Below are 121,896 nucleotides of genomic sequence, written 5' to 3'. Positions count from 1 at the left end.
GTTAGTGCGGAGAAAAAAAAGCCAGCACCAGTGCTTACTCATCTGTTAAAAACGGAGTGATCTGCAAAGTTTGTATGAGAGGGTTTTTGACGGTGCCCTGCTGCTTTGTCAGTGCAGCACATGCTGCAGGCACTGGCATCCCCTATTGCCTTCCAGGTCATTGGCCAGGCTCAGCGGGAGGTGGGCTTCTAGCCCCATGACACGTCCCTGATTCACAGCTGGATCCGTAACAAGGTATCATAGCAAATGAGTCGGTAAAACATCACTGGTTTGAAGAGCATGGCAAATTGTCATGATATCATTTGTAATTCCTGATCTGGACTACAGTTGGTAGAAGAGAGAGACAGAGAGTGTAAGAGAGATCTGATAATAAAGGGATTTTATTCCCCCGTATCATCACCACCACCAGTATCACCCCCTTCTTCCACACACCACTCCAGAACCTGACCTCCAAACTGATGCCTCAGGGGGGAGATTCAAGCTAATGTAAGGAGGCAACAATTAAACATCTCATGATTCTCAGCCAAGTGGCTTATAGGTGTTTCCCTTGTAACATGAGAGCTTCATGACACATTGTCCACATCCTGAATATGGCTTTTGCTCCTCATTACAAACGACTCATGAGTGGTCGTGATGTGTCAGACCAGGCCAGCCCTGGTGTGTTGTAAAGCTAGAAGTGATTTTAGGAGATTTTATCTAGGTTAAATTAGTAGCAAATATGGCTAAATATTAGAAGAATTTCAACAAATTGACTGATATTAAGATTTTTTACTCAATAAATATTATAGTTTCAAAATTTTGTGCAGCGTCTTCTTTCAGAAAAAAAATATATAATTGAAGTATATGTTTTACAGATCACTGGCAATGCTGCAAACAAAATGAATCATTTCAAAAGAAGAATATTATATATCTTATTTATATTTTATTTTATATAATTACAATAAATCGTCTCTTAGCCAAATTGTGACATTAATAATCATGAAAATCTTGGCACAGACTACCATGATCATTTCTTCCCTACATCATCAAAACAAAACAAAAACTTGCTGTATTAAAAACAGTTTGCAGTAACACTGGATATGTAAACCTTTATGATCTTTAACCTTTCTATGCTTAGAGTACAGTTGGCTGTGAGGCTGTGTGCGGGTTTGATGGATGCAAAGAATGGACAAACATCAGCTCCCTCTAAAACCACAATGGAGACCTTGGATCTAAATGTCATGGTTTCATAACGGATACACTGACATTTGTGTGATGGGATTTAGCCATGGGTTAATATAGCCATTGCTGGCACACCGCATTGATGTCCATCTCACTTGGGCTGTGAAGTCTATCTCACCATTTTCTCTTTCTGGTGCACTCGCAGAGGTTTCTTTCAAAGGGATGAATTGGATTCTATGCTGGTTTAAACCAATTATTTTATCAGAAAAAAACTGTTTGATATGTAGGTTTGTTTTATATGATGTTAATGTGCCTCAGGAGCTGTTCAGATCATTTTTTTTTTTTTGGATGAGTGTTGGGCTTGGGGAGGGGAGGGTGCTACTGGGGGAAGGCAGGCGATCAGCATTAAAATCAGAGCCATGTAAATCTAATCAATTATACAGTTTTTCAGATAAAATGTTGGTAAATCAAAACACATTTTCCAAAAGTCACAGTATAATGAGAAATTTAAATTGGAAACAGAAACCATTTGTTTATTATAAATGCCAGGGTGAGGTGGTGACTTGCCATCCATAAATTTTGTTATCCTTTCATATTCCTTTTATCTATGACTACAGCTTTGGCACTCGTTCAAGATTTTAATGAACCCAGACTTCTGAGGCATCAAGGCCTAGTGATGCATTGTCCATTTGGGTGGGGGGGAGGGGGGTACAGAGCGGGACAAAGGCAAAAAGCTTTCTCCTTTGACATAATATTTTATATTCTGTTGCCTTACAGGGGGGTCATTAGGTGATTGCAACATTCAACAACATAACAGATTGACAAGAATAAACACATATTCTGCATATATCTGGAATTAATACCAGACTGATGAGCTTGTGCATGTCTGTGTGTGTGTGTGTGTGTGTGTGTGTGTGTGTGTGCGTGCGTGCATGTGGAAAAGGGTGACTTGAATCAAAAAATAATTTTCTGTGCTTCATGAGGACACGGAGAACCCTCCTGCTCTGGTGCGACCTGTTGTCGGCTGCTTTCTTGGGCTCAGAGGTTCCTAGGGGAGACCAGAATGGAAGTTGAGCATCTTGCTGTGATCCAAAGAAAGTGTGCCAAATGCTATCAAAACTGGATTAGTAGACAACAATTGTGTTCGATGAACAGAAGGGGGAGGGAAAGAAGTAGTTTCCAAGTAACCCATGGATGGAATTTTCCAACTCCATCGCAGTTTTATCACATGTAGAAATGACCTTTCTTTGTTTAGTTGCATGTTTTTAAAAATGTACGTTAGCCTATCTAAAAAAGATTTCAGATTTTTCAAGTGACAAAGAGGAACCAAACTTATTTTTTTGTCATGTTTTTCATGTATTATTAGTCTATGAGAAAGATAAAGTAAATAATGGCAATCCATTCTTTCAGTTGTCCCTGGCGTTTTTGGCTTTTTAGTCTTGAAGGTGATGCAGTGTTTATACTTTTACCCCGTGTCAAGGGTGTAGTGTACTGTATATTTAATAATAAAAAAAAGAAATTCAAAATGTAAAAAGAAAATGAAGAAATAATGCAGAATAAAAAATACATTAAGTAAAAAGTACTTTAACTTAGACTTTCTACTTTATGTAAAACTGGGGCAATTATCTTCTCTTATTATGAGGAGAAAATAAAATATTTTGTTTGGTATGATCTGTAGTGGATAGATTTTTTTCTTTCATTTCTTACATCTCAAAAAGCAAGATAAAAAAAATAAACAAATCATGAACTTGAGACGTTTTCTCGACTTTTTCTCAAGTTAAGCTAACAGATACATTTGGCTCTATAGCCCTCATGAAGTAAGCCCTACAATAAATCCAGCAGCACATTCACATTTAAATTCAAACACAGCCCAAAGGCTGTCCTCTGAATGCTGACATTTGGAGAAAATCTCCTGCTGACTTAATCATGGCAAATACTATGTGTCATTTGTGCACCACACTTGGACCTGGCTGATGGTAGCTGTAGTAATTCACCACTGCTGCGAGAGACAACTCCTGGGGTGACGTGCCTTGTGCTCAAATCTCACTTTCACTTTGTTTCCCCCATTTCCTTCCATTTGAAGCTCCGGGCAGTCTCTGCCTTCAAAGACCAGACAGTTCATGTGAGGACCAGTTCAGAGAGACAGTACTCTGCGATGATGTGTAATCCACAGAAACTTTAACTTTAGTTTTTAAGCAGCTGCTCTTATTTTGTTGAACTACTCTTTATTTCTGCTACTTTATCACAACTGGAAACACATTTCACCCGCTGCACTTTATCCTCGACAGCAGTCACAACCACTTACTCTCTGTTTACCTCCCCATGTGCTAACAGCACTCCAGATACGCCCCTTTCCAGGCTGTGGCCAATCACACGATTCAAGCTGCACACACGCGCCGCTAGTGAAGCCAATCGCCGCTTGCTCGTTTAGCGTCATCGGAAAACATGGCGGCGCACATTACTAGAGCTGTGAAACAACTTGTCCCACAGTAAGTCAATTTATTTTCAATTTATCTCGATTGAAAATGATGATTTGACCTGTCAGCTGAGGAGGAAAAAAACAAAACACACTGTAAATATTTAGGCGCTAATTTTTATGAATAGGTTTTCCTGCACATGGCGTGCAGCTAGCAGCTGCTGGTCAAATGTCACTTGTTTTGTAGGCGGTGGAGAAGCAGCTGTGTTTGTAGCAACATGTTTTTACAGCCTTGCGTTTTCCAAAATAACGGAATACACAGTTTTTGTTTATTTTTATTGTAGCAACGTGGCTGTTATTTGTTGAACGACTTTAGTAATGTAGTGTAAGAATGTGTGACTCATTCTGCCCAGGATCACAGTTTTACAGCACATCTAATGTGAGGTGGGAAACGAAGTAAAAATGTTACTGAGGTAGTGTGTAATTTGATAACTAAGTAAAACATTAAACACAGACCGTGTGCTATGCAGGTTTGGCTTTTGTGAGGGACATTTGCTTTTTTTAATGCAACTTTCCCGACAACTTTGCAAAGAAAATATAATAACATAAAAGTTTGACAGTTATTTTCTTGCATTGCGGTAGTCGTCCTCCACTCCACTATCGCCCCCTTTCTGTTCCGTAACTTTTAAAGAAAAAGTTATTTTACTGCTGTTCTCTCTAGTGATCATCTTTGGATTTTGATGGGAATTCATCCAAATATATCACCACACCTCTTTTTTATGTTTTTGTTTTTCAAAGCCAGACGTTTCTTATGTTTGTGTCTAGTGTTTGTCACTCACATTTACAAGATTAGATCACAGGGTTGCATTCTGCTCCTTGAAAATAACCTGGGGAAAAGTTGCCTTCCTTTGGCAACTTTATAAGTATCTACCTGGGCTTTGCTGTAGCTGCATTTCATTTTCTTTGCTGTACTTTCGGTCATAAATTGTGACTTCATGGTGACTCGCAATTTTCTCCATAGGCAGCAGAAGATGGTGACAGGTCAACCTTTGCTCTAAATGTGCACTGTTTGATAGACATGTAACACAGTCCCATAATGACAGAGTTCCCTTCTTTCTCCTTAGACGATGGATAAAAGCCCGGCTTTAGAAAAGCATTCGTCCTGCAGTGCTCACTTTAGAAATGCTGGAGCCAGTTCAAATGTTGGATATCAAATGCTGTGCACTTACGCATAACATGGGATACTCTATCACTTTACACTGCTGCAGACTTCTTTGATATGCTGTGGTTGAGTGATGAATAAAAGATGCATATTCATATGAAAATCAAACCAAAACCACATCATAACTGGAGGAAAAGTAGATGATCCTCACTGTTATAGGAGCTCTGTGCAACCTCAGAGAGCCATTCTTATTAATGATACTCAAATGAGGCTAGTGTACTAATCTTCACCTGCTCACTGACACAAGCAAAAGGTGAACTCACATCAGTGACATACTCTAAGTGCTCAGCAGCCTTACTTTGATTATAGGAATATAACCAGAATACAAGCAGTTGGCAACCAGTTGAATTGAGTCTCCTCTTCCAAAGGGGTGTCCTGCAGATGAGTTGTGCTCAGCTTGTGTGCTCATGCTGTTTCATGTTAAACTAATGGGCAGTTTGTGAGTAAATGTTACAAAAAATTCAGTGCAGTCATCGTGCAACCACTGATTTTTTTCTCCCTTCCTAGTTGCAAGGAAGTTTCCAGTTTCCAGTTATGCTTTTGTGATAAATCCAAATGCTAATGACTTTTGAGACCTATAATCAAATCAATGGAACAATATACCAGCCCTGCAATAAACTGGACTTTCTTCAAGGGTTAACTCAGGTTTTTAGGTGTGGTACTTTGTGGTGATGCTGAGTGGAGGTGTTTCTTTTAATTTAACCTCTAAATGTGGAAAATTTGTGCTGAATTGATATTAGTATCTGGAATACTGGTAGACAAATACAGTGCAAATAAACTGGTCATTACAGTCATAAAACTACATTTATGGAATAACGCCTGATTGAATAAAGTGCCTATTACATTTTACAGTTAGTCTTTTGTTATTATCTTTGGACACTTTTTTGCCATCAGAACTACCTTCATTCTTTGTGACGCATATTCAACTAGGTACTGGAAACAGTCTTCAGAGAGTTTGATCCATATTGACATCACAGCATCACGCAGTTGCTGCAGATTTGTCACCTGCACATCTGTGATGCATGTCTCCCATTCCACTACATCCCAAAGGTGCTAAATTTTGATCTAGCGACTGTGAAGACCATCTGAGTACAGTGAACTCATTGTCATGTTCAAGAAACAAGTTTGAGAGGCTTTGTCACAATGTGTGATATCTTGTTGGAAGCACCCTTCAGAAGATGGGTACACTGTGGCCATAAAAGGATGGACATAGCCAGCAACAGGCTGTGGTGTTTTAATGATGCTCATTTGGTACCAAAGGGTACCAAGACAATATCCCCAGACTATTAGACCATCAGTATTCTGAACCGTTGATACAATTCAAGATGGATCCATGCTTTCATGTTGTTTACACCACAATCTCCCCCTACCATCTGAATGTCACAGCAGAAATGGAGACTCACCAGATCAACTAATATTTTTTACAATCTTTGCTACGTTTTTAGTGTGAAAGTTCACTAAAGTAAACTGCAGGGGGAAACTGAAAATGTTCCTTACAACAAACCTAATGAGACTCTTACATATGGTCATTCTAAAGGAGCTAACACAGGAAAAGTGGCTAAAGATAAAGCTAACCAGAGAGCAGAGCATGTTAGAAGGCAGCAGGCTCAATAAGAGCAAAGGATCAAAGGAGTTATGGGAAAATTATGGAGATGAGTGAAAAAGAGAAATGGTTGACGTCCGTTTATCTGCTGAAGCTATAAACATACTAGAAAATGATGTAAGTACCTGAAATTTGTTTTGTTATATAATTCTGGGGAACTTGCTGTTGATTGCTAAGTAAAACCTGTCATGTAAATGTGGGTGTACAGCAGCTCATTTTATCAGTATGTCTTTTCAGTAGAAGAGCACTTTATTATCAGTTGTTTACTTGATATACATTTGGGGAGATCGTAAAGTTTAATAATCTCTTTAAGTTGACTGTATATGCAACGGTATTGCCAGGTCACACTTGCCGAAAAATCAGAAATTGGAATTAGTCAAATAAATTGAAATCAGTGCATCTCTACACTGGTATCAACAAGGAATTTTCACCCAGAGAACGGCCACTCACTGGATAGTTTCTCTTTTTGGATCGTTCTCTGGAAACCCATGGATTGGTGTGAAAATTGCAGTACATCAGCTTTTTTTTTTTTTTTTTTTTAATATCTAGGCAAGCCAATGTGGCACCAACAACCATAAATCACCTTTCGTCTTCACTCTGGTACTTGATTTGCTCTTCAGCACATCATCTTGACCATGTTTAAGTGCCTAAAATGTTTTTGGTTGCTACCATGTGATTGACTGACTAATGTACCTAATGAAGTGGCAGGTGTGTGTAGCTGAACAACAGGCACAGCACAGAGTAGGAAATGACAACAACAAACTTTACCCAAATGTTTGAGAAGAGGAAATGTCCAGACTACAGATAGTAGAATAAAAGAAGGTAATTTCTTTTTGGTGACGAGCGATCTGTAGAAAATGACTTTAATAATGACTTTGTGTTTAAGAATGACAGTTTTCAGTCGGTAATTTAGCAACTTAAATACTTTTAAAGTGTTTCATCATATAAAAGCATATAAAATCCTAAATCAAGATTGGAATTTGTCTAGAAGTTTGACAACACATTAGTGTACCTACATTCTTACAGAGACAGTACTCTTGTTAAGCAGGTATGTTTTTCTTCTTCGCTTCTTAATATTGTCTACTAGCATGATATTATTGCCAAATTAACAGGAGGCGAAAACCAGTTAAGCTAATGGGTATGCCTTTATGGGTTTGTAATTGGTATTCATTAAATTAAGAAATAATACAAGATTCATTCATATAGCTTTTTCAGCTCAGTTGTTCGTTACCGAATAATAATAATAATAATGGAGTCTCTTCTTCCTGTGTGGCACTTGTCAGGCTTGTGGTACTACAGAGAAGATGATGTCCCAAGTCACTGGGCCTCATTCTCTGCAACAATAAATGTCTTTGTGCACTTGGATGCGCCAAGTGATATTTTGGCTGATGGCCCATATAGATCTTTTTTTTTTTTTTTTTTTTTTAATCTTTTCATTTTCTTTTTGCTTTTTGTTTTTGTTATTTCTCATTTTGTTCTCTTTTTAACATTAAACCAGTGGAAAACTGGAACAACTAATAAACACTGGCCACTGACATAGGTAAATCTCATTAGCTGTACGCCAGTATCGGCCAGTATCAGCTGATACTGATATTTGGCCAATGCAAACGGACTAGGAATAGTCGTAATTTTCAAAGAATTATTAAGTTATTATGTGACTATTTTGTGTTATGTTATGTTTTAAGATAGTCATGGGATAGTTAAGAGGGGTATAATGATTCCAAAATCAAGACACAAATGTAAGCAATATTTCCATCTCCACGTACCCATGTGTAGCTGTTAATGCTCAGTCAGATTTTTCAGCTAACAAGTGAACTGCAGATCTGTCATAGTAATGGATTTAAATGTTTGTTTATGATGTGTTAAAAATGTAGCTAATTCAAATTTGCTGTCATTTATCCCCACTAACAAAAAAGGGGAGCAATAGTTTTTGTTAATTTCTATAGGAAAACATAAGAATGAACAAATTTAAATGTAAACTGTCAAAAAACAAACAAAAAAAGACCGGTGCTGCCTTCCAATCTACTCTTTTGATTTTAACCCTTTTTCTTGCTTATGACTTATAAGTTCATATAATTCAAATATTATATTGCTGGGATACTGCTGCTACACTTGAGTGTGTTTTTGTTAGATGGTTCATGAGATCCATTAACAGATGGTTAACAGTCAGAGCTGCTTATTGCTTTCCTACATTTGTAAATTGTCATGCATGTCTCTTAAGAGGTATAATGAGACACTTCAAACAGTTTGCATGTTTGTCACAAAGAACTTTTAGTGAGTTTAATATTCTATTAATGTGTCTATTCAGGTCAACAACATCGTGACATGTGGCTCTAATTCAAGGCATATGAATTTCCAGAGGCACAAAGCTGATGATCCTGCCACATTAGAGTGTGAAGTGACTGTCACGCCAGTCTGGTGTGTGTGTCTGTCTTCTTTTGCTTGTGGGGATAGCGTGAAAAAGTTTGAAAGAAAATAGTTTCTTTCCTAATCTTACCTAATATTTGCTTAGCATGTCATGTTTTTAATACCACTTTGTGTTTGTCTTTGAGTGTTTTAGTGGATCATTTAGAAATTGTTTTTCTCATCTGTGCTGATATGAACTGCAGAGGCATATTAAAAAGTCCACATTCTTAATAGGTTTCATAGTGAATTTGCACTGGTGTCTCTGGGAAGCAGTACCTGAATGGTTAAATGGAGCCCTCTCAGATGGCTGGAGCTAGGAGAGGAATGTGTGTGCTTGTTTTATGGACAGCCTAGAGCCCTCGCCCTGGCATTGGCGGCAGACTGCTCTTTGTCACAAACACCCTCGTGTCAAAGATGCAACAGCATCCTGGAGGAAACATTGATTGCTGCTATGAAGTCGACAAGTGATGAAAGTAGCCTAGAGGTTGTCAATTAAGAGAGCCAAGGCCTGGACCTTATAAGTTAATGGGCAGTTTCCCCTCTCAGGGCCTGCTAGGGCTTTATAGCACAGCTTATAAAATCCTTAAGTGTAATGCACCCCTATAACGTTTTCAATTAAGAGAAAGGGCATAAAGCAGCGCAGACACTTGGCAGTCGTGCTAGAATGTTTATAAAGTGGCATTTGGCATAAATTGTGAGGGGAATTTTCAATTGCCCCAGTTGTTTTAAGCAGCAGCTACTGTGCAGAATTTTATTTTGATGGCACTTCATGCTGACTGGAAGCATTACAGACTTCCTGTTGTCTTCCCATTACTAGTTCTTTTAGCTTGGTCATATGGATGCACAGTCAGGAGTTTAAAAGCTTCGTATTACAAGTTATAAAAGAGATTAGAAACATGCAGAATTTTAATATACATGTCTAATATTATAATGTCTTAATTGTAGCGCAAAGTGCTATTCAGTCTGAATACATTAGTAATTTCACACTAAATTGGCTAATTTAATTTCAAAACTATATAATGCCACAGGAATTTTCATGCAAGGCAATTAAGGAAAATAAAATAAAAACCAACATTTTATTAACCGGAAAAGCAATTAGCAGTTGCACGCCACAGAAAGCCGTGTTTGTAATGCTCTTAGAAGTATACAGTTATATGCAATAATTCTAAATGGCTAACGAAAATCCCTCTGCTCATCTGGTGTCCTCTGTGGCTGAGCTTTCTTTGGCTTCCGGTAGGAAAATAAATGAGTGTTAAATAAACACCAGAGTGTTGACACTTCATTTCCTCATTGATTGGTGGTGGAAGCTGAGCTTAAGGTGTGTGGCCGTAATCCAATCAAGCAAGAAAACAACCGTGGGGACCTTGAGTGAGCAGGTTGGTCAAGTAACATCAAACCCTTCCTTTCTTTATCCGTTTTTTATTTATTTATTTATTTATTTTTAAATCGAACCTTTTTTTTTTTTTTTTTTTTTTTTTTTACTTTTCATGTTATATGTCAGCTGAGCTGGTGTTTCATCAAGCTGAATTATGCAACACCCCCAAAATACAGGATATGACTTAAATATACCAACTATACTGATACAGCATTAGTGTCCATATTTAAAAGAGACTATCAAGTAGGGCCTTTTCACTTTAGCCTCAGAATCAATAAATTGCTCTATTACCTGTTGTTGACCCAGCTAAGCTCGCCTTTGAAATCTGTTACAGAGCATTAACACATGTTGCTGTGTGAAAACAAAGCTCTGACGACTGGCGTGGGGACCAGCTGAGTAAACAGGGATGAGGGAGAAGAGCTGGCAGAGTAGAGAGGCCTACACTTGTCTCTTAACTGACCAAGGTGGATCCATACGGCCAACAGATGGATATGTTAACCTGTATCTACAGAGGGGGAGGGAAAAAAAAGTCCAATCAAAACAAGTATCTCTGCTCTAGCGCTTAAGCCTTTGATCAATAGCACATCTTCGGCTCCAGAGTAGGACTTCTTACGACCTCGGTGCGCACATGGAATTGCATCTGTATAAACACGGCCAGGGAGGAATGTGTGAACAATGCAACAAAAGAATTTTGTTCTAGAGACATGCGGTGGACTTGGCTAGCGGGTGGTTTATGTGGTTAAGAATTTGAGCGTGGTGGTCGAATTGAATGAGAAGCTGGGGAAATATTCTGTTATTAATGAAAACAAAAAGTGGGGAAACTTGTGTTTTTGCTTTTTAGAGATGTGAGCCAATCCAAGTGCTGTGATGAAAGTATAACGTACAGGTATTTTAGTTCTAACCGCTGAAAATGGATATAATGCATACATTATATAGGTTTCAGTGGCATAGTGGAAGCTGTTAAAAACTGAATGTATCAGTAAATCATGATCAGCATGTTTTTGATTGATTAAAAGCCAAATTATAGGTAATTTCAATCTCTTTTGATTGCCATGACTCGTTTTAGCCTACTTACAACTGATTTAACTCTACCGGAGCATATATTGTACAGATGACTGACAGTTTCTCACACAGACTCTGTTTGGTTCTTGCTGTTTAGCCCATGTACCATTAATTGGGTAGCAGTCAAAGTTGTGTGTGGGCAGGATATTACTTCCAGGTTTGGAGTTAGCTCCTCTGTCAAAAGGCCAGAGTTTTTTGGAGGCCTGTTAAATTCATAGAGATTTGGATTCAGTTAACAACTCAGAAACCTGTAGGAGTAGATTTGTTTCACTGGGACTGGGAATGATATATCTTGTCTCATCACGTCTTCCTCTGCCACGATCATGTTTAGGTCTTCTCACGGCACCAAGGTTGGCTCATTGCCATGGTGATGGTTGGCTAGTTCCAGCGCGATGAGGTGTAATTTACCCAGCATTTCCTGTCTGATACACAGCAAACTAATGAGTAAGAGGCCTGCTTTTATAGCAAAGTGTTGCTAACTGGGCACAGCAGGGGGGGATTGAGTGTGTGTGGTGTATGTGTTAGCGCTGTTCCCTGTATCATTTTGCCCTAGGAAGCTTATGTGTACGTATGCCTATATGTGAAAGTATCTGTAAGGGTCAGTGTTGTGGCCACATGGCTGCAGTTCTTTGATTAACCCCTCGGTGTCAGTGTTGACAGTGGGTCTTCTTATGAGAAAGTCTTTTAGAGAAGCTTCTGAGTTTTAGTTTATTAGAAGGTGAAGCTTTATCTCATGAATTTCCCTCATTAAATAGTCACACACTGTCACCAAGTGACTGCCCAGCAAACCTGATTTGGAACATTAACAACTATGTCTCGAGATAAAATTCTGGCAGGGGCCCTTTTCCTCATATGAAAAAGTACCTGATTACCAAGAAAACAAATATTTTAAATAATATGTACTAATAATAATATCAAAACCAGAAGCGATATTAGTGGTGAAACAGTGAAGCTAAAATTAAACTATCAAAAAGAGTTCAAACTAGAGCTGCTTTGTATGCCCGTAACAACCAGTCAAGTTGCAGTTTACATCCATGTCTGCAACAAAACAGTGTCCCAATCAAGTGTGAATGTAGCATTGTGGCATCAAATACCTTTAGATGTCTGATATTTTGCTCTACGTCACAAACTAATTATTGAGTTTTGGTATAAATATGTTTAGTAGCATCACGGTGAGCTTTGACCACACGTTTTTAATCTGATCATAAGTTTGTCGAGTTTGAACCTTTTTTTTCTATCATATGTAATGAAGTTTACTCTGGTATTCCTGAGTGTATTCTCAAGAAGGTGTGCTACTCTATATGATTTATAGAAATTTTAAAATTTAACAACACTTAAAGCTAAGCCTTCGGGTGAAAGGAGTAGATAACTTATTCTTCTTTCTGAATTTTAAAAAATAAGGAAAGAAAAAGTATGATTTATTTGGGTGGGAAGCAAAGAGTTTTTGGTATTTTGCAGAATTTCAAACTTGGAAATTTTGGTTTTATAACTTCTCATCAAATCCCTGGCACCAGCACTGGTTGCAGACAGGCAGCCTCCTGTTAGCACTACACTTCATTAGAACCAGGTTTCAGTGGTACCACACACGTTCAAACAGCAGGACCATCTCCCCAGCATCAAAGGATATTTTATACAAAGGCTTGTCTCTGTGTCTGTCTTCCTATCACTGTCTGCTAATGATGCATGCTGCACACATTTAAACATTGATACCTTCCCTTTTTACACTCTCAAACTCTTAAAGCCAGATTTCACTTCTCTTTCTCTCTCTTTTTGGCTCGCTTTTTCTCTCTTGGTGTCTTTCTCTCTCTCGCTCTCTCCCTCTCTGCCGTTCGTGGTGTTTGTTTGGCTGCTGGGTTTTGTTTGTTTATTGTTTCCAGATGGCAGACGCAGACTTCATTTGTGTGGCTTTCAAGTTCCCAGAGAGCTTTTTACTGCCTTGGCTCAAGCGCTTATCCTGTTTCCTCTAGCCAGGCTTTATGATGGGCCCTTTTATATGTAGCAACTGGAAACAACTGTCACTACCAGTCTACGTCGTTGGAGATGGGGAGAAAGCCTGGAGAAACTTTCTTGCTTATCATGGGAACATCTTCATTACCTGGAGAACGATGGAACGTCAGATGAGGACAATGTTTTGGTTTTTTTCTGAGAGGGCTAAATTTTCTAGTGTCATAAAATTAGAAAGAGTACACTTGATGTTGTTAAGATACAGTGCACAAAATGAGAGTAGGGCAGCATGCTTATAATAGTGATGAAGCTGGTAGCGTTTTTTTTTCTTTCTTTTTTCCTTTTTCCAGGACCTCGCTGAGTCTAGTCTGGGCATCATTAAGCGCTGTGACATCACTTATTTACAGGAACCCAGGAGGGCAACTTGCCCAGTAAATGTGGGGGAGGACCAGTGCATGTCTTTACTCATCGGATGCGGTTTTAAGACGGGGCAGTAATCAAAGCTCTCGGCTATATAAAACCCACCCCTTCTCCTTAAGGAGGCCTTTTCTTCTGGCTGCTGCTGAATGGGTGATTACCTTGGCATACCAACCTGCCTAATCCCATTTCTAGTAGTGATTTAACAGAGTATAAATGGACAAAGCATTGTGTTTACTCACCTACCCCACAAAAGCTTGTCTGTGCGAGGAAATATAAAAATCTTTGGCCTGTTATTGTTTTGGGCTGTTGTCAAGAAAGTCGGGCAAGCAGTCATATTTCCTGAAATAAACACCATTATTTGGCAGATTCTGGGAAGCCAGCTGTTTTGCTGTTCCATTCTTCACCCACTAAAAGTGGTAGCACGAGTCTCTGATGATGTAATCGCTAATCGCAGGATAAGTCCTCCGTTTGTTTACGATCAGCAAAGTCCACGGTGACTGCCAAGGTAGAAGTAGCGTTGACATATACTGTAGGTTGCAAATGGCAGCACAGTCATTTTACTGACCCACTTGTGACCCTGGACAAGGGGATCTGAGCTAAAGTGTGAAGGGATCCGACTTTAATGTTCACATAATCGGTGGTGTTTGTGTTTTACCACCACTGAGCGCCTGGCTGGCCAGCTAATCTCATCAGGGTTTGGGCTGTGGTGCTGGGGTTAGGGAGAGGACAGTCTAGCATGACCCATATCTCTGTGCCAGGAAGGCTACAACACTCCGGCTCTACCGTGCCGTACCATCAGAGTTTACTACGAGGCCCTTTGCCAGAGGGTTTACTACTGAACTGTCTGGCTCAACAAGATAATGCCTCTACTAATGCCCTCTAAAGACACAGACACTCTCACATAGGGTTTGCTTTACAGCACACCAGAACCCTTACTATTAGCACATGCCCATGTTGTGGAGCAAAAACAAACATTGCGGGCAAAACAATTATACAAATAAACAATGTTTAAAAAGTCAGAAGAGACCCCTTTACCTTTTGATTTGACAAGGTTGGAACAGTCTTATCACACTGGCAGTGGCAGTGTTTTCCATTCAAGATGTCCTGATTGAGTGAATAATATCCATCCATCCCTTTTCTTCCGCTTAGCCATTTAAAGGGTGCGGGGCAGCTATTCAAACATATGATCAAACTATCTCGGCTGCTGTAAATGGAAGCTATTAAGAAGAAAACAAACTGTTGGATCAAATAAATAAAGTGATGGCTTTTTGCATCAGAAAATAATGCACCAACATATAAAGAGTGCTGATTTCAAACCAAAATATCATATTTTAAGTTACTTTAATTATTTATTTATTAGTTTCTTTTTTGTTTTCTTTTGTTAGCAGGATTGTTTAAAAAGTTCATGTTATGGAGGGATTTTTCTGAAAATTTTACCAGAATCATGAACTGGCTTTTATTTTATTTTATTTTTATTTTCTGGTTAATTCTGAAAACCATGTGCTTTGTTATTTAAAGTTCAGCAGCTCCTTAGAAAGCTTTATTGCATGTTCTCATCTGTTTAGCCTTCGGCTGTCTATAAAAATGCTTTCTCTCGAAATCTCCGACCTACTTGCACGCAGCTTTTTACCATTTTTGTTTTCCATATGCTGACATTTGATTACATAACAGGTGAGACTAAGTCTACAGTGACATCATTTGAATACGCTTTATATAAAACAACTCAGGATAATGGGATCTCTGACTATTGCTATAAAAAGTCATCATGACTAAACATGTACCAGGTGACCTGCCCTCAGGCTGGGCATAAGGGTACGGTTTGGTTGAAGTCCACTCTTTTTTTAAAGAATTTTTGTCTATTTGGAAAACGCAAATAGAAAATCTATGTTGCTTCTTGCTAAAACAGAAATCGGCCACAACCTGAGACGAGGCACAACTAATCTGATGGATGACAGAAAAAAAAGTAGGTCATTTCACCTAAGTTTACCTAATAAACAAGTATCTTGTGGTACAACACACTTGTCACAGATTAAATGTGGAGTATCAACAATGCCCCTCTCATTTAAGAGAAAATAAGCATTTCTTCTTGATGTCCTTGATTATAAAAGATGAGTGGGAGGACCCTGCCTTGTGGAATTGTCCTTAAAAATGACTTGTAATAGTTTACTGTTTAGACATAAAAATTCCAGTTTTAGACCCTTCTTAATATTGTCGCATAAGACTAAAAGGTCTTACAGTATGTATGTATGTGCTTCTTTTTTACGAAATGGCCTATTGCACACATTGTTGTTTTAGTCAACTGACTCCGTTGCAATCACTTTTCTGCACCCGTGAGAGGTCAGAAACCTGCTCGGTCCTCTCCCTCAGTGCACCATCCAACCACAACATACACACATCCACACTCCAACATGTGCACGCACACACACAGGAAACAAATCAGCAGCTGGCTGTTTGATGGTCTAATTTAAACCAGTAGTTATTTTTGAGTCAGCTTCAATCCTCTGACATCTCTGCAATTGTGTGGATTGACACAAGGGCATAATAAAGTTAGTTCCTTTATGCGAGGCATGGATAGGTTTCCTGTTTTGATGTTAAGACATATCTCTAAATATTTAGTTTTCCATTTTATTGCAGGGCTAGTTATTGATGTAGCGGCCAGAAATAGCAGCACCACCCCTTTGCGAGCACCTCTCCATCCACACTTCACGTTTACGAATGTTTCATCTGCCTCGCTCAGCTCCAAGTAAAGTTCACAGCTAGTATCAATTCACACCAAAGCTAAACCTACCACAGTGATTAAAAACATAAGAGAAAATCTGCACACCCACCTATGCTTACTTACAAAACTATCTTACAGTAAGACATGTGGGTTCAAAAGAAATATTTGTTTTTCACCCCGTAGTGAGGAGAACTGCATACTGAGGCATCAGCATCATCCATCTTTGCACAGGCTGGATTATACTTCAGTTTACAATAATTAATGCAGGATACTCAGACATCCATCTGAGAACACGTGTTCAGATCAAACAAACCATTTAGGTGAGTTAAAATTCTCGCCCAGCCTAATTATCACCTAATAGTTGATGTGACAACAAACAAGTAATTATCTCTTCTTCTTCTGTTAGTCTAACCCAGAAAAGGAGGTACCTCTGTGTATGGCAATAAAGGGTTAATGTGTATGAAATTTAATCCTGGGTGCTGAATGCTTTAAATAGATTTTAGCATAACTCTGCCCTCAAACTCACAATTTTAGTTGACAGACAGCCTCGTTTCTGATCAGTCGATCAGTTATTCAATCAGTCGATCAGTCAGTTGATTTTTTTTTTAAACAAAAGACATAGCAAAACAAAACAAAAAAATGCTCCTTGATGTGAAATGTTAAAGACTTGAATGCAGACTTGCACACATAGACACACAAACACAAGCAGCATGGTATATTAGCTTAGCTTTGAAGTGCATGGATTGACAAAGAGACTCCCTCCAATCAAAGGATTACAAACTCCAGTGGAAAAAAAAAAACAAAACGCGATGCACAAAAGGTGGCCTATGTTCTGTCTGTTTGTGTTTGTCTGAAAGAAAGTCTGTTATGAATTTGTAGTTTGTGTATCTACTTTTGATCTAAATGTACCACATGATGCCTGTTCTTTAAATAACAGAGTTTGTTAAAGATGTCCTACCAGCTTAAGCTCTGGTGTACAAAAGAAGTGTTTGCTGTTGGGCTATATTTTGCATGAATGGTGGATGATGCACCGAATTAAATGGCAGTATAGGCCAGACCACGAGCAAATTGCCATGCCTTTTAGTCTCATCTTCGCTGATGCGGTACTTCCTCAGGCTTTTGTCTTCAGTTTGGGGCACAGCTGTCAGGCTAGGTGCTATCCACGCTCCCCTCCCAAAAACCTCAGTCCACGCGCCACTGCACCCCAAACGCTAAATAGGAGCATTAGACACACCATGTTAAGGGCTGCTGGTGTTTGAGCTGTGGCTTTGGGTGCTTGTCTTGTCCCACGGCCAGAGACATGTGCATTATCACACAGGCACACTCACAGCTGCACACCACACTGCAAAAGTTATCCTTTGCATCAGATCCCACCATAAAATAATAGATTTATTCAGTTGTGTTAAATGTCCATTGTCCTGTTGCTGACTTCTGTTGTGTCTGTGTGTTGGCCATTGACTGCACTCTGTCCTTTACTTTCTCCCACCCAGCTACAGATCTGCACAGTGAAAACACCCACAAGGCCTATCTACCAATGTGTAGTGTTGCAGATTTTGATTATGCACCACTGGCATCACACCTCAGCAGGATATATCCAAACATGAAAATTAATTCACAGCTAAATGCTACTATATGCAGTCCGAGAGGGAGAGGAAAAGGAGAAATCAAACACAGGTTTACACAAGTGAACAGCCCCAGCATTAAGGAGCCTAAAGGCAGGCAGAGAATGCAGTGTTCATTAATGTGCAAAGCAAACAAAACCTTACTCCCCCAACCGTCACCACACAACACATGCATGCAAACATGGATACATGCACATGCGATGGTCGTTTCAGAAGAGGGAAGAGCCGTTTAATTTGGGGGAATTTCAACTTGTGTGAAACACTGACCTAAATAAAACAAATGTAAAATACTTTTCCAGCTGCTTAAAAATCAGGTTAATGAAGAAGAAGAATAAAATCAGCATAATGAGCTGAAATTGTAAACAGAGTCTCACTCACAGGAGAGCTCCATTGATCAGTGTAAAATGAGAAAGTTTGGAGAAGCTGTGTGCTGTGTTTATATTGCAAACTTTTGGGGATTTCAAATACCAAGCAAATGTTTTAACTTATAACATTTGTTTAAAAGTCACACCGCTCTCTCACATTTATGCATTTTATTTGGCTGAAGGTATTCTATCGGGATGACTTTAAGCTGCACCTATAACTTCCATTCAGGCTGTCTGTTATGAACTTAAGCATGAAAGTACTTGTGCATGACTTTGTCTCAGAGCAATGCAAATGGAATTGCCCCCTGATGGTTTGGAATGCACCCAGCTGGCCTTTAAAAGGTGATAATTGGAAAATACAGGATGAAGCCACAGTCAAAGTAGGGACCTTGTGTTGGACTGGGTTAGCCACTGCAAAGATGGAGGAGAAAGGAACAAAAGAGATGTACAAGGAAATATAAATGGGAAGAAATACATTAATTTAGTTTTATTCTTTGGATTGTGAAGCCAGAATGCACTTTAAAGTGGAGGAATACTTGCTGTTCCTTCTTTAGGAGGCCTTGTTAAATACTATATTTGCGGTAGTATTTAACACACAGTATTTGAAGTGAATTCTCTGTTCCACAACTAGGAGGTGTGATCTAAAGATGTCACTGATATTTGTTACTATGCTAATGACTAAAATGCTACATTTTGAAAAGGAAGAATATAACCTCTGACTTTGCTTTATGTTTTTGGATGAGGACGATAGGCATTTGTCATTTGCACATTTTCTTACTGAAACTGCCATAGTAAAGATTTGGCATAGAATATGATTTTAATATAGAATTCCACCAACAGGATTTAGAAAGATTGATCACAAACCTGCTGAATGATATTGTTCTAGTTCCTGGGGAAGACAGAAACTATTGAAACCCAGGCCACCAAGTTTCTCAGGTGGAAGCGGCAGTACCACAAGTGGTGGTGACGTGTCATTTTGCAGTGTTACTTAAAAGGACAAATAAAAAATCAATTACCCTAAACATTTTAAATTCACGGAGGTTTATCTTGCTGTAATACATTAAATCTCTGAGATCATCAGGATGGCAGTAACAAAATTTGTCACACAGGTACATCATAAGCTGCAAACACACTGGAGAGGTTTAGTCATTGCACTTGGTTTTGAAGCTGATGGCTGATCAATTTAATATATTCCAGCTGCCTGGAATATCTAAAATTTAAGACAAGAATAATGAATGAGTCAAGCTGTGTGTCATCGTACTGATGTGAGTCATCATTTCTGCCAGAAGCTCTGGTTGGATGAAATATGGCTACCTGGTTATATGTCAGTCAACGGTATTTCTAACTCTCATTGGTAGTTACTTCAGTCTTTTGCCTCGAACTTGAGAAAATCGTTTCTTATCCACGTCCATCGCCAGCAGTTATTGTGCACATAGTTGCTTGAATTCATGGACCTTCTGTTGGGTCTTTTCACCAGTTGCTGCAAATCACCTCCAAGTATATGGTGTAGCTTTAGGCCCCCTGAAGGTTGTCTGTATCACTGTAAGATGGTATAATGTTACCTAGCAACCAATGACCAACATAGTGTTTTTGCAACTACAACAACTTCTAAAAATATTGTATTATTTTAACTTGGCAACAATGGCATCACATTTTTATCCACAAATCATGACTAATGAATGATGCTTTATGATCATCATGTTGCCTAGCAACTATCTAATGCACTAAAATGACAAACTAAACAATACTGTAGCATGGCTATGTAGTAGTAAAAGTAAAACTGTTAATGCACATAGGACCCACCTGTTTGTGATTTAAATAGGCCCCACCACGAAAACCATGAAAATGGAGGAGAAATGGGAGAAATTTGTCTTTCTGGCAGAAAACCTTTCACAAGTGCTAAAAGTTGTGAAACCCAAACCATGAGATTTTACTAAACCTAGTAAATTTAACCATACCAAAGAAACAAAACCATGTGTTTACCACCTCTGCCACCAACCAAAACCCCACTGCACTTGCAAAAAGACACCACATACCACTAACCACTTTGTTTTGCGCTTTCATTTTCTAAATACCATGATGTCTTTCTGTTGATGTATTTTGTTATTTATTTATGACAAAGTATTGCATAGGACAGACGTTTTTATCCACTTTGACAAAATGACCGTAGAGCATTTTTGAAAAGTCACTTTTATTGTTTGGCTTCTTTTTAATCTTCATTTATTGATCTGTTTTAATATTTTCAGTTATTTATTTGTTGGCAATTTAAATGCACAGTACCGGTTTATGAGCATTGTCTTTGCAATTTTTCATGTAGTAAAATCAACTCATGGAACACGCTCAGGTTTCACACTTTTCTGTAGATGCTCAAAGTGTATGTGAAGAAAAGCTGTATTTCTCAGCAGTGCACAAAGTCTTACATGGTGTGGGATCTTAGTCTGATTTAAAACTGCTGTAGTATAGAACCCATCGCCCAATGCAAGCAAATATTCAAAAATGTTGCCTATAATAGTTTAAAGAAAGCTTCAGTTAACTCATTAAATTTAATGTGCCATTTTTCCATTACATTTTTGTTATTTGTAATCAATTCACTGGAGCATGTGGGAATTAATATGGAATCTACTATGGGGAAGTTAAAATACACCTCTTTACTAATTCATAAAACCTGACACAGCATTCTTTTACTTCTCAGGAAGGAAGTGGAGTGGGAAGGTCAGGGGGGCGATACAGGAGCTCTTCCTTTTTCAAAGCATCACTCAAAGCATTTCTTCACTCCTCGTTGTGTTAGCCTTACCTAGTGTAAGCTTGTACATCCGGTCTCCATTACTGTGTTCTTTTCTAAGAGAATGACGGTGATAAGGTTCTTTTGAAATCCTGTTTTACTGGGACCCAAAGGAAGGAAAAGGCCAGAAACCAATACCGAAATGAATACTCGGCCAGGTTTTTTTTTTCTTTCAGATTTCTGAGCTCAAAGTAGAATTTTTCATAAGTCAGAATTTCCATTAAAATATTTTTGTATCTTTGAAATACATTTCTGAATCTTAACTTCACCAGGAATTGGATAAATAATAAGAGTTAACTTGGCCTTGTGAAATGACCATATATCTGTGGATTTATAAAGATTTCCATATCATAACATTTGTGGAACACTTTGATCGCTAGGCAGCAGTCCAGTCAAAACAGCACGTCAGTCCTCATGCCCTGTGTCAATCAACAGACATTTCCAGTAACAACATGCCAACACCCATTCTGCACTGATCAGGAAACTTGCTAACTCCAAATGGAATCTTCTTAATGGCTTCCTGTACCTGACGCCTGCTATTGCTCGATTTCAGCATTGGATCAGTTTTACTATGCTCACAACTTTCAAGCTTGGCGTTACATTTCTTTTGTGTTCAGAAATCACCAATAATAATACTGTCACTGAAGCACTGGGTCCCAGATTTGCTTTCATAGTCAGAACATCATTCTTAGACTGGATTTAACCAGGATAGTCATTGATATCCTAAGATAATATCATGATGCATTGCAGCTATCATGTACTAGTTGTGAGTCCTAATTATGTCATTTTTTTTTCTTTCGGCGTCTTATATTAATATGTTTGGCATTACTTCTTCTAATTGCAAAAGCAAGTTAAATCCCTAATATATATCCCTTTTAGGCACAATCATATGTTACAGCTGGGTAAAAGGAGAAGCGATTTTTGGGTGTTAAGCATTCATCAAAGTTACTGGGATACCACCACTACTTCTGTCCTAAGCATTGCATGTATTTCGGCAGTTTGTTTTCTCAATAATTCCGTGACTAAAATACATTTTGTAAAACAAACTCTAAAAACCCAACAGTACTTGTAAGTGTATAATTTATAAAATGAAGCAGCTAAAGAATATTAGTTTTTTCATTAGGTTGCCCTGGGTAAGGTCTATTGAATTTCCTAAAAACAACTGGAAGACGTGAGTTTTTTTTGAAACCTTTCAATTAAATATGTTGTTATGGTCATACCATTTAAATTGGAATGAGATGTTGATTGGTCCTGGGACCTGTTACTGTGCTAATAGACATTAGCATCATGTGGTTAAAGTGCAGCTTTTTGGCCACATGCAGTTTTGATTTTTGCAGTATTAGTCAAATACTATACTGCAAAAATCATTTCAGTTGTTTGTGAGTGATTAAAGTCAAGAATCCATCTGATGGCCTTTGTGAGCCACAGTCAGAGATGAACTTTGAACTCAAAATATGAGGGAAGAAATTATGGCCTTTAGCAGAAAATGAAAAAACATTTTTTTCAATGACATGAAGTTTGGCAGAAACCTTTATTTTGTTGGGATTATCATTTGCAAGAGACGTAACATGATTTTCAACTCATGTGATGTGATCACACGATATTTGTATTTGTTAAATTATGATAGGATATTTGCATGGAAGTTTTTCTCTTTTTTTCTTTCTGAAATCCACACATGGCAGATTAGCACGCAATCACCTGAGCATCAATTAAAAACGTGGATGTTTTTGTCACTGCTTTTGACACATTGGCTTATATGAAACTGGGCAGCAATGACTGGTGACTCGTCCAACTTGTCCAGCTTCAAAAGTGTTACTGGTCATGGTCCTTGCTGCAAATAAAGGCTGTTTTAAAACTAAAACTTACTGTACAGTGTGAATTAACACACAGCCATGTTTTTAGAAGCTAGCCTTTCTAGCATAATAAATCTGATCAACTAACTTAACACCAAGAACAATAAATACATGTACTATTAGTAACAATATACAAGGTGGACTATTTATATGGATACACCGTAATAACATGGGAATGGTTGGTGATATTAAAGTCCTGTTTGTGGCACATTAGTATGTGTGAGGCAGCAAACTCCTCAAGATGGGTGGTGACCATGGTGGCCAATTAGAAGTCGGCCATCTTGGATACAACTTTTGTTTTTTCAATAGGAAGAGGGCCATGTGACACATCAAACCTATTGGTAATGTCACAAGAAAAACAATGGTGTGCTTGGTTTCAACGTAAATTTATTATTTCATGAGTTATTTACAAGTTTCTCTTTCATCACAGCCATTGACATGTCGAAGAGGTTAACACGTGAGGAGCGGATCAAAATTGTGTTGATATCTGGTGAATGCAGTAACCGGGTCATTGCAGCAGATTTCAATGCAAGACACCCTACGAGACCACTCATCTCCCATGTTACAGTTGGCAAACTGCTTGCTAAGTTTCGTGAAACTGGTTCAGTGTTGGATTTGCCAAAATGTGGACACAAGAAAACTGTCACTAATGAAGAAACATCAGTGGCTGTCCTAGCTTCATTTAGCAAGAGCGTAGCACTCGCCACATTTCACTGGAGAGTGGCATTAGTCGAACATCCCTTCGGCGGATATTAGCTACTCACAAATGGCACCCTTACAAACTCCAGCTACTGCAGCATCTCAACGAGGATGACCCAGATCGGCGCACAGAATTTGCAGAATGGGCAAAACAAAAATTGGAACAGGACCCTCAGTTCATGCAGAAGATTTTGTTCAGTGATGAGGCAAACTTTTATGTGAATGGTGAAGTTAACAAACAAAACCACCGCTATTGGTCTGACACTAACCCACATTGGATGGATCCCTCCAAAACTGTTGGACCAACAAAAGTGATGGTTTGGTGTGGTATATGGGGTACAACGATAGTGGGTCCATTCTTCATCAATGGAAACCTCAAGGCCACTGGATATTTGAAATTGCTTCATGATGTGTTTCCCTCTTTATGCACTGAAGCTGGCACGTTCCCTGAGTTTTTCCAGCAAGATGGTGCACCACCACATTATGGGTGCCAGGTCCGAGCATTCCTAGATGAACAGTTTCCTGGAAAGTGGATTGGTCGTCGTGGGCCAGTTGAATGGCCCCCAAGGTCTCCCGATCTGACCCCCTTAGACTTTTATCTTTGGGGTCATCTGAAGGCAATTGTCTATGGTGTGAAGATATGAGATGTGCAGCACCTGAAACTATGGATACTGGATGTCTGTGCTGGCATTTCTCCTGCGGTGTTGCTATCACTGTGTGAAGAGTGGGAGAAGAGGGTTGCATTGACAATCCAACACAATGGGCAGCACATTGAACACATGCAATGTGGTCAGAAACTTGTAAATAACTCATGAAAGAATAAAGTTATGTTGAAACCAAACACACCATTGTTTTTCTTGTGACATTACCAATAATTTGATGTGTCACATGGCCCTCTTCCTATTGAAAAAACAAAAGTTGTATCCAAGATGGCCGAGGGGGCAAGCAACCAAGCAAATGGCCACCATGGTCACCACCCATCTTGAGGAGTTTGCTGCCTCACATATACTAATGTGCCACAAACAGGACTTTAATATCACCAACCATTCCTATGTTATTACGGTGTATCCATATAAATAGCCCACCTTGTAGTTTAAACCTGAAGTCCTCAACTCAGTTTAAAGGAGATACCCACGTGCGACCAGCTCTGTTATATACTGTTCTAATATAGTTTTTTTCCTGAGTAAAAAAATTATTACTTTTATATTAAAATGCCTAAAAGACCTGATGTAATATTCTAAGTGAGTTTATAACCTGTATAATATTTAATGTGGTCCTGACACAAGTTGATGATAAACAAAGTGAAAATGTAACTCAGAGTTTAGTTTCCATGATCCTCCCAGTAAGGGAAGGAAGGGGCACTGGTTATTTCCCACCCTCCCTCACACCACACCCTTAATGGAGAAATAGTCCAAGGCTGGGTCTTGATGTTTCCCTGTGACCTTTAACATTGAAACTGGGCTTATGTTTAATTTTTTTTTAAAGCATTGCATCTACTAACACATTATTACTGCTTCAGTTATTGCAAGTATAACAATAGTCTTAGTCCACATTTAGACATATGTCTTTATTCTCTTATAAAGAACATTCACAGTATGCTATACTTAAATTACTATGACAATTCTATTCATGCTGTGTGTCTACAGTGTGATTTCTTAAATATGATTACACTGTCTAATACAAATTTTAATTGTAACTTATACACATATCAAAATGTATGCATCTTGGCAGTAACCATTAGCAAAATAAATTGAAAATATTTACATCAATATGCAAAACAGTTACAGACATTAAAGGTTCAGCAGGTAGAATCAGGAGTAATATATACAAACAGGCCTCAAGCTAACAGGCTAACCAGCACTCAACATGGTGGGAATGTATAATAACAGATTTGGTGAGTTTCAGAACTCCTATGGTTTCTTTATCTTACAAACTGCTGTTTGACATGTAGAGAGTGAAGTGAGTATGTAAAAAGTAATGTCTTTGTTATTAGGTACTGATAGACAATATATATTGCCAATTATAATGTATCAGTTTCCTTAGGGTTTTTTTTTTTAATTTTAATATATTTTTTTTATTTTGTGGAACTAGTTAGTGTGATTGCTAACAAAGTTAGATCTTTCACTAGGTTATTCCCCCAAATGGGTCGAAGATTTTAGAGTTTCACTCCACCGTGAAACCTACATTAAAACACCAAACCAACACTATAATTTAGGGAACCAAGCATGGTACAAAGCAGGAGCACACACAGTGAATGCCGCAGTATAAACGGTGCATTACAAACACAATGCAAAAATTAGGCTAACCAAAGACTTTGTTGGGAAAATCCAAAAAATATGATAAAATAATAATGAAGTATAAGCTGCATCGGTTCTGGGTATGTGGAAAAGAAGTGTGTATATGACTCCTAGTGTTTGCCATAGTTCCCAGGTGGTTTAAGGTCTGCACAGCGAGGAATAAATGACTCCCCATATTTTCCACAAGACCGAGACTACCTGCAGAGCCAGCGATAGGTGCTAAGCTAACGGGTGCACTGAGAGCACAGGGAGACCTACTCTGCCACTTCTTTATAAGGAAGCTGCCATTTTGGCTTTTAGCAGTGCCACATTTAAAAAGAGTAGGGAATCCCCATGGCAAATAGGAAGATTTAATGTAGGTGTGAGCTGAACACTCATTTAAAGATTAAAAAAGGAGAAGAAAAACAAAAACGCAGTTTGGCGTCAGATCGCCACAATATGTAAATAGCGAACAAACCCAATTGTGGTATACAGGGAAATGTGTGTTAATTGCTACCTACTGGGTTTTATGAAAGCCAAACACAGACTTAAATAGACATGCGGAAGGTCCTCAAGTGGAGAGTGTCCTTGATTCATCAGTCCCATCCCGTCCACATCTATGTTGTAGGAATTTGAGGCTCTGTCAGACAGTAAAAGGTTAAAGGAGTTCATCTGGACTACATTCAGAAAAGACAAAAATTGGATATAAGATGTAATTGTTTTTTTTTATATAACCTTATTTACATTTTCATCCTTTTGTCGACTAGACATTTTAGTATTGTGCTTTATTATTTATTTTTGTTTTTTAATCTGCATATAATCTACTTTATTTGTAAAATTTACATTATCAAACAGTTCTGGTTTGGGGGGATATGGGAACACCATGAAATGAAGGCAGCGTTTGTAGAGCTCTTGCACTTTCATGGGGTTTACTGACTCATCAGTGGCTGTGTTGCGGTGAAAGCCGGTACAAGAATTCTCTCCATGTGGTGCGCAACACCCGCCGAACACAGAGCTCTGACAATCTTACTACCCAGCTTCCTATTTGCATCACAGCTTTTGCTACAGGAAATGATGTGGTGGTGTTTTTAGGTCTGTTGTTCGGGAGAAACTGCTGGAATTCACAAGGTTATAAATGAATGTGTTTATTAAATTCGGATACAACTTGCTTTACATTAGCAAATAATTTTATAATAGTTTTGTAGCTAATTTGCAATCTCAAGTTTGATATCCAGTGAAAACAATACTTAAGAAAAATGATTGAAAGAAGTGTATTGCTGGCCCCTGTTTACTTTGTTTCTTGTTTTTATACTTGCCAAAAACTCTAATTACTTACTTAGACAAGCGAGAATCCAGATGTTGTCGTTGAGGGCTGATGCAAAATGTACAGGCATACCTTATTAATGCAGGGTCCCACTGGACCAACTAGAAGGGCTTTCAGCTTACAGTCCTTTTTATGTGGCATGTAGGGAGGGGCTCTGAGATGCTTTGGGGGGTTGTGGCCTATATAATACTTCCATGGTTTTGGCAGTCAGATTTTCAAGAAACTTCCTGGTGTGTCAGGATCAATCAGGCCTAAGCCAGTCTTAATTAAAGACTTGGGGCTGGGCAGAAGTCGAGGGCAAAAGGCATCCCCGTTGGTTAAAAGAATGAATTGTCTGTCATTACAACACTATGGGGAGTATCAGCTTTATTACTTAAAATTCCTCTTTAAAGAGACTGACCATTCAGGCTTTGACGTGCACAAATTATAATATAGTAGTGCCTCATAAATAGCACAGTCAGATATCATTCTGCCATCTTGTGACTTGTTGAAATTGACAGGTTGAACCAATTTCATGTATACAAGAGGATGTCCTGTCATGCATATCGTGTGAATTTATTCTTCTTCCTGCTCCTTTTCATGCATGGAAAAGTTTTACTTTAATTGAAAGGAAGGTTGTGTATGGGAAATGAATTACGGCTGTACCATGTGTGAAACAAAAAAAATAAAATAAATAAATAAATTTTGGTTTTGGACATTTGACTATGAGAGAATACCAATGTTCACTCTGCTATGAGAAATCTTCATTCAGCTCTGGTTACTGCTTACTGTTTGTGTCACAGTGAGAAGTACTTTATAGTGCACCATCTAAAAGCCCTTCATGTGTAGTCCTTTTTCTCAGTGCTTTTTGAAGTATACATATGTTAGGATCTTAAATCTAAAAGTCGAATTTATAGTAAAAGATGTCTTGTTTGCTGAAGCAGATTTATTTATAATAATAAAAAAAGATGCAGTTATTATATTAGACCACTTGGGGGCACAGGCAACTTACAGGGATGGAGCTTGAAGATGGGGTGTGAATGTTGTACATGGGGGGGTTCATTAATTAAATGGAATATGATCCAAAAGACTCAATGCTCTCTCATAACACATCATATCCCACAAGAGAGAAAATAAGGCAAATACCACAGATGTCCCCTTTTTTCCCTTTCCTGTTTTTCTGTGGTTATAGTTTCCTCCAAATCCAAACGTCAGACAGACAACGCCTTAGTATGTTTTGGTCTCCTGAGTGGATCTTTCCAGTACACCCATCTGTCAGACTTTTTTTTTGAGGTCTGAGGAGGGGTATGGGGGTGTAGTTGTGTCTGGGCTCGAGCGGGTAAATGGGTGGGGGCAAGGAACCAGACGCACATATCACATCACAGGCCAAATATCCTAATGCTCTGATCTACTGTCCCAGTCATATCCATATCCAGGTTCATATCTACCCAGACACACCCCAGCCTAAGTGCTTGCATAGTAGGTCTGTTGCTACCATGCTTTCTTTTTAAAGCTAACCCATATAAGTGCTTTCCTGCGTTGTTCACTCTGTTCTGCAGCAAAATTAACCAATGCTTTTCCACCTGTAAAGTCGACCAGGTATCATGTCATCAACTTCATCTTCAAATTGTGCGGTTTTATTTTGAAGTTAATTTGAGGTGCTAGTGTTGCTGAGCAGGGACAAGTGTTCTCACCTGCAGAACTGATACCCTTAATGCATTCATATAATGGACGGTTATGTAACACTGTTAGCTAAGATGGAAAGTATAGCCACCTTGCCCATCTTAATGCATTCAGGCTCCACGGTGTCACGTGACTCCAGTGATCCACAGGGCTCAAGATGGCAATGCTGTTTAGCAGTCAGGATATGTGTGTCTGTGTGCTGGTTAGAATATGTGTCTGTGTGCTGCAGTGTTTGTTAGATTAGCTCAGATATGTGTGTCCATATGGTTTGGCGGTGACACATTTGAATCCTTCTGGCCTGGTGCCAAATGTGTGTAGATGATGCTGTGCAGTGTGTGGATGTGTTTGTGTGTATATGTGCCACTGTCTTTACGCTGAACCTTTTACCTCACCTTTCCTTGTGGCGTTTGCTTCCAGATAGGCCTATTTAGGTCTTATATCATATAGCCACAGCATCTATCATGCAGCCAAACGAGGTGGGAGGTGGATTAGTTTGGCCCATGAGATGCTGTCATGGGAAGATGATGTCGTGCATGCTAGCCTCCTTGGTTTCCCATTGGTTGAGAGGCAGCGAAAAAGTAAATGCCAATCAGTGCTACCTTGCCCCATATCTCTCTTTTCTTCCTGTGCTACTGTGACACAAACCTAGTGACATGAGTTGCGGAGAAGGCTCCCCACCTCTCCTCCGCCTCTTTTCTTCCGAGCACTGTAATCCTGACACTAAAAAACCGCCCCTCAGAGAACAAGTGTCAGCCTCAGAATAGAGTGTGCTGTCAGCTCCCCCTTTTCCCCCTTCTGGTTCGCATGGTAGAAAGTGTTAATGTTGATCGAGGTGACAATTAAGTATGGAGTGATCACAAGTAATGCCGCTCACTCTTAGTGCTGATCGCTAAAACATTAAGTAATTGATCTCGATATGACTGTGACTGGGAAGATGACATAATGAGGCAGTCACTTTGGTGAGTGTCGTGTAAGCTTGTCCACCAGATGTACTTCAAGCCTTTGCATATGCATATTTGAATTACTAATATCAGCAGAGCATCTATAGTTCTGCCTTTCCTTTGAACCTTAATATATACACATATCTATCATATATCTACATGGAATGATTATCTTGGAAGGAACTAAATTTCCTTTTGAAGCAAATCGTTATACTGGGAAGCACACCTATCTACTGTTGCTTCTACTGAGATGGACCTCTGATGGCTGATTCTGAAGAAAAAAAGAAATATTTTGGGGACACGACACGAGATACCGATTGCATTTTAGCCCTCGCTGTCAAGTTGTGAAACAGCCTGTAGATATTTGCATTAAATAAATGAGAATGTCTCTCATATCCAGCCCTGTGTGGCCAAAGGTTTACTGTCGCAGATGCATGCTCCATCTGGCCCGCTCCTTATCTTCATCCTTTAACTGTTCAGGTACACAACCATGGTTGGTGATTATTTTGCATAACATTTGTTAGATGCGTAAAATGGAATATTCCTACTTTAGTATTAGAGTGAAAAAAGATACATTAAAGAAGTCCTGTTAGATGGAGCTGTCACAACATTTCCAAATTGAGTCATACCTCTTTGTTTGTCTAGCTTGGGATTTTGGGTAATACAGGGTTGAAAGGGGTCAAGTGTTCCCCCTATCCCAAGCAAACATGGACATGGTGACAGCCGATGCGACAACAAATCTCCACGAGAACTATGCTGTCCTGCCAACATTGTCCCCGCCTCTCCGCTACCAGCACAAACCCCTCACCCCTCAGCCCATGGCTGTGATCCTGCATAGCCAGTATAATGAAGCCATATAAGCCTGTTATTTGCTGCTTTACGGCTTGTTTTATGAAGGTGAGCTGACAAGCAGCTCCCAGAATGGTTCCTGCCACTTTAACAGACAGCATTACCAAGAGAAAAGGAGCTGTGAGGAGGGAGGGCAGGGCTCACTGGAGAATGTGCTGGGGACCTTTATGTTAGCCCTGCCAGGGCTTTTGATGGGTAGAGGTCTGGCTGCAGGCTATCACTGGTAAATTTTACGTCTTCCATCTTTTGTCAGGGGGACATTATTGACGTTTGACCTATGTTACTATTCCCACCTCCTCTTCACTAATCAATTACCACATCGATCCATTAATCAGACAGGGTGATGGCCAGTGAAAGGGCCCATGGGTATGTGTGAAGAATTGTGGGATAGGCCTCAGGCTATCGTGGAGGAGGGCCTTCATTTGTGGAGGTACAGTGTTTAGAGTTTGGCTTAACAAGTAGTGCCAACTGTTGATTTAAAAGAATAAATGTGACTTAATACAGAAGATTTCTTATTCAAATGATAAAATGTCAATGTTTATACATTTGAAAGCTATTTAATAATTTATGCAAACTTGAGCAGATTATGAAAATTGCATTCATTTTGCACTAATCATGGTTTTTATTTTAAATTGAGCCAACCCATCTATTGTCACACACAAATACATGCACACATGGCTTTTTTTGTGTTTTATCATATTGATGAAAAAAAAAAAAAAAGTATTTCATGTACTGGGAAAAACACAGCTTTTTTTCAGCTTAGATGTATTCATGCTGAAAAGCATCAGCTAGCTTTGTTATTAATGAGACATTATTTAATATGACTTATGAAATGCTGGGCCAAATATCAGCCATTACACTGTTGCTCTAAAAACAAGGATCCTTTTGAGCGCAAGCAAACATTTGTGTTCGTCTGACTGTTTCCATGGAGGTTGGGCAGTAGCATAATTGTGTTTAGGACACAAACAGAAACAGATCAGACACACAGACAGCCAACAGATCAAAACGGAAGCTGTGGGAGAGGAATCCACCACGCTTTGATTAGGTTTGGTTTCGGTTTGGTGTGTACAGACTAAAGCCGTCACCCCAGTCTGTCTCTGCCCTTGCCAAGTTGTTTGCCAAAACAGGAAAAGATTTGGGAAAGAAAGTTAGAGAAAAGCCGTGGAAAAGCCAGCCTCCCCCCCCTCACACACACACACACACACACACACACACACTCAGTCTGACCAAGGTCCAGCCAACTCACCCAGCTCTTGTGGGTTTAGTGAATTGAGAAGACACTTCTTGTGTGGATTTTTCAATTCTTCAACATGTCATTTGGCTGGGAGTGCTATTGTCCCCTGCCCCTTTTCTCCCTGCTCCTTCTGCTGAGACGAGTCGTGTCATCCCCTCGTGATCAGCACTTTTGTTGCTTTTGTTTTTGGCCCTACCTCAGAAGTCCATCTTGTCTTTTATGTCCCTGCCTTTCATGCATAAGGGAACAGTTGTGGCCTGTTGTGGGGCTGTTCCACTGCATTTCCACCAGTGGGGTTTCCTTTCATTATCTTCAAAGTACTACAATGGGGCTCTGAAGGCCTGAATGGCCAATGCAGAGTGCACAATCCTACAGAGCCCGCTCATTTTGTTTTGTCAGAGTCAATAAAAATGCTAAGTTAAAAGCTAACCCCCTTATGCCCTCCTCCAATAGACCGACTTGTTTGACCTTTAAGTCCCCCGCTCAATTAACTTTTAATAATAAATTCATTGATTTAGTTTTTTGTCTTAACACTCATTTCAAGTGGATTATTCTGCATGTGTTTAATGTTGCGTTTTCTTTTACATTCTGTATAACTAATTAATCAAACTTATAGTGTGCATACAGCATGACAGTGTTGAATACTGTCTTGAGATTTGAGTCTTTGACAGACAAAGACAATGCGGGGAAGCTGGAGTGATATCTGCCAATCATCAAGTAATATTGCAAGCGACTGCAAAATATAAGACCTGTGTCCTTTGCATCGTGGCTTTTTGCTGTCCTGAGACCTAGATTAAGATGTATCTATTCAACCAGTTTTATGTGGAGGGATGAGGGATGAAAAAGAAGAAGGAAAAAGGCTGCTGTCGTCTGTGAGCATTACGATGGAGGCCTTGCATAAAAGCATTGTGTGCCAATTTGTGAGCTGGAAGAAAGCCGGGGACTTTGAGAAGGATTACAGGTAGGCAGACATTGGCTGCTGAAGATAACTGCCATGACTTTGTCCTCATTGTGTAGATTAAGGCATAAAACCCAAACTAATGAGATTGGAAAGGGGAGAAGATGTGAACGGGAGGATGTGTAAGGTGAGGGACATTGTTACTGGAAATTATCTTTTAAAAGAAAAGCAAGAAAGATGTAGCATGAGCAATTTTATAATCTGACATTTTCAATCACTGCTGCAAACACATGAAGGTTTCTTTAGTTGAATGGGTGAAGACTTGGGTTGAAGAAGGGTTTTTTTTAGATGTAAAATTAAATAATTAAATCTTTATGATGGCAGTGGAACAGCACATGATTTTATTGAGGGGATGTGGATTATTCAGAGCAAAATGAATAAAACAAATCCTATCCCTTGCAAAGTACAGTCAATACAGACATCAGCAACAAAATGCTAGCGTGGCCAGTAAGCCATTGTCTCTCCTGCTTCTCTTGGTAAAAGAGAGACTAGCCCCCAGTAAATTCTGAAACCCCCAGCTGATCTATACTGGAGGGGAACGGATTGCTCATCCTGAGCTCCAACTTGCTAGAGGGCAAGCAAAGAAAGCAGGGGGCACAAAAGTAGTAGAAAAGTGTTTGATTCTTTCCTCTCCCTGTCTTGGGTGTCTCTGGTTAATTTTTCAACATTTCTCTGCCATCCAGTTGTGTCCTCAGTCCTGAGGCAGTGTGAAAAACAGAAAACAAAAAACCATGCACATACAGCATCATGCTGAGAGGAGGACCATGTGCGGGGAATGCTTCAGCTCTTTCATTTTGAAAAAACAAAAAGTGTCAGACAGGCAGGTGGACATGAAGGTAGGTAAATATTGATGACTTTTTGACCATTTTATTTCCCACCCGCAGACAGCTTTCTGCAGACAGAGGGCTTGTTGATGCTTCAGTAACATTGATTTCCTCCCTACTCTTTATTCATCTTTAGTTTCACCAAATTTAATCTTGAATCTTAAACGCCACAGACCTCGGAATGTAGTTTGCATATTAAAAAGTAGCTGATTATTGTGGGGTAGAAACACAGATCTTTAATTTTGTGCATTTTAGACACAGCTTCTGCCTGCACCACCATGCTGGAGATAATTGTAGAAATCTACATATTGAGAGGGAGGCTGTCACTGGCGTCTGTTTTGGAGTGGGCCTCTTGTTATCTCCTGTAATTCATGCAGTTGGATGAATATGACCACCTGAATTAGGCTATTATGCTGCCATGTGGAGGGCAGTAGAGTTACAAGAAACTGTGATCATCATGTCATGATAATGAAGCAATTACTACAAAGTATCCGGAATACAATATTGAATGCCAGAGTACAATAAACAGTGCTTTGAAACTGTTATGTCACACACATATCTTATGACAAATTGATTATTTATCATGGTCTACTGTAGTATGCAGTTAAACCAGCAAGAACATAAAGTAAAAAATTGTAATGATAAAGCTAAAGAACACTGTTGTGTCCCAAGTTTGACCAACACCCACAAACACACACACGCAGATACAAAAAGGTTAAAGAAAAATTGGATTATATGAAATTAAAATACTGGATTTTTAGTATTGTTAAAAGCAAATGTATTCATTGTAAATACCATAAAGACTAACATAAGGTGTCTAAGCGTTGAGATTTTTGATCTCAATGACTCCAAAACCTGTGTATTTGTGTATATGTTTTCATACATGTACAAGTTTCATTGCAATAGTGCATCCCCATACCACTACAGATACACTGATAAAAGTCCATCTCGTCTTTATCCCACCTTTCAAAAAGCAATTCCACATTTTGTTTTATTCAAAATAAGCCTATATTATCCGAGAAACAACATTTCTCCCAGAAACACTTCATTTGTTGTCTGTCAGACTTACAAATGTTTGCTCATCGGTGGAATTTTGTCCATTCTAAAGAACAAGCAGGGAGGATATTTGTGGAAAGCTCTTCTTACAATATTTGTGGTTTATTGTATTCATATTTTACACAATTTTTCCTACTTTTTTGGGGGAAAATGTTTTATAGAATTGAAAGATAATTTTTATTTTATTTAAAATATAAATTATGTAGCAATAAGCTCATCAATAACAAACAAGGCCTTTCCTGCTCAGTGAAACTATTAGTAACTACTAGTAGTAGTATAGCTTGAGATTGCCATCTTTGACAGTAGGGTCTACACTTCCCCAACCTCAGCAGATGTTTGTATCCATATCCTGACTGCTTCTCTCTCCTCTGAGTAACTGTGATCATTCCCACAGCAGCAGGCTTTGTCACTTAAACATGCAATACCACCCAAAGCTGTGGTGAACTTTCATGTGTTCACAGGACCCCCAAATGCCAGAAGCAGAATCTGAAACAGAACACAAACTCCTCAACGGTCTAAACAAGTCGGCGGAAGTGTGAAATCCTTACAAAGTTTGACATTTCTTAGTGACATGCCTGTTACCTTGAGAGATTGAGAGACACATTGATGCACCTGCCTGGATTAAATAACAGGGGATTTCAGAGATAAAGAGATGAATATGGTGAACGTGTACAGTAGTCAGAGTGGGGTAGATAAGATGTGTAGTTCAAGGATTTGTGGTTCAAGGTGGATTTATTGTAGTTGGAGTCTACAAAGATTCTGACAGTGAGTGTCACATCATCAGAGGCTAGTCTGTTTGGGTTGAAGATCAGTTGGTCGTTCTGTACTTGTGAACAGCTTTGTCCAAGACACTGTCTGGTGTTGACGAAAGACACAAATCTGTATGCAAAATACTAATTGACAAGTTACTGTTAGATGGCTGGTCCAAACATAGTATACCATAGTCGGGGTTTGTACCCATGTACAGTCTGACACTGAGCTTACCACCCTTTTTACTGCATTCTACCCACCACCCCCACCTCTTTTAGTGCCGCCAGGCCTGTGTCTGTTGCTGCCTCTCTAATAAGAAACATTCGCACCCAGCACCATATAACCCACTAACATATCGCTACCTCTGATCTAAGACCAGTAAACACAGTCAATGAGGCAAGCCTCAACCACTTTACAGCTGCTATATGGTCACATAGCCCTAAGTTGTCATAACCCCTCATGTAAAAAAACAGAAAGTAAAAAAGGAGTACAGGGGAAAACAGCACTCTAGGGACTCTTTAAATATGTAGAATGCAAATATATCATGCATTGATCTAATAATGCGGAAATATCAAACAGATGTTGTACGATGTAAACAGAAATCTAGAAGTTATGTGTGTATTTGGTTAGGATGCTCAGATTCCCATTTGTCGGAGCTCTCCTTCATTCGCTGTTGTGGTTGCTTGACTATATAAGCAGTTCCTTTTTAGGTTTTCATGAAAACTTTAATGCAAGTTAAATGCATGTTAAATGCAAACAACCACACTCACCATCTTTCATCCCAATGCCAAAACAGCAAATTAAATTAAGTTCACCATTTTCCATCAATGAGCAGTTACAATGTAAAAAATGAACTTTTTGGTTGTAACTGAGCAGAAAGTTTTTCTTTATATATTACAGAATCTTCCTGCTGCTTCTGTCTTCTGCTACATCATCTATAAACACTGGTGACCTGATGCCACTGGAAGCTATTGACGCTCATGCCATCGCACTGGCTCCACTATGTTTTACAGATGATGTTGTATTCTTCAATGATGAGCTTTTACAGATCTTCTGTATATGTTTTCTTCTTCCCATCATTCTGGTACATTTTGAATTTAGGGTAAAGATGGAGAATGTTTTTCACCTGGCTGGACGGAGACAAAAATCCTGCTAGTACAGGGGTGGGCAACTCCAGGCCTCGAGGGCCGGTATCCTGCAGGTTTTAGATGTGTCCTTGATCCAAATGGCTAAATAACCTCCTTAACATGTCTTGTAGTTCTCCAGAGGCCTGGTAATGAACTAATGATTTGATTCAGGTGTGCTGACCTAGGGTGATATCTAAAACCTACAGGACACCGGCCCTTGAGGCCTGGACTTGCCCACCCCTGTGCTAGTATCGACCGCTCCTGGGAGCTTTTTGGTCAATTTTATCAAGAACATCTTATAATGGGATCACTATAAGTGCAACATTTGTGAACATTCAGACTACACCCATTATGAAAATATTATTTTTAAACTCCATATGTATCATATATCATATCAAATCATACGGAGAGTTATGAGCACATTAAAATTTAACAGAAGCGTAAATACCCTGTCTAATCAATGAGTCAGGGCAGAGCTATGGATGTAGCTGCACTGTCTTCCACATGTAGATTTTGCTTTGCATCTGGGCATCCTTCTTATTCTTAATCATATAAACTACAACACCTGTAGGTGTATGCTGTCCACTTCAGCGCTGGAGGAATTGCAGACCGGGTACATATGTGGCCTAAGGTATCCACTGTAATGAAAAAGTACAGTAGCAAATTCAGAAAGAGTATTTTTCTCTATGTCAGACTGCACGTAACTTTGATCTTGACTTTCAGTTTGATTAAAACTAAATGAATTTAAAGTTTCTAGACTGTAATTATCATGACTGTGTCATTAACATGTTGGTAAAATGCAGTGCTTAACAAATTTGTCATGAATAACAAGAAAACACAAATAATTTAGAAATCTGTCAAAAACCTTTTTACAAATACAGTTATTTATTAGTCAAATAAACTAAATTCACAGTTTTGTATCCAAATTTGAGCTGTTACAGTGAGAAGTCAGAAGTTAATCAAGCATGACATCCAGCCAAAGTATTTTTTTCTGATCAGGAAATGAACTGTAGTTTGGCCACTTAATAAAAAAATAATAATATGCTTTATCATTTTTTGTCTTTTTTTTGTAAAACAGTAAATTGATTGGATATCTACTGTAATTATACTTTAGCATTTAAAATATTTTGATTAAAGGGTTACACACATTATAAAAACATAAACAATAAACCTTACTCTGGGTGGTGGTCTAATAAATTAGTTATGCGCTGTGTATCCTGTGAGAATCAGCTTTGTGGCAGTTGGTATGTGTCTCCAGAGCCACATTTTGGCATTACAAAACCAGCCACTCAGGTGTTGCAATGCAAAATGACCTCAAATTTGATTTTACTGTGCAAGGTGCTATTTCTGCATGCTGAGTGTCAGTACATGCCACATATAAATATAAGAACTTTTCACATTCATGGCATTTCACACAGTCTTTTTCAGCGTGTATATTGCTCATGTTCGCATCATGATGACGATGAAAAAGTGATTTATTGATTGGTACTTAGTATAGCGTTGTAACAGTTCCCCTGGAGCAGTGTGCACAGAATAGACTCATTTCATTTTGAGACTCGCCTGGATTCTTGGACCCGCAGTCTTTCTTTCTAGTTTCAGTGCTGCTGTTTTTCATCTCTTTCTCACCAGTTTTTGGTCCTTTAGATTTAAGTTCCTAAAACGTATTGTGAGCTGTACCCATTTTAACGGGTCTACAATTTGCATGGGGTTGGCCGTAGTTCTCCCTTCAAACTTTGTCCCCAAGCCTTTTGTAAACACGCTCAATGCCTGGAAGCACTAAAATGCTGGAAGCATTTTAAATTGGTTTTAACTGCCTGCTACAACTGCAACATCTCAGTGTAGATTAGGCCTTATTGGGACTGGAGGGCATGTGGAAGCGTAGTTGACAGGATTAAGTGGCTATTGAAGTCACTTTAGCTCCTTTAGAGAGCGAGAAACATGAAAAGAGAATAACTCAGCCCCTCTTTACAGAAGGGATATCCCCTCACTTGCTTTCTTTCTTTCTTTTGCCCCCCTCAGGCAAAGAAAGACACCAATCTACCAATAGGATCCTCAGACTTCTGATACCCAGAAACAGTACAGCAATGTTAAAAGGTGTTTTCAGGATCCTTTCCATAGTTGAGGGAGCTGATGGATGTAGTACCCTATTATTTCTGTGTCTGCAGCAGATTCTAGGTCCTAAAACTCTGTTTTAAAGTCTTTTTTGTAGCTCCTGTTGTCAGTGTCTCAGGCATGCTATAAGAGGAATTTTTAGTGACATAGGCTTTCGTGATGGGTACAGATATAAATACAGCATTGGCAACTACAATTAAAAACAGCGTAAACAACTTCTTTCTCAACAGAGAAATGAACTGACAGTGACCCCCAGGCTTTGAGCCTGTGTGCACACAATTACTTTTGGGTTTTCATTCACACAGAATCGATTTATTTGAATATCACATTATCTCCACAAGAAGGGAAACCATATTAATGAGAGACATAAATATTTATATATACAGAATGGACATCCGGTGCCCTGAGAGAACTCTGCTGTAAGAAAACATGAAACAACAATTTTTTTTCATTAATGCAAAATGGGCAATACTCAGGAAGTGCTCAAATCCTCATGGATCTGTGCTTCATGGAGTTTTCCCCCAAGCTTCTCATAAGGTTTAATAAATATCTATTCAGTCAGCACAGATCAGGTTCCACAGTTTCGACCATATACCGTCAGTCTTTCTGGAGCTCAGCTGGGTTTTGAACTCTCTGCTGTCATTACAACACGATTGTTGTTAAAATGTTCCAGACCTGAAGTGACCCCACCTTCTTTGAGCAAAGGATCAGCAGGTATCGGGGAATTTCCTTTTCTGTTTTTTAAAATATTTTTTTAGGCTTGATACCAAATGTTAGCTGACTATAATATCTATAATTGACTTGCTACTACCATTGACCATTATTTAGCCAGATAACACAGGCTGAAAAGGATTCTAGACCTGAAAAAAGCTTTAGAAAAAGGAAAGAAGAACCACACACTCCATTAACATCTACAGTGCTGTATTTTTTTCTTGAATACTTTGGTTTACTTTGTGTGTGGGTGAATGCTGTGTATAATATATAATTTACCTGAAGGCCGTGATGAATAAAAGGGCTCATATTCCATATATTACAATGCAATTTGTGACTTCGTAACATGGCATACTTGCAATTTAATTTTAAATTGCATTATCTTTATGTATACTTAGTCATTTGGGAATTATGTGACTAAAAGAACACATTATTATGTAAAATTGATTTTTACCTTCAGAGCTCATGGTAGGAATAAAGATCCACACTTTTAAGACAAGTTTTTCTGTGACTCAGCACTAAACAACAGTGACTCTGATACTCATTCACTTTCTGCCGTGCCTAGATATTCAGCAGCGTGGCAATAATTAGCATATGAGTGGCTCAGTGTTTGGGTGAGTTTGTTCTCACAAAGACTGCCAAAGCACAGGTCGGCGTCTCTCATTCACTTCAATGAAAAGCTGAAGGGCAAACAGAACTCCCAAAATGAAATGCATCCAGACTTTCACTCAAGTCTGAGTGAGTCCTCCTCACTGGATCTCCATGAGTGTTATAAACACTGTACATATATTATGAATGCAGCAACGGCCTTTAATTATTCATGGCCCTTAGCTACTTATTGATACTGTGTGTGCTCATGAGTAATATATGCACCAGAGACATGAATTAGTGCATTCATAGTACACCTGCCTGCCATTTCTGTGTATGTACTCTGTGCACCAAAACATGTATGTTTATGTCCTTACATCATCATGTCCTTATGTATGTGTATGTTGTTGTTGACAGAAAGGGCGGGTGGCTCCGGGCTGCAGTCTGGCAGTTGTATGCTGAAGCATGGCGTCATCACTATCACTCTGCAGGTTCCTCTCTGCACTACATACCCCGCAGGGCAGTTCTCTACTGCCCTGGCAATGATGAGCGAAAATTGAAGAAACTAGCCTCGCTGGATGTCGACTGTGCTGTGCTGGACTGTGAAGATGGAGTAGCCCTCAGCAAAAAGGTACATAAGTACTAAGATGCATGCTTGTAAATGAAATTCAGCTTGGTATTAATAGGATAGCGGGGAAGCCACAAACACTCCCATAGCTGTGTGATCTTGGATATATTTTAATTCCCATATCTCTCTATCAGACAGGTGCTTGGTCTTAATCACTCAAAGGAAAACTACCTAAGTGAGATGTTTATAACAAGCACATTTCACCCCATTATGATAGTATAAAGACAGCGCTCCCCCCCTCAACCGCATTAGAGTCATTTAAAACAAGGTGACCATGTCCCACTGGGATAGCAGTGGGAAAGCACCAGATGCAGCAGGTTAAAAGCATTCTCCTCCTGCCCACGCTACCTCCTCATTGGCCCTGCTGGACTGCCCATGAAATTCTGATTGGAGAGTGGGATAAAGAAGGGGCCCGGGCAAAAAGTTAACTAACAAAGGTTTTTAAGTCATGATAATAAAGATGATTGATATGGCTGGAGGCTGTTCCTGTAGTAGACAAAGACAATAAGATGATGGCCTGTGTGACTGACAGCTAAAACTGTGACCCTGCGATGGTGTTGGTGGGATGTAAGAGCTTCTGTCTTTATTGTGTGATAAAGGGGAATGTGGAGAGGAATGCAGCACTGAAGGAGCCATTCAGGCTTCAGATGCTGGACTGTTGCACTGTCAGCAGGTCCATGTCCCCATTTTCCTTGTGTTTAAGCAGAAGTGTTTTGCTCCAGCATATTCTTTACACAAACATATTCATTTCACCTGAAACATGAACATTTTGGGGGGCTGAATTTGTAGGCAACAATTGCAAATTCAGAATTTTGTTTTTCTCATTTTCAAAAGGTCTCCTCTGTGTTAGCTACTGCTGGGTTGTGCCTATAGCCCCAGTATGTGCTTTTACAAATAAAGTGAAAATGTACATAGCTACAGGATATACCCATTTATTCAAACTGCAGAGTAATGTCCCTCAGCAGGCATACCACTCTACCTTCCACTACTACTTCTCTGAGTAATTCACATAAAAATACCAATACATTAAATTCTGGAAAATAGTATTGTCCACCAGTAGTTTCCTACCTAATAATCCCATTACTTTCTCCTGTCTGCACTACACTGCAAAGCAGAACATAGCGTCAGAACAGATTTGAGCTTTTGACACTTTTTGACATGTTGGCTTTCGGCACAGTGTGCAAAAAGTCTTGTAGCCTATTATGTGTTTGCTAGGTCGTGCTGTGTAATATAAAAATTAGTAATATACTCAATAACAAAATGCACCTTCCCTACTGGCACCCTTTCTTCACTTTCCACACTCTTGCCGTCTTTCTCCACTGTGGCAATTGGAAATCCATGGGGGATGTTGTGTAGTTCTACCTTCCCTTAAGATGATATTTTTTCCTTTTGGATGAACAGTACTTTGTGTGAATGTGTGTCTGTGTGTGTGGGTTTCTGGGAATACCACAAACATTTGTTTTGGATTTATAAATTTCTATGTGGAAATGAGTTGACTGAAATAATTGTTTTACTTTTCATTGTGTGTTTAAAAAAAATCTTTTTCAAATTATTTTTATTACATAGCCTGGGGGGATATTTATCAGGATTTTTTTTGACCCCTTTAAACCATCAAAGCCAGACTGACAAAATCTTGTCTCTTAAGTCTGGCATTATTTTCAGCAGTTCTTGTGGAGAGAAGCAAAACACGTGAGGAAACAGGTGCTGATACAAATTTTTACATTTATTGTTTTTGAGAAATTAAACAACTAGTTAAAGGAGGTGAAACATCTTGTCAAAAGGTGTTACATGCTTCAGAGGTGATGCATTTCTAATGATGCACTTCTAATTGATGCCTGCTGCCTACAGAGGCTGTGTAATGGCTCATATTTGATGCTTTATGGTTATATCTACACCCAAAGCATACTTTTATGCTTTTATGATTATTTTATTCAGTTATGCACGCATAAATCCAATAATTGTTTATTAGGCTCTCGGTGCTGCTAAAACACAGACAAATTACCTGACAGCTCTGTACATAAACACACCTGGAGTCAGTGAAAGAGAACTGATGCTGCTCTTTTGACGGACGTTGTGCGGACCCTGTGTAATGTGCGCACACAGGTTGGTTGAGAGACTATTTACAGTTTATTGACATGAAAACCCAACACACCACTAAAAATATTATTAAATTTCTTCAAAGGAACTTTTCGTTTAGTGCCAAAAAAACGTTGCCTGTTACTTTTTTCTTCCACGTCTTCCTGTTTTTATGTGCTTTTTCTTGCGGCTTGTGGCTCACAGTAAGTTTAGTCAAGTACCTACATTAAAACTTTTGCCAATTTTTGATGCATTTTGGCTCCTGCTTAGTTTTAGGTTTGGATGTGTTAGTTGGAAGTTGCTGTGCCAAAAGCATCTGCAGAGTAAATGTAGCTTTATGCAAATCAGATGCAGATGCTGCTGGACACGCATGCATCTTACATCCCAAGTAAATACCAAGCTCAGTTGAATAATGCACTGACACAGTTGTGTGTACCTAGTGAATGGTAATTTGCAGGAAGCGTTGGAAGCATACCCCGTAATTGCTTGTCAAAAATGTTACCCTTACCCTGTCTTTTATTAACTCAATTTGAGCTGTGCGTTGGGACCAACTGATCTATAAATGGATGAGAGTTAGCTATTACAATGTGGGTGTGTGTCTGCTGACAATTTCAACACTGTATAGCCTAGAAACGATTATCTTCACCATGACAACTGCACAGTCTGCACTGTGGGTTTGCCAAGGCATGCCAGGCTTCAACAATGTCCTAAAGTCTCATAATGCATATCTAATGGGAGCAAAGCAATGACCCAGCTTGCTAAATGCCATTCTGAACCACTGTTTTGGTGAATATAACAATGGCGAGATGGCAAAATGTTGAGTGCAGTTACTGAGTATGCATGAGTAGGCCTTAAATGGGGCTACTGCCCACCACCACACTCCTATTATCTGTTCATTAATGTATTCTTTTCATTATCTTTCACCTTCACCCTAAAACAGGAAAGGATGTTCATGACAAAAAGGTACGTGGTGAAGGTCACTCTGGCCCCCTCCCCTTTTTAAATTGAAATCCAGGAATGCTGGCTTTAATTGCCTGCCACTTTGACTCTAAAAATGTCTGCACTCCATCTTGGCAGTAATGCTGGCAGCTTAAGAGGTAGGGAGAAAAGAAAGGGAGTAAAGGGTAGGAGCCACCCAGAGCTTGCTAACTGTCGCCACGGACCCAGAGGGGAAAGAAGGAGGAGGTGAGAGGGGAGGGAAGACAAGGCTGACTGCTCTAACACTCTTACACATATCATCATATCTGTATGATCAGTGGGGTGGAGGAAAAGGGAGGGCAGGTTGAAACCCCAGAGCGGAACTGACGGCTACACCTGTCCTCTCTCCTCCTCACTCCCTCGCCGTCTTGTTCTTTACCGTCCCCCTCTCTCGCTCGTCTCCCCTCTCTAGGGTCCGCAGGGTTAAGATTGTTTATGTCTCTCTCCCCCCATGTTCTGTCTCCGTCTCTTGGTGCCCTTTGGTCCAGTATTCCTCCTGGTGTTTCTCTTTCTGCCTCTCTTTTCCCCACATGGGTCCCTCCATCCTCCATGACTCCCCCCTGCCTCCCTGCCGCAGAGATTCTCTCCTAATCCCTGGAAGTTTGGAACTAATGAACTAACTGCTGAGCCGCTGCCACGGAGCTTGGTCCCAAACTATACTGTACTTCACACTCGATTTCCTCTCCAGATGGCATAGTGGCGCGGCCGGCACAACGGGGAGCACCTCTCACACACCCGCACGCGCCTGTAAATGCACACAAGACCAGCAGAATACAAACATGCACACATGCATGAGTGTGTACGTGTAGTCACATACGGACATTCGCACACAAGTACACACAGATAAACACATACACAGATTGTTACAGTTGGTATCCCACTGTACATCAGTGTCCTGCATTCATTTCAGTATGTTACTGAACCAGGAACAGTTGTTAGGGCTTGAAAGGAGGTAATTCACTTTAAAGTATAGGTAGTATATACAACTAAATAGAAAGTCGGTGAATAAACACAGTAATCAGAGCCCAAAGTAGTGTTTAAAGTGCTAATATGGACAGAAATTGGTCAGTAGTAGACTGTAAGATTAAATGAACAGAAGGTTGTGATTACAGCCATACACTGTACCTTTGGTTTTGCATTATTAAATCTCATTTATATATAATACTCTTACAGAAGATGCAAAAAGTCTTCAGGCCTCCATAGAATAAAATGCAAGGCAAACTAAAGCATTAACACATGAACAGAATATTGAATGGGACATATTTACGACAAAAATAAACAAAAGTCTTGTTTGTTGGAGGGCAGTTGTATATAGGTGGATAATAATACACAGTTGTTATGCGCCCCCTGTAGTCTAAGAAAATATGATTTTTCGACCAAATTGATTACTCATTTTGAGAATGTGAAATATGGTCAAATTATATTTACAGCACTTTACATTGACTTTACTTTGTGCTCTACTTAGTGACTTAAGAAGTGATGGTTAAGTGTACATGACAGCATGTAATTCGTAATGCATAGTGTTAAGCCAGACATTTCTCTTTCTTTGTCTTTTCTCTGTAATTCTGTTTTTACAGTAACACTAATATCCACTGGTCTTGGTACTTTCAGTTGAATGACACATTGTGGAGTGGATGTCATCATTATAGTTGTATATTAACTTTATCTCATTGTCAGTCAATGCATGAGCTATGGTCTATGCATGAACTGTGTCTGACACCAGAGAATTGCAACTTAACATAAATTATGCAGCCAACTGTCAACTGATACGTGACCTCAGCTCACTGCTCACTGTGTTGTTTCAGAGGACACTCAAAGGCCCGCTCCCTGTTTAAGTGGATTCAAATGAATAAACTCTTGACAGAAAGTGCTCCTGGGGAATAATGGTAACCGGTAGAATTATGAATGCTAAACATTTCTATTTAGTGTGTATTATACAGGATGGGACTGCACACGTATTTACATCCTTGTACGTGTGCTTGTGCATGTGCTCTACACCTCAGAAGACCCCAGAGACTCCAGAGAAACTCCCAGTCTGTCTGCCAAAACTCACAACTGAGATGTAATGCACTCCGCCAGAAAGTAGACCCTGTCCTGGCCATACGAGAAATACCATCCAGTCCAAACCTTACTGTTTAGAGTGCGTGCGTGTTTTAAGTGTCATTTGTCAGGAATCAATTGGTCTGTTTGTTGAGAGTACCATGGTTTGAGTAACCAAGTGGTCAGGGTGTACAGGGGAGGGATGACAGTCCTGTGATTAGCATCCTTTGCGATGAAATGTTGATGTGTTTGTTGATTTTTTAAAAAATGTATTAATTTTTTTTAGCAGCAACATTTTTGTGTGTCTGTTTTTTTTTTTCTCAGTTTGCGAAGTTGTACACTTGCTATTTACAGCTTTTTTTCGGCCCCTCTGGTTGCGTTTTGAAACAACTCATTTGTGCTACAGCTTCAGTGGACTGAGCGCGAGGAATGAACCTGAGCAAGTCAGTGGAAAATGCCGAGATGGAGAACAGAGAGGTCCTCTCTGCCTCTCATTATCCTGTTACACTCTTGTGTTTTCACTGGCCAGCACCACTCTGTGCTACGTGGCTTGCGCAACCCACCCAGTGCTTAGAAAGTAACCCAGTATGAGTAGTGTTGATGGAGAGGAGTACAAGGCGATGAAAACATTAAAGAATGGGAGGAAGAGAGGGGATGGAGCAGATGGGAGGATGAGATGGGAATATACGTTAGCTCTTATTTTACAGGAGATTTAAATATAAAATTTAATATTGTGTTTAAGTATTGGTGGGCATTAAGGGAACAAGAACTTGAATTACTAGTTAGCGCTATAAATAACATACACTAAAACCTATGAAAAAGTTTCTTGCTCTAAATCATAATCACTTGAAAATAACATTTGTATATATAACAGTGAAAAATGGCAATATAAGTTGAATATGTCTGTTTTTTGCACATCTTAAATGTATGTCTTATTTTTAAAATATATATAGTTCACCAGTTCTTGTTTTTTTTTTATTTTCTTTTTGCTTATTTGTCCTTTAATTGTTTCATCTATTTTGGGCCAGATACTAAATTGTAGTAGAGGTAAATGAAAATCCACTAGAAAAAGAGAGCATATTTCTCCTTTACTGGCTTCTCTTCATTGGCTCCCTGTTAAATCCAGACATGAATTTAAAATCTTTGTCATCATATACGAGGTCTTGAATATTTAGGCCCAATCTTTTTCTAAAGACCTTATAGTACGATATCAACACAATAGAGCACTTCGCTCTCAGACTGCAGGCTTACTCGTGGTTCCTAGGATATTTAAAAGTAAAATGGGAGGCAGGCCCCTCGTATGTGGAAGCAGCTCCCAGTTTGGATTTGGGAGACAGACACTATCTCTACTTTTAGGATTAGGCTTAAAACTTTGCTTTTTGACAAAGCATATAGTTAAAGCTTGATCAGGTGACCCTGAATTCTCCCTTAAGTTAAGCTGCAATAGGTTGTTGGGAGCTTCCCACGATGTGCTTCTTCTTCATTCACCTTTTTCACTCAGTGTGTTTATACAACACTCTGCATTTAATCATTAGTTATAATTAATCTCTGGTTCTCTTCCACAGCTTGTCTTTGTCCTGTCTTCCTCCCTTCACTCCCAATCAGTCATGGCAGAAGGCCATCCCTCCCTATCCAGTTTCTGCCGGAGGTTTCTTCCTGTTAAAAGGGAGTTTTTCCTTTCCACTGCCTCCAAATCCAACAGTTTTTCTGTTTTATTGAACTGAGCTATAGTTAAACTGCAAATGAGCTTTAGTGAACCTGTATATCAGTAGCATGAAGGTAAATTAACATGTTTTAATTGGGATTGTGCTCACTTGGTCAGTAACTATATAGTGCAGCCTTCAAGAGTGCCTACTTTAAAACAGAACCCTAAAATGATTGTGTTTAAGTCTGATTCATGGTTGAATCTCAGCAGGAAATTAATTATAGTTCTGTGGTAATGTTCAGAGAATCTGTACAGCACACAAATTTCACCTTCATGCATTTAATATACCCTCCACATTTTCTTACCTTGTTTTTTCCTGATATCTCTAATTTTAACTGTGTATGCGTCCATTCCATTTTTTAAACTGCTTAGTCAATTCAGAGTTGCGAGAGGCAGAAATGTGGGAAAAAATACAGTCATTCACATTCACCTCTATGGTCAATTTAGACCAAGGGAGACACTAATGAACCTAACCTGCATGTCGTTGGACTGTGGGAGGAAACCAGAGTAGCTGGAAAGAAAGAAGCCACACAAGCACTGGGAGAACATGCAAACTGCACGTAGAAAGGCCCTACTGGCAAGGGGATTCAAACCCAAAACCTTCTTGCTTTGCTTTTAAATGCACTTTGGGAGAGAGCTTTAGCAGGTGAGGGCACACTTGGAGAAATCCCAGGTATATTGCTTGGTTCTGTATAAGTGGGTGGTTTTAAGGGGTGCAGTTTGTAGTAAAGGGTGTGGTTGTGAAGACTGGTGAGGTATGAATATGATAATGTCAAAATTGAGTCTAGATGTAATGAATGCATGGATGAGAGGTTTAAGTCTTTAAATCAGCTGAGAAGCAGTAAAATGGTCAGATTTCATTGGTGGGCGGATAGTGAGAAGACAAAAAGCATCACTCAAAAATCTTGTAAATGCAGCAAATGTTATATAAATATATGTATGGTGAATAGGGATGGATACCGGTACCCATCTGACAAAAACGGTAGCAACCAGACCGAAAAGCAGTTCACATTTCAGTGCGTTATTTCGGGGCTTTTTTCTAAACAACATTGACTGGAGGTTAGTCCTGTGCAGAGTGTGGACCAAAGAATCATCTTCGGTACAGGAACAGAAATCTCATATGTGACTAGGGATGGGTACCGGTATCCGGTGCCATTATTGCACAGGTCCTGACATAAACGGTAGTAACCAGACCGAAAAGCAATGCACATTTCGGTGCTTTTTTAAATTTGAGATGTCACACACTTTGGATTCTAGCCAATCATTTTACCTTTCCAAGGATAGTAGGCGGGCCCGGGTACGTACGTTCTTTTGGAGCAGAGCTACAGGTTAAAAATGCCCAAGGCGAAGCGGTCAAAAGTCTGGCTGTACTTCACAGCAAAAGATGCAAACTCAGCAGCCTGCAACAAGTGCTTTAAAGTGATACTGTGCAAAGGAGGTAAACACCTCGAATCGGATGAAGCACCTGGCGGCGTTTTTTTTTTTTAAATCCGAGAAATGCACCGTATTTGATAGCTTGCTGCAAGACCTCACACCGACCACATCTACTGCGGGTGTGGTACCTGTTATCAGACCTGGAGTTAGCAACATCCCCCAAAAACCCGAAGAGGAGAGTCCTGGCCCCTAGCCCTGCCAGTGTAGCAGAAATGATGACGGATGATGATGGCGGCAGCAGCGGCCGTTCTTCTCTGGGTGAGTAGCTTAATGTTGTTTGTGTGTAATTACGTTAAGTAGGCTAACCACATTATTACATTAATGCATGTAAGGTGAACTAGCAAACACCGTCGTAGTTACATGCGGCTGTCTTCTTGTTTGATGGCAAATACTCCCTTCGCCCTGGCCAAAAAGGCTAAAATGACCAAAGGAAAAAGTGGAAAACAGCTAAACATGAGAGGTTTTTGGACAAAGTTTATGTTTTTTCCATTGTTTAAGCCAGAGCTTCCCAAAGGGTGGGGCCATTGCAGGGGGGTATGAAAAGGGGGGGACGCTTGGACACTCTAGCATGGGGCGCCCACACAAACGCAAAGCAAGACATGAAGAATAGCTGAATATATTTCCAAACCAACTTCATTCTAAGCCAAAGACTAGAAAATATGGTGAAGCATATCTTCCCTTTGGTTTCATTTACCTGCACAAGTGCCAAGGTAGGTCTCCCCTGCATCGTTGGTTTTCCCTTCATCGGGAGCACGCATTGGGCTCTCCAAATCACGGACAAACAGTATCCCACATTCTTTATTTTTAGTTCACAAACACTTCTTGAAAAGACTAACTACTCCTGACATTTTCGAGATGTTAGCTCTTTATACAGTTAAGTTACGTATAAAAACTGAAGATAGTCAGATTAACAGTAACAGTATTTTGTCTCTAGCTGCCATTCTGCAATTTGTCTCATGTAAACAATAACGTGGCGCACAGCTTGACGTGAAAAAAGGCACATACCTTTGACGTTGCGTCACGAACTCTGTATTCCTCGTCCACACATAAACGCAAAAAAGGAGTTTCAGTTTTCAGTGATTTGTAAAAAGATAACAGTGTTATACCTTTTCTGCAACTATAGGGCACATATGGTATCACTCTATCAAACAAGAAGACAGCCGCATGTAACTACAACGGTGTTTGCTAGTTCACCTTACATGCATTAATGTAATAATGTGGTTAGCCTACTCAACGTAAATTACACACAAACAACATTAAGCTACTCACCCAGAGAAGAACGGCTGCTGCTGCCATCATCATCCGTCATCATTTCTGCTACACTGGCAGGGCTAGGGGCCAGGACTCTCCTCTTCAGGTTTTTGGGAGATGTTGCAAACTCCGGGTCCGATAACAGGCACCACACCTGCAGTAGATGTGGTCGGTGTGAGGTCTTGCAGCAAGCTATCAAATACGGTGCATTTCTCGGCTTTTAAAAAAATCACTATGCGTGGCCAGGTGTTTCATCCGATTCGAGGTGTTTACCTCCTTTGCACAGTATCAGCTTAAAGCACTTGTTGCAGGCTGCTGAGTTTGCATCTTTTGCTGTGAAGTACGGCAAGACTTTTGACCGCTTCGCCTTGGGCATTTTTAATCTGTAGCTCTGCTCCAAAAGAACGTACGTACCCGGGCCCGCCTACTATCCTTGGAAAGGTAAAATGATTGGCTAGAATCCAAAGTGTATGACATCTCAAATTAAAAAAAAGCACCGAAATTTGCGTTGCTTTTCGGTCTGGTTACTACCGTTAATGTCAGGACCTGTGCAATAATGGCACTGGATACCGGTACCCATCCCTAGTCACCTATGAGATTTCTGTTCCTGTACCGCAGATGATTCTTTGGTCCACACTCTGCACAGGACTAACCTCCAGTCAATGTTGTTTAGATAGAAAGGACACATACCAATAGAAACACACACGAACACACAATTCTGATATTATAGAGCAGTAATCAAACTGTTGTGGGTTTTTCCATTTGGTTGTATTTGTTTATACATGTTGTTATTTGGATATTCATCAAATGGCACTGCTCGATGTTCTTAGTATCTGCCAACATAGTGGAGTTACTTCTTATAATCAACAGACATTGATCCAAAGCTCACAAAGAACTGCCAGCATTGCTGAGAGTTTTTGTCAGAAAAAGATGCTGGTTTAGGAGGAAGGTCTTTGAATGAGCTGGGTTCTTCTGTAGTTGCAACAAGCACTGAAGTTGTTGTGATGACCATGAATTTGGCAGTCTCCCAACTCAACATGACAGCATTCCAGGAAATACAGACAAAATGCGTCTGGGATGTATGAAATGGAACTACATTTGTGACTTATTGAGGAGCTGCCCACGCTTTTCAGAAGTTTCTGTCCTACTGCTTGTCTTGTGTAAACTTACTAAACTCATTGGCTTGGCCTATAGTATTGATTAGAGAATAGTCACAATGTTGCATCAATCCAAGACAAAAGTAAATATATTGTATAGCCACCCTCAACCCCAAAAACAACTCTGACCTATTGAGTGGTCCTCAATAGGTCCCTGTTACAGAGTCATGTAATAGAGCCCTAATACAACCCTAATACGGAGTCATATATTAGGGTTGTTTTGGCGCATCTCATGGATGCTGATTTGTATTGGCCATAAACTCAGAAAAATGTGTTTTGAGGTATCAAATCAAATTGTAAACGATTAGACCAGAGAACTCTGCTTTGGTTTTAGAGGCCCAAAAGCTGTCCTGGAATAAATAAAGATATTTAAAACTCCAAATATGAAATTATAAAAAACCTGCAGTATCCAAAAGATCACTAGTTTGGCACTAGTTTGGAGAAGACTGGTGGAATCTGAATTTTTCTTATTTTACAGAATGTAAAATAAAAATGTAAACTGTATTTTTTTTTCCATTAATTGATATGGTATCATGGATTTCAGCTTGTAATGAACTGTAACCAAAGATTTTTAATGAGCTCCTTTCATGGCTAATTAAAGTGTGTAATAACTAGCTGTTTTTTGCCTCATGCTGTCAGCTTTGACCATCAATGACAGGCAGTTTTCATGATTTACAAATTTCTCCTCCTCTTTCCTGCTAGTTATGTCTTGTTGTCTGCACTGACAGTGTAACAGATAACACAGAGCGCCTCCGACTGACAGAGTGAAGGCCTGAATTTCCTTCTGCTACGTCTCAGTTATCTGCGTAGCCTGAATTAGTCAGTCATCTCACTCCCACTTTATAGAGTGCAGCATGTCACTTGTCAAAACGGATCCACGATAACTTGAAGCCTACAAAAACACACACACACACACACGCACACAATCTGGCACACACTAACAAAGACAGATGAACAAGTGCGGACAGTTACACTTGAGGCTGGCAGCCTTCACCTGCGAGAGTCTACAGCTCATTGTAAATGGCATCACGAGTTACACAGCAGGGTGCAAAACACCCGATCTTAAAAGGTATTAAAAAAAGGAAAAACAACTACACGCATTGTGACTCATGATCTTGCACTCCTTAGACATGAAACCCTATATCCACTTTCAGGCTAAAGATACTGCACTCTACTGTTTGAAGGCACAATGGAAATGATAAAAGCGGGATGAACATATAAGCTGTTCTTGTGAATGCAGGTGTACAGCTGTGAGTAATTTTTTATTTTTTTTTAGAATGACATTGACTTTTTAATGTTGTAAATAATGCTAATTTAGGACATCTTCATGTTTTTTCTATTTACTATAACAATACTATAACAATATTGTATGAGAAAAAAATAAGTCTAGCCAAAATTATGCCCTTTAAAAAAAAAGTCACATATCCTCTGTATATCCACCATAATCATGCCTCTACTGAAAAAACAATTCAAGCTGAATGAAGGGACAGACTGTGTGTACACGTATACATGTATAGACTATCCAGAGGGGGTGTTTGACGTTCCCTGTTTCACGCAACATGGCAGAAGGGCTGGAAGTCCATGATCTGATGCTGAAGAGGATGTTGGTCCTGCTGTGGACTGCACATATACCAGTTTGGATGCTGTAGTCTGATTTGGTGTCTACAAGGCGGTAGCCATGCTGTGTCACATATATACAGCACTCTGTAGGATTCTGAGTGTCAGAGCTCAGGCTGTGTGTTAAGAAGCTGCCCTCGCTCTCCTGGAAGGTCAGCCTCTCTGCACTTGAAAAGCTTCTCATGTGCATCTATGCGTTCGACGGCCCTGCCTGCCTGGATGACTGCTTGCAAGCTTGCCTGCCTGTGTGTCAGCCTCTAATGATGAGGATGATGGAGGGAATCAAAGAGGAGATGGCGCTGACGTTGGGGTGAGCTCTCCGTAGGACACCAGGTGATTGGGGAGGGAGCTTTGAAGCAACTTGTTGGATGGCTGTCCATTAATGTAAAATATCTTCTTTTCAAAGAGCTTTATTCAAGCTCAGAGTAGCGGAGCCCATAGGGGTCAAGGTCTCTGGCAGAATAATCTCTCTCTCACTTTAGGCGGAAAAGAAGATAAAAGTAAGGATAGTGAATAGTGACCTGGGGCCTCATTTATAAAAATGTTCTATGTTTGAACTTAGTCTTAAGATCATGTGTTCAGATGTCTAGATCGCGTGCTTACAATCGATTCATGAAAGATGCTGAGCACTAAATAAAGGTGCTTAGACAGGCTCTGAGAATGTCAACTTAAACTGACCGCACCTGCCTTGTAGCTTCCCATTTTATAATGTTTAGTGGATAACAAAAACAGAGAGATGCTGATATTTTGAAAGGCAAGGCAATTATGTGCAAATAAAGTCTGTCAAATCTGCAAACTAACTTTTCACTGTCCTTCCATAACTCAAGGACAAGAAAGCCTTCGGTGTGACAAACAATTCCTGTCACCTTTCACTAACATATCTTATTGTTATGTTCGTAAAAGGCAGCACAGTGGCCTTCAGTGTGGAGTTTGCATGTTCTCCCAGTGTTCGAGTGGTTCTCTCCTTCCGCGTACTCTGGCTTCCTTCCACGGTCCAAAGAAATGCACTTAGTGGGTAAATTGGCCATAGTTGTGAATGTCAGTGCGAGTGGTTGTCTATTTCTTTGTGCTAGCCTGCATCAGGCTGGCCACCTCCAGCCCTCCCACGACTCTGACAATGACTTGCAGAAGAACCACAGGCCTGAGTGTCTCTACGTAAACATGACACTCATGTTATGTATTTTTGTTGTTTTTTTCCTATCAGCCTACCTTTCTGACATGTCTCCCCAATGTGATGTTTGTGTAAAGTTGGTCAGAAGCTTCCTTTGTAAGTGCGCTCGCGCCATTAGCGTGCTGCCTGCTGTAACCCTAATTTCCTTCGGGATTAATAAAGTATTCTGATTCTGATTCTGATTTTTCAAAATTAAGATTTTCTTGGTACAAAATAACTCACTGTTATAGTGTTCTATGTTTTCCATCTTTAAGGATTCTTAAAGGATTCTTAAGATGAAAATTGATTGTAAGAGTTTTTTTTATATGAGACCCCAGCCCGTCTCCTTGACCCCTTCTGCTGACGTGGCCTTGGAAAAGAGAAGAAAAGATGAGGCGTCTGTCCTTTTCGTGAGTGATTTCTGCTTACATAAGAAGAATTTTATACACGTGGGTCGCCAGTATATCAGGTTGAGCCTTGAGAAAGGCGTTGGGAGCTTTCCCGTCTCTGATCTGAGAACGTTATAAGCACGCTTTTTGACCATTTCTGGATATCTATTTATTTAATTTGGTCAGGGATCAATGTGACTCCTGGCACATAAAACAGCCAGCAGTTCTCACAGATCAACTTTCTCTAGTCACCATGAACTACGCAGGGACAGACAGGATTTTATCCACCAAGTAGCAGGTTTATGAATAGTGAGTTATGGTTCCGTAAATCGCCTCCATCCGTTTCAAGTTACTGCAATCGAGTTGCGGGTCTGTGTTGGCTTATGAGAGCGGCATTGAGAAAGGAGGAGAGAGCAAAATTTGAGTAAGAGTCAAAGATCACAGTGCCCTCATCATATGGTGTGACAATCCCTCTTGTCTCTTTCAGTGAGGCAAAAAGGAGACAAAGATGACACACAGCAGCTCAGCCTGTTCATGAACCCTATTAAATCCAAGGAAATCTTTGATATGTACTCTGATACCGCATTTTATTGATGCTGGGAGGGTGTTTACAATATCACATACAGTTCTGCATTCCAGGAGATCAGAGCTAGGACTGGTTTAGTCCTTGTGACCCTTGAGAGTACCCCCTAAACTCATACAACTGAACCAAGGTTGACTCTTGTCCGCTTGAGTTTTTACAAGCGTTTGTGATATATGGGCTCAATATGTTATGTCTGTCTATATGTTCTCTTTTATGCACACACTTATTTTAGTTGTCAGTCTGCTGATTATCCCCCTGTTTAGATGCACTACTATATGCTCTGCGTGATCCAGGGAGTTACATCACATGGCATCGTGCCACATGTGCCAGCATTTTTCGGTGCAATATTTGAATTATTTGAAATTTATTTCACGAGTTATCAGAACATTTTTGTGGTTCACCCAGCAATTGGCATCAGGTTGAGTGTACATTTCTTAACATTTTGTTAGTGGTAGTCTTTGAATCAGGAGAAAAATCCCAATATAAGAATTCCCAAACACACACACACACATTTATACACAAGCACTCAAAGGCTCCAGCTTCTGATCTGAGCTGACAACTCCTAAGCCACCGTTTCCTCATGCTGCTTAACTCAGACCACATTTCTCCCACTGAGCCTCTCTGCTCTCCCTAGTCTGGCTTCTCTCCCCATTCCATCCATCTTTCTCTCCGTTCCTGTTGCCAGCATCTGGTTTGAATATTGCAGTGCGTGCTACTGTGTTACCGATAGAAGTAGGGAGTGTAGGCTTCTCTTTGATTTTTCATCATCTCTCTTCCTGCTCAGATCCTACAATGCCTACGTTGAGAGAACAAAGCTGAGTGTGCAGCTTCTGTTCTGACAAACTGGATATAGATGCACTACAGAGGAAAAAAGAGTGCAGATGTATGTTATGTTATTTTGGTTTTGTATTTTCATGCACGTTTAATGTTTCATTTTGAGTTCATTCATTTCGTATTTGTGTGCTTTGTCATTTTGATCACACAGTTTGTGTTCATAATGCGAGGTTTATTTTCATGCTCATCTCAGTGTCCAAATTCACTTTTGTAGTGACGTTTCCTTGATGAAAACTGAACTTTTCCAATGATTTTGCAAATTTTAAGAACTTGCATTTTGGTATATGTTGAATCAAAGTAGGTAGTTTTCAGCACCAGAGAGTTTTTTTGTCCTTTTTAAGCATTTTGTTTTAGTAGATAACTACTATAACAATGATGAAATCTTACTGTACGTGCTTTCAACATGCACAGTTTTTAATCTAACAACGTCACACACTTTCATTTTTTATTTTAAAACAACTGTATGCTGCATATTAAAATCATGGTTTCTTCCACAGACAGAAGCCAGAGAAACTATTCCGAGAATGTTAGCGGAACTGGACCTGGGCCGTACAGAAAAGTGTGTGAGAGTGAACTCGGTGTCTAGTGGCTTGGCTGAGGCGGACCTGGAGGTAATTTTGAAGGCCAAGGTTCTCCCTCGTGCCATCATGTTGCCCAAAGTGGAGGACACACAGGAAGTGCAATGGGTGAGTGAAAAATCATCATCGTCATGTATAAATAACTGTTGTTTTTCAAAATCAAAATAGGCTCAAAGTCATAATTTAGTTTTTTTCTGAGCCTATAAAAATGTATGAAAAAGTAAATAAATAAAAAAAACAACAGCAAAAAAACAGCTGCACTTAAAGTTCCCATTGCATTTCTTTCTTTGAACTCTGACAGTCTTTTAAAAAACACTGGTGATCTTGCACAAACTCATGAAGTAAGAAGAAACCTCGGGAATCTTCAAAGCAGTCATAACAAGCTTTCCCGTTTCCAAGTAAAAGAGGGAATCGATCCCTGTCAGGGACAGACAGAGTGTTTTTCTTGGCTGCTGCTCAAGAAACAGATGACATTTCTTCGGTTTAACTTCAGAAGCCTGATAACTTTCTGTAACAGCGCAATGGTGCCTTCTGCCTCTGGTGAACTCACGGAGGACTGCTGTGAACAGTGTCCTGTTGTGTCTAAGAACTGATTTAATCAAATGTAATACCCCATAGCCAAACCAGAATGCTTCAGATTCATTACTTTCTCTTATTCTTATACACCTTTAACTATAGCATGTTGCAAATGTTTACACATGTGCAAACTTGCAAAAAAAAGGCAGTGCAGTCATGGTTAGGCTATCAAAAACTGAAGCCAGATATTAAAAACGTTGATTCTCTGAAAAAGGTCGCTAAACTGAATTGATAAATCTAATATGAACCAATAGTGTTAGATGTTTTCCTGGTATTGGCCCTACCTCTGCTTTCTATAAATTAGAGGTAGGGCCAATACCAGGAAAACAAACCAAGATGGCCAAGACCAGGAAAACAGATGTAGAGAAGTCAAGCCCCAAAAAGTCAGCAGACATTGACATCATTAATGCAGACCTGTATGATCAGCTCCAGTCACATGCCAGGGTAAACAAGATTTATTCCCAGTCTACTTACTGTTTGCATCGACATCATTTGCTGACCTTCATTTTCATAAAAAAGACACGGTGCTCAAACCACGTCTAAATGCTTTTCTTGCTGACACTTTGCATTGAGTACCCCAAGCAAGCAATGCAAAGTGGGGGATATAGCTTTTAAAGTAACATTTTTTGGTCTCTACTATATCAAGCCGCATGTATTCAGAACAGTTACAGTTGATTAAACAAGCGCGACACATTGTGATATGTTTAGAGGAGAGAATCTGTAGTAAAGGTGTATGTCTAGTCTGCTTCTTTTTTTTTCTTTTTGCCTCTGTGTTATTACATACATGCACGCACGCACACATTTATGCTCATACTTGGTCTGAGGGAAGGAGCAGGAAGTTTTTAACTAGTGGCTTTAATTATAACATGTCTATTTCCTGCTGCCCTTTCTTTCTTGCAAGTATAATTGCTGACAGGTGTTCACTAATTCTCTCCCCTAGCTCCTTTCTCCCTTGGCTGCTTTTCTTCACTTAAGAAAGTCTTTTTTTTTTTTTTTTACTTTAAAAAAATCCACTTGTGTTGTTATGCTGTGACTCAGCCAACTTAGAAAGCTTTAAGTTGTGGACAACTGTCTGTTTATGTTATGTGGTGGGGTTTTTTTAATATTAATGCAAAAACTTGAATTAAGTTCGCCCTTTATATTGTTACTGTACCCCTCGAGAGAAAAAGCCTGTAGGTAGCTTGCTGGTTTTAAGCATTTGATTTATTTGCCAGTATGATTTTTGCATCAGTTGGTGCATATGTACCCTTAGACAAAGTGAACTTGGTGGCACTCGATGAGGACCTGAGTCTTATCTTTATCCCATCCCGCCCAACTTTTTCACTCTCTCGCCGCTTTGTACTTTTCTTGAGCGTCTGTGTGCGCATTCGTGTTCCTTGTGTTGTAAACAAGTGTCTGATTTTCTCCACTCTTGTAAGGCAGTGCAGTAAATCCCCTCACTTGTTTATTTTCCTCCCTTTTTATTGATATTAGCTCAGGAACCTCCAGACTGATTTGTCGCTAAAAGATGGACTTGCTTGTTTCTCTTTGTGTGGAAATCTTTTCCTCTGTCTTTCTCCTCTCCTCCGGCCCTTGTGTGACTGACAGGCCTTATTGGGCTGTAACAGGCGTAACTCCCTCCTTTGTTTGAATACAATTCTCACAAAGATTTCGGAGCCGTGTGCATTCTTTGCCCACCACACTATTTGGTGTGCACTGGGACCAAAAGAATCGCACCCTGTCCCGCTCCTCCTCCTCTGCTCCTCCTCCTGTCCCCTCCCCTCATCCCTTTCTCCGCTTCCCCTCTGTGAAATGAACACTTCAGCTGGCCGGAAACATTTAATCTGGCCCCCTTTTGAAGAAAATTAATTGAAACTTGTCCCACTATAGCCTCCTTTCTCTAGCTCTATCTCCCCCTCCTTCTCTTTTCATGATTGGGTGGCGAAATTATCAGAGGCCTTGTTTGCAGCGTGGCTTTGAATGAAGAGAAGAGGTGTTATTTCTTCTTTTAAAGTTACTTCTTTTTTCCATTTTTGGGGGGGAATAACATTTTAAACAGGACCTAGTTTTAAGAGCCATTGATAGCTAATGGTTGCTGCACCCATCTGAGTACCAGTGAACAAGGACTGTAGTACCTCTTGTATGCAGTGTAAATCAGACCCTTAAAGTGTATAATAGCTGAAGAGGAGAATACAGCAGAAGGACATAAACATGTAATCAGAAAGCCTCAGAGGCTTTTCAGCCGGCGGTACTGCGTGGAGCTGTCATTTGTTTCCCTTTGGTGGAAACCAAACAGTCCACTCAGCCTTGTTAGGGTTTGCATGGCGCAGCGTTTTGGTGGTAATCTCCGTGTGTAATATCAGATAGGTTTCCCCACAACAGGCCATATCTATCTAGTTTCCTCTTTCACAGAAATAGGTTTATCTACACCCTCTTTTCACACTCCCTCTCGGACCCCCGCACCCCTTCCTGTGTTTGTGAAGGAGGGGGGGGGGGATATTATGCTAAGCCCCCAGCGTTAGTTTTTATGTTGCCATAGCAACCTTGCTCCCACAGGGTTGTGACCTCAGATGATTACAGTACAAAGCCTATTGGGTCTTGAAAACCTCTTTGAAGATGAAAAGACTTTGATGGTTTGTATTTATGCAAATCTCTCAGATATGATTTATCCAACTGAGATTGAATGGAGAGATGATTAAAATTGCCCCTATTTTTTGAAATCCTTCAATGGAGGCCCACTCTTTCAGTTTTGAGAACAAGAGTGGTGAGTGTGAGCGTGGGGGTTATTTTGCTCTTCGTTTAGAAAAATAGTAGCGCCGTACCTGAGGTTATTTATAACCGTCCTTTCTTTTTTTTCCCCCCAGTGTGTCAAAGAGGAAGAAAACGGCATGGGGGGGAGGGTGGGGGGGACATGGAGGTAGACATTTCTACTCTGAGCTTTTGCACTCTCTTCTTTTTTGTCTTTTTTTTTTTTGTCTGGCTTTGAAAGGAAATATCTGACGGAGGGGGCTTTTGTGTGTTTCCAGATGATAGATTTAGGAATTTGGGCTACCCCACTGGCAGTCCAGGGCTAGCTGTGAACTGGTCTGTTGGAAAAAATTGGAATGCTTTGGTCTTCAAAGAATTAAACTTGGTTTTAAAGCCCTACTTAGGTGAGCTTGCATATTAGCAGGAGTCGTGCAGGATAAAGGCCTCACCAAAATGTCACATCACACTCTGATTGTTGCTCCAGTCTCCCTGTTCCCTGCCACGGAGGAGGGACGCAAAACAGAATAATGTCACAGTAAAACACACTCAAAGACATCCTAAATCTTGTTTCTTCTCCCCTTTTCCGTATTTTGTTTCTTCTTTGGTTTTGCTGTGTGTGTGTGTGTGTGCATGTGCTGGGGCGTGCGTGTGCACATTTACATGTGTGCACACAGTCTCGGGGGAGCACATTCTGTAGTTGTGCAGAGCCTCTGAAAGAAGGTAGAGCAGAAGACTTCAGACGAAGGGGGGAACCCTGGTGATAATGTAAAATATTTCATTTCTCTTGCTTTTGTTGCCGCTCTCCTGTGCTTGCTCTCTGCGCTATTTGAACCCTCATAGATGTGCCTCTGAATAAGGACCGAAATGGGAACAGTGCAAGTAATAAAGGTGTCAAGATTTGTATCAAAAGTGAGTTTTTGCACATTAAGATTTTTTTTCTCTCCACCTTCTCTGTCTTATCCCACAGTGACTTTTGAAAGATGTGTCAAATCATTTACGATTGTTACTGCTGAATATTTTTTTTTCCTTCCAGTTTTTAAAATCACACACACACAGCCACACAATCGCTCTGTGCCTCAGATTTCTCTTTCTGTTGAGTTTTCTCATTCGCTTAACTAATAGTGAGTTGATAAGTCCACTGAGGGTTGCAGCAGAGTAGATGAGGAACATCCAGTGTTATCCAGTAGAACACGTCCCCCCCCCCCCCAAAAAAAAATAAATAAATAAATAATAATAATCTTCACAAATTATCCAAGAAATTGTAACTGGGTTTAAGATTATACATATGGAAATTCAATATTCCTATGGTAAGTGTTAAGACATGTATCGAATCCTCCAAATAAGCACAAATATCCTGTGTAGTATCTTGTACAGGGTACCGAGAGCAAATGAGTTTATTTCATTCGCTTCACAGAAACAGTGGGTTTTGTTAATGAGTGCACGAGCATGAAATGGTCCCCGTGTGCTTAGTTTGTTGACAGGTTTCAGCACCACTTGAAAGGATGGGCACTGACAGAACCCATTCGCCTCATCACCTTTGTGGAAACCGCTGTGGGCCTGCTCAATTTTAAGGTAAATTACAAACAACATCTCGCCCCTCCACACACAAAAAAAGGAAAAGGAAAAGAAAATCTGCATGCGTAAGACATTTTTCTGTTTGTCCATTGTTCACTTTAGATTAAAGACTGCATCAGTGAGCAGAGAACTCCACATGTCTAAAATAAAAGGGATTCAAAGCTTTCAGACTGTCCCCCTCAAAATGAGCCTTTTGAGGCTTTTTTTTTCTACCTCTCCGTCGCGTGTCCCTCTCTCTGTCTGTCCTCTTCAGACACGCTGACATTTTTTAATTAGAACCATTTTAATATCGTCACAGTGCAAAAGTTCTTAATGATATTTCAGATAGCATCAAAGTGATTTTTTTTTTTTGGTAATAGTACAGCACGACCTTCAGCTACACGAGAAAAGAGGGCACGGTTTGGGGCATTTGGGGAGAAACCAGCTGTCATTGCTTCTTCTGATTTGTCTTTTAGTTCTTCAGCCTAATTCTGGGACTGTGGTTGGAAGTATGTGTTTTGATGGCAGGGGGTGGCTCTGTGTGCTGTCTTGAGAACACCCTGTAATTTTTTTCCTTTTTTTTTTGCCCAGACTGAACCCAGGGTTACAAGCATGAAAAAAAAACTCGCTGTGGCACAGCTAGTGGTGAAATTAATTTGGAGGCCAACAAAAGCAGGAAACATGTTCATATTGTTTCACAGCCTTCGCCACAGACAATCGCATTCAAAAGGGTTTCTTTCTTTTTTAAAGTTTTACTTTCCCCCGTAATAATTGGAGCCATTAGTCTTTGCTTTTGTTGTTGTTTGATTTTTTTTTCAAATCTTTTTTGAAGAGCAATGAAATATAATTTGAAAAACGTTTTCCTTTAGTAAAATAAAGTAGCTCCACGATGTGTTAGTGATTCGTATTTTCTTAACACAAACTACTGTTCTGTTATATGCAAAAATGTAAACATTTAATCATTTAAATAAAAAACGGGAAACATTTAAGGTTACTTCACAGGTTTTAAAAACTTTACTGCTTCAGTCTTAACAAATTAAACCTTGTGTAAAATAGCAGGGAGGCTTGATATGCAACTTTTCCTTAAGAGCTGCAAGCCAGGTGTCAGGTGGCACCTTTAGTGGGCTGGTATAATAATATGAGTCCTTGAGGAAAGAAAGCTTGGAGTGTAATTGGGAGAGATAAATGATGTGTGTTATTATATTACCTTTATGTTAAAGATTTCAGAAAGAGTATATAGGATAGTTTTGTGATGACGAGTGTAAAATTAGGAGCATTTGTTACAGTTTAGCCTGTTTTCGTCTGTTTTACTTTAACCCATCTCAATCAGGATGGTGTTTGTTCTTTCCAGGCGGTGTGTGAGGAAATTCGCTCGCTTGGTCCTAAAGTTGGTCTGCACCATGATGGCGTGGTGTTTGGCTCTGATGACTTCTGTGCAAGCATAGGTAGCTATTTCACATTCTGCCACTGCTGACCCCAAATTCTCTTATTCTCATCCTGGATTCATGGCAGAGAAGATCAATTTCTGTAAAATGCACAAGCTTAGTTGCTAGTCTTAAAATATAATGCATGTCACATTTTCTCAATTTTGAACACACATTTGCAGAACTGCAGGAACAGGAAAGACGTTTTTTTCCAGTCGAATTACGGGATGATTCACAAACGTGGGATACCTAAGTTATAAATGTATAAATGTAAATGTGCTGGAACTCAAAGATCCAATTCACTGAATCAGGTCACATGAGTAAAAAAGGACATTGTGTCTAAATGATTATTCTTTGGTTTTTGTTTCTTGTCATTAAACCCAATGAGTAGGTTTGTTTTAAAGGACAGAGTTAATGGGTAATGAAGCACAGAGACCAGTGGTTAATAATCCCAATTGACTGTTTGGCAGCAAGAATCGGAAATGACAGAATAAACCTTGATTTTTTTTTTTTATTACATAAAAGGATGTGTCAGTGTACTTTATGTAATACCTGCTGCTCATCGCCCATCACCGTTTTATCTAACCTACACCTACTTACAGATCAACAGCGTCTCTTTGAGATCTTGTCTGGCAAACTGTGCATGTGTCCTTGGACTTTTTTCATAAGGTGCCACACGGACCAAGGATGCCAGGGAGCTCCTTTATGCAAGGCAGAGGGTGGTTGTGACTGCCAAAGCCTTTGGGCTACAGGCTATTGACCTGGTCTACATCGACTACAAAGACGTGGAGGGGCTGAGGCAGCAGGCCAGAGAAGGCGCTCTCATGGGCTTCACAGGTAAAGTTTCTTGTTTCTTTATCTGAAATCTGCCCTTGTTCCTTCAAGTCCTGACTTGAGACATCACGTCTGTCACTGTGATTTACCTCTGATTTCTGCATTTGCTTCACATTGTTCTCATCTGTTGCTCTTAATTTCTCTTCCTGAATATAGCATGGCAACGGGCATCCCTTACTTCCTGTTGCAAGCGGCATACAGGCCGTTCAGCTTTCACTCCCTCTGCCCTCTGTTACATGTGGGTTTTTGTTTTGTTTTGTTTTTTTCTCCCGTGTCTCCTTCCAAATGAGAATGGGGGAATGAACCAGCTGATAAATGCTTTAAAATGTTACATGAAACACTGTGGGAGGTGACAGAGCATCCTTTGGCTTTTCATTTGTTATTTATATACTTGTATTGCACACTGCAATGAAGATCTCACTTTTGTGCCTGTATGAATGGGTGTGTGTGCACTTGAGTATGTATAATTAAAAGGAGTTATTAGTGTGTGATAGTGTGTCTATAGCCAGGTCATGCTTTTTGTGTATGTGTGTGTATGTGTGTGTAGCCCTGCAGACTGCCTGCAACAGACCACAGAAGGCAGGACAACCTGTTCCCACAGTGTGTTTTTGCAGGCACTGTACTTGCAATCCTGCAAATAATTCTTTGATATTTTTGTACCATTTTTTAGATTTTAAAATCCCCCCTTGTGTTGTAGATCCACATAAACTAAGGCAACACATGACTGAATTTCATGGTTTTGTAATGGCTAGGATTTTTTTATTTATTTTTTTGCTTTTTTGCCCCAGTTTCAGATCATTTTAGCAGAACAGCATCGGACATTAGTCGCCAATCACACTGGGAAAAGATGGAGAAAAAATAAGCACTGGCACAAAAAGCGTAAATCCCTTTGTACACTCTTCTGAACATCTACTCGACACACACGTTACCTTGCACCTAAAATCAACAAATCAGTCTGGAGTCGAGCTTCTTTTGTTGCTTTTGAATTTTTGGTTTTGGTTGTCTGATACAGAAACCCTCAGAATGTATATTATGTTTAGTACAGGGGTTCCTCACATTAATGCCATTATTAGACGTGTAATATACTGTTTTTGTTTAGTTGTTGGAGTCGGCGTGATTCCAAGCAAACAGAGAATCAAAAGAAATCTGAAGTGTGGTTTACATGAAGCAAACATTTTAAAAACTAATTAACAGAAACAGTCATTTGAAGAAATAAATGCTTTTGATTTGATATGGAGCAGAACTGTTTAAAGCAGTGGATTAGTGGCTTTCAAGCCATGGGCACTCTGTATAATCTTAGTTAGTAGCTATTACTGGCCCGAGTGTGCTTAAGCAATAATGCGGTGCAGCCAAAAGCTTCTACCTGTGCAGTAATTGACCTTGGCACTAACTAAGCCGCATACAGCACCCATTAGTGCTGAGCACGGAACACACTGTTCAAACGTAAACACTCGCTGCTGTTTACTGGTTAGCAGAAATTAAGCCAAACTCCTATGCAAATATATGTTGGGGAGGAATATCATCCGTTAAGTTCTTTATCAGTTCACTCTTTACTTTGTTAGCACTTTTTTTTTAATGCGCTATAAATCAGGTTCCTGTTAAGGCTCAGTGATCCCTGTGAAAATGTTTGCTGCTCAGAAACAGCACTGTTCCACAAATTCTCTGCTCTTAGGGACCACATTTCACTTCCATCTCTGGGACCCTGCCCATCATTCGCTTGAGAGCACTTTGCTAAATAGCAATCCTCCAATGAGATGCCAGCACCACATGGCAGGCCGGGATTGGCTGGAGGGCATGATTGATGTATTTTAGGAGAACCAATGGGTTGTAACTGAGGGCACCTGAGTCACCCTTGTCTGCTTCTTCGCTCTGTCATTCTCCCCTTGTCCTAAACAACCACACACACTCTCACACTGACGCAAATAGACGCCCTCTTTCCGTATTATAAACCTGGTGGTTTTCTGTGTGGAAACATGCCCCCGTCTTCTGCCCAGAAGTAAAACAGGTGGCAGAGAAGGGTGTGTACACACACACACACACACACACTCGTCCTCCCTCACTTCTGATAGAAGGTAAACATACAGGCACAATGTTCCACTGAAAAATTATCACATAATATTTGCTTTCTACCTTTTTTTTTATGTTGAAATGAATCAGACTAACTGTTGCAGAGGCATATGCACAAACACATGCGCACACGCACAAGCCTGCAGACATACAAGCACACATTCATACACAACTCCAGAGTGGCCTGGGGAGTCCTCGGGCTGTTTGTTCAACAGAAAATGTGCTGTCACAATCTCTGCTTCACACACTGAAACCCCATCAGCAGTCACTGGCAGTTCGCAAATACACACACAAACACACAAAATGGGTTTTTGAACATGTTTTGTCATATGCACACTTTCCTGAAAGGTGTCTATTTATTACAAATGGCAGTTTATGAATTATGTGGGCTCATAAGTAATTGTTCGAGCCTTTAACGATGGCGTGTTGATTGTGCGAGCTCTGCGGGTTTGTCTAGGGTTAACCAGGGTGAGTGGAGCAGGAGAAGAGAGGGTTTCTCTCTCTCGCCTCGTCTCCCCTCCTTGCCTTTCCTCCTCTCTCCTGGGCCGAATTCCCCCCCCCCCCCCCCCCTTTTTTTTTTTTTTTTTTTTAGCCCGTGCAGCACGCCCGCCCGCTCAGCCACCTTGAAGGATTTGTTGTTGGCGACAGTGCTAAGCCCTAAAGTGTCGAGTTCCTGCTGGCTGCCTCAGAGCCGCCGTTCTCACCCAGACGTTTCATAACCTTAACTTATCACTACAAGTTTGATCTGCAAATGTACATGGGATTATGTCTGTGGCGTTCACCCACATTTAACTGAGAGGAAGTGGGAGAGGGGAAGGTGGGGGGATTGTGGCAGATGGAGCAAGAAAATCCATGTTGGGATTCTGTTTAAGATCAGTGTCATTGTGAAGCCAGGGTTGCTGATCATATGGCATCCTAAAATTAAATATAGAAAAATGATACGTGTCAATTCAGACATTGGATTATTAACTGTTTCACTATGGTTATAAAATTAACACTTCATATACATTGCACTGTCTTATTTAGCCTTGTTTTTCCTTGTCATTTTCCAGTGATTTACTTACCCGTGTATGCCCACAGAGGCTTTCACAAACTGTTCTTTCACAAACTGTTCTTTCATCAGTAAGTGTGTTTTTTTTTTTTTAGATGACTTCTGTCACATAATGAAGTCTTACTAAGCATTTAGTGACATTTCTGCTTAACAGCAGGGCTGCAAGCAGAGCGGAGACATGTTTTATCTGTCATAATGCACAGCATCGTCTGGCCCCGTTCATCTTCCTGACTATCGTCATTCGGAAACCTATACAATCCTCTCTTGCTTCTCCTCTCTCATTGCCTCTGGGCCTCAGTCCTTCTTAATTCTCAGCCTGCTTTTCTTTTTCTATCATCTTTGTGCAGCAGTTCACATGAAAATAAGCATTTTATTTGGTTTTAGTCGTGCACGAATTGTATTACTTCTATATCAACAAGTAAAAGCATTGTTTTTCGAACACATTCTTCTTCTTCTTCTTCTTCTTCTTTTGGTTTCATTTGAAGGCACTGAAACCCCGCTGTTATAATTAGCACAGTTAATTTTCTTTTTGTGTGTGTGTTTCTCCGTAGGTAAGCAGGTTATCCACCCAGGGCAGGTCCAAGCTGTGCAAGAAGAGTTCTCCCCCAGCAAGGAGAGGGTCCAGTGGGCCAAAGAGCTCATTGCTGCTTTTGACCAACATCAGAAGGAGGGAAAGGTAATGTTAACATCCTTTGCGAAAAGTAAAACTGCATTTTTTTTTCAGACTTTGAAAAGTCAGTGGAGTTTCACTGTGATGGCAGTGTTTTGGTCTAAAATGTCTTAACAATTTTTCTCGTAGCTGATAAAATGTAAGTGTGAAGGTGATTTTATTAATTTGTTATAATTCATCAGCCCCATAGATGGGTGTGTCATTTGCCTTAAATGTCAAATTTTTTTTAACACAAAAAGTGACTCTGTATATTCTTCTTGGTTATTAGTTTTTTAGTATTGGCTCTTAATCAATTTTTTTTAGCAATTGTATTCAAGCTGCAGCGACAATTGAATTCCATTTTTATTCTTTTATAGAGTAATATTTTTTTGTGAATCATTCAGAAGATGCACTGACTGAAAACCTTTTTTATAAATGATGCAAGAGTATTTCAAGTGATCCCTCCCCCTTAAATGGTCGTGTCCAGGACAGTAAAATATCTGTGTCGACTGTCTGTTGACAGGTCCGAGGTCTTTCTCTGCTCTATCATTCAGACCGATCTTTTGTGATACACAATTTTTGTGATACACACCTCTGTAGTTCCAGAGAATACGTACTGTACACCCCTGGGTGACTCTCAGAGACAACATAGGAGGGTGGAGGGGTGGGGGGAGCTGGGCCAATTAAGTGTACAATATTATTGTTCCTAATTTAGTGCATGGTTGGATCCTGTGTGCTGAGCTCTGTGGTCTATCTGCTGAGGTAATACACAATCTGCCTACACCTCTCTCACTGCCAGGGCTGCTCCTACTAAGCATCGCCCGAGGGATTCATATCTTACCCATCCCTCTGCTGTGTATGCATGTGTACGTGTCTTTCTGTGTGTGAGAGGGGAGTGTGTACGTAATGGTTTGAATGGTGAGTAGGGTTTGTCCCTTTGTCTTACAATGTGACAGGTGCTTGCCTTTCATAATCTTTACCTCCAGCCACTGACAACAATTTTGACTAAAGGTTTTTTTTTCTGCAGATTTTTTGTCTTGACTAATATGTCTGCTGCTAAATGTCAGTTTAAATAACACTCGAGGGTTATATTGTACGGCAGACATTCCGAGCATTCGTCATGCAAATCAGGATCAAATGCGTTTTATTGGGCACGTCTGATCTCATGTTTCTCTCTGTGTTCTCCCTTGTGTTGCAAACCTGTTCAGGGTGCGTTCACCTTCCGCGGCAGCATGATAGACATGCCCTCGCTGAAGCAGGCTCAGAATATAATAACACTCTCTGCCGCGGTGCCAAGGAAATAACACAACTGGTGAGAAGAAATGGCAGGAACCACACGACTAATCTGGGACGTGGAGGTCAAAGGAAACTGGAAAGGCTGCTGGTCTCGTGGCTAAAGTGACATTTCAAAAACTTTTCAGCCATCGTCTCATTGCTTCACAAAAATGAAGTGTGGAAACTGTGGATTTCATTTGGGATTTTTGTTTTTATTAAGGTTGATTTATGTAGCTTTTTTTTCCCTTTATAAAAAAAACTGTTGTTAATTTTGCTGCTGAGGTCCAATTCACATTGTTTTCAGCAATACCAACTCTGCAACTATCATGTGTCGACAGTATTTGCCTCTCAAAACTCACAAGGACTATTGCCCTTGCAGCTTTCTTGGCATGCTCTGCAGTGTGTGTGTGTGTGTGTGTGTGTGTGTGTGTGTGTGTGTGTGTGTGTGTGTGTGTGTTTCTGCGTGTCTGTGTGTGTGACCATGCCTCCTCTTTCTCCTAGGTCACGATAAATGCTCTCCCATCTCCACGGTCCAGGCAGCTGGGCAAAAGGGTAAACAAACACAACAAGCCACTGTTGTGGATCTATTCATTGGGCCCCAGACTTCAAGTCAGGCCTCAGCCCCCTGCGCAGGGTCTGACTCACAAACATCAAAGTCCTGCTTGCTTTTAAAAAAAGAAAAGAAAAGAAAAACCCAGATGGAAGCGAATAAACTCAAAATTTAGCTTTTTTTGGTATCATTCTCCTTAGTAATGGCATGCAGCTCTCTCTGTGACAGCTGTGAGCCTGTGGTTGATTGTGTGTTGATGGAGAAGGCGTGTGGCGTCAGGCTCACCATTAACTTCGACGAAAAAAGTACACAAGCTGGTAGCAGTATTCTTTATATGAATCATTTATCTTGAGATTAAGGTGACCCGATATTAAAATGGCATCTAAGGAACTTTAATCTTATAAACAGCGAAACATAAAGATGAACTCGTTAGCGAGCGAGGCAGAGAAGTTTGTCTCATCACAAACAGAAGCATAAAGGGGCTTTGTGAAGTGCTTGTCCGTGTCTGACTTGCACAGACAGTGAAGTGGGTGTGATGTTAGAATGAGACAGATTAGTGGCCATGTTGCTCCAGCAGACCAGGACTGGGGCTTTGTCTCTCTCTGACTGTGGATAGGAGGATAATTGGGGGGGTGTTGAATGGTTAATAGTGCCATTGGTGACCATGGTAATGAAAGGCGCCATACCTCCCCTACCCCACCTCATCCACTTTCTGTCTCTCCATCTCTCTTTCTCTATCTCTATCTCTTACTGTATGATCTATTGTGTCTGGGGCAGGGTTGGTGTCTGTGCCAGGCCAGGCCCAGACAAAAAGATCGAAGCCACTCCTGGGTCCAGCCAAAGACCCTAACAGTAAGCTGTCTCTTTGGCATTTGGCCACATAATTTTTTCCCCCACCCCTTCAGCTTGTGTGCGTGTGTGCGCGCGTGTGTGTGTGTGTGTGTGTGTGTGTGTGTGTGTGTTTGTTTGTTGTCAACCAAATTATACCGTGAGATTGGTGGAAAACACTGCTGCTGTTTGACTTCCACTAAATAAACCTCCTCCCCAAAATATTACTTAGGTAGAGTTATTTTGCGAGGCTTTGTAGGTCATTCAGAACAGATCTCGGGCATCTTTATGCTCATCCTTGTGACAAAAACTGTAGTAATTAAAAGAGACACGTTCTTTTACCTCTGGATTGCATTATGAGCTTTGATTATGGTGTAACTCTGTTTCAAAATCACTCAGTGGAGACTTTCATCAAACTTTGAAGTACTTTATTTTAACTTTAGGTGTTTTGTTATTGATGCATTTTTGATCTGAGTGAGAATTTTTTAAAAAGTTGCAGAAATAAAGATAAAACAAATGAATAGAATGATTGACTGTCTAGACAGCGTCAGTCCGCACTTTATATAATGCCGAGTCTTAAATATTCCCTCCATCTGTATACTTTATATTATGTATTCAGCAAACACACCTTGCTTTTAATGTGAAAGTATGCAGATGAATGAAATATTTAGTATACTTTAAATACATACATTGATTATTTTGATTAGTCAAGTTTTAGTTAGTTTTTTTCTAGCATTGCCGCCATTAATAAAATAACTGTTTAGAGCACAGTAGAATGAGAGTCAAGCAATGACAGAGCGACCAGTCTGATGAGACAAGCTGGCTTTTCCAAGTTGCTCTGTGCCAACAGGTGTCCCCACAGACAGGAAGGCAGATTTCAGAGCAGAGGAAGCAGCACATGGCATCATGCAGAGACAAAGCAAAAAGGGCAGCTCTTCTGTGGCTGATCAGGAAATGATTTGGTCACTTTATGTTTTGAAAAAAAAAAAAGAGCACAACACCCTCTGAAGGTTAATGAGCCACATATAATATCATGTTTACCTTCCGCCCAATGATCTTGTTTTTATTGGGTATTTTTTAATCTCCCCCCAACCACCACCACCCGCCCTCCCCTCCTCATCTACTGAAAGGTGAAACAAATGGTATCTTTTCACTTACTTAGAGGACTTTCCAATTCGGTAACATTTGGAAATTGGGGGGGGGGGCAGGCAGGCAAAGTGAACGATGACATCTCTGTAGATTAGAGGAATGCATCCCTGTCTGCCTGTGTAATTCTACATGACATTTCTATTATGTGTGGAACTGATAAAATCTTCCCAGATCGCTCGACTGTTGTATTTAAATACATCTCTCCGGTATTCCCAGAGAGATTAAATTACAATTAACACGATTATAACCTCACAAAATTGTGACGGGAATCAATTAGGCTGCAAGCAGTATTTCATAGCCCGGTAATGTGTTGGTCGAGATTGCTTTCATAAATAATGAGGGACAGCGCAGGCGGAGAAAATGCATGTATGCAAAACACTGTCAGAAGAAAATTAAAACGAAATGTTTTACATATTTTTCCATTAATCTAAATGGGACCCGTGTGGCAAAGATAGTTTTATTCTAATTCCCCAGCCCGGGGATGCCCAAATAATGACTTGATGTTTTAATAGACTTGTAATGACAATATATGACAAACTAATTGCAGCAGAAGATTATTCTAAAGCAATAAAATACCTCGTTATTGCGCTTGGCGCACAGTTTGAGAAGTGTAAAGCTATTAGCAAAAACGGCTTTAAAATAAGGTGTGCACAGCTGCTCAATATAGAAACATTTCGTTTACGATAATTAACTCTGTTTCAATATTTAGTAATATTGTTTTAAATAAATGAGGGCATTTTCAAAGTGACTGCGATGGGCCGTGTTTCTACGCAACTGTGACGGCCCTGTTACAGTCGCTTCTTAATTTTCATTATATCACTGCCCTCAGGCGCACAACCCCGCAAAAATGTTATCCCTTACCACGGACTGCTTATACAAAAAATAAATTATAATTTTTTTTTTAAAAAAAAGGGGGTTTTAAATAAAAAGAAATTACTTTCTTTTTAGGTATCATCATGGTCTTGCAGAAATACAATTTTCAGGTGTTTTTTCTTTTCTTTTTTTTAAGAGTAAAAATGTGGCAAATGTATTTGAACTGCAGGTTGTGTCAAGTCACACAGAAATGCTCTACCTTTACTTTGATTTAGGGCTCTTTTTTCTTTTAATATCAGCTGCTGTATTCTGAATGGTCTGCCTGCTTGGCAGCGTCCACACAATCTTCACTAAGTCGTTCTTGGCGGAACCTTTTAAATTTCTCGCACTGATGGCAGGGGCATGTCCACTCTTCTTCGTCTGCTCTCTCCCCCCCCCCCCCTTCCAACATTGCGTTTGGGTGATATGAAATTCATCGCGGTCCTGTCTGTGCTGCGTGATTCATCTGGCACATGTGGACCATTACTAACTTCATTTGAGGAGACCTTTTGTCTGAGTGTCCCCGTCACCGAGTGAAGTCCGAGAGGATGGGACGGCGTGGGAGGAAATCAGGAGAGATATCAAACCCCAAGTTTCCTCTCACTTTTAAATTGTGCCATAAATCTTTCCTTTAAAAAATGCAGTGTGTCTAAAACTATTCCATAAATTATATAATTTTCATGACCTTTTTTTCTTCCCAATGCAAGCCGAATAATGTCGACACTTCATTCTCCTCACGGGTATAAATATAGTTCTAGTTTCTATCCACCTGCTAAAGACCCATCCTGACGATGATGGGCGGGATTTAACTGTATCTATTGAGCTGAAGCCTCCAAAGCCGCGCAGGCCTCTGAAGGCCCTCTTGGTTCTTTTGGATGTCCGGGGTATGTCCGCTTAATGTCATCTGCATTTAGTGAAAGAAGATAGTGCAGTTTATTAACAGATGTCAGGCTGGTAAGATCTAACCTTTGGACGTTAGAGCTTGCCTTTGCCTTAAGAGCAAATTAGGAATGATGCCCTCAAAAGTTAAATTATGGTCAGATTTTATTATTTTTAAAGGTAAGTTTAAAAAAAAAAATAAAAATCTAGGTGACTTTACCTTTCTCCAGGCTTTGTCTTGCTCGAACTTCCCCCTCGATTCACTTCTTTTTAACGGGCTCAGATCAAAGGGGCTGCCCGCCCCGACGGAGACCAGTAAAATCGGCCCGCTTTGTCTGCTGTTGCCAGGAGTAAGGACGGGTGTCCGGGAGGAGGAGAGGGAAGAGGGGTGGCATGGTAATGAGACTCCTTATAGGGGCTCAAAAGTCTCAAAAAGTTATTTTTCCCCCCTCTCAAATGTCCATCTGTCGTCACATTTTAGTATCTCTTTTTTTATTTCGTCTATTGACTTTACTGAATAATGCGTTTCAATAGCTCCTTATTTTGTAGTCGACTTAATTTCCGATGAATTACAAAAAAGCAGTTTTAGAGCAGGCGTACAAACAGGAGGCTGTCGTGTGCTGTCAGAATGTATATATGTATTTTTTCATATCCCATCTGTGGGCTTAATGAGACATCACCTTCATATTTGACTATTTTACCTGAATAAACTATGAAACCGATTCTGCTTAGTTTTGAGGGGGAAAAAGCCACTCGGTTTTTGTTTGTTTTATTGCAATGTCCCTGAATGCATCAGCAAGATAGACCAGTGGAAAGTTTAAGCGATTGGGTCTGTGTGTTTGTGTGTGTGTATGGTCTTTAAAGAGGAGGGCCAGACATCAAATATCACACCTGCCTCTAAGAGTCGGTATCATCTCCAAATGTGTGATGGGTTATATATTTATGACTTGATAGCGATTAAAAAAAGTTGAAAACAAACTTATTTATAGAAAGATTTACGGCTTCCTCACAACCTTGCAACTTTTTTTAAAAAATATTTTCTTTCTTTCTTTTTTCCTGGCAAAATATCTGCTGTGGTTGGGCACTGATGCGCATCCTGTGATCCTGCTCTCTACACGCCGTCCCTTTGTTCTGTTTACCTGAGCAATATCAATATCTGCTCATCCTCTATAAAAACGCCTTCACACTGGCTTCATTTGTCGAGTCACACATGACGGTTTGGAGCAGAGCAGACAAACACAAACGCACAACAACAACAAAAATACAGTCGGAACTGTTAAAATGGAGCATAACTGACGAATAAGAGGCTGTAACAACTTTATTCTTCCGAGATAAAAGTTTAAAGGCGTGTTAAAAGGGTTGTGCTTCTCTGCTGCGCTCACAATTTGCATGGGAGAACGATACAAGGGTTTTGCCTTGTTAAAAAAAAAATCAATGAACTGTTTTAAAAGCGTCATAAAAGCAAATCGCAACGACATGAATTCGGCATTATTTGCACTATTTTTATTTATTTATTTATTTTTACAATCTCGACAAAAACAGAAAATGAGGAGGAGGGAGAAAGCACGCACTGATGTGGACCTTCCTCCCACTCCTCTCTTCTCTTTGAGCAGGTGGAGGCCTCGCACCTGCACCTGCGCACACAGCTGCGCGCACCTTGTTATTGCTGCCGCTGCTTGACGCACAGATGAGCACAGCGCAAACCCGACAACACAGTCCCGACAATATAAACCTCTCCAGTGCCACAGTTCTTAGCCTCAGCATGTTTCACTTCATTTTATAGAGAGACGCCAAAACATGCTCTCTTTTCAGGAACTGGATACGTATAAGCAATTTTCTATCCAAATAAGAAAGCAAATAAAATGCCTTCACCAAATTATCTTCCTCCTCCTTTTTAAAATTAAAAACAACAACAACAAAAAAAACTGTTAAGTGGGAATAATGCTGTATTTATCCCGGTCGTGTTGCCGTCTATCCCTTGTTTGTCATGCTCCGGACTTCAACATGACACCATCTAATCCAATTAAACACGATAACCCTGGACTCACTATTATTCTCCTCTTTTTTTCCCCTTCGAGTTGCTGACAAGCACTCTTGGTTTTGTGTGAAAGAGAGAGTCAAGAGCCCTCTCTTAATCCCGGGCACGACTAGAAGTGATTGAAAAGTGAAAGAAACCCCTTATTGGTCCTCGAGCTGGATGGTGTGTTCTTTGTCCGGTCCTGTGGCTTTTTGTTCGGTACGGTCATCATGCATAGCAGCCCTTTAATTTAGGTCTTTAAAGGGAAATCACGTTTATTGAGCCGGTGGCAGTTATTCGTCTGCGTCAGCGAAGAATAGTTTATTGAAACAAAATGAATAAATCTCCAAACATCTAGAGTCTCTTTATTATCTCGCTAAATGGGGAAAACTTGTAATCCAAACAGCCCGCTAATTGGGATTTAGGAAACATTAATCGACGTCGAAAGTGTGCCTAATTTGCCCTTTTTTGTTTAAGCAGATTAGGCCTGTGTCTGTTATGAAAAAATAACTAGATAACATTCAGCCCTGGCTTTTCGTCACCGCCTCCAACCCCTTAAACCTCAAACACAAATAAACGACTGGTTTTACGGCACCTTCTGGAATTAATTACTTTTCCCCCAGTATTCATTAAGTCTGGTCTGGAGTAGAAACTTCCGCCTATTCTTAATAAAAATACAATAAATAATCATAAAAATTGAAAATTCAGATGAACGAAATCAAAGTTTCAAAATGAACTCGCCACAAATTAAATGCGTTCTTTTAAAAGTCGCGGGAATGCATTGCTGAGGATTTTATTCAGAGCTACGTCTAAGCAGGCCGGTATAACATATTGTGGATGTGGCAAAAATGACAGGTAATTGACATTAATCCGCTCGCTCTGAGACTCAGGGGGGATCTAAAGTAAATGGGGATACGGTTAATGAAGCACCACTTGCCCTTTGGATCTCGGTCACAGTGTGCGGCGGGGAAGTTTGAAGAAACTTCATTCGTTTAACTTTTCCGACGTGCGTCATAAATAAAATGACGCAGGAGAGGGCTGGTGTGGGACTGCGCTGCAAATTAACAAATGAGAAACATTTCGGAGTGTCATTTGAGCGCATTCTATTGCGGAAGAAGAAAAAAGCCACCAGCGACTCAGTGCAGCTTACTCTTTAAGTGATTACTCAGCGCATTGCGCTGCTTTAAATGACATCTCAGACGGCGTCGCGAAATTGGCGCTTGCTTAACCAACTCCAACCGTCCAGCAACCTGCACGGTCGTCATTATGCTTATTATCATTCATATTGGGAGCTCTCCCCATTGGAAGTGTGACGAGACAGACAGAGGCCAGGTGAGAGCGGTAGGTTTTCAGAGTGAGGAGTCGGACCTCGCCTCTTCACGCCGCTCGGTGCTACAGGGGCCTGCTTAATGAGGGCGCCTATGGGGGCCCTCCTGGATGGAGAAAAGTGTCCTAACCTCGTCACGGCCGGTCAGAATTGAAGCACCGACACCTGCGCGTCACCCTCCTCCACCTCCTCCTGCTCCTCCCCTCTAGCTCCCCCCCCGGCAGGGTCTGCCACAGCCCCGCATCCCCGAGAGTTCATACTCTGTGTACAACTTTTGACAACGATAATGACGCGCATGGTGATGCTGAAAATCTAAGGAGGGGCTGTAGTAGGGAAATAAGAACTGTAGTAGTAGTGTGTGTAGGGGAGGGGGTGATTCTGGCTTTGCATTTCTCCTCAGGACCAACACACTCCTGATAGAAAAGCACCACTCTGCAGCCTCCCCACTGAAGTGATGAATACATAATTTGCAGGCTGGTCTTCTCACAATCCGATGCCGTTCAAATGCCTATGAAATGTGCAAGTGCTGGAGCTGTTAGAAGCGAACAGTGCACCTGCATAATTACCTCACGTTATGTGATAAATATTCCCCAGGTGAGAGTTACAGGTTATGTTTTACTTCTTTTTTTCCTTTTGGTGAACTATCAGTCATGTTAATAAAATATCACCATCTCTCAAGGCCGGTGTCACTAAGATGGATAAGCGTTGATGGTTTGTGAGCTATACTGTCATTTACAATGGCAAATGTCTGTGAAGGGCCAGAAAGGTCCCCGTCCCCAGTGGAGCTGGCCTAATTATACAATTAGTCTTGTGATTGGGACAGTCCCGCGCTAAGTGTCCTGTGGGACAAGCAGACACATTATGGCTGTCATCAGTGTCTTCACAGCAAGTAAAAGAGTGCTGTTTATGTCCTTAGATGGAGGTGGAGCGTTGTGATTTCTAGCCAGCGTTAAAACCAAACTCGCCCTTAAGTACAAAGTGTAAGGGAAATGTATAGCGGATGGAAATCTGTCAGGACACCATTAATGCCATAGGTCATCTTGGCATTCAATCGTTCATGTCTTAAGCCTCATCTGGGGCCTCAGCAGACCCAAACCACATCTCTTTGAAGCCCCAGGTCACATTGAGACCCCCATATCTCAATCTTATTGCCCATCCAGCCATATTTCCTTTCTGGCTTATCCCTGACCAGTTGGAAACATCAAGACTCCACATTTTCTTCTGCTCATTCAGAGCCATATCGGTCACTGCCAAACCCAAGTATGTTTAAAAGAAGGGAATGGGTTTTCAGGCTGCTTATGATGTTTGGGATCCACGCAGACATCTCCATGAAGTCAGAGGGAGGTATTGGCACTGCATGGTTGAGGAAGCAGTGGCGCCTCCATACTCGAAGCTTTACTGCTAGCACACTGCCTTATCACATTGGATTAGAGCTCCTGCAGTGACCTCGAAACTAAGGATGATTGGTAGCCAACTTCACCAGTTTGCCCATGATGAACATATAGTGCCTCAGCGATGTAAAGACAGCGAGATGTTCGCAGGCAGAGCGCCAGTCACACTCTTATCTGGTGTTGGCACAAATAGCTCCTTGTCTTTTCTTTATTGACAGGACTGTGTCTTGAGCTCTCTTTGCTCCTCCTTATCTGGACATAACCCTTTTTTGTTTTTTTGTCCTTTCCAAATATGCCCCGTCCTCCCTCTCCCCAGCTGCGACAGAGTGATTTTCACTCTCTAAATGCTGACCTTTTCTGCAATAAACCAGATGCATTCAGGGGCCATCTTTCTGATGTTGCAAGCATGATAGTTCTCCACAAATCTGGTTCTGATATCAATCACTACAAGCAAAAGAGAGGCTGATGGAAAGAAAAAAGCTTTTTTTTTTTTTTTTTTAATAAAAGGCAATGAAATAAACTGGTGGACTGGCACTATGCTTCTGAAATCATTCTTAGCAATCAAAGATGGGTTTTAAGATATGTAAAGTGAGAAAAAGGAAGGGTTATATATGGACTTGAATTTGATAAGCAGGGATTCAGGTGGTGAACGTAATCCCTATTTTATGGAGAGGCCTCCAGTGTACTTGACCCAGGTCAGTGCATGAATATAAACTGGCTATATTATGGAGCTTGTGTCATGCCTTTTCCCTTTTTTCTTGTTTTTTTTTGGAGCTCAAATCAAAACATTTTTAATTTGGTTGTGCTTTTATATGTGAAAGCAACCCTCATTTATGTGCCAGATATGAATCTGTTTCTTTTAGATATACCTAGCACCCTGTAAGCAGTTCCATCCCTGGGCACGAATCAAAATATCCTTGACTTAAAAAGTCCATCTGCTTCGCTTTGATTGAGCATATAGTTCACTGTTTCCCTCCACCCCTCTCATCCCTAGTTTCCAAGTACGATGAAGCCTACATCCTGCATTTAGAGGCTTTTAGGAAAGCCCTGTCATTCAATAAGAGACTACTGGGGCAGCATGCTCACGCTTATCTGCACTTTAGTTTCTACTTTCTGGCCGGTGGGCAATATAAGGGCCAGGTAGCAGGGCCTGGCTCATGCGGTTGTCCGTGGACGACCTTGCTCTCCTCACCTACTGCCTTGGAGTGGCTCCCAGTCCTGGGATGGGGGCTTTGGACCAGCACCAAGTCTCTACCCCCACAGATGTTACTGAGCCACCAGATATTATGTCAGTTTCTGAGTGATGTATCACACTCTTCTGAGTAGCAGTGCACCTGCAAAGTACCCATGATACATGTGACAACATAGGAAATCAGTTAAGTAACCCAGTCCCTAAAAGACTTAGTTAAAATGTTATAATTATGCCTCTACCAGTGACGCACTGATCATTCATCCCAGAGATGATCTACCTCCTAAAGGACAAGGTAAAGAACAAAGTGTTTATCATCAGGGATGACTAACGTAGAGCTTACATTTAAAACAAGACAATACACAAATGTTTCTTGTTTAAGCGTTACAATAAAAAAAATATTTATTGGCCTTGAAAATATGCCACATGTAATTGTTTCAATTAATTACATAGAATTATATTAGCTCTTCAAATTTAATTTCACAGTGCTAACATTACAAATATCCACATGTGTATTGTGTTTCAAAGACGCCTGGCACTTGTTAGAAATGTGTTCTGTGAGCAGGGTTTTTACACTTCATTTGTGCTTTTTTTGCTTGAGTTTCTTTTTCTTGTGCCCCTCCAAAATATTTTTTAGGCTGAAAGCACAATAATTAGTCTTAATTTGATTAGTGTAATATATATAAAATATAGTCCTTATGGGGGACATTTTTTGGATATGTTTTGACCCAAAAAAGCATTTAAAATTAAGTCATGGAAAGCTTTTTAAAAATGACTTTGAAACAGAAGAGCAAGCTCTTGTGTACACTCTGCCTGTATTAGTGGTACCACTTAACAAAAAGTTAGTCTAAATTTCAGAGCAAGAATAATTTTCCTCATCACTCAGGTTCTGTTTATATAAAATGATAAAAGCGCCCAAACCTGCAAAACTCCTACATGTCTTTGTAGAACAGGCAAAATATTATAATGGGGAGAAAAAAACAACAACATATTTTTGCTATTAACGCTATAAACATGATGATGTGCTCACAGTAATTGATTTAATGAAGTTCCTATGAAACTAAAACCAAGTAGGCTACAGGTCAGTAGAGTAACCCCCCCTGCGTGCCCACTGTCAGATGTTTAAAGTCCCGGACTCCTTTGGGAAAGACATCAGGGCTAATAGGTGAAACCACAGCTGTTGATGTCGGGCTGAAGAGGAGCGACATTCCCCCTGCAGAAGTCCGAGAGCACCGAGTGTAAAAGCAGACGAAGAATTTTCACTTCTCCCAGCGTTCCCAATCCATGTTTCTGGAAAAAGATTCCTTTCCCCTCCTCAACAAAAAAAGAAGAAAAAGAAAAAAACGCAGATGTTTTAAATCGCATCCTTTAACTTGGAATTCTCATTTTTCCCTGCAGGTTGGAGTGCAAAGTATAAAACTTAATGGCTGCAGAGCAAACTGAAAAAGAGGCACTTTGATTCTGTTGGAGGAAAAAGAAGAGGGAAAAAAGGGAGGGGTGGGGGGTATCGGCTCTAAAGGCAGCCTTGGAGTTGCGAATGTGGAAGTTAAGCGGGAGCCGTGCAACTGAAACTGAGCTGCCTTGTTTTCTGACATGCTCATGAAAGTTAAACTAGCTAGTAACCAGGTAGGGAGCTTTGAAAAATGGCAAAATGCCTGCACTGCAAATATGAAGCCAGTAAAAACAAAGTTCCCACTCACAGAAAGTTATGCACACAAACAGGTGGAATCCTGTGGCAAAGACGCTCTTTAAAGCTGTAAGTGCAGAGACACTGAACGTGCTCGTAAGTTACCACCATCATTCAGAAACATCAGTCTCCATTAACATTTGGCTCCACAGCAAGAACTGGCAGATAATGTAACGCTATTAACACTGTCTTTTTACTGGCTGCTAGTTTATAAGGTTGATTCTCTTACTGATATGAAATATTTAAAAAATAATAAAAATAATAAAAACCATTTCCACCCATCAGGACGTTTGTTTGAGCTGAGTAGGTGAACTGTGCACTTACTTTAATAAACTGGTATCCATTTGACGTGAAATACCTGCAGAATCTCGACATGTCAGATTTATTTAGCCATATTCCGTGTCTTATTTACAGGAGTGGGGGCTTACGATTATCACCCTCGTCTTCATTCTCATATTGAGGAAACGGGGGAAGTGTGATTTATTTATTTTTAGGTGAGATGGTAAAACGGGCCAGAGGTATCACAAGGTGTTGCTGTTCTGCTGTATGTGAATTCTGGGAGGTGGGAGGGTGAGAGGGGGTTAGTGTGAAGAGGTGCCGTTTGCGTCTCCGCACCTGATTTCTGCTTCCCCCAAACTAAAAGTAGGCTAAAGTTAATTAAAAGAATTTTTTTTAACTCAACTTCTTTATCTTCCCTCTTCTGTCTCTCCTTCTTCTTTTACTTTATTTCCCTCCAAACCCAAGAGCACTTTTCTGTTGCAGTAAAGGTGATCCATGCGCACTACAGTTTCTGGCGCAGGTACTCGGATCAAATCTCTTGCAGTCTTGAGTTGAGACTCTTAACTTTTGTGACCAAAAAAAAAAAAAAAAAAAAAGATCACTTCACATGCAATTTTGGCGAGCATTGTGCCGGCAGTATTCAGGAGATGGATAATGCTTGTAAACTCTGACAAGACGGCGTTTGTTTTGCCTCCACGCTCGTCTGAGAAATTATCGTTCAACCCCCTTTTAAAGGGGCGCGATTGAGAAGCAGCGGCGCTCTCACTGCGACTTCTTGCTTTGTCCTCTCCCAAGTGGCGTCTGCATGTCTGACTCTGCCGGTTACTGATTTGCAGGCAGTATGTTAAGGTGGCCCATGTAAGTGATTTCCACGGACATCCCTCTTAAGGAGAACAAATCGTTGACAAAGGAGTGCCTTTCCAATTCACCAGCGTCGTTAGGACAACCAAAAAAGTATTTCTCAGATAATAAGTTCTACTTCAAAGCGTTTCTCACTGAAGGGTGACCGCTTCACTCCTTTTTAAATGAACTCTCCCTCCTTTTAATGTCTCTGGTTATTTTTCATCGTGTTTATTTTGTAACATTCATTGAGCATTTGTTTCCAAACAGGACATACAAGAGCACGCTACTCTCTTGGCCCCTACCCCTTCTATATATAAAAAAAGAAAAAAGTCGAGGCACAAAACAAGAAAAGGCCCACAAGTGCGCATAGTTTGAATAAAGCGGCAGATAAAGTGTTCTCTTTTCTCCCCCCATTTTTCTTTCTTTTTTTTTCTTCAGAAAGCAGCTGTAAAATTGATCAAGCTTGTGTAATACAAACTTGCCCTTTTATTAAAGCTTTGCGGTGCTGCTGTGATTATTATTATTTTTTCCTCTTTGGCTGTAAAATTAGGTTCATTTAATGTTGTTTTACGCGCCGGTGACGATTCCCTTGTGCGCCTTTTATTGCCCCAGTCCCCAAATCCTCCCAGGCTGATCCAAGTCAGGTGTATTATCAGTTAAATGTCATAATCATTTCTCATTGTTCTTTTTTTATATGCAATTGTTAGTTGATAACAATTTTGCTTGTTGTGATCACAGGAATCTAGTTGCACACATACGCTCACAGATTGGTTGGAATTTAGGTGCCAACCTGCCAAAGGTATATTTGTGACAGCACACACATTTCTGGAGAGGGTACATCCTATGCTTTGATTATAATTCATTTAGTGGCAGTTAGCATTTTTTTCTCCCCTTTTAACCGGACATATTCAAATGCGAGCGTTTCACTACCCAATTGCCATAGAAATCCTAACGCACCATGAAGACTGTCAAAGCAGCCAGCCTTCCTCTCAGAGGCTGCAGCCTTTGAAGTGGTGCAGAACTGGCGTTGGTCAATTTTAATTCTATAGACTGGACAGGCAACTCTTTGAAAGTGAGATTTCGCGTTTTAATGGAGGAAATAAGAGGGGGAGCTTGTTTTATATACTCTATACAAGGCTCTGCTTATTGTCGGATATCTTTTTATCTTTTATTTTTCCCATGAATGATTCATGCCTCGGCTGCTTTGTGCCGTCGCGCCTTTCAGAGGTAGCGCCATCAGGGGGCTATAAGTTTTCCCATTAGCTCAGTGATTAGTTTGTACCAGCCTCTTTGGCCCGTTAGGCCTGTTTCTGAGAAGAGTTGGATATTTTATAGAAACGTCAGTAAGGCAGGTGAAGAGAGCTGCTTCAGCTTTTTCACTCGAGGTGAGACTGATGTTGATGTTTTGCAGTCACTGTGTGTAGTCCACATTAGAAAGACGTCTGCTAAATCACATAGCGTAAAATAATAATAATAACAAGAAGTACAGGCACAGTCCTCCTATAAAAACTTCTAAGCACAAAACAAATGACCCCTTATAATCAAACTCACCCGTAAATCATGTTAATGATATAATGTGACACTTATTTACTGTATATGTCCTGTTTTTATTATTAAATTTTAGCATGATTTTTTTTATATTGTAAATTAATTGTTGAACATCAAAGGTCTGCACAATCATAGCTGATTCATCTCTCTCTCTCTTTTTCTCCATCCATTATTATCCAATGGCACCATGCACCTCAATATGAAAGACAGATCACTACAAAAGGCATGCGGGGGGAGAGGGACTTTTCACATTACACAGCCTATTCAAGTAAATGTTTCTTCTTTTACAGAGCACAAATAAAAAATATAAACTCAAAAAGTTAAAAGGTGAATCTGAAAAAAACAACAACAACAACAACAAAAAACCATCAGCAGGGTACTATGCATCACCAAAACTGATATTATTATTCTTTGGTGTTTCTGTAATTCCAGTACAACATTGAAACCAGCAAATAAATTACAATGTACAAAACAACATTTTTTTTCCTTGTAATTAAAAACTACACAACATTCACAAGCATCAGCACAATTACATATGTACAAATCCTACAGGATCAAAGCCTGTCAGTGTAGACATTTAGGGTCTCAAGGGACTTACTGGACTCTTTAACAAGTGTTAAACTTGTGTATTTTGCATAAAATATAGTCTTAAATAGTTCTTAAATATTACAAAATTCAATCCAAACACATGTATAAATCTGATAAGGTAAATGCGAACCCTTAAGACACTCAGATGTTTGCCTCCTCTCCTGTTTTCTTATTAGTTTTCTCAAAGTTTGTACCACATTTTAAAGAGATTAGCTAAAATAGAAAAAAAGGCCTCCTCTCTAGCCTCTAGAATTTTTTTAATTCATTATTTCTACTTGTGGAGCTACAAGCAGTGCCTTCTCTTTAATGTGACACTGATTGATTGCAGTGAAGTTATTAACTGCAAGAGGATGTGAAAGATGTCATTTCAGTACACCAGTGGAGTCTTGAGTTATGCAGTTAATTAAATCCTGCATTCATCTCGTGGAAAAAAAATACACACACATTAATCTAGTTCTAGTCTGACCTGATTCAAAGAAAAATATATATTTTTTTTGGTTCTTTCAAATTGGAAGCAAATTTTGTTCTTTCTTTCAACGTCAAATCTCCGTTTTAAACTGATTGTTGGACAGTTGTGATTTATATGTTAGGTTAAGGTCAGGGGTCATCTGGGTTAAAGGGGACTTGTTTGATGAAGCTACATTGCATCCACACTGAATGTAATTTTGCTGTTTTTTAGGACAGTCAGTTAGTATCACTACTGATCAATATCTCAAGTGAACCGGGTGGGGGAACAACACAGATGCACACTTTAACGGGTCAACTAGATGACAAGTTTGAAAGTCCCCATGGATGTATACCAGGTATCAGAGCATTGTCCTCGGGTCTGAATTTCTGAAAGAGTCCTCGTCGTCTGAATCTGTAGTTGGCACGTCGCTGGAGGGGGTGTGAAGGTGGTTGGGCCCTCCGCTCCCCTGGCACACGTACCACTCGTTGAGGTTAGTGACCTGAGGGGAGAGGTTCGAGGAGCGGTTCCTGTGCGGTTCAGAAGTGGGCGAAAGAGAGTCTCCGAGAGGGTTTGTGGAGGAAATATAGGTGACATTGGTGGCAGGGGGCGGAGGGGACTTGCAGTGCACTTTCATGTGTTTCCGCAACGAGCTCGGGTGTGTGTAGGATTTGTCACAGCCGCGCACTTTGCAGTAGTAAGGCTTGTCGCTGGTGTGGACGTGAGAGTGCTTCTTCCGGTCGCTGCTGTTGGCGAATTTTCGGTCACAGCCGTCAAACTCGCACTTGAAAGGTTTCTCTCCTTGAAGAAATGAAACACACAGATACTGTTACGAGTGATAACATCACGAAGTTAAAGCTTTATGGCTTTTGTTTTTGTTGTAGTTTTTTAACAAGTCAGAATAACAACTGGACATGAATGCTCTGTACCTATTATACCACAACTTGTCAGCATTCCACCTTAAATAAATGTGTTCAGTGTTCAGTGTAGAAGCCTGTATGCCTCCGCAGGCTAAACGTCCATTACACCCACTGCTACACACCCACTTTATATTCCCGCGTGAACACGTGTAACATGTCTTTAGGCCCCTCTAGTTTACAGGGGATGTGTGTATGTAGTTGAAAAGGGGGCAGTTCGGAAAACACCAGGAGACCTATATGTGCCGTGCTGGTCTCGTTCTCCCACACACGCACACACAAAGATACATACAACCCTGTCACGCACAACAAACAAACAACAACAAAACCCCGGAATGGAATGTGAAGTCTACTGCATCCTGTATATTCATAGCAATAATTGGTTAGAGTATTTCCAAAGGGTTTTCCACGTTTTTTCTTCAGTGAATTATTTATTTCCCCTGTGGATTTTACATAATTCAGTTAGGCGAAGAGGCCTATTTATACTGGTGGCAAAAAGCCAAAACTGGGCTATTTACTGGTCAAAATTTGACTTTCAGTCTATTTAAAAAACATAAACAGCTCTCATAAAGAGCACACATTACAATTTAAGGAAATTGTTCGGCTAAAATTGACTTTCTTTATCTCTCAGCAGCTCTGCCAGACTTTAGTAGACAGAATATGAGAACAAACTGTCTTACTCTAAAGGCACTCTCAGAGAGGTAGTTGTAAATTTTTTGCACCCCCCGATAGGTTACCAATAAATCTGTCGAAGCCTAAAGCATGTGTTTTTTGTTTAAATGCCATCTGCCATGTGCATACACTCATCATCAATATATTAACCGTGCTTTTGCGTAAGGATCCTACGCCCAAAGACAATTACATTTACGCGTGTTCTGTCGCTGTGCTGTAGGTACGTAAGCACGTTTTACAAATCATATGCTCTAATCCTTTCACGCCTACTGCGAGTGTCTTGGTGAGTAAGGGGAAAAAAGTTTATGTTTTAGAAAGAAAATGGAACACGGTGACTCACCACGCGAATTCTTTAATCAATAAAAGTATTTTTTTTTCTCGCTTCTGCGCGCAATTATGCACGATCGTTTCATACGTCCGTTTCGAGTGTGAACAGTAAAACAAGATCCCCTCAGACATAATCTCATTCTCTGCAACCAAGCCATGTTTTTTTCAGACTGTGGTGCGTATTCTTTATTCAATTTGAAGTACTGACCTGTGTGAGTTCTCTTGTGAATTTTTAGATTCTCCGATCGCGCGAACACTTTCCCACATCCCGGGAAAGGACACGGGAAAGGCTTTTCTCCCGTGTGAACTCGGATGTGGTTTATCAGTTTGTACTTCGCTTTGAAAGCTTTTCCTTCTCGTGGACATTCCTCCCAGAAACAGACGTGGGTGCTCTGCTCCGGTCCCCCGACATGCTCCACCGTGACGTGGTTAACCAGTTCGTGCATGGTGCTGTAAGTTTTAGAGCAGGGCTTTTTTTGACTTTGCTCCTGGTCGATCCATTTGCAGATTAGCTCTTGCTTTATGGGCTGCCGCATGTATCTTAAAAACGCCCCCGCGGCTCCGTGAGGAGCAGAAGCGATGTTCACACTGAGGTTCATGGAGTTGTAGCTGTGGAGAGAAGACGGTCCATAGTGCTCTGGCCTGTGCCCGAAGTGCTCTGGCCTGCCATAGATGTCCCCCGGTATACCCAGGCGCATCTGCCCGTTGAGGGCATGGTGGTGGGCACCTGGGGACGCCTGGTCGTGAAGTCCAGTGAAAAGTGAATGGGCCCCACTTTCCGTGTGCCCATAAGCACCTGTTGGGGAGATGAACATGCCATGGTGATGAGGGGAGGAGGCGGAACTATGCTGGTCGCCAAGTGCATGCATAGCAGAGGCTGAGAGTTCTCTCCTGAGGATGAAGTCCCTGCTGCTTGAGTAGCCTGAGTGGGGGTGAGCCACGGGGAAACCAACTGTGGTCTGAGCAGAAGTGAAAGATGCCGCGGTCTGGGCTTCGGGATGGCTCTGAATGTGCTGAGATGGGCTAAGTTTGAGAGCATTTGTCTGTGCCATGTGCTCTGGTCCAAATGGAGTGAGTGCCACTCCGGGGTCGTTGCCCAGCTCCCCAGGGTGGAGGTGGGCATGGTGGGAGAGAGGGTGATGCCCCCCTAGCCCCGGGAAGCCTGTCATATTCTGATGAGGAAGGGGTTGAGTCGCTGCCAAATCCGCTAATCTTATCGCCGGATTCCTCTTGCTTAAAGGGGGTTCCATAACTACACTGACAAGTCCATCCGCACTCACCGCAACTGTTTTTTTTTCACCACACTACGCTCTCTAAAACATTAGGAAAATATGTATATAAGGGGTCTATAAGTTCTTTTGTCCGGCTTCTAACTCTGCTTGCTCCTTTTCCCACTCTGTCCTCAAGCGATTGGCAGAACATACAACAGTTGGAGGACACAGTGGGGAATACAGTTTAGAAATGGCACTGCGGGTATTGGACGGATTTCGGTGACTGGCAGTTAGGAGAACGAAGCGATTGGCTGTCGTTCAGCGCAGGGGCTCAGCAGGGTTCCGCCCCCTCACTCTCTTTATTGCTGTTGACTCCAAAAAGTTGTACTCAAAGTTACCAGCAGATCCGTTTGGGCGGCTTTGTGTTTACTGCTGCTGGTGCATGTGGATGACCAAAATAACAGTTTGTGTGACATGTGCAACCTTAGTCTACTCCGGCTTTGGTTTATCCACATTTTTCTCTGTTTTTTTTTTCTTTTTTTTCTTTTTTTTTTTTGGGGGGGGGGGGGGGGGGGGGGCTTGTGGATGCTGTGAAATATTTCAAGTATTGATATGTACAAATATTCAAATGTGAAGTGAGTTCTGTTTTTTTTTTTTTTATTTATTCATACGTACAAAGACGTAGTATTTGTCACAAAATACAAGAGTGGACGCCCCACGTTCGTGATAAGTGGAAGTTATGCAAACCTTAATTTAAAGTAAAACACAAAATTAAAATTTAATGCATAAAACTGTTTAAGTACTCAGTGATATATACACATGACCGATTCCCCCATATATTGATTAATATGAAATAACTGTTTACATGTAAAGAAGCTTGAAATTAAGTTTTGGATCGTACAGGCAGTCATTTAATTTTAATGTTGAAGATTAAATATATATATATATGTTTATGTTCGCACATTTTAGCCCACCCACCACACACAAAAGATGGGAAAAAACTACATAAACTATTACAATTATTAAAAATAAAAATGTTATAAATAGAAAATGTAAGCTAGCTTTTTTTTCTTTTTTGCATGAGGTGTTAAGGTCCAGCAGCACACGAGGACAAGAGTAGCAGAGCCTAACCTTTCGTTTTATTTTAGCGAACTGCAAAGGCAATACTTATTTTTAATGTATTTATTTTTTTACACCCTTCTCAGTTCATTTCACCAGCTCTTTATTTTTTTTTACCAGCTTTTTAAAAAATAATATTGGTTGTGACTTAGGTTGGCAGACATTTCAGCTGTATTTAAGTTCACTTCATATGACAGATTATGGCGTAACGGTGTAACCCCTGCTGACAGCAGTACGTGTATCCATCACTGATATGTCTTAATTCACCTTTCCAATCGAATTGTGATGTCTCGCCTCAAACCGCAAATCAGCATGTCAGCTAGTTGTGTCAGGAGTTTTATTTTACACCTTAAACAAAAAAGAAGCCGACTTTGAAAATAGGGAGAATCTAAAATATTTATTAAGCTGTGCATTTTCTTCCCCACGGACACTGAAGTTTTGTAATTGATTTTCATTATGTTGGAGGAAAACCTCTACACGTTATGGTCCTGTTGCACGTGCCCCCCTGCTGAACTGATTTATGAGCTTGATAATCAACAACTGAAGGTTTTGCTTTAAGACCTTTCAAACGTACAAATAGGGCGCTGCAGTGACATTAAGTGTATATATATATATATATATATATATATATATATATATGTGTGTGTGTGTGTGTGTGTGTGTGTGAGAGAGAGAGAGATAGAGAGAGAAAGAAACTTTTCAAGATTAGCAGTTATAGGCACCCATATTATTGCCGCTTGTTGTGTCAAATGTATTTTTATGGGAATTTTAAATTCACACACACAAAAACATCCACCCACGACCACGTGTGTACCGACTGTGCTCTTTATTAAATAAATAAATTATTCCCTTCTCCAAAGAGAGCTTCTGGAAATCCATAAAACACAGGAGAGTAGTGAGTGCATTGTTTATGATTTCTCCAAGGGCCCCTGATTTACGCTCACCACATTAAGCAGCACATTGGGTTTAATATAATTTACACACTTAGAAATTCATAAAACAAATGTCTCACTTTGGTGGTAAAGCACTGGTTGCTAGTTGGCTATAAATATTTTACTTTGATCGTGGCAATTTAAGGATATTATGCACATTACATATCCTGGTCACTGACACATAGTTTCCCCATTTCTAACATGAATCCTATTATAAAATGATTAAAAGGGAAATACATTTTAAAAAGTAATAAATAAATGGAGTTTGGGATTTGTTGAATCGGTGTAGGAATGGGTTAATTTTTATTTACTTATAGTTTCCAAATAACCCAAAGCTGTCGATGCCTCAGACAGAAGAGGGGGGCGTCTTACTGCTCTCTCTCTCTCTCTCTTATTCTCTCTCGCTCGCTCGCTCTTTCTCTCTCGCTCCCTCTAAAACAAAGACGCTTTGTCATAAACAGGGTTATTTTACCAAAAGGAGTCAAGAGGGCAACATATGTGGTCTTAACAGGTCAGAGGTCAAACATGCATGAAACACAAGGTCAAGCAAGCCACACAAGTAACCTTGCAATGTGTCAACATATTGATACTGTCAGACAACGGAGAGGAGAAATATGCCTTTGGCATCCATTATAACACACGGGCAGAGCGCCCCTTGCGCGATCGGGATTGTTGGGTTTAATGTTATAAACCTGTCAGATGGCTTTTTTCTTTTTCTTGTATTTTTGTCAGCTGTAACTGTAGATTGTGTGTAATATTTCACGTGATTTATTTGTTACGTGTGTGAACAAAGTGAGTATTGGTACTTCTTAAACCTGTTGAAATACTAGTCTGTGGGGGATTTTGAATAGGTTGGAGGCTTTTTCTTTTCCAGGCAGAAGGGAAAACCCACAGCCTCTTGATGATTGATTTTTTTTCTCAAAATTTTCTTTCTCCTTTCCCCTATCTGGGGAAGGTTTTTGTGTTTTTTTTCTTCAGAGAAATAAAGAACTTCTTATAGGGGTCGGCAGACGTGACTTTGAACTTGGATCAGCTCCTGCGTTTCCTGTGGTGCGAGTTGAAATAGACTTGGAAGAATGGCATACAACGCTCAGCCTGTCCCACTCAGAGCTAGGAGACACAATTAAAAAAAAAAAAAGTTTTTAAAACGTTTCCCTGGTCTTCACCGTTATTTGTCGTCTAGAGTGCACCGGAGAAGCTGAGACAGTCAGAAAGCTGTGTTGTGTGACGGAACCGCAGAGCTTGTGGGATTTTTTTGGGGGGTGAAAATGTAAGTAAACTTCCTTTGACTTGCATGTGAATAAGCAGCTTTGATGCACGGCCTGTGTATTTATGTGGCTACAGATTCAGTGTGTGTTTGTTGTGGGAAGGTGTCAGTAAATAATTCAGATAAGTATTTTGGAGTATTTGACTTCTATCTGTCTGGCTGCGTGGGACACCACAAAAGGGAAAATGAAAGAAGAATACGAAATCCCATGTAGACATTACTGTGCTAACGTGGAGGGGGCAAAAATCGACTTTTTGTCTTACAAAAGCACACCATATGTCACTATCAACACATCCTACTTTATGGCCGAAAATGCGTCACTGACAGTTCAACACAACCTCTACCTTATAGGTCACTAAGGGTTAACTTTCACCTTAGCCCTGTTCACCGCTGTAACAAGTAACTTAATTGGTGTGGTAAAGTGAGAACCACCAATGAAGCAGAACTAGCGACATATACAACCACTAAAGAAACCGTCAGCCACCACTGACGGCTGCCGGGGTGAGACCTGGAGCACCACTAAAGGCCCAGTTGTGGTTGTACAACCAGTGGAAAACCACTGGACTCCATATAGAGCCACACATGCTTTTTCAGCTGTCATGAATTAAGTGACTCAAACTTTATTTTTTTTCTTGGTAAGCATGGATAGATAGATAGTTTTTTTGCCTTTACTGCGATGATATGACTCTATAGCGTTGTGGTTAATTGACAATTTATTTTTGATGTCAGTTTCTGTTAATTAAATACAACATCAGCGCTTTTTAAAAACAGGGATACAGTAAAATACACAGACCACTTACGTCACATCTACAAAACTACCTAATCAATACCTTAATCCATTATGTCAACTCTTACTTTTTACAATCTTCACTATTTCTCATCAAATGCTGTGTTTGTATCCTTCATACTACAACTTCCCTCAGAATATAAACAACAAAAACAGCTCTCTCTTCTCTCTTGTCGTGATCCTTTCGCCCGCACACCTCCCAAATCTTCTCCTAAAAGTAGGCGGTAATTATTAGTGGAAAATGGCGTTGCGCTATTAAGTCGCCAAAGCGCTACCTGCTATTGGAGGGGCACCTGGGATTGATGAGGCGCGGCGGCCAATGAGACTGCGAGGAATGAATGAACGCTCTCCAGTTAAAGGGGGCGGAAGAGGAGGTAGAGCCAGTCCACGGAGAAACAGGGACCCTCCGCGATAAACACGGGCAAAGCCAGAGAAATAAATACGTGCGCGTTTGGGAACGGCGTTTTTTGAGATGCCCCAGCTACTGTCTCTCTGCTGTATGCAGAAGGCACCTAGTACGATAATTATTTAATTCTTCGAGTCGATTTTAACGCAAAAAAAAAAAAAACAAAACAAAAAAAAAACTGCCGTAGTCAAGAGAAGAGGACACGAGGAAACTCTTGGATTTTTAAGTCACAAGTAAACTAGAAGTAAATTCAGTGTTCGATACGCCGAGATTCCCTCTTTTATTTTTATTTATTTTTATTTTTTGCATTTTTCTCTTTTCTTTTCTTCTCTTTTCTTTTCTTTTTTCAACTCTTGAGCGGAGCAGCGCTTTGAAACACGCCTGATATGTTGTTTCCAAGGCTGGAAGTTCAATCGTCGCGTGCCAGCACCGAGATTTGATTTTTCCGTCTTCTTCTTTTACTAATTTGCTGTAGCTTCGAGCTCTGCGCTGGTGTTTTATTTTATTTTATTTTTTTAAAAAATCGCTTTGAAGACATAATGCTACTGGATGCTGGTCACCAGTTCCCAGGACTCGGAGTGGGCTCGTTTGCAAGGCATCACTCAGCCAGCGAGATGCAGGAGAGAGACTTGAGTTTGGCACAAAATAGCTTTGTTGACTCTGCACACATGGGTGCGTTTAAGCTGAACCATGATCTCTCCCCAGGACAGAGCTCTGCCTTCACCACCCAGGCGCCGGGCTACCCCGCAGCGGCTCTGGGGGCTCACGCTGCCCATGTCACCTCGTATGCAAGCTCTCCTTTCAACTCCACCAGGGACTTTCTCTTTCGTAGTCGCGGCTTCGGAGAATCCTCTCCGGCGAGTAGCCAACATACTATTTTTGGCCCCACGGCGGGATCCCTTCATCACTCCCACACAGACACTCAAGGCCACATTCTGTTCCCCGGGATCCACGACCAGCATGGGTCCCACGGATCCCCGAACGTCCTGAATGGGCAAATGAGGCTTGGACTACCCGGCGAAGTTTTCGGACGCTCCGACCAATACCACCAGGTTTCCAGTCCGAGGACCGACCCGTATTCTGCCGCGCAGCTCCACAACCAGTACGGCTCCATGAATATGAACATGGGGATGAACATGGCAGCCCACCACCACCCCGGTGCCTTTTTCCGTTACATGAGGCAGCAGTGCATCAAGCAGGAGCTCATCTGCAAGTGGATCGACCCCGAGCAGCTCAGCAACCCCAAAAAGTGTTGCAATAAAACTTTTAGCACCATGCACGAGTTGGTCACTCACGTCTCAGTGGAGCACGTCGGTGGTCCGGAGCAGACCAACCACATCTGCTTCTGGGAGGATTGCTCCCGGGAGAGCAAACCGTTCAAGGCAAAATACAAACTGGTCAACCACATTCGGGTGCACACTGGAGAAAAGCCTTTCCCCTGCCCCTTCCCTGGCTGCGGGAAGGTCTTCGCACGGTCGGAAAACTTGAAGATACACAAGAGGACGCATACAGGTAATTAAGATAATAATGCAAATAATAACGATCGCGCAAGCTTTATTTGATATAAAATTGTTTTATTTAAATAGTAAGCCCTGTGTGGGTGCTGTCACCGAGCGTACCCGAGGATTTATTTCGCTGTTGTAAATGCGTGTCTTGCCAAGACAAACACACATTAAGATCTAATTACCAGCGGGTATTTTAGGCTGCTAAAGTAGTATTCTAGGATCACATCCAGGACAGAGGGAGAGGGGGGAAAGAAGAAAGGAGAGAACAAATGCGTTTAAAATGGTGGGGATACTTCATTTCTTCGTTACACGGCTACTCTGGGCCCGTTCGAACTCTTCTTCTGGTGCTTTAAAAACGCACAGAAAGCAGTTTAGTTGGCTCTCTAGGAGCTTTATTGTTCAGGCTAAACTTTAGAAATGGGTCAAAGGGAATAGAGAGAGCGCGTTGCGTGCGTCCTAGAGCAGCCAGCATCGTAGTAAAATCACATCAGCTCATTCATGATACTCTGTGTGTGTGTGTGTGTATTTCGCGTCTCCTCAACCCACCCACCCCTTTTCCATATAGGTTTTTCTCCTTGTGTCCTTATTAAATATTTGTATTTAGCTCTGAAACGATTTGCACTTGGTATTTGCTCGGGGGTTGTGTGTAGATTTAGCCGAGCACAGTAGCAGCAATGCTGCCAGGAATGCCTTTTGTTTTCCCATGCGCCTCTCTCATATGTGTTGAGGTGCTAGACAGGGCCATTACCAGCCTCTCACATTTTGACTTATTTTCTAGGAAATACATTACGGTGCTGTGCCATGAAATTGGCCACGTGCTAATTAGATTTTTATTGTCTCCCGGCAAATGATATGCCTTCTGCAGGCCTACTGAGGACGGCCTCGTCGTCTTTCTCCCACCCCCTTCCAATCACTATGCGCATTATTTAGGCTAAATAAGACGTTGCAGCACCCCCACTTCGTTTTAAAAGACGGTTGAAACTTTGTCACAATTGTTACGGCTAAACGTGTTGCTTTTAACCCTGCATTTTATTTGCATTTTTTACATGGATGGCATCAGCAATACTCTGCACTCAACTTTTACAACAGACTGGTTCTGCACAAGCTTCTTCTTTTCTTCTTTTCTTTATTTCTTTCTTGCAGGAGAGAAACCGTTCCAGTGTGAGTTTGAGGGATGCGACAGAAGATTTGCAAACAGCAGCGACCGAAAGAAACATATGCACGTTCACACGTCGGACAAGCCATATCTCTGCAAAATGTGCGACAAGTCTTACACACATCCCAGCTCTCTACGAAAACACATGAAGGTAAGTAAGGCGTTGAGGGAAGTGTGTGTGTTCTTCTATTTTTTATTTATATTTTTGTACAGTCTAATACCAGGTGGCTTTTAGAATTTATCCAGTTCTTTGGTGCTTTTTTTGTTTAACGTGTAAATCAGAAAATAAATATGTATTTTTTTCTTTCTTTTTTCTTCTTCTTTTTTTTTTTTTTTTAGGTCCACGAATCCTCTCCACCAGCGTCAGACTCATCACCAGCAGCCAGCTCTGGTTACGAATCATCCACACCTCCAGGGCTGGTGTCACCCACCACGGAGACTCAAAGCAACACCACCCTTTCCCCAGCCTCAGCTGTGCACAACACCACCAACCACAGTGGCCTGTCCTCCAATTTCAGTGAATGGTATGTTTAGGACTATGCTGAAATGAAGCAACACACACACGTTTCACTGAGTTTTGGGACATGTGCACACAGGAGGCACACGAACACTTCTTTATTTTTTAATCTTATTATTTTGGATTTACCAGGGAAGATGATGATTACCAACAGAGGAAAAATATGTATAATATTTGAGGTGTATTTCATATAATGTAAATAATCACTAAAAGCCCAAATTCCATTTGGTTGTGATAGTTCGTCTGTCTTTGGTGTGTTGATGTTCCTTCAATGGTAGCTATTTCTCTTAACTGGACCTTTTAGTGCACACATTACAATAAAATTGTACTATAATGTTGAATATTGTGATCCTAAGGCAAATTGATTGTACTATACTAAACATCTATAAACTGGAAAGAGTGCCAAAGTTAACATTTAACTCAAACAGACCACAATATTATGCTTGTGAATGTATATTTTAGTTTGCTGGGCTTAACTTGTGATGTTTTGTGCTTTGCAAATTGGAATTGTGAAACACTATCTGGAAGATTGTGAGGACAATAAACGTTGTGCCGTTCGATTTTTTTTCTTTCCTGTAACTACACCCTTCCTTTTGTAAATATCAGCTGCCATATTTATCCATTTGTAATTAAATTATGGTATTTACTTGCTACAGATGAAACAGTATTTATAAAGAATGTTTCTTTACTATAAATATGTACAATTACGAGCTAAACATGGGCAGTTGTTTCGTTATGTGCTTTTGTTCAAAGTTTTAAGAGGTGTTTTCTTCCTTATTGTGATAAGAATTTTACTGCATACAAATATAATAAAAGGTGTTGCAAGTGCTAAATACCCTTTTGCCTTTTCCTCCTTTTTACGCTGCTGGGTGCTTGGTGCAGTTTGTAGTGAGTTACACGCAGTTTGGGATTTAGTCTGGTTTGGAATCGGTCAGAGAAGTTTTATGACTTCACAATTTTTTTTCTTTTTCTAAACTAGTCATTATCTCCACTCTAAATGTCCATGCTGTCAACTCTTTTCTTTTCGGTGAGGAAAAGGCATCGTGGAAATCATGCTGTCAGGCCCTTAAGACAATGGGGCTGTGGAAATAAATAAGAAGTCCCGGAATTAAAAGTGGCCTGTGTGCGCACATAGTCTGAATTTTCTGAAAGCCAAACTATTTGAAATAATGAATTTAATTTCTAACTTTTTTTTAAAGAATGATTCAATTCGTATATTAGTTTTATTTTAATTAAAGAGGAAAACAAACTACGCAATTTAACTTCTGCGCAATCAGCACGTGAACGCAACAAAATGCGTGCGAAAGCTGCTCGGTTCGCGCAGGCGTGTGGGGGGAGCAAAGCTTTTCTTTTCCGTACATCATTGTCTTATCCCTTTTAAAAAAAATTTCCAAACCAGGTGCGGGGATTTTTATTTGAAAATAGAAACTGTAAATATAACCCACCCTCCCTTCCCCCACGCTGGACACTTCACTGGACAGGAGTTTAGTGCAGCCGTGAACTTGAACTTGACACAGCTTTAGTTGTTTTCTGGTAGCTCATCTTGGTGCTCTGGTTTCAGCCTGTTCTTCGGGGATGACCATGTGTTTCCCGTAGTCCTGCTATTAATGTAGATGGTTTTTAGTGCTCGGATGTGAAGGTTTGTGTTGCTGCTGTTAAACTTAACGACTCAGATTAATATCAGTGTCACCTTGCAGCCTGTTTACACCCAAGGGCTAAATGTCACCGTCTGAGGCCACGACAAGTGCTTGTCTAGTTGCGTGACGCTTTGAGAGACGCCTGCCTCTGCTGTATTGCGCATGCTTACCAGAACGAGCTGCTGTCATTATTTTTACATGAGTCGTGCTTCATGGATGTTGAGCAAAGAAAAACGCGAAGTGGGACTCGTTATCTTTTCCAGACCGCTGTAGCAGCAAGTGGCACTCTGTCTTCTTGAGCTGTTAGCAAACACTGAGTTAGTGCTCACATTTCTTGGCTCTCGGAGTGATGTGGTTAATGAAAAGATTGTGGATCCTCCGGGAAGTCAGGCTGATTACGACCAGACAATATTAACTAAAAGCTGTTAGAACCTTATAAAAATATGTTTTTATTTCTCCCCCTCTCTCTTTCTCTCTCTCACTTTTACAATTCTTTAATACATCTGAGTTTTGTTAGACTTCTTTCCGCCTCACATACTTGGATTATGTGCCAATCAGGAGCGCAAACTTGAATTTGGTGCTGTTTTATCATTGTGGCAGGGATGGACGAAAGAATTATTAGTTGTGGATTTTTTTTTCACAGTATTTAGCACTTGAAATCACCTCCTAATGGCCTTTTTAGTGGCTGGCCCGGTGACCTCCTCGCATGAGGAAGGTATGACCTGTGGGGAGTGGGAAAGGTCAGCTCCACACAGTGTGTCGATGTCGGTTCCTGTTCGGCTCCTGCTGTGCTGATATTGATCCGCAGAGAAGGAAGCGGGGTTTTTTTTCCTTCTCACATCTCTTTGTAGGCTACATTGTGTACTGTTAGGATAATACTGTAGTGTATACTGTAAAGGCACACTCGACTTGCCTCACTAGGGCCCTTACATATAGGTCTGTTAAAGTCTTGTGGTGTTTCACTCCACAACTTTTTATGCGTCGTCTCGTCTCTCTTTATACTTACTGTACTGTATATAACAGAGATGACAATAAGGTTTACTTTGACTTTGACAAAGTGTCACTTTTGCGGTCAGGCTATATGCGGATAGCAGAGGTGAAACCTGTTTATAGGCATTTAAAAAAAAGTTGCAAAAAATTAAAATAAATAAAAATTGGACAACTATTTGGGGGTGATGTTTAATTTCCGAGATGGAGAATACAAATTGGATATTAAACTGCTACTGAGACGCAATCAGCACCCTGATTGCTAGACCATCTTCGCCTTTGCGACCAACATGTCAGTAAAATAAAATCAGCGTGGAAACAACAGGTTTCACTCCCATTATAGGCTGCTTTAAATAATGGCTTCTTTAACAGACAGCGTATTGCGCATTTATAGAATACAGTAGATAGCGAAATAGAAAAAAAAGCCTTTATTATGCTACTTAGGATACTATTGCACCCAACTTTATTTGTCATTTCTCAGGGAGAATGACGATAGTATTACACTCAGTTAGGGAATTGTGAATGATGTCCTCGGTCATAATTAGGGACGTGTTTACGGCAAACAACTATTAGGTACAGCGTTTGACTCGAGAATATCTAAATTCAGCTGCACTGGAGTTGCAGTTCAAGATGTGAGCTAAAAGGGATTCTGCTGACTGGAGCTGGTTTGAAGTTTGAGTAACAGAGGGAGGTAGTTCTGGATGGGACCGTGGGCCTCCTGGGAATTAAACCAAGTCGCGTGTCCTGAGCTGCTGTAGTTTGTTGGGTTTGCAACCACAGCAACACATGAGACGCGTCGTTCATTGGCGATTTCAGGTGCGCTCTCTCTCTCTCTCTCTCTCTCTCTCTCTCTCTCTCTCTCTAAAGTACGCTAAGTGTCCACGGTTTGCTTTCAGCCAGTACAAATATGTAAGTGAAGATGCTTTATTGTAACACGTGTGGCTGTGTGTGTGTGTGTATATATTTCTGGTTAGTGGTCTTGTGGGGGAAAAAAAATAAATAAAAAATTAAAGTAACAGCAGGCCCATCGGTTATTATCACAGCATAAATTATTGCTCTTTGTCATTCATAATTCATATTCATGGGACTCTTTGCTTGTTTGTTTTTTTTTTTGTTTGTTTTTGTTTAATGTCGAGCATTTTGTCTATGTATTTGTAACGAAGGCTGCGGACACAGCTACACCTGTTTTACCTTCCCCTGATCAGACAGGCAGCCAGCGTGAGGGTAAATAAAACGGATCCGGTTTACTTTGAGATATCAAACGTCACGATGCACATTATGAACGCGGTAATGATGCGCAGCACTGAGGGACAGTGGGTGGCTTAGTGAGTTTTTTCCCCACACTGACCGACGAAAGGTAATAAGAGAATCTTATAAAATAAAGATTTCAGCCTGTACATGTTTAACAGTCAACGATGGAATGAATGAATAAATGCTACTTTAGATCTAGATAGATAGATCTACCTTATATATATATATATATATATATATATATATATATATATATAGACCCTGCTTCCCGTATTCCCGGCCCTGCTTCGTTACCAAACCTGTGAATTCTGCTGTTTTAGTTGGCGTTGAAAGAAATGCCATATCACGATGCAGGCAGGCTACTTCCCAAACGGGCCGTTCTCAGTAGAAATAACATGAGCGCTCTTCGGTCGGTGTGTATGTTTGGGCAGAAAAGTTTTAAAGCAAAAACGTCACATCCTTTAATTGAATTTGAACCGCTCTAATGAACGCGTCTGTTCGCCTGCGCGTGTTATTTATAGCCGCTCTCTCACTTCAAACAGTGGGCGTTCCCACCTTTTTTAATTTTAATACGTGTAGTAAATGTCACGTAGGATTTCCTTAAAGAAAGATCAACAATGAAAGAGAAACAGTATAGAAAACGAAAAAAAAAAACCTTACAGTCACAGCTCACGTTAGTTTTACTCATATGATGTAAAGAAAAAAATGTTTTATTATCTTTTTATATATGAATTAAAGTTGGACTGACAAGATTAGTTTAATGCTGATATTATGATTTGCATGTAGACTTGGAGGAGGAGGTGTGACAAGGCCTTCCTGGTCTCCCCTCGTAAAAGTTAATAGGGGTGTCACTTCAGTGTGCAGACAAGTGCAGTCCACTTAATATCCAGAGCAATAAATAGCTTAAGTAGAATATAAGCATATTCACTATGTCAGATAGATAGATAGATAGATGGAGGGCCTTGTATTATGAGAAAGTGCAAAATTTATATATACAACAGTGATAAAAACAAAGAAAAGTAAAAATGAAGTTTATATATATATATATATATATATATATATATATATATATATATATATATATATATATATATATATATATATATATAATTATTAATTCATCTTTTATTTGCTATTCTCTGAAGCGCTGGGGAGAAAATGTCTTTCTTTCTTTCGTTCTTTCTGTCTGTCTGTCTGTCTGTCTGCCCGTCTGTCTGTCTGTGACACGGCTTCTGTTGTTTTTGTACTGAAGTCGATGCACAGTCTGCCTTCCTGTACAACGCAGCTCTCATGGCCTTTCATCTGAGTTCAGCGGCCGCCTTTCTCACACAGATGAATGTGTTTCTGTGAAAGAGCCGGAATGGCTGTCACTTCTCCTGGCACGATGGAGAAACAAACAAAACCCCCTACTCCTTTAAGGAAGCCTGGCGCAGGCACCTCCCATCGGACACAAACACTACAGAGTCAGAAGCACAAATAGCCTTAAAAGCTAAACACTCTCCCTTTCATGCAGAAAGCTTGGCATGACTGGTCCTCTTATGCACACAGAGAAACACAAAGTGGAGAGGTGCAGAGTAAATGACATACTCGAACTGGACTGACTTATTGTTGTCCCCCCCCCCAAAAAAAAAAGAGTTTGAAACCCACTAATCCCTCAAAAAACTCTGCATCCTCCCCTGCTGCTGCTTTTGCAGTGAAGTTCTCGAAGTGGCTCCTACACATCACTTTGCCAATTCTGTTTATTAAACAATAGATAATGTGCTGCTAATATGAGACGTTTTCAGGTAACTCCTCTTTTTTTTCTTTCTCTCTGGCTAAAGCCAAGACTCTTCAAGACAGGAGCAGGTGTAGCATCAAAGACCAATTATCTGCATGCTGAAAACAAAGCTAACCAGAAATCAGATTATGTTATTGATTTTTTCTCTCTCATGTATCCACAGTTTGCACATTTTTATACACACAGAATGTGGAACATGTGACAAGTTAATTGCAGAATGTTTTGAGAAATTTGCAAGAAGTACACTACTCCCTGTCTCTCTCTTTCTCTCTGTCTCTGACACACACACACACACACACACACACACACACACACACACACACACACACACACACACTAGGCCAAGGAAATTTTCAATTTCCTCACACCTGTAAACATGCTGTTTTACCTCAGCTCTTTTGATCTTCAAACAGACCAGAGCTGTGCCCTGGGGGACCCCGTGCAGAAAGGGTGACTAGGTGGTGTGTGTTTTCTGGTTTATAGGAATGCTGGCCGGTAATGGAGCATACCTCACGGCCATTTTGCATTTCATATTTTAAGCCCATGCTGTAGTGGGTTCCTAATGAGGAGCATCTCAGATGAAGCTGAAGCCCGATCACCTCACAGTCAAGTTCAAGAACAAGGACTGCAGTCTGAATGCTGAAGTAAAAACTGCCACTTTAGGTCAAAATGTTTTTAAGGGAACACTTTAAAATAATAGTACCTGTGCAAAAAAGAACAAAGCATTTTAAGCGAGTCAGAAAGTGAGTAGAAGGGTTTCAAGGGGAGTCATTTCACCTCTTGTGCAAATACGATCATGGTGAACAGTCTAAGCTGATCATTTATGAGGTGTTAGTCTGTATTTTTATTTAAAAAGACTGCACTGATAGCACTTGAAATGGGCAAATTGAGGATTTTTGCTTAAGCTGTAGCGAGCAGCATTTGATTTGTTTCCTCTCGACAGTGACAGCAAACTCAAAAGGTCACAGCTAAAACGTTATCGCAATATGAAAATGCAATCTGTAAGTCACTGCAAATCACGTTCACTCAGTTGATCTTCCCATTTGAACATTCACTGTGACAGATTAGAAAAGTTTCTGAGGGACCTTTTTTTATTATTTTATTTTACTTTTTTTTTCTTTCAGGAAAGCGATTCATGCCAGCGAAGCTTAGGTGCGAGCGCAGTGCTCATGCCCCCCTCCGCTGTCACTCACATTCAGATCAAGAACGATCAGAAAACAAAAGTCACTGCTCATATTCAAATATTTTTATATGACATGACACAGGAATGGGTTGAATATGCCCCCTACTAATTCCCCCAACACACACACACACACACACGCACACACACACGCACACACACAAACGCAAGCCTACAAACCTTCTGTCAACTTGTGTGTCTTCTCATCTTTTCAGATTTTGTTTATTGATCTGCTTCTCAAATCTTACAAGACAACCCCTGACATGAGCTTAATCTAAAGGAAAGCAGCGAGGAGAGTTTGGAGTAAATCTTCGCCTCACTTTGAGATGATTTCATTTCTGATGTGTTGCGACATGACTGTGTTGAATGTTTAATATCTTAAAGCACATCAGTGGTAAAAGGCTGTCTGACTTCCACTGGTTTAACTAATAAGAAAGAAATGAAAGTGGACAGAGATCAAACCAGTTGCGGTGGTCGCGACGCAGACTCCTATTCACAAAGTCATTATCACTCTGATCTTAACAGCATTTTCGCAGTCTGCTTCTCTCCAGAGGGTTCCACTCACCAGAAGAGACAAAGAAATAACACACGTGTGTAGGCTTTGTCACATGCAAATCAGCAATCCTCAACTTTTGTTTTCCCATTAAATTCACCATTTGGTCACAGGAATGATATATGGTATTGATTATATTTCTTGCATATTCTTCTTTTATTGGAAATTTGGAAGTATGACAAGTTTTCTCCAGTGCTGGGCTTTCTCAGCAGGGTACCACTCAGACATTGTCTGTTCTCTGAGACGAGGGTGCACTTGCTTACCTCTACTTCTTGAGTTTAGTGAGCTGGAAGGAGCTAATTTCATTGACTTTCACCTCCTTTTCTTTTCTCTCCCTTGTACACCACAGTCCCCTGACAGTAAGACTTTTCTGGTCAGTGAGTGTATTGACAGGCAGTCAGTTAGCACTTGACATGTCAATGTCCAGTCCAGTCTTGGTCTTGTTAAGATTCTGGGTGTTTGTGTATATTTCTCATTGGCAGAACTGATTTATCTGACAGCAGTCTGGGAGATTATGGCAGATTTAACCCTAGTGCAAAGTATCTGTACCCAGGAATAAACTTAGTTTGGGTAAGGTCACCAGGCCGAGGTCATTATTTACATCGGGACACTGGGGTGGCACAGTGACTAATGTTTCAACATTTTTAAAAAATTTACTTTGCATTGTTTGAACAAAAAAAGTTTGCTACAATGATAATAATTATTTGATGTAGGTGTATAAATGAGTATATGCATACCTTCCGGCCCCACCAACCCTTACTTAACAATCCAAGATGGCAGCAGGAAGCATAAGTAGTATTAAAACTGAACAGTGTGTTTAAGCTAAAACAAACAAACAAACAAACAAACAAAACAGCAGCTATTAAAAATCAAACAAATCCTGTTTTTTCTTACTTTTCCAACATTATTACTGGATTGCACTAATTCAGGAGCTACATGACTCCTGAGTTCCAACATCCGAAGTACCTGGAACGTGGCAGAAAGCCTTCCTCCAGAAGGTCTCATCTTTTCAAGCTGTTTAAGTACTTCCCCATGTATAATCTGGGAATAGCTGAAGTTCTGCACCATATTAACACCGAAATGGTGGTAAAAGCCATAATGACAGTGACTTACCGTCGACGTATATCTGTTATGTGGGTGGTGGTAGGTGCTATGCAGTGGGAAGAGGTTGTTTCTCCATTGCTTAGAGCTGCTTTGCCAAGGTTCCAACTCTCTATGCACAACAAACACAGAGCAGCGTTAATGTCGCTTTCTCATCAGCAAAACATCGGACAGTGTCGCTTACCTCTGCTTTTTCTCTGTCTGCACAATCCAGCTAACGAGGCATTAGGTAGCACTGACATTGTTTTCTCATTGAAAGGACTGACGCAGTGTACTGCTGCTTCAATGACTTCTTAATGCTGTCTATACAATGTTTATAAGCCACACACTGATCTTCCCACACAAATCATGGTCTAATATATGCTTTAAAATACAACAAGCATTCATGTATCCGACTGTTTGCATCCATGGTAATACTCCTTAAATACTAAGGCAACAAATAAAGGAATATTACATTAACCCTTGCAACCCCTTGTAGCAACCTTTGCTGGATGCTTGCCAATACACCTTGCCTGTTCCCAGTACACCTTCCAGCCACACTACTCACGCGCCCCTAAATAATCTCCAAACAACCCAATGCTTCCTGGGTAGAGTCACATCACTGCGCTGTATTAAAGGAGCTTGTTTTACCAGCTACGTTCCTCTGTAATGCCAACATCACAGTGATGGAAGGTGCTGTCTGGGTAACTTGGCAGCGGTGGCCACGACAACCTCACACGGTTAATAAATTTGAGAGGTGCATCACCAGCTAAAATAACACAAAGCATGGCTTGCACCAGCAGATGTGACACTGCTTTTGGCGCTTGCAAAGGTGAGAACAGGGGTCATAATGGGCCCTTTAGTTAGCGATGACTGTGGCCACCCATGGCCATTTTCTGACTATTTTCTGACCCATGGGCACAGAAATACAAGGCTTTCATTTCTAAATTCAACTCGTCAATCCTTCTAAATGATTATTATGATTATTTTACAATTGTATTAGGCTGGGATTTGTTTTCCCGAAGTTTTATCTGCTGGGTCATCACTGTTTGGCTTGACACAGATGGATAGTAGTTTGTGTTGTCTACACGTGTTGTCGACAGACAATCAAAAGTGTCAGGGCAGCACGTTTGTCAGTATGTTTTCGCTCCTATCAGTGTCAGGTGCAAGCATATATTCTTGAGAGATCCATATTAGTCTTACAAAACATGAATATAAACATGACTCCGAAAACCACCTCACACAAGAGTCTTTTCAGAGACAGACTGACGTTTCCTCCCGCTTTTCTCGTTCACCCGCTAAGGAGGCGTTGATGGGTGCGTGGCGCCCTGTTCCAGGAGCGTTGGCTAAGTTTACTTCCCACCACGAGTCTCCTGAGCCACAGGAAATGAGGCTCTGCCTGCCCTTCTGGGCCCCCACCCCCCGAAGCGTGGTACAGGAGTGCCATGTGGGAGTCCCTGTACCGCCAACACTTAAGAAATAAATCAGACACACTGTTGACAGGTGCTTACAGTGAAGCAGGAGGATGGGGAATTACATGAAAAGAGTGGTATTCATGACATGATATTTTCGTGGCTGGAGGAAAAAAAATGATTTGGAGGGGGGGATTTTTTCTTTTTTTTTCCCGAAGGAAGTACAGTTTTCAGTTTAAACACACTCGGATTGAGTGAGAAATTCCCCCATGAATTAAATATTTGGAAAGTGTCATCGCTAGTTGTTGATAAAAGGCAATCCTATGCTGCATCACGGGGCAATGCAGATGACACACTGAGAAGCATTCTTGTTTTTGTCAGATGCACAGAAAGCTTCTCAGAAAATAACAGCCCATCTCCCCTCCCCTATACACATGTCTACATGTCTTCCTCACTGACTCAGATATTCCATATTTAATGGAAAGGCTATAGACAGGCTGGTGTGAAGCTAAGGGTGGAATTAGTAAAGCTTTAACACCGATACCTTTGGGACTTGGGCCTTAATCAGGTAGCTGAGGTGGCAGAGCCCAGGGCAGGAGTAGAATTATGACTATTATGGCATGTTAGCACATGTCTGAGGGTGGAGTGGCCAGACAGATGAGTTCATTGGTGGCAGGATTAGCTAGCTCCCATGCCGATTAGCAGCTAACTACCGAGCAGGCCTCACTATGTCCTTTTTCACATTGGCCTCTTGATAACAGCAACAGATCAGAAAAACCTAGCAACAAATATGTGCGTAATTATTTCAAAGGCACTCAGTGAGTCATTAGTCACTTTATTATTGTATATATGATTACACCATAGCCTTTATGGCATCTATTTGCAATATGGCGTTTTGACATTTTGACGATCATTACAGACGATGATTTTAAGAGAAACTAAGTCCTTGTTTCACTCGTAGTCCAGAGAGAGCACTAGCAAAGACGAAATGAGGCTCACAGCCGCTAAGTGCGCAGGAGCATGTCGAGCTGCCCTTGCAGGGTCATAATTAAAAATGCCCTTTCAACTATTGGATGTTGACTTTGGAACGGGACATTATCATTAAAAAGCATAATGCGAAGCAAATAACCTTTTGAGGGGGAGACTCTTCAATGTTGAGCTTCTCACTTGTCTTCCAACATGTGTGTGAAGACATTTCATGCTTTCTGACAGTGTATGACCCTGCATTGTCAGAGAAAAATGCACTGTAAGCTGCTAGGCATGTCAAGCCACAGTATGGGGTCCCTACTTGTGCTATAATCCCAGCCATGGCCTTTTAACCCTCTATGGCTCGCCATTCTTTCCACTGCTCTCTCCCCTCTCTGCACCTGACAGTAGAACATGGAAAAACAAATAGAGACCTTGAAAACCATAAGGCACTGCTTGTTTGCCCTCTAAGTTGTACCTTTTTTTTATTATTTTTATTTTTTTTGCCCAGATAGCTTCATGGTCTGTGTTTGTTTGTAGATTTACCTCTGTTTTGGTTTAGAAATATAAAGTCTTCTGCAGAGATGGCCCTTCCAAATTCACATGCAGCCCAGGGATTCTATTGATTTGCTGTGCAGAGTTTGTCTCATCTCAGATACAAGGGCTTCAGTTTTTTTTTTTTTTTTTTATTCAGGTGAATGTTTTCCCACCTGTCAAAAAGTCTTTGCAAGATGAAATACTGTTTGACATTAAGTCTTTAGATAAAGTCTTTTACAGTTATCTGACTACTTTGAAAGATACCCTAGAGCTAATTTGCAAAAACTCCACCAAAAAAATCTCCATAAAATCTGTGTTTAAGCTCAGGAGCGGTTGCCATATTGCCGGGGCGTGTTTTGTTTTGTCATTCGGAGGTCGTTTAAATGCTGTTTGTTTGTGGAACAGCCTTAGAACATTAGACACTAATATCATGATCAAATGTAAGATTTGGATTTGCCAACACATTTTGCTGCCCTCCTCCATAACAACCGCAGCTACTATGTGAACCTGATTTCACTTTTCTCCCTTACCTCCCACCATCCCCCCTACTTTTGCTAATAAAGCCACCTTCCCTGCTGATGGAAAATTGTCGGTTTACCTCGAGCTGCAGGGGGCCTGGCAATCAGTCCTTAGAAAAGCAGTGCCAGGTTAACCTGCTGTGATAGTGGACTCTAGGGACAGTGCCCCACCTCTGCTTGACATGCAGAGGCTCTGTGCACCGATAAGAGGCACGCCTGATGCACAATAGAGTTGTTACCAGCCTCTTCAGTTTAACATTATAAACAACACTCTTCTGATAGGAACTGTGCATGCTAAAAAATTGTTTCATTATTATTTTTTTCTTAAACAATGTCTCATTCAGTTTGATTTGGACAAAGATGATGTGTTTGTTTGTTCTATTTTTATATTTTCTTTTTTATCTTTTTTTTTTTTTTTTAAATCAAAGTATTTTCTTCCACTCTCTAAGTTCATGTATAAATGCCTCACTGTTCTGATTGCCTTGCTACCTTCAAGGCAAACGTGTATGTCATACACCAGAAACACTTTTGCACATCCCCAGAGAAACTAATAGTGGGACACTACAGTATGGTTGTTTTCAAATTGAAGATTTGCATTTCTGCTCCATTTTTTTTTAAAACACCAGCGCAGGACGAAGATCAGTATAGGTCACAATCAAGAAGTGCTTTGAACTCGTCTTGATCTGAGCCCTCCACAGCATTTGGAATGTGGATGGTTTCTGAATTATAAAAAACAAACCTTGCAAATACACACTTTACCTTTCGGATTTGCATCCACGTCATGAACAAACCTTTCTTGTGGAGCAGGAAGTATTTTAGACCACGTTTAGCTGCTCTGCTATTGTTTCCAGCTCCCAATCCCACTTTCTAGAAACTGCAGCTACAGATGGAGCACCAGTTTTCCCCCACAGAAGGGGCCATTATCAATCAGGCTCCAGAACATGTAGTGTCGGGTCATTTTGCCCAGCTACAGCCACTACAAGGCTGAAGTGTGCAGTTGGCATGGTGTCAAGAATCAGGGTGTCATTTGCAAGCTAATCACATTTTTCATGCAAACCCCTTCGTATTGACTTGACCATATTTGATTTAATGAAGTGAATTAATTAGACTGAATTGAATTTAGGTACTCTTCAGATAGCAAAAGAGTCAAGCAAGCATTTAGTGACATGTCACATTATGCTTCACTTCTTGTTTCCGTCTTTGTCCTTTTCAACTACAGCCTGGCTCAGTGGATGACATTTCTAGGGTCAATACAGAGCTCGTTTACCGTGGTGTGATAATTATGGTAATCCTTGAACTGATCTAAGTACAGTTACCATTCAAAATACCATATTCAGACATGAATAATATATCATTAAAAAAACCCTGTGCAGTCGCAACAGATTGCAGGATATGCAGAAGACTGCACACAGCCTCACGTGCATCCCCTAACGAGGAAATTTACAGGAACCTGAACTTACTAGCAAATATGTAAAGGATGGTATAAAGATGAGGCTCCTAAAGCTTCCTGACTTGTATGTCAATTGGCCATCTTGAAAGGTGTTTTAAACCCTAAAATTCATCTTGAATACAAAGGCTTACCAAAGAAGCTATGAGCAAACGCAGCGGTAGGCTTTAATGAAAGAATGGACAGATGATAAAGCTGAAGCAACAATGCCTCATTTTGTTAAATGCCACTTGCCTCCTCTCTCGCTCCCTGGGTGTCTTTTTTGCTTCCTCTACTTGTATTTCATGTGGGAAGGACTAATGGGGGATTTATACTTCCTTGTTAAATCTATGCTGCAGGTAAATCATAACGGCCACCTCTGTTGCGCACCTCCCTAAAAAAGGAAGTACATGTCCCTGGTGATGCACCCTGCATGCTAGCAACAGCAATGATCATTTGAGTGACTACATCGTAGGCTCTACATAGATGCACTGATGAAATGTAAATTAAGCATAATGCAGATTTTATAGTATTATATTTGACTGAGTATGCAACCTAAGAAGATGTTCTTGTGTGCACTCCTCCAAAAACACCAACAGAACTTAGCTTGAAGATGTGTATTGCTGACTGGTTAAAAGGTTGCCTACAACACGGAAGAGAGTGAAACAATTGTTTTCAACGCTCATTTTAACTCTGACCTTTTTTTGTTACTTATACTTTCACTCTTCTTCACCTCTGGTTGAAGGACCAACAACAGTGCAAGCGAAAGCAGCCCAGAAACCTGTTGTTTGTGAAGCTGCCCCCTGGTGACAGGAAACAGCTACAGACAACAGTCTCCAAGGCTGTCCAAAGACTCTGCCACCCCGCAACCATGAAAAGCAATAGAGAGCGTACATGAGAAATGAGGAGAGAGAACAGAAGCACTGGAGACACAGGGATGAGGAAGACATGAGGAGAACTGAAGGAGCACAATAGTGCTCATGGTACATACAGATTCCATACTTTATGCTGCTGCTGTCGGGGATAGGTTTCTTGGAATTATACCCCCTGCTGTTCACTGTCTCTTAATTAGCACCGCATGCTGCAGGTAAATTTGTTTGTGTTAGCATGCATATACAGCTGTGAGGAGAGTAGGCACGTGTCATTTGTTTTGTCAATTGTAATTGCCTTGTTTATTTTTATGTTTGCAGAGCCTAATGCGTGCATGAAATAGAAGATCGTATACAGAGAGTAAACGGTAGACATAGGCATGCTTTTTCATATCATAATCTTCTGGTGTCGCTACCTTGGGCTTTCCCCAGACCTGTAGGAGGGAGCTCTGTGGGAGAGAGCTGGTTCATTGCATTTTATTTCCAACATTTTATCATGTTGACCTAGTTTATCCAGACCTAAAAAAAAAGGCATCTTTTAATTGCTGTACCAGTGCAAGCTGCTTTGCAACCCACCTCCATCCTCAACTCCAACTTTCATGATCTGTCCATTTCCATATATGACTTGGAGGTGCGTTCTCTCTGCCTTATGCTAGTCAACATGAATTGATCTGGGATCTATGTGATGTCTCGGTCTTGAACCAGGGATCTTGCACTTGTTAGACAAATGTTTTAACTATTGCAATATGGAGCCACCCCCAAAACAGATCTATACTACTGAATACTGCTGAAAAAAATACAGTTTCAGAAATAGATCAAATCAAATTCATCCACAGAATGCAAAAATGAATTTCTTAAATACAGACAATTAAACATAAGCTAAGCCGATAACATATTCTTCTGCTTTGCCACTTCAGATAAATTAGTGTTTACCCTTCTTTTGGCCCCTGGCTTTAATTTGCGAGCAACGCTGACCTGACCCTGTGTTCGGATATTCACTGCATCCCTTTTAGTCGAATCATTTAATTATACCAATCTGCCCAGGGTGCCAGTGCAGAGCAGCATCCGAATGTTGCTTCTTCAATCTGCATGTATAAACAATGTTGGCAGCCGGGTGGAGCTACGATGACCAACACACACTTTCGGGTACATTAAATATACTTTCATGGACATCCGTGGAAAAGCAGCTGTTTCTTTTAGGAATGAGCTGTTCCATCAGGGGAGGAAATGATGAGAGGAACCACAAACTCTGTTAATTGGGAGGAAACAGCAGTTGAGATTAGTGCGGAGAGGAGATGAGCGTGTGACCATTAAAAGGCTCCCCTCGTTCTTTTTAGATGTAGTAAAACACATTGCTTTCGCACTTATCAATGACAAGGGTTTTTTTTCTAGTGTTTTGTGGCATATGTGAGATCACAGAGTCTTTTTTCTCTTGCTAGACTGTGTTGCTTAAGTGTGCTTAACTACACTGAAATAAATTCTAGGGGGGAAAAACTCAAAATAGGAAATCAGCCATGACACTAATTTGTGCGAGCAGGTAGTAGGAACCCAAATGTTTGATGTGAAGCAAGGTGGCTAAGTGAGTGAAAAGGAATGAGTTCATGCTTGTCATCAAAAGTTGTTCATTTTCTGCTTGCAGGCACACATCTTGAAATGCAGTGAAACAACATAACTTTGTCATTTAAAAAAAAGGTGACATTTATGTTCTTTATGGCTTCATTTTGACGTAAGAGTGCTTTTACAGAATCTGGATGCATTTGTAATTTCTGGCACTTAGAGTACAAGAAAAAGCTGGGAGTAGAGACACAGGAGGAGAGTGACTGCAAAGAAGAAGACTGCTTTCTGTTCTCGCGGTCTGGATCACTGATGGGTTTTAGAACTGGCTGTCGAAGCCTTAATTAACGATCGTCTCGAGACCCGGGGATAGTCACCCCCTCCTCTCTCATTTAATCCTTTCATATATTTGCATCAATATCATAATACAAAGTTATTAGAGAACAAATTGAGCTGCCTGCACTATTATATTGTCTGACAACGTGCAAGGCATGGCGTTTTTCTGACAACACTAAACTCAGACTTGTACAACTCTACTTGAAAGCGACATGGAAATGTTACAGGGTCCAGCCTAGTGAGACTGATGTTAAGATTTTGACATAAAAGTGACCAAGGTGCTTTAAGACAGCATATCAGCATGTCAAAATGCTAAATTATTTACGTAAGGCCCAAGGGGACATTCAAGTTCTCTACTCTGCTTCAAGGTCCTGCAAAAGAAAAGAGGCAACTATGGACAATAACCATGGCGATTTAAAATAAAATCATGTTAGAAATATGCAAATGTACCTTAGTCACTTAGGCTACAGACTCACTTTCCAGTTTATCGCAGGTTCATTCATTTTAATGACTACTATACTGGAGCTTCAGCGTATGTACACACTTCACGGCTGATTAAAGTATAAGCTGACTACTGGAAACTGCATTTAGTCTTCCGTGGCTGCAGTTCTCTCTCACACACTGCGAGAGATTTACCACCCACAACAAATTTGCCAAGTTAGATTTAGTCTCAAGCAAGTGCAAATAGGCTGAAAACTGGATGTACTGGAGCTGTTAAGAATTTAATTATTAAGTGACTCATTTGCTTACTTACTGCTGCTCTTTTTCTTTTCTCCGATTTCAAAGTGCCCTAAAGCCTTGACTGTGCTCTGCTTTGTACACGAGGACACAGAGAGCTGCAGACCTGGTGATCCAGTAGTCATTCCAGCTGCAGTTGGCCCAGTGTAATGTAAACTCTCTGCTGACAAGTCTGCACAGTTACAGAAAACAGAGATGCGTTCAAATGTCCACACAGACAGTTGTGCTCACTGTCTGATGACAAAATCTACATTGTTCTGACCTCAAGTCTGTGTAGGTTCTCAGTCATCCAGATCATGGCAGTCTTGAGAGCTTGAAAGCGAAAGGCAAGGGGCCTTCTTTGGGTTTGTGAAGCCGTTTCACCTCCTCATCCAAGAAGCTTCTTCAGTTCTAAAAATAAAAGGTGGAGAGTCCCAGGTATTTAAATAGTCGGGGCCATCCAGTTTGGAGGTGGTCCTGGAGGTTGTTGACCCACTATTGAGCATGTTAGTCATTACATGAGCCAAAGTGTGAAAAAAAGGAGCGGGTCATTACCATTACCGGGGGGGTTAGGGGATAAACCACTGCGAGACCTTGCCACACCCATCATTTGACCTATTGAGGTCACCTGAGGCAAAGTGTGAGTGGGGGTTCAAGTGCCTGGGAAGGGCTCTCAAGACTGTCAGTGGTTGATAGCTGGTGTCGTAAGCCACCGCATCTGTTTAATGATGGTCATTCACAGTGGATAAAGATGTCCTCCTTTACTTGTCTGTCAAACCATCTGACACTGGCATCCTTGCAAGAGTGTCCCTTCTCCTTTAAATGTAGGTGTACAGCTGAGTCTTGTCCTGTTGAGGTGGCTCTCCTGTGTTGAGCCATGTGTTTGAGGAGTGGATCCTAGCTTTCTCCTGGCTTTATAGTGCGTTCCATTTAAGGCAGAAGTTGGAATTCCTGAGGTCTTACCTGGAATTTTCAACTAAAATACAGCCTCAAGTTAGAAACTGAACATCCAACTCAGAAAGTTGGAGCAGTCCCATCAACCCCATCTTCGCAATCCAAAATGGTGGAAGTGTATGCAAACATTAGTAAAGCTGTGAAACTTGTAATCCGTTATTTATTTGTTACTGGCTAAATAAGCCATACAACGAGCATTCATTAGCCTCTATCCATGCTGCATGTGTTTCAAAGGGGCAATAAACAAGCATGGAGTTTTATTGGTAGTGTTGCATGACTGCCTCTACCGTTCTAAGGAGTAAAGCAATTCCTGTTTTTCCTGTTTTTGCCTTTCTGACTTTACTAAAAGAAAGAGCTCCACTCAGAAGTGATGTCACTCCCAGCTCCAACATCTGGCATCCAAGGCAAATAGTAAAGCAGCATTAGAGGATGCAAGCTGCACTATTTTAAAGTGCCACTGTGCACTCTGCTTTGACTCTCAGATGAGTGGTTGACGTGACCGACTGCTCTATTTTTTCCTTAACACTCATCGTCATCATAAAACCCCAGACCTAGCACCATGTTTTTGAGAAAAACAAATATTTTTTTATGTCTGTTAGTTACTTTATTTTTCAGCTCTTGATTGACAAGATTTGGTGGAACAGTTTTTGAAACCCCAAAATCACATCCTGTGTTAATCTTTGATCATACTGTGTTGTGGACATGGACACATTCACTTTGAGATCCGATGACCAAACAGCCATTCTTGTTAACAGCCTGCTGCTTGGGGTGCATGTGTAGTCGATGCATTTTAATGTAAATTCTCTGTTAACGAGTCAGCTGGGGTAACAAAAATCAGGCAGGCGTATCTTGGACCTGAATGGACACAGCTATGCTATAAACTATATTCAAGGCATTAGGAGCTTCTAACACCCAGTGACTGATAACCACTTTTTTCAATAGATATTGGTATCATGAATTGTTTTGTACAGGATAAGTGTGGAGTGAAAATGTGATATTGTGACAACCCTGTTTTTGGCAACCATTTATTCTCAAGTATAAAAAAATAGGTTACTCAATGAGAGTTAAGACTGTCTACACTGAAAACAAAGCAAGTTAAATTACAACTGTTTCTCTTTTCAAAAATATACAGAGTAGCAATAACAGCTGTATAGTGTTGATATGAAAAAGGGTGTTTAGCAATTTCATTACTTTTTGTACATCAGGTGGCCTCTTGTCAGTGGAAGAAGAAGAACCTAAATCAAATGTGATCCTGATTGTGTAAGAAGAGCCCATGACTGTAGGCAACTGCCTTCTTACTTAAAGAGTAAATCTTTTTTTACATGAAATATCTGATGGCTTCTGGTATTTGCAACAGCTGCAGCTCGGCTGGTCAAGACTGAATATAAGAAGTGTCCATTTTTTGATTTATTTTACATGCGCACAATGTAAGATGGACATGCTGGTAGCTGGGAAAATGGCGGCAGTGGTTGCTGGGATTGGTCCTCTCCCAAAAGGCTTCCATGTTGTGCAGCAGCCACAACATGGAAACTGAGGAGGAGAAGTTGGAGGCAAAGGAGGAGGTGGAGGAGGAGTACAGAGGCAAGCACAAGCTGTGAGTTTGAATGAGGCAAGATTCAGCTCTCAGCCGGACAGCAGCTTAGACATACCCGAAACTCAAAACCCTGGAAACAGTTGAGATACATGGCTTTGGTTTAAAAAAAAAAAAGGGAGCAGTGGAAAGAGAAGGACCAATAAACTGAATGAAATAAGACAAATGGGAGGGGGAAGTGGGATGTCATATGTTAGGATAGGTTTTGGGGTCACAGGGGTTCATGGTCAAAAACGTTTTCTGGAGTGTGGATGAGAAAGGAAAACGGTCACGAACACGTTCGTTTGTACGACAAGGAAAGGATTCGTGGTTAAAATGTGAAAAAAAAAGAATAATGCATATGGATGTATTGATTTAGCGCAACCAGTGTGGTATTACTTGAGCATTTGAATTGTGGTAACACAAGGGGAACCATGTAGATTTGAATTCAGGTCATTATGTTCATTTTCTTCACCATGCACCATGCACCATGTAACCATGCGTCATGCCCACCACCGCCACCTACTTATTAAATAAGACCCGTAAGCATATTCGCCATCTTCCACCTCTGCATGCAAAAAGGTATATATAATGGGAGAATTTTAAAAGGCAGACTGAATTATTTAACAAAACATGCAGGGATGGGGGTGTGAGGGGGACAAGAAAACCACTGCGGGAGGTAATTCAGACCAAAAAACGACTGGGACCGTCTTGTGTTAACCGAGATTATGCTCTGTGGCAGAAATACAGTGCAAAAATTCCACTGTCTCCAGCTTTCATGTTGTGGATGAAAATGAGATGAGCTGAACGAAGACTTGCAGTGGTAATACGGTGATAAACAAACAAAACGCCACATGAATACCCAATTAGTGCTTTGAGTGAGGACCTAATAGCATGCTTGGGTAGGTTTAGAGTAACCCAAACCACTGCCTGGCTATTCTCCATGGGTTCACCGGTTCATAATACATAGTGACTTTCCAGATGCAGAGCTCTAATGCCATGACAAGCAGTTTGCATTGATTTTTTTTTTCTAGTTTTTACACAAGTTCACTCTTATGTGTTTTGACTAATTTGAGTCTGGAGATGAAAGAGTGTTTTCTCTCTTTCTCAGGAGGACATATTTGAATTGGTGTGTATTCTTTGGCTTTGTGAATATCTTTGTTATGCTGAAATGATCCCTAAGCTCATTTTTTCCAGTCCGCAGTTCCCTAATGGTGAGTCTGAGGAGCGAGTTATGCATGTATGTAGCCATTTATGTGTGTAGGTGTTAATTCTGCTGCTGATCTCAAGCCAAAACTGTAATAGGGGCAGACGTGTTTAATTTATTCATTATATATTTATTTGTTGAACACTGGAGGATTCCACCTACAGTTGGACTGTGTATTTCAACTGCATAGCTGCATCACAAGGTCTTTTAGGTGTGGAGAAGAAGAAATAGTAAGAAACAGTGCAAATGGTTTCTGAGCCTATGTTTCGTAAGCGCTTCTGTTAGTCTCTCATTTAGACCGTTTCCTGTCTCATTGAGACAATTTGTCAATTCATGTGTTTAACCAGCACAGTCTTTGTTGTCTCAGTCGCAGGGAAATTCATGTCAAATTGTCTGTCTTTCCATTTGTGAAGCTCACCTGTCTCTCCAGAGGTGTTCTAATATGGCAGATGGTGCTAATTATCAAGGGTCACACACACACACACAAACACACACATGCATATTATTTAAAGTTATTCATGGGGTCACAATACCTCTTAAATTAGCGTCTTCTTTTTCTTTGCAATATATTTTGCGAAATCATACAGATGCTGCACTTAACAGAGGATGAAATTAGTTGATGACGTTGCACAGAGTGTAGAGATTATTTTTACTGCACTGCATTTTTCATCAACTACTAGCCCTTTAATAGATTTAGTCTTATTTCTGTGCAATGACTGTCATTTTTCATTACACTGCAATATCTATTTGGATTCCTGCACCTCCAAAAGAGAATTGATTAAATTTCACTCTTTTTATATAAAAAAAAAAAAAAAATCACCTCCTCCTCTTCATGGACACACACACACATACACACAGAGTGTGTGGCATATTCTTGGCCCTGTTTAAATGTCCTCCACTTAACAGTGACTGCAGTTCTTGATTCTGTGCATTAACCTTTGCAGTGGTATTTAATTAAAGGTCCACACCTGTACCACCATCTCCTCAACCCCCCATCTTCCTCAGCAGAAGTATAGCTAACTGAGCTCATGCTGTAAATCCACGGCAATTAGCATGACCTAAAAACACCACGAGAGCCTTGACACTCACCGGCACATTCTCCTTTGCCCTGTAGACCACTAGTTCTGCCTGTCCTTCTTTTTGACCCGACTGTGGTGCAGCTGTGCTCACACACAGTAGGATCCAGTCGATTACTGTGGCCCTTCTAGTTCACGGGGCCCTGAGGGACCACATTACGACACAAGTAGGGGTCACAGGTCCCCCAGGTTTCTTGAGGATAACTTCTTTGTCATCTATCCCCAAATCATCATTACTCAAATGAGCAGCATAGACTGTTGTTGGATTTAAATTGTTGCCCTTAAGGATGTTTCTACTTTGAGTCATGCTAAGGCATTCTGAGTTTCCACATAGCCAATTAAGGTTCCACAGCTTCTTTAAATGTTGTTTAAATATTACTCATATTATACTGTGCCTTCAGGAAAGAAGCAGCACTTGTGTAATAGAGTAAGCCAAGCTAATAACACCAAAAGGATATTTAATAGGAGCCTAAAATAGTTTGTAAAGGTCACAACTCAGTGCTGTTAAGTTACAATGGCCGATAGGTTTTATGAACAAGGTGCTCTTCGGAATACATTTTTGATCAACTAAATGAGTATTCCAGTAAATGTTCATTAACAATGTTGTTTGTTTCACTGTTTTCAATTGAATATGCTTTTGAAGCACAGTCCTGACTTCAAGAATTAAAGAACAACTAAACTTTATTGGTATTTTTTGGCAGTCAGAGGCCATGACAAGTACCCATTATACTATGATAGGACACATTAAAATTAAACTAGAGTCCTCACTTAGTTTTAACAAAAATGTCCTTTTGTTGCTAAAACCTAACCATATGCAGAAGCATGTTCTGGCTAAATTTAAAACACAACCTCAATATAATGAGCCCACCACAGGTTTTTCCAATTTTTTTGAAAATGCTTCTATACACATCAAAAACACACAAACTGGTAACTTCCCTGTTCAGGACAGAAAACCACAAAAATGAAAAATCTGTTTCTATGACTTCCAGACATTTTAATGAATTGCTTATTACATTTTCTACAAGACAAAGTTTGAGTTTTGGGTATCACAGAACAAACTGATGCCACAAAGTCTTTTACAATTTCTAAAACGAATAAAGTCTGTAGAGTTGTCACTGAGATTGCTTACTTTTCAAAAAAAAAAGTGTAAAACTTGATACTTCCACTGTTCAGGTACAAGAAAAAGACTTTTAGAATATGTTTGTCAGTCATATCATACCATTTCTACAAAGCCCCTCCACCCCTGCTTATAACAGATGCAATCAAGTCCAAATTTTTGGCTAATTACATTTATTTATTTATTTATTTTAATTTTCCCTCTGTATACCACCATCGTGGATCTTAAATCCAAAATCAAGATGTCATTGAAGTGAAGGCTTTTAGCGTTAATTCAAAAGCTTTAAAAAAATATGTTGGTTGAAGTGTTAGGGAATTATAGGCACTGTACTGCCCATTTCCAGAGACTCTAAAGCAACTGTACAACTGACTGACATGTGGCATGTTCCAGCATACAAATACGCAATCAAACCTACAGTCTTACATTCATTCCATCATAAACACGTCCATTTATGCAGATGTGAACTGTGGCCAAAAAATAAGGTGAGAAAGATTAAGGAAACGCTAACCTGTGAAAATTTGCCGTCGTTTAAAACAAACAACAGATTTATCCAACCTAATAGGCTGAATAAAGGTGTTCCAAAGGTTAGGCACTATAATTTCCAAAGACGAATTGCTCTGGATTTAAAACAAGGGTTGGGGATCCTAAACAGATGAGGCCTGTTCACTTGTGATAAATTAAGATAAAAGATCTGGAGTAGGTCCCAAGTGCTGAACTTGCATTTGGTAGCTATTCAAAGGAATTCTCAATATGAGGTCCAAAGTGACGTTCATGCCAGTGATAGAGGCAACCATTACGTTGAAAAAACAAAATAAACCTGTGAGACTTTACAAGAAAACATCTGAAAGACCTTGCAGAGTTCTGGAAAAATATCTTTGGACAAACGAAACCAAAATGACCTTGTACCAGGAGGATGGGAAAACTAAAGTATCAGTAAGGAAAGGAATGGGTTACAGTCTGAAGCATAACACATCATCTGTCAAACATGGTGAAGGCAATGTTATTGTGTGACTGCTCATAGAAGTAGCTGGGGGAATTATGATCGTGTGTGTACAGGGCTCCCTGCTCAGATTCAACCAGATGCTCCAAAACAAAAGACAGCACTTCACAGTTCAAATGGATAATGACCAAAAGCAAAAACAACCCATGAGTTTCTCAAGGCAAAGGAACAGAAAAATCTTCAATGACAGATCAGTCACCTGATCCCAACCCATCCATCCGCTTCTGCTTATCCTTTTCAGGGTCGCGGGGGGTGCTGGAGCCTATCCCAGCTGTCATAGGGCAAGAGGCGGGGTACACCCTGGACAGGTCACCAGTCTGTCGCAGGGCCAACACACAGGGACAGACACCATTCACGCTCACATTCACACCTGATGGCAATTTGGATTTTCCAATTAACCTGTCCCCACAAGCTGCATGTCTTTGGACGGTGGGAGGAAGCCGGAGTACCCGGAGAGAACCCACGCAAACACGGGGAGAACATGCAAACTCCACACAGAAAGACCCCAGCCTGATGTTGGAATTGAACTCAGGACCTTCTTGCTGTGCGGCAACAGTGCTAACCACCGTGCCACCGTGCTGCCTGATCCCAACCCAATCGAGCATTTACATATTTACTCAAGACAAAAGAGAGACCTACAAATAACTAACAACTGAAAGTGACTGCACTAAAGGCCTAGCAAAATATCTCCAGGGAAGAAACACAGCATATGGTGATGTCCATGGGTTAAAGACTTCAGTTAGGTTGCAGTTCTAGACTGCAGAGGTTTCCATCCAAACAAAAAACAGTCCTTCCATTTAAATTTGGTTAATTTGTCCATTTGTTTTTGACCATCTGAAAATGGGGGGACTGTGTATAAAAATGAGACCAGTTGTGAAGGGTACTGTCAGGCAGAAGAGGAGTCCTATAGGACTTGGCAAGTGGCATGTATCAACAGGCTGGAAAAGAGACCATCGAACAACACTTTTGATTGGGCTCCAAGCAGTTCTGGCAAACTGTCGGGTGACAGTCTTCTAAAAATTCCATTTGATAAATAGAATTTAGATTACAGTACTGAATCTGCGTTAGGCTTATTACTGCTGTTGTATCTACAGATGCATTTGACTACAGAGAGCCTGCGGAGAGGGGTTAACCACTGTTAACCAACTCCAAAATCCCAACTGCACAGTGCATAATGTGGATAACAATGTACAGCAGATATAACCAGTAATGGTAGAGACACGAAAAAAAGTCAAAGTCAGAAAATCTTTGTATAAATGCCCTTCTCTGCAGCTGACTGATGGACCAACAATGACACAAACAAGCATAGCCCACACAGACTGGTTGTATTACATATTTTTGACACTGCCCTCCTCTGACAGAAGACACTCTTTACAGATAGACGGACACTCTGGAGCTGCTCATGAATTGCCAACAGACTGCTCAATCGCTACCATTCCTGAACCATAATTTTACCATTAGGCTTTGCACAGTTGCTATACCTTCTCCCAAGATCCTGCTTATATGCCATTGCTTTATAAGTGTCAGATCTGTTGTTACTGATGCCTGCTCAGTTTTCTGATGGAGGTCTTGTAGTTTTATTCCCAGCCTCCAGCTTTCCACTCACGCACTTGCAAAGACATAAAGGTTCATAACAGATCCAGCTTGCCAAATCTAAATGACCAGAGCTAAAATACAATCTCTCAAAGACTGTAGTGGTCTTGATTGAATTACATTTTACTGAATAGTATTGCATTGTGCTTATCAGGAAAAGTAGCTTCTTGCAAAAAATTAAAATAGAAAAATAAATAAAATGACCACTGAGAAGTCATTATAGACTCTTGCCATATTACGCTACTACCAGAAGCCGATTAGCAGATCTTTCTATGTGAGCAAATCTATATTAGAGTGCTTTCAGAACTGCTTATAATACAGTGCAGCTCCTGCAATACCAGTGATAGCACTTATTGACCAGATAAATGTCTTGTATAGAGTCGCAACCACACACATGATTAGGCACTCATATGTTCACCCATGCACATATGAGCGTATGCATGTGTCTACACACACATACACCTCACTTTCTTCTGTGGACCCCCTGTGAGGTCAGAAGCACCAGTGCCCCTGTGGTGTTCTGCCCTATGGTATCATGCTGGGCAGATATTTCTGTCTGCTTGGATGGCTCCTTGACATGGTGTTTATTTGGATTGGCAACTTGTTTTCATTTGAATCGATATGCAGCGCAGAAGAAAGAGGAGGTTGACTTTGAATGGGAGTGGCCATCAGGAGCGAGCGCAGATCTGCTTTGACATGAAGAACACGGGCAGACGATGCACACCTGGAGGAGGCGGAGCAGGGAGAAGTGTATCTCCTCAAATTACGCATGCTTTCAAATAATGGATTTAAAACAGTAAAATAACAATAATAATAGCTGTCATTTATGAAAATGCTGTTTAATAAGATCCTTGGTTAAAAAGTTAAACCAGAATAAATGAAAGTCAACAAAATTTAATTGGTTGTATTTGAATGAAATAAAAAACCCATGTAAGCGGGCTTCTGCTGCTAGGCAGAAAAAATATTTGTTTTGCTTTTTTCTATTTGCATCTTTTTGTATTTGGCTGGATTGAACAGAACAAAAAAGCAGTTTTCTTTGGAACGCTTACCCACCAGCGCTGCCAAGGCAGGGCTAATAAAATGTCATCAGAGTGAAATGAGAGTTAAGTGGAGGGGAAAAAGCTGAATATTCACACTCATTTGGCTGACACCTGGGGGACTGCAGTCACTCATGGCTGCATTGATATGCATTGTATTATGTGCTCCTCGCCCGTTCACAGTGACAATCAGCAGCTTTAACACCTTTGCTATAATTTAATTAAAGCTGTGATTGTCAGGGTGAAAACTTGATTTGCACACGTACGTGCATTCACGTGTGCCTGCCCACGCATATGCACGAAACACAAGGGTCAGTGTACCTAGAGGAGGACCAATTATTTCTGTATGGATAATTAGACAACTTAAATGGCCTGAGCAGAACACGGCAGGCAGGAGAGGAAAGTGGCAGGCTGACACGTTTATCAATGAATCACCACATTTTCTACATTAAAGTCTGGAAGGTAGCCCTCACCTCAAGCAGACACCTTTGTGTGAGTTTTATAGTAGCATTGCAA

At 40.5% G+C, this 121,896-nt stretch overlaps 3 protein-coding genes across 3 annotated transcripts; 2 read left to right on the top strand and 1 right to left on the bottom strand.

Moving 5' to 3' along the window:
• The first annotated feature begins 3,599 nt into the window (after positions 1-3,599).
• On the top strand, positions 3,600-70,673 carry clybl (citrate lyase beta like). The gene is made up of 8 exons (XM_006788158.3): positions 3,600-3,650; positions 40,479-40,692; positions 56,401-56,589; positions 61,255-61,356; positions 62,690-62,783; positions 63,432-63,599; positions 67,266-67,390; positions 68,572-70,673. Exons 1-8 carry the CDS (start codon positions 3,607-3,609, stop codon positions 68,665-68,667), a joined length of 1,032 nt encoding a protein of 343 aa, XP_006788221.1. The 5' UTR covers positions 3,600-3,606; the 3' UTR covers positions 68,668-70,673.
• A 12,548-nt stretch (positions 70,674-83,221) lies between these two features.
• On the bottom strand, positions 83,222-87,556 carry zic5 (Zic family zinc finger 5). Its single transcript, XM_006788157.3, has 2 exons — positions 86,335-87,556; positions 83,222-85,011 (listed from the first exon to the last, which is right to left on the bottom strand). Exons 1-2 carry the CDS (start codon positions 87,374-87,376, stop codon positions 84,572-84,574), a joined length of 1,482 nt encoding a protein of 493 aa, XP_006788220.1. The 5' UTR covers positions 87,377-87,556; the 3' UTR covers positions 83,222-84,571.
• A 3,954-nt stretch (positions 87,557-91,510) lies between these two features.
• zic2a (zic family member 2 (odd-paired homolog, Drosophila), a) lies at positions 91,511-95,861 on the top strand. The gene is made up of 3 exons (XM_006788156.3): positions 91,511-93,360; positions 94,497-94,660; positions 94,849-95,861. The coding sequence occupies exons 1-3, from the start codon at positions 92,388-92,390 to the stop codon at positions 95,041-95,043; spliced, it is 1,332 nt and encodes a 443-aa protein (XP_006788219.1). The 5' UTR covers positions 91,511-92,387; the 3' UTR covers positions 95,044-95,861.
• Positions 95,862-121,896: the final 26,035 nt, after the last annotated feature.

The sequence above is a fragment of the Neolamprologus brichardi genome, chromosome 16, assembly GCF_056152115.1.
Source record: "Neolamprologus brichardi isolate AB-2024 chromosome 16, ASM5615211v1, whole genome shotgun sequence".
Taxonomy (NCBI): domain Eukaryota; kingdom Metazoa; phylum Chordata; class Actinopteri; order Cichliformes; family Cichlidae; genus Neolamprologus; species Neolamprologus brichardi.
The sequence above is the reverse complement of the archived record's forward strand: the minus strand, read 5'-3'. Positions and strand labels throughout refer to the sequence as shown.

Excerpts from the sequence above, each read along its gene's own strand:
- clybl (XM_006788158.3), top strand. The coding sequence starts at position 3,607 with ATGGCGGCGCACATTACTAGAGCTGTGAAACAACTTGTCCCACA. Across the intron at positions 61,357-62,689 it reads TGGGCCTGCTCAATTTTAAG|GCGGTGTGTGAGGAAATTCG; the intron begins GTAAATTACAAA and ends TGTTCTTTCCAG. Across the intron at positions 62,784-63,431 it reads TGACTTCTGTGCAAGCATAG|GTGCCACACGGACCAAGGAT; the intron begins GTAGCTATTTCA and ends TTTTTTCATAAG.
- zic5 (XM_006788157.3), bottom strand. The coding sequence starts at position 87,376 with ATGGAACCCCCTTTAAGCAAGAGGAATCCGGCGATAAGATTAGCGGAT. Across the intron at positions 85,012-86,334 it reads TCACAAGAGAACTCACACAG|GAGAGAAACCTTTCAAGTGC; the intron begins GTCAGTACTTCA and ends CATTTCTTCAAG.
- zic2a (XM_006788156.3), top strand. The coding sequence starts at position 92,388 with ATGCTACTGGATGCTGGTCACCAGTTCCCAGGACTCGGAGTGGGCTCG. Across the intron at positions 93,361-94,496 it reads ACACAAGAGGACGCATACAG|GAGAGAAACCGTTCCAGTGT; the intron begins GTAATTAAGATA and ends TCTTTCTTGCAG. Across the intron at positions 94,661-94,848 it reads CTCTACGAAAACACATGAAG|GTCCACGAATCCTCTCCACC; the intron begins GTAAGTAAGGCG and ends TTTTTTTTTTAG.